The 142,351-nt window shown below is 38.2% G+C and overlaps 9 protein-coding genes and 1 long non-coding RNA gene across 34 annotated transcripts; 4 read left to right on the forward strand and 6 right to left on the reverse strand.

Moving 5' to 3' along the window:
- Positions 1 to 464: 464 nt before the first annotated feature.
- Positions 465 to 5,539, reverse strand: LOC103714897 (uncharacterized). Of its 3 annotated transcripts, XR_015974083.1 has the most exons (6): positions 5,341 to 5,539; positions 5,096 to 5,260; positions 4,965 to 5,024; positions 2,895 to 3,082; positions 1,336 to 1,635; positions 824 to 963 (listed from the first exon to the last, which is right to left on the reverse strand). XR_015974083.1 is itself a non-coding variant. In XM_008802346.5 (5 exons), exons 1-5 carry the CDS (start codon positions 5,436 to 5,438, stop codon positions 773 to 775), a joined length of 702 nt encoding a protein of 233 aa, XP_008800568.3. In that variant the 5' UTR covers positions 5,439 to 5,539; the 3' UTR covers positions 465 to 772. The 3 variants fall into 3 exon arrangements, 2 of the variants coding, with proteins under 2 accessions (XP_008800568.3, XP_038970876.2); XM_008802346.5 differs by lacking the exon at positions 1,336 to 1,635 and having other exon boundaries at positions 465 to 963; XM_039114948.3 differs by lacking the exons at positions 1,336 to 1,635; positions 4,965 to 5,024 and having other exon boundaries at positions 465 to 963.
- Positions 5,540 to 9,250: 3,711 nt separating this feature from the next.
- LOC120104318 (uncharacterized) lies at positions 9,251 to 10,843 on the reverse strand. Its single transcript, XM_039115238.2, has 2 exons — positions 10,072 to 10,843; positions 9,251 to 9,979 (listed from the first exon to the last, which is right to left on the reverse strand). Exons 1-2 carry the CDS (start codon positions 10,778 to 10,780, stop codon positions 9,366 to 9,368), a joined length of 1,323 nt encoding a protein of 440 aa, XP_038971166.2. The 5' UTR covers positions 10,781 to 10,843; the 3' UTR covers positions 9,251 to 9,365.
- A 3,175-nt stretch (positions 10,844 to 14,018) lies between these two features.
- On the forward strand, positions 14,019 to 19,446 carry LOC103714898 (cellulose synthase, putative (DUF1644)). 13 transcript variants are annotated; one of them, XM_088713002.2, is made up of 4 exons: positions 14,081 to 14,302; positions 14,415 to 14,709; positions 14,967 to 15,193; positions 18,049 to 19,446. In XM_088713002.2, the coding sequence occupies exon 4, from the start codon at positions 18,059 to 18,061 to the stop codon at positions 19,187 to 19,189; it is 1,131 nt and encodes a 376-aa protein (XP_088569128.2). In that variant the 5' UTR covers positions 14,081 to 14,302; positions 14,415 to 14,709; positions 14,967 to 15,193; positions 18,049 to 18,058; the 3' UTR covers positions 19,190 to 19,446. The 13 variants fall into 13 exon arrangements, with proteins under 13 accessions (XP_008800577.4, XP_088569128.2, XP_008800571.4 ...); XM_088713007.2 differs by having other exon boundaries at positions 14,083 to 14,302; positions 14,415 to 14,603; positions 14,967 to 15,202; XM_008802352.5 differs by having other exon boundaries at positions 14,083 to 14,302; positions 14,415 to 14,577.
- Positions 19,447 to 19,520: 74 nt separating this feature from the next.
- On the reverse strand, positions 19,521 to 35,703 carry LOC103714899 (uncharacterized). Of its 4 annotated transcripts, XR_605287.6 has the most exons (9): positions 35,557 to 35,703; positions 34,651 to 34,886; positions 31,157 to 31,258; positions 30,339 to 31,070; positions 24,752 to 24,816; positions 24,052 to 24,673; positions 22,237 to 23,687; positions 22,046 to 22,098; positions 19,521 to 19,844 (listed from the first exon to the last, which is right to left on the reverse strand). XR_605287.6 is itself a non-coding variant. In XM_008802360.5 (8 exons), the coding sequence occupies exons 2-7, from the start codon at positions 34,828 to 34,830 to the stop codon at positions 22,263 to 22,265; spliced, it is 3,126 nt and encodes a 1,041-aa protein (XP_008800582.4). In that variant the 5' UTR covers positions 34,831 to 34,886; positions 35,557 to 35,703; the 3' UTR covers positions 19,521 to 19,844; positions 22,237 to 22,262. The 4 variants fall into 4 exon arrangements, 3 of the variants coding, with proteins under 3 accessions (XP_008800582.4, XP_008800579.4, XP_008800583.4); XM_008802360.5 differs by lacking the exon at positions 22,046 to 22,098; XM_008802357.5 differs by lacking the exon at positions 19,521 to 19,844 and having other exon boundaries at positions 22,073 to 23,687.
- A 4,032-nt stretch (positions 35,704 to 39,735) lies between these two features.
- Positions 39,736 to 42,974, forward strand: LOC148699808 (uncharacterized). The gene is made up of 3 exons (XR_015974231.2): positions 39,736 to 39,973; positions 42,219 to 42,311; positions 42,405 to 42,974. It is a non-coding gene; the product is annotated as an uncharacterized LOC148699808 (long non-coding RNA).
- Positions 42,975 to 53,796: 10,822 nt separating this feature from the next.
- On the reverse strand, positions 53,797 to 74,540 carry LOC103714901 (myosin-6-like). Of its 4 annotated transcripts, none has more exons than XM_008802365.6 (39): positions 73,995 to 74,540; positions 73,338 to 73,466; positions 72,897 to 73,040; positions 72,573 to 72,718; positions 72,334 to 72,490; positions 72,110 to 72,168; positions 71,844 to 72,003; positions 69,974 to 70,123; positions 69,718 to 69,854; positions 69,479 to 69,625; positions 69,227 to 69,328; positions 68,357 to 68,414; positions 68,149 to 68,250; positions 67,149 to 67,186; positions 66,897 to 67,023; positions 66,619 to 66,789; positions 66,400 to 66,531; positions 66,144 to 66,253; positions 66,000 to 66,060; positions 64,690 to 64,867; positions 64,321 to 64,526; positions 63,748 to 63,867; positions 63,262 to 63,360; positions 61,871 to 62,083; positions 61,513 to 61,652; positions 61,240 to 61,363; positions 61,115 to 61,153; positions 60,930 to 61,013; positions 60,656 to 60,826; positions 58,211 to 58,357; positions 57,843 to 58,025; positions 56,934 to 57,056; positions 56,460 to 56,530; positions 56,278 to 56,377; positions 56,147 to 56,203; positions 55,115 to 55,171; positions 54,875 to 54,955; positions 54,445 to 54,527; positions 53,797 to 54,318 (listed from the first exon to the last, which is right to left on the reverse strand). In XM_008802365.6, the coding sequence occupies exons 1-39, from the start codon at positions 73,995 to 73,997 to the stop codon at positions 54,204 to 54,206; spliced, it is 4,524 nt and encodes a 1,507-aa protein (XP_008800587.4). In that variant the 5' UTR covers positions 73,998 to 74,540; the 3' UTR covers positions 53,797 to 54,203. The 4 variants fall into 4 exon arrangements, 3 of the variants coding, with proteins under 3 accessions (XP_008800587.4, XP_008800586.4, XP_088569100.2); XM_008802364.6 differs by having other exon boundaries at positions 61,112 to 61,153; XR_015974197.2 differs by lacking the exon at positions 56,460 to 56,530 and having other exon boundaries at positions 56,278 to 56,459.
- Positions 74,541 to 82,274: 7,734 nt separating this feature from the next.
- Positions 82,275 to 90,042, reverse strand: LOC120104214 (NADH dehydrogenase [ubiquinone] 1 alpha subcomplex subunit 9, mitochondrial-like). Of its 2 annotated transcripts, none has more exons than XM_039114950.3 (12): positions 89,815 to 90,042; positions 89,560 to 89,656; positions 89,069 to 89,133; positions 88,607 to 88,692; positions 88,371 to 88,455; positions 88,215 to 88,285; positions 85,495 to 85,626; positions 84,629 to 84,744; positions 84,343 to 84,466; positions 84,090 to 84,158; positions 82,951 to 83,071; positions 82,275 to 82,875 (listed from the first exon to the last, which is right to left on the reverse strand). In XM_039114950.3, the coding sequence occupies exons 1-12, from the start codon at positions 89,906 to 89,908 to the stop codon at positions 82,739 to 82,741; spliced, it is 1,197 nt and encodes a 398-aa protein (XP_038970878.3). In that variant the 5' UTR covers positions 89,909 to 90,042; the 3' UTR covers positions 82,275 to 82,738. The 2 variants fall into 2 exon arrangements, with proteins under 2 accessions (XP_038970878.3, XP_088568694.2); XM_088712568.2 differs by having other exon boundaries at positions 88,371 to 88,476; positions 89,815 to 90,030.
- Positions 90,043 to 103,254: 13,212 nt separating this feature from the next.
- On the forward strand, positions 103,255 to 105,387 carry LOC103723572 (putative indole-3-pyruvate monooxygenase YUCCA5). The gene is made up of 3 exons (XM_039114951.3): positions 103,255 to 104,014; positions 104,227 to 104,598; positions 105,082 to 105,387. The coding sequence occupies exons 1-3, from the start codon at positions 103,343 to 103,345 to the stop codon at positions 105,328 to 105,330; spliced, it is 1,293 nt and encodes a 430-aa protein (XP_038970879.2). The 5' UTR covers positions 103,255 to 103,342; the 3' UTR covers positions 105,331 to 105,387.
- Positions 105,388 to 111,052: 5,665 nt separating this feature from the next.
- On the forward strand, positions 111,053 to 117,427 carry LOC103723564 (uncharacterized). Its single transcript, XM_008814517.5, has 4 exons — positions 111,053 to 111,418; positions 115,497 to 115,567; positions 115,655 to 115,790; positions 117,023 to 117,427. The coding sequence occupies exons 1-4, from the start codon at positions 111,265 to 111,267 to the stop codon at positions 117,106 to 117,108; spliced, it is 447 nt and encodes a 148-aa protein (XP_008812739.1). The 5' UTR covers positions 111,053 to 111,264; the 3' UTR covers positions 117,109 to 117,427.
- Positions 117,428 to 117,928: 501 nt separating this feature from the next.
- On the reverse strand, positions 117,929 to 137,186 carry LOC103723566 (mediator of RNA polymerase II transcription subunit 15a). Of its 4 annotated transcripts, XR_015973899.2 has the most exons (12): positions 136,696 to 137,186; positions 135,909 to 136,020; positions 134,205 to 134,316; positions 129,960 to 131,348; positions 127,914 to 127,984; positions 126,226 to 126,300; positions 124,645 to 126,075; positions 123,339 to 123,683; positions 121,973 to 122,043; positions 118,811 to 119,002; positions 118,639 to 118,727; positions 117,929 to 118,534 (listed from the first exon to the last, which is right to left on the reverse strand). XR_015973899.2 is itself a non-coding variant. In XM_008814518.6 (11 exons), the coding sequence occupies exons 1-11, from the start codon at positions 136,809 to 136,811 to the stop codon at positions 118,330 to 118,332; spliced, it is 4,137 nt and encodes a 1,378-aa protein (XP_008812740.3). In that variant the 5' UTR covers positions 136,812 to 137,056; the 3' UTR covers positions 117,929 to 118,329. The 4 variants fall into 4 exon arrangements, 3 of the variants coding, with proteins under 3 accessions (XP_008812740.3, XP_089783866.1, XP_088568364.1); XM_008814518.6 differs by lacking the exon at positions 121,973 to 122,043 and having other exon boundaries at positions 136,696 to 137,056; XM_089927740.1 differs by lacking the exons at positions 121,973 to 122,043; positions 136,696 to 137,186 and adding an exon at positions 136,099 to 136,184.
- Positions 137,187 to 142,351: the final 5,165 nt, after the last annotated feature.

Here is a 142,351-nt window from a genome sequence, read left to right on the forward strand (position 1 = left end):
TTGATGAATATTTTGTTGATAACTCTATTTTCCTGTCCTTATTCTAGTATCCGGCTGAGCTACCACCTTTCCTAATGGCTTTACTACTTGGACAAAAGGGTGGGAGTGTGATGCCGGTTAGTATCAATCCTTCACATGTAAGGCAGGAATAAGATGGAAAGGTGAAAGGTAACCCCTTCCAATCTCAAAAAAAAAGAAAAAAAAAGAAAAGAAAAAAAGAGGAAGATTAATATTAGCTGCAAAGCACTAAGAAAAGTCTGAAGGCTTGTATATACGCAAAAAAATATCCATTGCGCACACTATCCTATGACCACTACGTACAATAACAGTATTAAAGTCTGTCTCGCCTCCACAGGTCAACTCTGTAAGTAGATTAAAAAGGCCTAAACACAGTCTTCTCAGTAAAAAAAAATAAAAGAAAATAAAAGAAAACTCAACACAGTTCTGTCTTTTAAAAACAGCCATAAATTTAATTTACCTTCGATGGATTTATTGGTGTAGACCGTTCCAGAACTCCACTAGATAAATGTACCTTCATGTCATTGTTTGACTTCGTAATGATGACATTAGTGACAAGTAGGGGACCTGAAATATAATTCATTGTAACATTTTCGTTTAAAAAGACAGAAAGAAAAAAAAAAAGCATCCATGGTGGGCCTTAAAATCCTCGCAACATCGAATTCCAATTTACTCATATATGTCATATAAAAAGCAGAGTCTGAGGATTTCCCATTATTAGGCAGAAGCCATATTTTACACTCAGGAGCCAGGTTCACTTCTCTGCAGTCTCTGATTCTGGAGATCTGCAATTCTGGCATTCCACAGGGGAACTGGGGGGGAGATCGCCCGTGAGGCTTATCCTTAATGTCTGGTGCTTCTCCTCATTTGAAGGAACATGAAGAAGAGCCTCCATTATTAGTATGTCCCAGCTATGGTGCCGAAGAAATGAAAATGTAGTATCCTCTGCAGCACAGGAAAAGAAAGTCATATACCGTGTTCCATATTTCGTGGTAAAGAAGTTTACATTATATAATCCTATTTTATCACCAATATGTCAAAGCTTTAAATGTCATGACTAGGAAACATTTCTCATTGTCGCATCTAATCCATGCACAACTTGGCCAAGATCTGATTAAGGTTTTATGTTGTAAAATTAAGGTCATACCATTATAACCAAGTTCGAAGATTATTGAACAGAGAAAAGCATAAAAGCAACAGTGTGAAATAAGTTCTGGTGCACCAAAATTGGATGAGCACATACACACGGTATTGTCTAAAAGCTAACTATGCTGGAGTCTTAGTAGCCCTGGGACATGGTAAACTTGCAATCTTTACCTTGCTCTATCACAAGTAGGCTCAATCTCAAAAAATATTGCTTGCTAGTAGTCACGAGCCTGTATTTCAGAATCTTGAATCCCATCTAACTTGTAATCCACCTTTTGGTTTCGTTCTATGTGAATTTCTCCTTCCAAATTCTGACTCGATATTTCTTCTTTTTATTCCTTCCATTGATTTCCCCAGTCTCTACATTTCTCTTCTTTCTATTCTCCTCCTTGATCTCCACCACCTCGTATTCTCTATCACATAGCACAGGTTCTTTACAAGTTGAAATTTGGCAAGAAGTTGCTGCCAAACCTATGAATCAGGATAGCAACACTAAAAGGTTGGTATTCAAACTTATGAATCAGAAAAGAAAGACATTAAACAGTTGGCTAACCAGAAGTATATTATGTGTTCATTGCTTTTATACTTTATAAGGCATTAACTTCTAGATGAAGCTGACTTCCATGCCGAGCTAGTTTGGGTCATGGAACCAATTAATAATAAAGGTCAAAAGAGATTGAACATCTTTCGCACGTGCTCTGAGTGGAATTGGATTTGTCAAGATTTCATTTTCAGATGTATCAAGAAACAATATTACAATTAAAAATAGGCAAGTTGTGGACTGCTAGGTAGGTAATGGAACATTGCCAGCTATGGGACGGTAATGGAATTAGTTAAGATTTCATTTTCAAATGCATCAAGAAACAATATTATAAATAAAAATAGGCAACTTATGGACTGCTAGGCAGGTAATGGAATTCTGACAGCTATGGGTCATTTCTGCTGCTAAGTTTTGATAATGAGAAAAGACACTTTATTACTCTAAATGTTAAATCAGATACTACAAGCTTTAAAACTTAGTTGTTGGAGAAACACTTCAAGGGGTTGGACCCAGAACAATGGGCAATGTTGGTTACAATATGACAATAGGCAATTGTTTTCTGCTCTTTTGAGCAGATTTGAGGATATCATATAAAATATTTCAAGGGCACTCTTCCTGGTGAAATTTGTACCGTCAGTATTTTCAGAAAATTGAACAAGATTGCACTTATTGAGCAACAGCAAAACTATGCCCTGCATATTTTTGTATTTAGGTTGCGCAGTATTGGCATACAACCTTCATTAACATTGTAGATCTTTACAAAGAAAATTTTGGGTACATTAATAGATCATATGGACAATGATGACAATTTATGTAAGACATTTTGCCACTATGTTTCTTTGCTAAAGCATCGCAACTTCTCCAAGTTAATGAACAACAAAGAAGATGGTACAGACTAGAGTAGAATTACAACTGAGTAACTATCATATGAAAAGTTCTAGTATAGCAGAAATCCAAAAGTGGCTTCAACTGAAGAAAAATGTTTGATACTGTATCTACAATCTAAAAGTAATGTGAGAGATCTTATCGACTCAACTGTAGAATACATGCAAAGCCACACATGAAGGTGAAAAAAGAAAATATGGGATAGATTTGCCAAAATGTGGAGAAGTAGAAAGTAGGAAGAATTAATCAGGCAATGCACAGCAAGACACTAAGATAAACTTGCAGTAAGTTAAGTATGTATAACCTCCATGACGGATGGCCTTCAACTGGAAAATGCCAGATCCTTGTGGCCCAGAAACAGGGAATGTGCAAGATACAGAACGCCTCCTATGACCAACTGCAAGAGATGCATCATACCATGGACCTCTTACAATTGGCACACCAATAGTCTCTATAATTTTCTGATTCTGACTAGCCTCTTCAATTGCCTTACTGAAAGCAAGTCAACAAGTTGCACCTGTAAGGGTTCTCATAATGCAACATCTACATTTTCATCAAGATTAATTTTATAATTTCCTTTAATAAAATAAAAAAGAATCACATTTTCTCTTAGCAAAATATATGCTTAATCAAAAAATTACATATTTCTGGAATACTAGTACATGGCTGAAACAAAATCTTAAGTGAGAATATCCAGCCTTAACATGTGAGAGAACAAATATAACAAAATTAGATAACAAAGATCTGACATATCGAAAGATGTGTCATGACAACTACTTGGGCAATCACCATTGATGAAAGGTTTAGGGAATATACAGTGGATAATATTCTGAATAGATAGCTTACTGTGAACTTGAGGAACATCATAAAAAGTTACAATAATTATTCTATTCTCACTAGACTAAACGTGGTCCCTTGTAAATTTGCCTAACAATTTTTCCAATTTGTGAGGAACTTGGAACCTCGTATTACAAGGAAAATATATATTGTCATGACTTGGTCCATATCCAAAGTTCATAATAAACTAAATACCGTGAGTGGCACTGCAATGCAGAAGAAAGGTTGCCAAACTAATTGATCCACCCTTCCACAAATGAAGCAAAATACTAAAAACTAATTAGTTTCCAAATTTTGCTCAAGAAATATTGATAATTACCTCCAGTTTGGATTAAAATCTTGGTAGCAACATGATTTACGAATCAGAGGGTATTATGCCCAAACTAGATATGCTAAATAAAACCAGCAGTGAGATGTCATGAACTAAAAATCAGACATTGCTCATTGCTGGCGGCATGCCAAAAATCAGACTTCGCAGCCCAATCGGCCTTTTATTTAGATATGTCTGGATGACAAAAAGTGCAGGTTGGCACAAAATTTGACAAACAGTTACATCATTGATCAGTCCTTGATCATAAAAGCTGCTTAAGTCACCATACACAAAATAGTGTCTGGGAATTGATCGTTATCTCAAGCCCTAGCACAAAGCAGCAAATGTGAAGGAACTTCAAAGTTGTCGTTTTATCCCATCCCTAGGTTACAGGAGATCATGTTAACAAAAAATGGAACTTCTGATGGTTAAGGGCACGGAGAAAACAATAGAAAGATGTGGCACCGAGCTTGCTCATTACCTAAACAATCTGCATACTGCAAATGGTTTTAGTGCTTTTTAGTGATTACGGTAATAATGGGAAACCGATCTTGGAGAAGGTTAAAGGTGTAAAGGAGCTGACTGAGGAGAATATTTGTATTAAGCTGGATTCGGAAGTTGCATAGCATAGATGGCAGCACTAGGATCAGAAAAATGGTAAAGGGCATTTACTCATATATATTTAGAGAGAAAGGAGACAAAAGAATGGGACTGGGTAATGTGCAAAAAAATTAAAGTTTTATTAGTTGGACACAACAGAAAATCATCTATCTTCCAAACTTGACATCCATCATAGAAAATCTCTAGGTAAATACAGGAAGTACTGATTTAAATCAAAGGTAGGCAGTGAGCTTTAGCCATGGTTTAATGGACTGGTTTAGATATGATGGGCTATAAATTTGCCACGACTTAAAGTATATGTTGTACATTGGATAAAAGTTCAAGTTATGTATGGATGTATGTAGAAAATAATTGGTTAATGCGCAATGGAAATTAGAATGACTGCTTGTTTATAACAGGACAATGCGAAAATTCAACAAGAGATGGTGCAATTTGATAAAGTTAGTTCGAGAAGATTTAATATCAATTTAAAAATGGAGTTTTCCTAAGAAAAAATAGTTTCTTTTCTACTCCAGAACAGCAATTTCCAACTCCAATTTTACACAAAATCTGCGGGTGTCCAAAACACATTTATGTATCTACTTTAAATGACCAATATTCGATTACCTTTCCAAGTCACCGAAAAACCAAGAAGATACTATGTTCCAAGTTGCGTCCAGACGAAATCTTGAACAACGAACCATCATGCTTCACCAATATAATAAGAAGAGACAAACTTAGGGGAGGGGAAATGGCACCTGCTGCAGCCATGAAACATGGCGAGGTCATTGAGGGCACTGAGGGCTAAACCTCCGGTGACGCTGATCAACGCGATCCGGAAGACCCTTCGGCCTAAAAATCTCTTCTTGCCGCTGCTGATGCTGCTACTTGCGGCCTGCTCCGAGGAAGTAGAAGAGAAGAAACTGCACGAAGAATTCAATCATCCTATCATCAATTGCCGAGAAGAAGGAAAATTAAAAGGGAGGTGATGGGAGGGGATTACAGCGGAGACTGGAGATGCCTCAGAAGCGTCGAATTTGCGGAGGAGGAAGAGCTTTTGGTGAGGAGGGGGGAAAAAGATGCCAACTTTCTCGCCAACATCTCTCCCTCTCTCGCCTTGCCGATCCGAGGGAAGGAAACGGTAAGGGGGGCAGCTAGGACTTTCAGAGCTCGGCAATAGGAGGAGGAGGAATTCCCACGGATGCATTCATTTTATATTGGTTTAATAAATCCGGTTTCCATATATATATATATATATCGATTGATTTTAAGTTTGAGTTAAGACTCAATTATCAGCATGTCATTATCATATATGTTATTAAATATATTTTTATAATAAATTTAAAATATATTTATTTATAATTTTTACTATATATAATTATTATATTATATTAAATAAATTATGAATTTTAGATATATCTATTTCAATTGTTATAGAAACTCTTTTTATAATTGTTATAATGTTTATATAACAAATTAAAAATCTTCTTTTTATATCTTATTAATAATAATATGAAATATGAGAAGAATTTAAATTTCATTGTTAATATCAATATACATATGGATAGCTTGCAATTAATTAATAAATCATTTTAATTAATATATTGATTTAATTAATACATGGTTTTCATCTTTTTCATGGTAATTTGGAATGCAGGGATGATTTAAATCATATCATTATTGTTAGTATCTACATGGGCCATGGCAATTGCCACACGCCAAATGGAGAGCTCGGCACAATAAGAGCCTCTATTTTAATTTATTAATTATAATAAATATGAGGCTTTAGCTAAAAATTTATTGCATATTAAGCAATAAATTTTTATAATTGCTGAGCAGAAATTTTCATTATTAATACTAGTATCATTAATGCTGGCATTCATATATCCAGCAGAGAACTCCACACAAGCTAAATTCATGTATATACTCCCATCATTAATCCTAGTATCATTAACATAACTTTGTGCATACATAAAGTATAATTTTTTCTTCTATTTTCGAAATGCAATATAATAATTTCACAAATTATAATAAATAAAATATTTCAATAGCCATATTTTAATTACATTGTAAGTAATAAATTTTAATAATTGTTGAGTATATTAACGTCGGTATCTAATATTTATTGTAGATTAAACAAGAATTTTTAATGATAGCCATGCACATTAATACCCGTATTGATTCCATTTAGGTATATAATAAATTAACAAAAGAATATATACTAAATTAGAATAAATATAAGAGCCCTAATTATTATCCCGAATAAAGAACCGTATTACTGATATTATTAATACATGTATCCACGTGATGAATGGAAAGCTTAGCATAAACCGAGTCTCCATTTTAGTTGTTTAACAATATAAACCTTGGGATGCATCAGTTGCAGTATTATTTTTTTTTCCAACTACTCTTGAAATGCAATATAAAAGTAGATATAACAGAATAAATAATATTATAATAATATCTAATTATTTTTCAAAAATAAAATTTTGATTTTAATATTATGATATACTATCGCTATACAAAATTTTAATAGTATATGTATATCTATCGATACAGTAAAATAATATATTATTATAAATTATAAGTATATAATACAACCTGTATATAATAAGAAATAGAAAAGGAATTACATATCGGAGATATTTAAATACAATATAGATATATATTAGTGGTTATACTTTCATTTTTAAGCAATATCATGGACATAAAAATATAATAAAAATTAATAAAATATTAGTAATAATGTAATAACCCGCGTAGGATTTGGGCAAGGTACACTACTCATGAAAGATGTTTCATTAGTATCAACATACACTAGGTAAATATAGTTATTAATAATATCATTAATTTTATATTAATTTAGAAGTGTTAATAAAATGTTTCTCATTTAATAGGGTTTAATAAGCTAATAAACTTATATAATATTGCCATATTCTGTTAAAGAACTTATCATCCAAAAAGAAGAAAGAGCTTTATTGATAACGCTGTTAATATGGGCGTCCATACGTTGAATAGAGAGCTCTCCGCAAGCATAGCCTCAAATTTAGAATATATATATTAGATATATAGATTAGATTACTAGAATCCACTACGTGCGTGTGCAGGGATTTCCCTCGGAGAGAGCCAAACAGGTGGAGAGGGTGGGCCCCGAACTCAATACTTTTCTATTTCAAACTAAGTATCAGAAATCTGTAATTGTTATAATTGAAACCCTCACAAACATAAATTGCAATAAATCTTGAATAATGTTTAGATTAGTCCTGTGCACGCAAGAAGAGACTAGTCCGAGCTTGAATGATGGACTAGATATAAACCCGTGTAGAACTTGAACATTTTAATCAAATAGATCCCTCAATATTATAGAAACCTGCTAATAAAGTTGCTGACTTCATGGACCGATTTCATCGACCCTGCATGCCTCTCACTGCCTTATAGATACCGTTGATGAGTATATCCCTCTTAGTTCACTTCAAATAGAGAAACAACCAAGTCTTTCAACCAAAAGTAGGAGTTTATTTCTCAAGTTACCTGAATAACATAAAAAAAGATCCTCTATAATCCCCCAGTATTGCTGCTCAATGAATAGTACTTATGTGAGCAACTTTTTTTTTAAAAAAAAATCCAGTTCCCTCAAAAACATTTAAATGAAAATTTCGGGGAATGGGAATCCTGTACTGGGCCCCTGGAAAAAACACAGAAATACTGAACCAACTTCAAAAGCCAAAGAACTAAGAAACTCTGATCTCACGATATGCTTTGAACCAAAGGCTTTTTCCAATTTATGAATGAGAAATTTTAAGCTACCATCCGGATTATTTACTGGTATGGGGCTTTTATCTCAAAATTTCTTGCAAACTTGTTTTTGGCTGCTTTTGGTCCTTGGCAAGTCTGTTTTGCATATAAGTAAATAACTGGGACAGGTTAAGATGATATTTGATCATCCTTGTGGAAACAATCAAACATTTTCTGTCTTATATATAGGTAATTGATTCAAGTCTAGGCCACTTAATTCATTGAAGTTTAACCAACTTATTGTATAAGCTTAAGATCATCTTGAGATCATATTTAACACTTCGAGACGGAAATGACCCAAATGGAAGATACAGAATGGCTTTCTTCTTATATAAACACCAAGTGTGAGGTTTTGACAACATAGTCGTAGGCAACCAAGAGCAAATAAATGTGTCTATAAATTCCAGTCGAGCAATGACAAATTTTCAGAATAGATCTAGCACTTCTCCTTAAGTCATGTTTGTATTACTTCTGGAAAGGGACTAGAAATGTTTATAAATGTTTGTATGAACTGGTTACTGTACTCCATTTGCAGGAGCTAGTATAGATCTCAAAGAGATCCAGAAAGGGAGAATACAGGTCCTTACCAAAGAAACGAGTATTATGATTGAAAGTCAGATGCCAACAGTTGGCTTCATTCAAGGTTCTCAACTCAAATAGAAGAAGGAAAATTTTAAAATTACAAAAATTGTTAACCTAGAGAAAAATGTCAAACTACCTTGCTCCTAGAAACAAAAGAGAAATATCCAGAAATTGAAGAATTTTTGATATCAAAATATTTTTTGAGTCGAAGGCTTTCCTTTAATTTATTATTGAGAAATGCTAAGCCATCCTTAGAGTCATTGATCAGCATAAACTTAATTTGATCCCAAATCACGAGCATTTCTTTTGTTTGTAGCTTTGATTCTCGGTCGTTGTGCTTGCAAGTTAATTTGTTGCATAATCAAATAACTTGGACAGGTTAAGATAATATCTGACCATACCTCTGAGGAAGATCACATACTAAATATTAGTCTTCTATATTAGCAACTGATTGATATTTAAGCAACTTCTCTCATGGTATTCGATGCAAAAGTTATTTCAAGGTAATGTAACACTTTAGGAGGAAAATAACCCAATTGGAAGATATAGAATGCCTTCTCTAATATATCAACTACAAATGAAATGTTTTGACAACAACAGTAGGTGATGTGCTCATAAGTTTGAATGCAGCAGTGGTGATGAATTTTCATATTAGATGGGACTACCGAACCCATACCCCCCAGAGCACCCTGAAGTAGAGTTCTCATTTGATCCCCATCTCTTCAGCAGCAGCTCCTCGTACTCTTCTTTCTCCAGGAGGGCTGCCCCCGCTCTACTCTTCCACACCTGTGCTGCCTTTGTGAGCTCCATCTCCGCTTCCTTTATCAGTGAGTCCAAATCCAAATCCAGGCTCAAATCTAAACTCAAGCTCAAACTCCCTTCCACTCCCCTCTTCCATACCTCGCCACCCTCTCCCTTCCAATACTTCTCTTCTAGCATTCTAAGGAACTCATCCTCCACTTTCTCGACATCAAACTCGTCCGTCACCAGGCAAGGCTTCTCGTCTTCAAGCCCGCCGCTTTCATCATCAGTGTTCACCAGATGATCAGAAGGCGGTCCTCGCGAGCGAGCACAAACAGTTCCTTTCTCCATAGTTATGAATCCCCCATCTTCCTCATCAGTTGGAAGAGAGTTCTCGATCGTGATGAAGCCACGCTCCGATCGCAGGGAGGGGACTCTTCGTGCAGTAACAGTCACCGACCGGCTGCGGAGGCAACCAAGATCCGGGAGGCATGCAAAAAACTTGCTTTTGTTTTGCTTTTGCCCTGCGTACGTTAAAAAAAGTTAAAATTAAACAAACTGTGCATGGCATCGAAACGTATCAACAAAGACAAATCTAACGAAGCTACCAACATACCAACAAGATCTTGAGCTTCTTCCAACATCCTACAGCACACACTAAGGTTTAGCGCGCCGCCACTGGCCATCCCTCCAAGAATAAAGCTCATGCTCTTCCCACCGAAATTGGAATGCAAATTCCCGGCCATCGCCAACTCACTAAGATCGACATGAAACGTGCCAAGATCACAATCAGCTGCATCGACTAAAGACACCCATATGGTGAAACTCCTCAAGATCGATCGGACGTCGGTACTGCAATGATGCAAGAATATCTCGTCGAAGCTGGCAATCCCTTCGCAGACATGAACGGGGAGCGTGTGCTCTCCCTTGCACCCTTTGGTCTTCCATCCGACAACCAAAACCTGGCCGTCCATGGCTGATGGCAGGCCACCTACCTGATGGATCTGGAGGCACACCACGCACCGGGACCGTCGCCTCCTGATGTCATCGAGGAAGTTGAGTACTTTCCACCTCCAATTACAGAACACATTCCTTTGGCTCGTGGCCTCAGGAGGAATCCTCGCTCTGTGGAGGAGATCAAGCTCTTCCAGAAGCCGAGCTCCATGTTGGGTCCTGTCCATAATCTTAGGACTTGAAAGACCGATGGAGAGGTGGCGCTTAAGATAAGCAGCTTGGATCGATGGAAGCGACGGTGAGGTGGTGGTGATCATTGGAGTGGCATGACATGTCTCGCGATGCAGGTGATGGATGCTGAGGAATGCCATTGTTGGATTGGCTGGGATGGCATCTTGATGAGAAAAGGGGGAACCAAGTTTGGAGTAATCTAATTCATCTTGTGCTCTTGGGTATAAGTGGTTTGCTTCGATCTCAGAAGACATCGTATCATGAGTAAAGAGGTGAGTGGGGCTGCTAGGAGCTGGCTGTGATCATGTTCTCCACAGGCAAGGCAGTATTTTATCAACCCCACCTAAGAGAACAATAAAATATGCTCACCTTTATGTTGAGTAGTTGTCCAAATTGGCGAGGGCCAAAACCACTTACATGCCTTTTGGATTGGATATCCATACATAGTCTGTGCTCACTTAGCTTTAGGATCATATAAAGTCATCTTGCTGCGAGTGCTAAGGTTCAAAATAACAGGTCAAATCGAGAGAGGAGGAGAAGACCATGTGACTTACAGGTAAGAGGGGCAAAAACAAAGGGCTAGTGGGTTTGGAAACGCATCGCTCAGCAAGTGTGCTGCTTTGCATGCAGGACTCGTTTTATTGGAGTTTTCAAAATGTAGAAGTACCCGTTGGTGTTTTCAAAAGATAAAAAATAAAAAAATATTTTTTATTAAGATTTTCACATTTGGGAAGTGTTTTGATCGCATAAAAAAATTTTATTTATCAAAATATTTTTTTAAAAAATTAATAGCTGAATATATGATGCCTGAAAAAAATATTTTTTAAAATATTTAGTTGATCATATGAAAGTGATACATTCTAGATTGGCATGTATTTACTTAAGCATATATTTTTTCGAAAAAGTTGCGTAAAATATCTGTTATGCCTTTGATATAGCGAAAAATCTTATTCCATTCTATTTAAAAGCTTAAGAATAAAAATTATCCTAATTCTCAGCTTGTAGAAATTATGCTCCACGCAGATTTTTTTTTTTATGAAATATGAAAATCTTATTTTTATGAAAAAGTTATTTTTTTTTGAAACTACAACTAAATATGAGTAGTTTCTTCATTTTTCGCTAGCCATATTTTCACTCCTCTTTTTCCTTTGAACTAAATGAATTCTTCATGGGAAAGAAAAATTTAGACGAGATATAAAAAAATTCAATTCCCATCAACTGAAAATTGAGATAATTTTTTTTTTAAATATTCTTAAACTTTTAGATGGAATATAATAAGATCTTTCCCACGTAATAGGCATTTTACCTAACTTTTTGGGAGAAGTAAATGCTCAATTAAATATAAGCTATTCCAGAATACTTTGACTTTTTTTTTATGGTGAATCAAATATATATAAATTATTTTTTTAATACATCATATATTTGGTATTAATTTTTTTTAAAAAAATATTTTAATGAGTGAAATTTTTTTCCATCAATCAAATAAGTTCGTAGTTAAGGCAAGGGATTTGCCAAATTAATGGAATGATGATGAAAGGGACAACTAAGAGGTACAAGCTGGTTCACCAAAAATCAATTGATGGGAGGACCTGACCCCTGATGATAAGAAATAATACCCCGGGGCCTGTGATTTAAAAAGTCGCCTCCGCTCTATATTCCCATGTCGAAAGGTTACTGCTAAAATATCCGGCAAACGTATCAGAAATCTTATTACTTTTCAGAGAGACTACTTTCAATTGGTAAAGTCCATGTCAATCCACAGGGAATCAAATACGGAATGATTGATCGATTTGATCCTCATAGTAAATGACAGCCTATTGCTGGATAAAAGGTCACCCAAGTGATTTAGAGAGACTGAACAAGTAGATAGGATTCAAGTACTTATTAGCTATTTCATGATGCAGGGATAAAAGATAAGACAGCCTGACCTAATTATCGTTGTGCTTTTAAGATATATGATAGAGAGGTAGAATGGACTGAAGGCATCAATTGTGCTTAATTAAATCTTATGATTTCAACTAAATAATACCCGCAGATGAAGCCTATCATATATTCCCAGAAGAAAATATTTCCCACAACACATCTAAGTTAAGCCATACTTAAAAGTAAAACAGGCTGCTTCAGTTGCAAGAAAAAATGAAAGTGAACAAGATAATATTGGTTTAGTTCTGTTTCCATATTTGAATCTATCCGAATATAAGTAAAAATCTGAGCATCTTGCTAATATTTATATTAAAATAGATATGGATATACACCTACTCGATTCGTATTAAAATATCTAATTTTATTTGTAATTATATTTAATTTATATAGTATTTATAATTTTTTAATAAAATTAAATAATTATATTAACGTGCTATTAACTTGATTTATCATTCACTTAGTAATATTTTTGAATCTATAGTCACAAAATTTAATTATCTAACTTATATTCGTATTTATATTTATATTTTTAGTATTCAATTTGTATTTATATCCAAGTAATTTTATCTATTAAATCTCGTTTGTCACTTTAGTGGTGGCTATGGAATTCTCATGCCATGGAGATTATTTCTATTTATGCCAACAAGGAGTTGAGGATGCCAATCACCTCCCATTATCTCCAATCACTGCACCTGGACAAATTTCATTGAATTATTTGATGTTACATGTTCGATACTGTACGGTTCCTGTATCTCGATGGCCCATGCGATGTGCATCATGTCTTCAAAGTACATCACTTCCATCTAGGGTTTTATCACAATCTAGCTATTATTTATTATTGTGATAGAAAGAATAACAATCAATAGCAAAAGGATTCAAAGTAATAAAAGAAAATACTACCTTGCATGGGTGAACAACACAGATGTTATGTTAAATGACAATAATTATTGCTAATTATTTTCTTTATGCACTAAAGTTAGAACAAAATAACAATTAAATTATTGATCATTTTTGACCTTGCTTCCATCAATAAACTTCGGCATTGGATGATGCTAAAATCAAAGGTGGTGACATGCCAACCAACAATCAGCCGTATCTCACACCATATGTGCATGAGTGCAATCTTAGTAAACAAAATTAAAAAAAAATAGCAAAAAAATAAAAAAAACATCCACTTGGTATTCTTAAATTTTTTTTTAAAAAAAAATAATATGCTGCCGCAAAGGAGGTTATCCAATCAGCCATATTATTTATCTTGTTGTAAATATTGACAGCTCGATGCAAATCTCAAGTTATCGTGGAGCAATGGTTGTCCATCCGATATGCTATATCGATCTCGGACTCACCCAATCACTATATTATTATTATTATTTTTTTTCAAGGTGATGGTTGGTGCAGCCGACTCTGAACCGTCAGCATCTTGCCGCTGTAGTATGTAATTCGGTAAGAAAAGAAGGAAAACTTCGTGGCATCTCCTCGCCTCCTCCTATATATAATAATAGTGAAAAAATGAGTTCATATTAGAAAATAGAAAGAAAAAGAAAAAGAAGACGAGAAGACGGACGACCGTGCCAAGTATTACTCGCTCCATCACCACTACGCTCTTCTCCAAAGTCTCTGTTTTGGTTTTTCTTTTTTTTCCCCCTTCCCTTTCTCCTTTCCCTAATCTTTTCCTTTGCCAAGAAAACAAGGAGGAGAAGAAGAGAAAGGAGATGAGGATCTGTTGTTTATAATCCATTGTAAAATCTGCAACTTTTTCTCATAATGGTTTTTTTTTGAATTTTAAGGGTTTTTTTTCTATTTCTGATGAATTCTGTTCGTAATTCTGATTTCTTGATGGGTTTTGGGTAGAGATCGTGTTGTGGGCAAGGTCCGGGCTAGGATTTGGACGAGTGGCAGTTGGGGCAAATATGGCTTCGAGGTTTCTTGAAGTGGCGATGGTGGAAGTATCTGGTTAGGGTTTCTCGATTATCACCAGATCTTGCAATATTACTGCGATGATTCGGATGTGCAGGTGGATCTTGACTAAAGATGGATAAAGTACTCTTGTTTCCTTTTTATTGGGTTGGAAGGGAGTTTATGGGTTAGGGTTTACTTGCTTGTCTACGATCATTCTGGAGGATAGGGAAACCTTCTTCTTTTCTTGGTATTTGTTGCCCCTCGCGTTAAATTGAATTTTAGAAGCATGCTTTAAGTATGGGAGTCGTTCTATGCCTTAAAACTTCATTTGCAACCCAAATGCCATATTTTTTTTTTTTCTTTTCCTAATTCCTAAATTTGATTGGGATGCAAAGCATGAGCTTCTTTTTTTTGGGTCTTTCGATGTTGCAGTAATGTGCATTTTTCTGATCTCTGATGCGTTAAATTTGACCTTTTCTTCCTTTTTCCACAATTTCCATGCAGGGCCTCGTGCTTGAAGTGTGGAATTTAATTTAATCTCCAAGTGGCAGAGTTCAAGCCATTGCATATTTAGAGGATCTGTGAGGCTTTGATTTGTTGTTGGGAGAACCTTTTGAATTTTTCGTCCTTCGAGTATAAAGGAAATCAAGATTGCAACGTTTTCTGAGGAGGAAGTCTGGATAGATCATAAGCTTCAAATAAGGGGCTAAAATTTTAGGTTTCTTTTTCTGGTGAGTCAGGTTCGTGCCCTGCTTTTTTAATGAGAAAGTTTTCTTGCTTCTCTTACCCTCTCATCAGATATATTTTGCTTATTTATATATATGCACTTATGTTACTTCTCTTCATTTTATCTATTTATGCTCTGTCAATCCCTGAGAATGTAACTGGTCACAAGCTTATACATTTTTTTTTTAATTCCCTATGTAGAGTTGCTCAAATTGGTTCCAGATGAATGGAACCGAAATGGTACGATAAATAACTATGTGAAAAATGTAAGAAAATTTGAAATACCCATCTTAAGCGTCGAAGATTAATATGTTTTTTCATTGTAATGTTTGCATGAATTTGATTAGTTTTGGTATCTGAAACTGGAGCAAATGAAAGAGCGAATGTGTATGACTGTTAACAGGGGAAGGTATTGCGACTCATATGACTGTTAACAGGGAAAGGAATTGTAACTCAGGGTTGAAAGTGTTGGAGGTGGGCAGTTATGGAGGGTGGGTTAGTAGTGTGAGATATATTAGGGCCCCCGGAGCCAGCTTTCTCTGTGTTGAGAAGCTCTTGGAAAGCTGGAGTGCTTTCATGGTCATGATCAAATGCAGGCGTGTAAGGTTGTTATTTGGAGGTTTCTAGGTGTGATTTCCCTATGAAGTTTCCAGTCTTATGCTTAAGGCATAAACATTAGGGACAAGAAACAGAGGATCTAATTCTCATGATTCACACTTCATCAAAGTCTAAGATGTTGTCTGGTAAGCATAATTTGAGTTTTTTAGGTATATAGGCTAATCAAGAAAAATACATCAACAGTAATGGCTAGTGAGTTTCCTATTAAGCTCTGCCTTGTGATTTAGAGTACTACCATGGGGCTAGCTGTATATAAGCGTCTTTCTTTTCTTGGCACTCACAAAAGCCAAGATTCTAGTAGTTTATGTTTTTACGAAATATTTAACACTGCAAAATCTGGGCATTAAGAGATCCCTGCTTTGCATTTAAGTCATCATTGTTGGTCTTTCTCTTGATACATGTGGCTTCGCCTGGGAGTTCTGCAACGACATAATGTGATTTCAGCCTTCAAATAGGTGAGACATGAATGGCACAATATTTTATTTTATCTGTTGGAGAATTTCTTCAGCAAAAAATCTGGGGAGTGTATAATTATACAGCAATGTTTGGAGATATCACTCGGGGAAAGGAAGGCCTACGTGGTACTCCATGCCATTTTTTATTTCAATTGGTTGGAGGGCATATTTGATTGGGGAGCGAGCACTTATGAACTTGATAGCCTGTTTGGTTGTACAATTTGATATGGCACCGCACCTTGGTATGGAGATATTGATGTTTGCTGGCATTTTGGCTTTGGGTAAAACTTCTGTTGTTTAACATAACATCAAGAGGAAAGAAAACTCTTCTTTGATCCAAGGCTTGTGAGAGATGATTGAGATACCAACAATTAGTCGGCTAGAACTCTTAAAGAGGCTATAGAGTGAGAGCCAAGCCATGACCCTTGACTGTATGACTTGTTCATCATAAGTGACTCAAGGGTACCATAAGGATGGTCAAGGATGTGGACAATAGAAACTTTTTTGAGGAAATTAGTGACAAGATGACTGGGATAACATACCTTTTATTTACTAGGGTTCCTTATTAATTGTTGAATGTCTAGCAGGCCAGAACTCTTAAGGAGGCTTTAGAGTAAGAGCGCAGCATGATCCTTAACTGTATGATTTGATCATCACAAGTGACTCAATGGTACCATAGGATGTAAACATTATATACTTGTTTGGTGAAATCAGTGATAAAGAAAGTTTTGTGTAGCTTTCTAAGTCATGTTGCAAAAATAGAGAAATACATGGTCGATATGTTGACACGGAAGAAAGGAAAGACCTAGTCTATATGGAAGAAACTACTTCCCCTAGCTCTGCTCGGCGCGCCCATAACTATTCCTCTTCTCTTTCTTCGTCTTTCCTCTATGTTCCTCTGAGTAAATCTTACATCTAAGAATCAATCGTCCTATGCTTCAATTTTTAAGGGAAAAAAACAGCATCAGTTGCAAATATTTCCTTGGCTTCTAGTCCCTGAGTTCTTTCTTTTTGAATGATTAACAATGAAAGCTAATTTGTGGCCATCGATTTGCATAAATAAATAAATAAAAGCTGTCCCTAGTCTAAGATAATAAGATGTAGGTCTAAACTTCCTCATGATGAAAATTATCAATTAAATGTATCTTTCAATTTAAAGACTGAACTCTTGGTTAAACATAGCATAGAACTGAGTCATATTTGTTGTAATCTGACTCAGTCCTGTATTAGAAATTTGTTGTAGCTGCAGGTGATTTAGTTATAAAGTTCTTCTAAGTTGGAGTAGCAAATTTTGAAAACTCAAGGTTTTCAATGATACCAACTAACACAGTGAGTGGATTTTAGTTCTTGCTACAAGCCCGAAGTCTGGCAGATGAACTAAGGAGAGAACCAGAAGCAGTGTCTAAGAGTTACTTGACCAGTCCATGCCACAAGTGTGGCTGCATTGGATGCCTGTTTTGCTCTTCTATTTTTGTACATTGAATGGTTCATTTCATTCTCATAAAAAAAAGGGAAAATGAGAAACGGAAAAGGCCTGCTCTTTTTTTTTTTAAAGCAAGTCATCATTCTCCTGCACAATTGTAGCCTGATGTGAATCATTAGCTGCCCTGGCAGAAAATATATGATGCATTACCACACATATATGAAAATGTTTGTGTTTATTTAAATGTCGTGGTATCTGATATTCTATATGTATTTTTTAATTATATATGGTTGATGTATTAGCTTATAGATATGGTACATATTTGGGTTCTAGTTAATCTAATAATGTCAGCAACTTATGACAGTGCACTAAAGATGATGGATATAAAAGGAAGCACTTCTGCCAACGTAGATGATATACGTGCCCTTCTATGCAAGGAATGGGATGAGATTTCATGCCCCATCTGCATGGACCATCCACACAATGCTGTTCTTCTCCTTTGCACTTGTCATGAAAAAGGTTGCAAATCCTACATTTGTGATACAAGCTACAGGCATTCAAATTGCCTTGACCGATTCAGGAAACTGAGTATGGACTCTATGGATGGTCCTTCCCATTCCAGCTCTTCCATGTATGACAATACTGGTAGGGAGAGGCATGGCCGGAGCACTGATGCTCCTGCTTCGGTACCATTCTTCAGGGACCTAAGGATGACAAGCAACTCAACAGAAACACATGAAGACTATGGTCTAGAAGAAAATAACAATAGGATCTCTGCAGGCTCGTTCGAAGATTCAGAAGGAAATGATAATATTCTAGGACCAGATAGATATTTAGAAACTCAGGTAGAAGAAAGGATCACTCTTAATGAATCTGGTGGGGAAGATAGATCAGAGCAAAATTGCTTGAAGTGTCCTCTTTGCCGAGGTATGGTGATGGGTTGGACAATTGTTAAAGAAGCGAGACATTATCTGGATCAGAAAATCAGAAGCTGCTCTCAGGAATCATGCTCATTTTCTGGCAACTACAAGGAGCTCCGCAGACATGCTAGGAGGGTCCACCCTATGACAAGGCCTGCTTATGTGGATCCATCAAGGCAGCATGCATGGCGTCGCCTGGAGCACCAGCAAGAATTCGGGGACATCCTTAGTGCCATCAGATCAGCAATGCCTGGAGCATTCATACTTGGAGATTATGTCATTGATAACGGAGATGGACTGTCACATGAGCATGAATTAGGTGAAAGCAATGGACCATGGTGGACCACATTCTTGTTGTTCCATATGTTTAGCAACCCAATTAGGTCATTTGATGAAGCAAGAGGCTCATCCAGGGCTTGGAGGAGGCATCAAAGATCATCAGTACAGCGTAATATATGGGGTGAGAACCTATTGGGTCAACAAGATAATGGTGATGAAAATGAAAACCTAGATACTGATGACATTCGGGTACCAAGGAGGCGTCGGAGGTTCATAAGATCCAGATCAGATGAGCAACAGTTATAGAGAATCTTGATAATCTTGTGATTTCAACTATACTAGATCTTCTTTCTTGCATATTCATTGTAGGTTAGATGTGGAAAGCTGACATGGCAACATTTTGGTGTCGCTGAAGAGTTGCAGATTATATTTTGAAGAAATTGATCCTGAGAGTAGATGATCAGAATGGTTCCATTTTATATAAGGTTATTATACTACGAAATTGTTGAATTTCTTGTATTAACTTCATTTATTTCTAGAGTTGCAGTCTACTAGTTTTCAAATCTTTGCAGTCAAAAAGTCAACAGTTGGAACATGCCTATTAGAGACAATCATAATCTGTTGCAAAATCCATTAATTGAACAAAAGCCTATACTTTCAATTCCAAGTCATTTGTCCATCAAATCCAACACACATTCATTAGAAAGCATTAGAGTAATTTTGGTCTAATCCAGTAATTGAGCAGAAGCAAATAGTCTCAAATTCCAAGTCATTGTGTCCATCAAATCCAGCTCAGGCATTAGAAAGCATTCAAGTGCTTATGATTATGGAAACATTAATCAGAGATTACCATAAAAAGTTTTGAATGTCATTAGGATAGATGATATCTGAATGAAAGTAGCCACAATGATGCCCACAGCAGAAACCTTCGAGCCATCTTCAACAATTAGCTGTATTTTATCTGCCAAAAAAGCAAAACAAACAAAAAAAAATCATCTCTCTGGGTAATGAATTGGGTTTGTTCTTCAAGATTTTCTTCATTGCAAAGATTGTCATGAAAAAGCAAATCATTATAGCATACTGCATGCCAAATTTACATGCTGTCTTTGCAAATGAAAGATGAAAACATATGTAGCCAACAAAGCAGACAAAATCATTCGGAAAATGGAAGCTATATAAAATGGTTATTATAAGAAGATTATAATGAGAAAGATGAAGATTAGGTTTTATTTGGTTATTGAGAAAGTGAAAGAAAAGAAAGTTTGTTGGGGCGAAATCTGTCTTTTGTTGCTTGGCACTGCACAAGATTTCGAGTAAGCCAAAATTGAATAAGAAATATAAGGTCAGCTTTCTCCATCAAACTCAATGTTTTCATTCTCCAAAAGGTAATGATTTTGAGAAAAAATAACAAATATGCAAGTGCTCAAGATAGCATAATCATATTTTATCCACTTTCTCAACAATTTCTTTTTACAAGTATTTTACTTCACCCAAGCATGTCAAGTTAGTTGATGTTCTTTCCTCTCCTCCTCTTTCCTTTCCTTTTGTTCTGCTGACTAATCATCTTATTCTCAACAACCAAGCAAAGCTCAAAAGGGGGAAAAAAAAGGAGATATAAAAAAGAAAAGGGGAGAGAGAGAGAGTGAGAGAGAGAGAGAGGAAATGGATTAGATGTGATTAGGGAGGGTCTACGTTGGCCAATACCTATAACAAGTATTGTCAAGAATTCACTAATTTCGCACACTAAACCCCGAAGGGATTGACTTCTAACTGGTTGGCAGGAAAGGCAGAAACAAACCTGGCAAGAATGGGACGCTAGCTTCCTGGATGCCATCCTTCGGTTGTTAGAAAAACAGCTCAAATGCAAGTGTAGGATATAGAATGCAATTGACTAGGGGGGGAAAGAAAAAAGAAGAAGAAAGAGAGAGAGCAGCAATAACAACAAAAACCAGTACTCTACTACTGAATGGGAGGGGGGGTCCTCTTCCCCTCCTAGTAGGATGGGCATTCAAGTGGTCATTTCCTGATTAACCACGGAGGTTCTAACTGTAGCAAGAAAGGGTTGCTGCATACTTCGGGTATATATTGGGTTAGGTTTCTAGCAGGCTTCTTAGTTAGCTTGTTGTTGCACCCCTCTCACCAGCACTTGCGTTGGGGAGAGAGTTAGGTACATAATCCAAATAGTATTTGATTATGTATTAGATTATCTTGAAAAAAAAAAGGTGTGCTCGTGGCTAACAGTTAATTTAAGTCAAGGGAGATGGTTGGTAGTTAATATGTCATGAAAGAAAAGAAAAGTGGTTATGTATTAGATTTTGGAGTGATGAAAGGTAGCTAGGACTAGGTGTGGAGGGAAGGAAATAGCTAGAAGAACCGAACAAGGGCACTTCTAAGTCTTGAGGTTTCTTCTTTTGTAGCTCTTTCCAGAAGCATTTTTTCCCTTGTTTCTCTATTAGCCTCAATTATGAGAAGCAGACTAGTTTTGACTGGCATGGTTGATGATTTGTGGGGCATATAGATGGAATCAGGTGAATGTGAGTGGCCGAACAGTGGCTTATCATACTGTTTCAACACTGTTGCTTTCATAAATGGACTTTAAAGGCATGGATAGTTGGGTTTGGAATAGGCTTAAATGCTGTGTGCGCCTAGTTGTGTCGAGCTAGCCTTTATCTAGTCAAGTTGGGTTTAGTTTAGCATATGGATGGGCTGTAGGCTAAGCTCAGGTGCAATAGGAAGGATGTTGGGTTGTGGCTATGAGCCTAAGCATGGAACGCAGAAAATGAGCTAATAACAAGAGGTGTCAGTTATGAGTTCTGGGTTGTGGTTACAGGATGAGGGCCAATTAGGTCATGCTTATGGCTGAACTTTATTGTGTTTTGGATGGGCTTGGGCTAGATGTTTAAAGTCCAGGTTAATTAGATTACCTTAGGTTCATGGAATTAGTCCTAATGATTGTTGGATTGCACAGAGGACTTAAGGCTTATGCAATGAAGAAGAATTTGACTGCTATCATAATGTTGTTGCATTTATCAAGAAGTTGACTAATAAACTGCAAAATATTAAACATACAAATAAGTAGAGGGTCATTTCTGGGCTGCACCAACCAATGCATTGAATTGTTCTAAAGTTCAATAATGAGTTTCCACTGCAAGCATATCCTACCTCATGCAAATGCTGGCACACAATCCATTTTCTTGCAAATTATCAAATAGATGCTGCATCAAATTAGTGAAAAACAATGTAAACAGAGAGATGGGGATTAGTTCCAAAAGAATATATGGACAACAAAATTAGCAGGTCATTTATATACAGAAATACTGTACAGGCTCAAAACAAAACCCTGTACAACTTACCAACTGCAATGCCATTCCTTACAGAACTAGCTGTCCGATATCGTCTCCTCAGAAGAAGCCTCACTATCAATAACAACCAAGTTACTTGGTCCAGCAGGACATGAACTTTTCTTATTCAAATTGGATACACCATCCAGATTTGAACTTGTATTAACCGGCGTTGGTGTCTGAGATATCACACCCAAGGTTGGAAGAACAGCTGGTTGATTTCCCACCTGATGCTCATTCATAGATGCTGGATTGTCCGACACCCTCGCACTGCTGGCTTGATTACCAGATGTGATGTTCTTTCTCTTTAGAATTCCCCGTCGCCGAGAATCTTTAGGTGGAGCAGGTGGATCTACTCTTGGGTCATTATTAAGCATGCTTGCAGAATGTGAAAGGGAAATAGGAGGCAAAGTTAAATTGCTTGGCTTTGGTTGCGGGATCACCACATCCCTGAGCCAATGGGGGAGATTGCTACTTGCTGGCAGGCTGGTTGTTTGGTGATCCTGAGTCAAAATTTCAACTGACTTTTGGCGCGCAGAAGATGATTCATAGTCATACCTTGTGTTGTGAGCATTGAAAGACTTCTGGTGACTTATCCCTGACCCTGGGTAAGAAGAACCTACTGGGAAGCTGCTGCTGATGGAATCTGGGGACAGACTTGCACTTGTCAGAGGATTAACTGTACCTAGGCCTAATGAATGAAGTGGATTTCTCTTGAGGGTGTTCTCAATCTGAAGATATATGCCTCCTAGTGAAAGTTTAGGCTCAGCTGTGAGCGTAGGGAATTCTGAACGTGCGGACCAGGCACCATTCCCACCATAATAGTTACTTGGCATTAGTTTTGTTACCCAAGAATCATTCGTAAAAGGCAGCAACTCTGGTCCAGACGGTCTTCCTGGCTGGAATAGTGTGCCATTCAGAAGCTTTCTTTGTTCCAAATTCCACCTCTCAGCTAGGTCCTCTGCGACTCTTGATTTCATGAAGCAAAGTTTTGGATCCCTTAACATTGCATTCCAATTGTTAACCCCATATCTTCTCACACCAATCCAGAGAAAATCTAATTCTTCTTCTGACCATTCATTTGCATTCCTCTTAAACTTATCTAACAGAGAGGCTGGCCTCTCTTCTAACATCTGTGAGCCACGTTTAACATTGTCAGCTATCTGTTTTTGCTTTGATACAGATGTATTCTCATTAATGCTAGGCCATGGAAGTGTCTTATTGAATTCATGAACACTGTCTTTAATACTAAAATTCAATGATGAATGCATGCTCTGAAAATTTTTAACAGAGACATCTGGTCCCTCCAAATTCAATGGCAGACCTAGAAAACCAGCAGAAAAGGAAGACTTATCTGTTGTCTCTCCTTGTTTTTGCTTTTCATAGTCAGTCTCAACTGATTTTGTCAGAAATGCCCTTTCTTGTGATCCAGTTGTCTGATTCTTGAACTCCCTTGATGCATCCTGCAATCAAGTACCAACAAAAGAAAAAAAAAAAGGAAAAAATAATATTAGAACCAAAAAACAACATAGATTTGGCAAATATTCAAATTTTAAAACTACAGTTTGAAATCTTGCATCAAGACCAGCAATATCGATCTTCTTTCCCTTTATATTGTCATAGCAAAACAAAGGATCGAGATGCAGAAAGCAAGCCTGGATACTCTTTTTTTTTTTGTTCACAGGGATCTGGCCAGGGTATGAGTATGACTATGCTGATAATTTAATTTGACATTGTCTCAAGATTGCAGAGATTGCTGGCAACCCAGCCCTGCTGAGCCCAGAAAAGATATAAAATTATATAATTAATTCTAATTCTACAATTCACCTGATCATGTGGACTCTGCGCGGATAAACTAACTGGTACCATAGGGGAAGCTCTTCCATTAGATGCTTGTTGGCAGTTGATAACACTTTGCTCCACAGATGAGCATATATTTTTTCCTTTGTTTGTAACCTGCAGTTCTTTTTGAAGTGTTTCAAGCCATTTAAGTTCATCAACTTTTCCATCAGTTTCCTTATCTGCCATAACGATGCCACAACTTCGAGTTGATAAACTTTGACACTTCAGAAGATTTTCAGGCATGACAATCAATGATGATTTACTTGATTCTATGTTGGTTGGACTAGTAGATGCAGGAAGGGAAACAGAAAATTCTAAATTTCCCAGGTGACTCCTGTCCTTTGAAATGCCAGATAATGTGATTGCTTTGTCAGAGCTCTTTATGGTATTAACTAACTTATTGCCTGATGAGACTGATCCTCTAGATTCATGCACTAAAATGGAGTCTCTGATGACACCAGTTGTATATGCAGCTGCAAGTTTTTCTGATGGATCTTCAGGAACATGTCCTGCAGGTTGGGAAGGCAATGGATACCGATGACTCAAATTTGGTTTCTCTGGAATCTCAGAACACCGAATAGATAATTTCTCACCAGTCTCCCCAGCACTGTTTGATGAACAAACATCAGTCATCTTTCATTGCAACAAAGAACATATGAAGAATGCTAGGCTAAAAGAATTTTACCTTTTTGTTTCAGCACCTACTTCAGGAGCAGGTTCTGCTGCAGCATCTTTTCCGACATCAGCTATCTGTCCAGCAATATTCACATGAGACAATTTTTCCTTGGAGTATAACATATGTAGATAATATATGTTTGCATCAACTCAATACGAAAAAAATTGCATGTCAACCATCATTTCTAAAAGAGAAATTGAAAAAAAAACACCAATATACGTGGCATATTCATCTACTTAACCCTGCCATAGCTCAATCAGTTTTAGGCAGCTAACATGGCTAAACCATCTACGAGGGCAGCAGATAAATTTTTAAGAAATATGCAGGCATGTGCCCAATGCACACACCTAGGGATATACAACCCCAGAGTAAATATGGTTCATGCAGTGCACATGCTGAGAATCGAGGAAACACCATGATGCAAAAAGCTACATGAAAACACTCCACTCCAGTGTTTGGGTTGTAGAATAGATAAATCAGGAGTTCCTTGTCAAAAGGTTAGCAAAGACAGGGACAGAGGGAGACAGAGAAATCTAGAAGGATTTGGTCTGATAGTGAACCACTGGACCTAGCCTTTGTTATGAATTATTGAAGGATGCTGAGACAGTAACACTGTACAGACAAGAAACATATAAAGTGTGGGATAAGACAGTTTCTGTGTGCTTATAGTTGCTTATTGTGGTTCGCATTCATTAATTCAAAAGGCTCATTATTTAGAACAATGCTTTATTGCCTACCTCCTATATTGACGGATGAGAAAGCGCGTTGTTTGACTAGTGTCCTTCGTGACCTTGAAACAATTTTCAAAATTTTCTCAAAACTTCCTATATTATATGCCTTATGATAGAAACATAATGAAATATTGTCAAAATGCATCAATATACTTCTTAATATATCTAATATTTGCATTTTTTTTATTTTCAATTCTTTTCAGTTTTTGCAGATAATTAGAATCTCTGCTATGTTGAAAGGCATTTTGAATTTTAGGAATATCCTACAAGTAGTATGTCTTTTAATTTTTGTTCCCGAAACTTCCTATACTCCATGTTCTGGAGTTCTTTTTGTGCCAAACAATGCATTATGCAATATAGATTTTATGTGAGCATGTGATCCCTCTTCTATCAAGAAAAAATGTTCTCAAACCGACCATCTCATGTCCCCGGTCAACCCAACCAAACCTAATCAAGCAACTCCTAACAAAATGTTTCTTTTCCAAGAAAACCAGATTAATTATCTGCGTATAATATAGATCTCGCTTGCACCCTATGATACATATACGCTTCATTTTAGCCTAAAATACCCACATGAACACTTAAAAATTGATGTTGATACAACTATTGCACATGGCTTCATAAGTAGCAATTCTTAAATATTGAAAGGATCTGATCGACAACGCGCAAACCTAACATAGCTGGCATTCAACAACTCTCTCATATATCATAACCAATTTGGTAACTAGTTTATTTCTTTTCTGAAAAGGGCAGACTTTAAGACTCTCTCATGCACAACTTATTGATGCAGCCTAGCATAAAGTGCTATGTCAATTATATTTTCTTAACACATCATCCTAACAATTTTAACATCTCCCTCCCCTCGTAAAAACAGACTCTATTTTTTTTGCCATTGTGATCCAACTCTCTCTCCCTCCCTCTCTCTCTCTCTCTCTCTCACACACACACACACACATAATAATTGTTGTGCCACCATCCTTTTGGTTCAAAAACAGATATATATATCCATTCCTTTTTTTCATGTGCATTCCTGACTGGTTCTCTTTCTTTCCAGAAAAAGAAGAAAGGTAAATAAACCAGATATGGAGATGGTGACTAAGGTTGATGTTTCCATTTTTAGATAATTTCACGATCACAATGGATCTACGATAATATCGATAACTACAATGGAATGGCATACAAAGTCAACAGATCTCAACCAAGGAACTGTTTTCTGTTGGATATTATTTATTTTAGAACTTTCCAGTTTTGCCTTCCTCTCCCTTTCAAATATCATCTGTTTTTATTCACCAAACGCTCTTTTGCCTTGAGTTTCTCTTTCCTTCCTTTAACAACAATCTCATCCAACCGATCACTAGTCTATGTTCTCTGCTATCATGATCATTCTATAGTTTCCATATATACTGTCTTTGTCCGCAAATGATCTAAGTTGCTAATGAACAGCTCAGGAACAGCTTAATAGCAGCTCAGTTTAGGCTCGAATCGGTTAGGAAATGAGATGAACTCAAACAGATTTCAGGGCCTGGCTCATAAACGAGCCGAGCCTGAACAAGCCAAGCTTGAACAACATGCATTAAGCTCAGCTCGAGTTCAAGCCAAGATCGAGCATTTTGTTTACATGGCGAGTCAAGCCCAGGCAGCTTGATACTCAGTTTGGCTTGTTTCTATCCCTAACCTCTTTGAATAGCGGTACAAGTGCTCGCTTCAGACAACATTGGCAGCATGTGATTAGAAATCATCAATGTGCACTTTTCCAATCAACAAATGACATGTCAACGTATTATAAGTGCATAAAAATACGATCTTTGGACCCTCTAAATATGTTTCTATTAAATATCTCTCTTGTTATAATGGTAAAAATCCTATCTCATTATCAAATCAAAGTTCACCAAATCAACACCGTGATCCATACCAATCAGCTACTGGTACGACGATACAGTAAGGGTCATAGTATGCCATGCCGGAGCATACCAAAATAGGGAGAGGGAGGGGGAGAGGGAGAAAGAGGAGCGGAAGGAAGAGAGAGGGAGGGAGGGAGGGAGAAGGAGAGGGGGGAGAAGAAGAAAGAAATGAAGGGAGAGAGAGGCTGAGGTCTCCACTAACTTGAGAGAGATAGAGCAAGAACAATGCCGTCGTGGAGAGGGGTGGAGGTGAGGGTGGTGATGTTGTCGTCGAGAATGAGGTCAGGGAGCAATCAAGGAGCAATTGCGCGCAGATCGATGACGAGATGAGACTCAATATGAGGGATTGATTGTCAACGGCGAGCAGGACACGATGGAGGAGGGATCATGAGGTGGAGATAGTGGAGAGAGCCAGAGAGAGCCCTTGAAGGCTCTTGAAGAGGTGACATGCTCAGCGAAAAAAGGGTGATGGAGCGATTTATAACCTGAACTGATCCACACGACCGAACCATCCTAGGTTGTCAATTCGGTTTGGTACAGGTCAAACCACCCGATTCAGAACGGTTTGGCATTCCTTGTTACAACTTCTTGACATTGGATAGGCTCATACTGCTGCTATTTCTTATAATTTTGCTGCCATCATTTCTCTCTTTCTATCCCTCTCGCATTGGTATCCTCCTCTCACCATTTAATTAAAAGAAGAAAAAAGAACTTTAGATTGTTACATCCACTCCTATCTTGAATTCCCTCTAATTTATTCCCTAGCTACCAGGACCCTCATTTTCATGAGCAGGTAGAGCTTGGTTCACTAATTACTCATTTGAGCTTAGGTTGACTGAAAATTGAGCTGATCTCAAACATTTTGTCAGAGCTCCACTCCATAAATGAGCTGAACCTGAACACCGGTTCCTTTGAAAATAGTGAAAGCTTGGTTTGAGGCGTAGCTAAAGCCCGGTTGAAAGCGTAGCTAAGCCGAGCTTCAGCACTCTATGTGAAGCTCAATTTGAGCTCGAGCAACTATTTTGATAGATGAAACCAAGCCAAGAAGCCCTATACTCGGCTCGGCTTAGCTCATTGCACACCTAACCATTTCCTTTTCCCCTTAAAGAATCCCTAGATTGGCAATTGGAAGTGGCCCTTACTTAAAATTTATGACCATCTCTAAATATTCAAAACAGAATCAATGCACATGTAAGGCATGCACAATGTATGGTAAAAAAAAACAACTTTTCCTTTTGATTTTAATCTGTATCTTGCAGCTTCATTTTAAGTTGATCCATGTTGAATTTTCAGTAGACTCCTTCAACAATTTTACTTAGTATCATAAAAATGAAGTACAAGTATCTTAAGCCATTTACTTATATCATTTAATTTACTTTATTCTGCTTGCATTAAAAATGAGAAACTCATGAAAACTTACCGAATACAACTCTAACATAACAAATTCACCATTTAATCTGATATTTCATCTTAAATGTCTCCAATTTCTTTCTTTAATTCTATCAATCTCCCATCCATATGCATTTACATACAAGCAGTGTCTGCTGAGTCGACCGAATCGGTATACCGGTGGGCTCCGGTACCAGTTCGGTATCAGTGCCGAATCGGAGCCAAAAAAAGGGCGATGCGCACGCGCGTTCGCGTTTTAGCTATAGAGTGGCATTTAGTATTAAATGCCCCATGCGGCCCCGCGTGGGCTCGCGCTCGTGCGCGGTGCCGCGTGGGCTCGCTGCCCTGCGAGAGTCCCCGCGCGCGGGCGCGGAGAACCATGCGGGATCGAAATTACTGTGCATGGAATCGCGCGCGGGACCAGCAATTCCCCGCTCGCTGGCGCGCTGGAAAGATTTTTTTTTCTTATCTTTTTTTCCCTTCCCTTCTTCCTCCTTTCCGAACCCTCTCCTCCTCTCTTTTCTTCCCCTCTCTCCTCCTCTCTTCTCCTCTCTTTCCCCCCTTCTCCCATGAGCAAGGAAGAAACCGTTGGGAGGGCCGCGCGCGCGTCGGGGTGCTCGGGAGGGGGTCAGCTCAAGGTACGTCGAACCGTGTTCTTCTCTTCTTAGTCTCCTCTTTCTCTTCTTCTTCCTCTTCTTTCTTCCTCTTTCTTCCTCTTCTCCTCTTTCTCTTCTTTCTTCTTCCCCGCTCGGTTCCAGCTCTAAACCGTTTTATGTAGCTGTACTGTACCAGTGGGGGTCGGTACCGGTATGGTACGTGCTGAACTGGCCCGTACGAGCAGAGTGATAATGAATATAAAGAAAAAAAAGGTGGCCCAATGCATGAGGCTTTCACTATAGGGAGAGTTAGAAGCATGCAGCCTTACCCTCACATATGAAGAGGTTGTTTACGTGTTTTGAACCCATGACACTTAGGTCATAATGGAGCAACCTTACCATTACACCAAGGCTCACCCTCATGAGAATGAATACAAATATATCTGTAAAATGCATATTTGTTAATATATAGTACTCATAAATCATTAATTTAAACTGCTCAAAGTGGTAATCAATATATAACATATTTCATCAAATTGGAGCTTGTAAATGCTTTGTTTTTTTGTCATATCATGCCATGCAAGTGCAGATATGCTAGTAAAACTTAAATGCTACAGTCTAAAACTAGTGTTTGGATGACCTGTATTAATACATGCTCCAACCCTAGCAACATAACCTTTGCTTTGTTTTCTATGAAACAAGTCCTGCTGAAACAATCATTTGATAGTCTAGGTAGAAAATATCAAAGCCCATAAGGTATATCAGAATCTATTGGTAAATCAACTTGTGAAAGCAAAGGCAAAAGCAAAGGCAAAATCTAGTATATCATCAAGTATACTGAGATATCGTATAGCTTAAAACCTTTCAAAAAGCTGTAGAAGAAATATTATCATGCTTCTAATCAAGAATACACCAGACAGACATGCACAACTTAAGCATTTCAACGAAAGACTTGACCATAGTAAAGTTCAAACTATACCATGGCTTGTTGAACCACATGCAATGGGCTACAGTCTGCTTGTTCTGGTAAAACAACTTTAGTTGAACGATCCATGAAGCTGCAATTTTGAGTTGACCCTTCACATCTACAACTAGGTCCTATTTGAGAATTGCTCCAGGTGCCTGTTGAACACTGTGTCTGCTCAGCCCTTAAATTCCCTCCCATAAATTTCTCACCCACACCTTGCTTTTTCTTAACTCTCCTAGAAAAGGTAATCAAGGGAGTATTGCAATTCTCTTTTGGATGTTTAACATTGCATATAACACTGCTTCTTTTATCTGAATTCAGCAAAACAGAAACACAACCCTCTGCCAATCCAGAACTATTTTTTCTTTCAGTTAATGAACCCAAACATATGGAACTCGATCTTCCTACAATCCCCAAGTCTATATCTTTAGACCTTGAGTTCCCTTCAATGCATGTGACTTTGCATGCTGAATCAGAATCAGTGTATGAATCATCTGTCCGGGTAATGTTTTTTATTTTGTTAAGAGATGCATCATTTGCAGAGGAACTTGTCTTTGTAGAGCTGTCCTCAGATGGTCTTGCACTTAACAACATTTTATGTGACTGAAGATTAATTTTCCTGATCTCAGAATCTTCAATGCTTTTATTTTTCTTTGTTTTATTAGTCTCTCGAACTTGCTTCTGCATAGACTCTTCAAATTCATGAACACAAGTTGAGCATTGCCATTTTTCCTGAGGAATACACTATGCATAATAAAGGATAGAAATCATCAGATTTAACATGTTCATCGAAAATTTTCATTTAATACTATGCAATACTAAATGTAAACCTTTGAAAGGGGGTCGATGCATCGCAGATGATAACTCCTAAAGCATCTAAAGCAGCTCAGCAGGTTCTCATTGACATCAACAAAACCACATCTAGAGCAACACTGGCATGATGATATGGAAACATAAGGAGAAGTTATTTATAATGTATTATTAAGAATACCCAAAGAGGAAGAATCTATGGTATACAATTTATGGCAATAAAATTACCTCTCACAATGATATTTGACCTATTAAGAAACAAAATATTAAAAGATAACTTGGTATGGCAATTTTATTACAACATGAAGCATTCTCCCGTATGAGTACAGCAATTATAGACAGGTGGTGGCAAGCAAGGTTTGAACTACTGCGGTACAGGGGCATACTGATTATGCATTGATACTATTGTGGCAACAAAATGACAGGCATGATGTGGCGCATGAGGATTCATCCAGCTCATGACTCGTACGGCAGATTCGACACACCTGAAAATTCTCTGAGGCATTCTGGCCATGCTTTCTCGAGTAAACTTGGAGGTCCGGCCAAGTAGACTAGAAGTGGCCGACCTCCGAGGCCAATACCTCTTAGCCCACCTCGGCTATTGATCCGAACCGAGCAGAACCCTTCCTGCAAATTAAACAACTCAGTCCTTCCGCCTTAAAGGAGCGCTCAATTTCATCATGTACTAGATTGTTACAGCACATCTCCAAGGTTGTTACGCCATGTCAGCAGTTTGTTGTGGCACGACCCCGAGTTTGTTGGGATACAATCCCAGAAGATTCGAGGCTCTAGCTATAAATAGGTTTGAAGGTCCCCTGCAAGGTAGGAGGAAGGTAATCACCTAGACTAGGAGAAACTCTGTTATTCTTTCTTCTTCCTTCATGTCCACCAGAAAAACCCTCTCTGACTTAGGTATTAGAGGGCCCGGCCTGGTTGGAGCCAAGCTAGCGAGCTCTCACCATTGTTTGTTGTCTCACAGGTCCACGAAGGCGGTCCACCTCGATGTCTTGGAATTGGTAGCAACAGGTACCATAGATACCATCATACACCACCATATTTATTCATCATTTGCCAATACAGGGTGGATACAACATCGTATAGACCACAGTATGGGGTGGTATGTACCACAATATGGTCATGTTTTCAAACCTTGGGGATAAGTAACAAGGAAAAATTTGACAAAAATGTGACTAGGCTTCATAGGTCTACAAGAAGTATGAAGTTTTGATAATTCATAGCTCGTGGGGCCCTTCATGGGGCACATCATCATATGATGAGTCTTAGAGATGGCAATTGAAGGAACTGTGCTCTGAGTTGACAACAATAAGTTCTATTGACAATGAAGACTAACTAACAAATCATTTGACTTATTTCCCAGTTTCTTCACAATCTACAATATTCTTCGTGCTAGATGAAGTCATAATGTCAAATGTGGCTCTTTAATGAAAATGATTCTTAAGAACTTGCTAAGCATGTCATCATAAGAAATGCCAATACCTAAATAAAGAAGCTTGAAAAAGGAAAACTAGCAATGGAAACTGGATTCATCTACTGTGAAGAGGTATTTACGGTTCATATGTCAAGAGAATCCAAGGAAGCAGATAAAATGGCAGTGCAGCATCAGATTAATCAGGATGGCAGGATCCCTTATAGCAGCAATGCTGAACTATTATGCAACCTAAGATCTGACAGAACCAAGCACTTAAACATGGAAACCTTCAATATTGGTGGTAGAATCATATCGTTTTCTAAAATTATGGTTCAACTCCAAAACTTAGGGTTGTAGATTCATTTAGTACTGAAAGCATATTGTTGCATGATGAACAAACTGGACAGGTGTTATAACATACAGTATATCTCATGGATAATAGAACTCATACCTTTTCTAAGTCAAACAAAGCACTCATAAAACTCACTTGTTCATTAAGAGCTGCTTCAACTTATATTCTGCTGCATGCAGACCTATCTACAACTTGAAAACGTTAAAGCAGGTTGGGTCAACTTGATCTGAAGCAGAAACTAAAAGTTCAAAGTTTGAATAATGCTAGGGTTAGTGAAAATTATAAAATGTTATTTTATCTTCCACTAGGGTGTGTTTGGTTTGTTGGAAGTCAACAGGTGGGAAACTGACTTCAGATGAAGTGACTTTGGCACCCCACCAATTATGTCACTTTGGATGTTCTTGGATGAGTCTGGCTCAGGGCAGGAACTGCGGCTCACGTCGGGCCAACCAAACATCCGAAGTGAGCGGGCCAAAGTTTTTCATGTGAACTAATTAATTTTCCATCCAAAGGAAAATTTTGAAAGACCTAAAAACTGGATATCACATTTATTAATTGAAAATGATGGAAAGGTAAGATAAAATATGGGTGTGGAGCTACCAAGGAAATTTTTTGTTTTTTTAGTGAACAGGTTACTGTTTACTCTCATTGTAATCACTGAACTCCAGGTATTGCTCGATGCAGCTGGCAGTGCAGTTGTTGTTAGCCCATTGTCATTAAACAAGAAGCCAAAAATAAATAAATAAATACATAAATAAACTTCAGAAATGAACACAGATAATTGATCATACCAAGAGTCCTAACCATGTATTACTGCAAAATCAAAGCACATCTCTTCAATAAGTGTTCAGTGTTCACAATACTTGTGTGTACAGACAATATGATGTTCAACATGGACGATCAAATATTGCATCTTCAATATCCCAGAGATCTTGGGACTCAAGGATTTCTTCTGTCTACCTCCCCAAATCTCCTCTCTTTAAACAATTCTCACTCATGTTGGATAAATTATGCATCGACCCTAAGGCTTGAGGATGTATGATCAAACAGAGTTCTTATTCTCTCCTATTTCTCCCTCTCGCACATCAACAGTCAATTCCCGCACATGAAAAATACTATAGGAGTATTATGAAAGGACATCCAAGCATCCCTTTAAGGTTGTGTACTTGTGATTTGATTTTTGACATACATCTTGTCATTAGCTTCAACATGCATACTATATTTAGATGGTTTTGATGTATTAAATATTTTTGGATGAGTGAACTGTGTAATTTTAGATTTTTAAAACATCAACATGATTGACAAGCCACCAAAAATACATTGCGTGAGGGAAAAAAAAGATATATATTTTTTTAAGTGTATTGTCATTTCTCTTCAACAAATTTCTTACGAGGTACAACTAGATTTTTTAAAAAACAAACTTCGGCATATGAATCTATATTGCAAGTCTATAACAGAGTAAGTTAACTTCATAAGGCAGTTAAAAGAACTCCATGAGGCAACCCCAGAAGCGATAATTTTCAGAATAACCCACTGGCTCAGCCACCGTCTTACATGACAAGCTCAGACTACAGTTATCAAAATAACCAGGAAGAACTACAAGTTACCTATAGAAGCAAAATGATGTATTCACCGATTTGTTAAACAAGAAAAAAAAAATACAACAAGAAAACCAGGGTGCATTGTAATTATAAAAACAAATGTTACAGGACTAATAGGTTTAGTTTTGTCACCGCATTGCATTTGTTCAGCTTCTCATTGTCAGCACCCGATTCCGCTTCTTGGCTTGATATCTCTAAAGGTACACCACTTGAAGACCTTGAATATGAATCAGCTGTAATTCCATCACCATGACGAGACTGGGACGAGAATCGCTTACGTTTGTATGTTAGCACCGCCTTTTTTCCTATCATTCTGCCCCAAGTAATCAATTTCTCCTCAATCCACAACCCTCAATGTTCACAGCAGTCTGCAGAAATCAAATAAAAGAACTTGATACCACGCATGCAATGCCTAGAATCCCCTAATATTACCAAACTATTCATAGAGAATTTCGACTGGATAAAAATATATAAAGCTTAAATTAAATTCTTTAGGCCAAATACCCCACTTCATAAGCCAAATTGAAAAGAACCCATCCCAACTACTTCAAGTTGGAATTGAGTGATTCTCCACCATGTCCTCCTATTTAGGGTTACACCATCTCCCAACACAAGCTTTTTTGGATCCTTTATCAAATCTTTCAAGGTGAACATCAAACTCTCCAGCGAATATAATCGGCAACAAAAAAAAAAGAAGAAGCTTACTACTTCCATTATAAAGAATGCATGTTCCATCAGATTAAATAAAACACCACAAAAAAAAAACCAGAAATAGCATATAAAATCCAGCTCTCTAAGGGACTAATACCTGAAAAAGATATCATCTTTCCATTCGTTTCATCTCTTTTCCACAAATACAATGCCAAAAAGAACTAAAAGACTCCCATATAAACACGAATTATCAGATAAATCGCTCCTCAAAATACGATTCCATCCCCATTTATCAGGTTAAAGACAGAGAAACTATTAACAATCGGATTAAAAAGAAAGAAATTGAACCCCCAGAAATCCTCCAAAGACGAAAGAAAGCGCACATACCCTAATTCCAAGAACTCCCTGCGCGCAATCGATTCAGGAAAGGGGGAAAATTAGGCGGAGTCTCGAAGAGCGTCGGATATGCGGAGAAGAAGCGAGAGAGAAATAGAGAGAGCGAGCGAGCGAGCGGTGTCTTCTCTCTCCTCTCTTGTTTTCTTCTATTTATTTTTTTTCTTTTTCTGGAGCGAATGGAGACCGAAGCTCGCCTTTTTACTCGAATACCCTCCGCTACTTCTCCAACGGCGCCTTCATATCATGGGCATTTCCGTCATTTCAGGCTTACGTTGCGTCCGAGGCCGCGGAGTCCCCGTCTCACCCAGGCCAAGTGGCACGCGCGGTGCACGTGGAATATGTTTTTGCGCTGCTGTCAGTTGCCATTAGGAGAAAAAGTAGAACCTGGATTTGGACAAAACACACTGCCCAGGAGTGCCACTGAGTTTACTCCTTTCTGCATGCATTCATACACATCCAGAACCCCACTGCATTTATCAGCTGTATTTGAATTTAGTATGTGCAATCAAGACAAGCCAGTTAGATGGATGACTGTGATCATACCAACTAATATGTGTGATCGAATTTCAAATTTTTTGTCGTCGAAGGATTTTGTTTCCATACATAGAGAAATATAACAGTTTTCTTGAGATATCGAAATAAATGGACTTACCTAAGTATGGGTTTCCATAGGTGAAATCGATTTTACCCGATCATGGTTGGGTGGTGGCATCATGCAACGGGAGATCAGATTTCGAATTTCGTTTTTCATATAGATAGTGTTAAATTTCTCTTTAAATAATTTTACGTGCTTATCTAGATTATATGCTAGCCTACCTAAAATTCGATCATATTGCATGTACTCTTCTTGCATCTTGTTATTTTTCTTCTCGAGAGAAAACGGCATATCCAGTTCTATGATTTTGAAAGAGAATAAGCATGTCCAACAAGGCAAAAAAAAAAAAAGAGAGAGAGAAAGAGAGAGAATAAACATTGCTTTGTGCCTTGTAGCGCGGCATCCATAGGCTTTTTTGAGGTGAATTAACTAGGAAACATGCAAAGTTATGTAGAAATTGCCAATAATGTAGAAAATGAAATAAAAATAGGATTCAACTTTGATAGATTTAATGTGCATCAATCGAAAAATATCAAATGGATAAAAGGCTTGCATGATAGATATAGAGATCCATTTATGTGCCAACAAGCTTTATAATAGGTTCCCATATATGTAGCAATGTTTTTTATACAAATAAACAACTAAATAAGTGTTCATGCTTGGGTTCACTAAAATCTCACTAGGGAGTCATAATATGTATATGACCATTAGCAGAGTGTAGCATATTTAGATGGTTTTTATTCGCACTTCCATCTATATAGGTACAAATGTTAATGCAAGTGAGTCGACTTAGTGCTAAGTTGAATTATTATTATCTTAGCTAGGTAAGGCAAATTTGAGTTGATTTTCAATGATCGGTGACAATGGAGGCTAGGTTCAGGTTTCTGGTCTAGTTGGATCGACCAAGGATAAATCAACCATCTCCGGCTCACCAAGAACAAGAAACAGAAAAAAAAACTTGGTGACATTCATTTGTCAGTTAAGCAACTTAACAAACAAGAACCAATTGGATCAAATATTTGGAGAGGATAAAATAAAGCGGCAAGAGAGTCCCAAACCCAACTTTGGATAAGAGAGAAGAAAAGAGGTTTGTCTCTCACCTAATTGGTTCAACTTTATGAAATCAAAGAGATATATAGAAAAAAACCCGTTTTCATTATATTCTATCATGTCTTAAGTTCTCTTCTATTGTCTCATTTATTTTCATATGGAGAACATTCTAAAATTAAAACTATCATTTTACAATAACATGATTTGCCCTTGTTAAGATTTGCTCTATCAAGATGAATGGTAGATCATGATCTTTCCCTTTAATATTTTTAAATTAGATTGAAAAGTAACAGTGTAATTAAAGGATTTGCTTATGGGTTTTTAGTTTGTTTCTTTTTGCCCCCCACATTTTGCTTAGATTAGATGGATGGAACTTCGGATCAAGCAATAACAATCAAATCAAGCATGTTCGGCTTTCTATTTGGTTGATATTCGTTCAAGAGTCATGTAATACGTTCGCTAATCCATAATTCAGACATGGCACTCCAATTAGCCAATTTGCAACACAATAAGATAAATGCACTAGATTTAATCTTCTAATGTTGATTAAATATGATTATACTATGAAATTTTAAAATACTATCTATAAAATATGTGTTCATGCACGCAATGAAATAAACACGCATTGGATCTAAGTTTCTAGCAAGAAGTAAATGTGGTGGGACAGTAATATTTAATGCATCTGCCAAGCCAAAAAGGAAAATAATTGTGGAAAATTAAATGCATAAATTATTTTTAAATTTACTTATTCATGATTCACTCCTATTAGCGACATTGCAACACAATGAGATAAATGCACTATTTTCTATCTTTTAAATGCAAAATATTAAATGTGGTTATACTATGAAATATTAAACTATTACCCGTAAACATGCATTAGATGTAAGTTTTTAGTAGGAATTAAATGCGGTTATTATATGTAATATAAACAATAACTATTAGTTATGTGTTTTAATGCACTGCCAACTGACAATAAATTTCTGAGAACTTAAATACATGAATTGGAATTGGTGATAGAATAGATATATAAATTTGTCTTCTCTCAAAACAAAAAGTCACTATACTCACACTCTCAAATATGGAAAAAAAATTGTTCCTCTTCCCCTAGCTATATTTATGCTAGTCATTTCCAATAGTAAGAACTCCATTGCCTATTACTCTCTCCCCTCCCTTGAGATTATTACCGATGCTATATTCTATTTCTTATAGAAAATTCTATTTCTTTTCATGGACTAAGCTCCTTAAGCTTTTCTTTCATTTTGTTTCATTTGTATTACTTTTAGAGTACATGACTAGGATGAATTATTGGTTGAGACTTTTTTCTTTTTTATTGCTTGAACATGAGAGTAATGTTAGTATAGTGTAGACGTTGCCACAAGGAATTAAGCATTGCATCATATAGACATGTCACATGGGTGTATGTGTGTTCTCTATAAATATATATATATATATATATTAATAAATTAATTATTATTATATTTTATAAAAATATATTTATTGGTCCTATAAATTATTAATCCTATAAAGATATAACAATTATTATTATAGAATTAATATTTTATTTATAGTTATAATAAATTATTTTTATGCTAATATTTAGTTTGATTAGGAAAATAAGGCAAATTGAAGTTATATATATAATTTTATTATATAAATATAAGATAATATGACAATATTTATTAAAATTATCACCAAATAATAATCTGATAAATAATATAATATAATATAATATAATATATATCATAAATAAAATATAATGCCAATATAATATAATATAATATAATATATTGATAGAATATATTAATGGTGTTTTGATATACTATTTTTTTCTCTAGATAGAGGGGTATTTTTATTCTTAAAATTTCAAGACTTCACATATTTTTATCGTGGTCCAACCAAATATGGTGATCTCATCATCTCCATCCACCTTTCCATACAAAATCCACTCTTTAGAGTACTTCTTAAACTATATCATTGATGAATTATCTTTTGATCAAGAAGGAAATTTATTTTACTAAATAATAGCATCAGTATAGTATAATCAATAAAATAAAAAAATAATTATTCAGCATGGACTTAGTTGAATTGAATAGGTGAAGTCTTGAAATACGTCGGACCCGATCCACGCACGATTTTACAAATTTTATTCTATCTAAATTCAGATCCAATTCCAGCCTAATGCCGGTTGCGTCAAATCAAGATAGGTTCTGGGGCCCAGCCAATGGTTGTACGGCTACGTACCGTTCGGTCTCATGCTCTTTCTGATGCGAATTTAGGGCGGCCATTGGCCGAAGCGACATAAAGAAAAACCAAAGGGGTTTATGTCGCAGCACACGGCGACCGCAGTAAATACATCGACGGTGTACCTTCCCCCACGTTTGCCCATGGAATGTGGATACACATGCCTTCGCGTTAAGCTGCGACCAATTGTTTTTTATTAATAATAATAATAATAACTATTATTATTATTATTATTATAACAAAAGTAGAACGTAGCCGCTGCTTTGCCCTCTCTTCTTTCTCTCTCCCAAGCGATCCATCTCTTAGCCTCTTCTTCTGTTGCTTTTTCTTCATCATCATCTTCTTCTTCTTCTCATGGCGTGAATTCAACCCCTTTCTCCCGTGAAACCCATCCAGCGTCCAAGAGACGGCGTCCTCTCGTCCGGGTCGCAGGCCTTCCGCCAAAATCACATCTCCCATCTCTTACCCAAGTCCTGGGCCGCTTCCATCCGCGGTGGTAGCTCTCGACGGGTTAATATCCAGGTAAAGATTGCCGTTGCTAAGTTTCTCACCCTTCTCGAGGCCAAAGATCGCGTTTAGCCGTTATCCGAGTTGCTGGCCTTGTGTATGTTGAGCTATAGGGTTTTATTTGTCTCGCGAAATACTTTTTTTACTACCAATATTCCGTTTTCTGATGTGAAGGATGGCTTGGGAGCTTTTTCTTGCATTTATTTTTAATAGATTTCAAAATATCTGCGAACTTAGAGGCTGTTCCGTAAGGTTTTGAATGTATTTGTTTCTGTTGGTCAAGATATGTCTTTCTTTCACTGGTTTTCTTATTTCTGGAGACGAAGTTAGCGTCTTGCACTTATCCTAGTTACTATCTTTTGTTTTTTTTTTTTCCTTTCTCCTATCAAGATTTTGCTTATGAGGTCTCGGATGGTCTTGGGAGCGTCTTTGAATTTAACTTTAATAAATTCCAAATCTTATTGCAAATTTAGAGGTTTCTCCGTTCGGCCTTGGAATTTTTTTGGTTTTTTTCTATTTGATTAAAAAACATTACTGCTTTTCTAATGAGATATAGATTTCTTATGATACCAGACCTTAATTGCTTCTAACTTGTAATCTTCGGAAGATAAATTAGATTTTAGTGCATTCCTTTCCATATATAGTTATATACAATAAGAAGTGAACATAGTTTATTAGAAAAATCAGATTCCATCACTATATCATGCATGCACAGATGAGGTTCCAATCTGAATCAGTAATTCTTGTGGATCCAGACAGTTTCACAAGTTGATGGCCTTCGGAGCATTGCTAGCATTTTAAAATGTTTTCTTTGCACTTAGCTGTCGATTTGCATTTTCAAGCTCGTACTCCAAGTCATTTAGCATGATTTACAGTCCATTGTTCATTAGTTACTTTGTTTATGTTGGGAAAGCAAGTTTGCTAGCGACTTGCAACCTATTTCCTGAGTGCCAGATATTTGTATGCTTGTGAATTCTGCAGTACCTTTTTACTTGAAATATCATGTTTTCTTTTGTGGGGGGCTTGTACACTTGGGAGTTTGTCAACCTTAAACCCCTAGATGTGCAAATGATAGTGGATTGGAATTTAGAGGAAGCTTTTTGTGGAGTAAATTGAATGGATGGAAATGAGTTTTAAACTAAATTAATGGACAAGTTGGTTAAATCATTTTTGTTAACTTAAAGCTACTATAAAGGTTAATGGCTCTAAAAGAATTGAAGTTGTGTGGTTGTAGGAAGAGGAGATTCTGGTTTCAAAACTTTCTATGTGATAATTATATGGCCAATCGTAATGCCGGTTTAAAATGCTCAGCAAGATGCGTGTTCACGCACATATGATAATCATGGCCACAGGTGTCATGTTGAAGTAAGCTTGTAAATTGAAAAATGAGTAATCATGAAAAAGCAGTTGTGGGAATTATGTGATGGAGAAGCAATTAAGATGGCATAAGGATATGCAATAGTGTTATATGTGTAAGTGTTCGGAGAAAGTTGCAGAGAAGGATTTAGATAAACTATAGTGAAAGCAGAAGTAGTTCTTCATAGGAATTAACGATGAAAAAGAACTTGGGAAACCAAGGCTTGTTGGTTGTAATCATGGTTTTCCTTCCATTATATATGTGAAAGGTTGTGCATGCGCTTGTTGATGCGCAACGGCTTTAGAAACTATATTATAAATATCCAATGTGTCAAGTTGAAAATATGTTGTTGTAATTTATGTTTTCCTGCTAGGGTTGCAAATTGTGATCTAAATATAAGGTTGAAATTTATTCCTGCCATGGCAAAAGAAAAAGAAAAAGAAAAACTTGGCAGTGGTCTAAGATCATACTGAAATGACCGTACCAATTTTATGTAGCTGTAGAATATCACCTTAAGTTAATCAACAATCAATTATACATTGATTCTTGGCGAATCTCAGGTGAGATTTCTCAGACAATTATTAGGGGAGTCTGAGAATGTTGTTTAAGTTCCTTTTAAAGTTGATGCTTTGATCTCAAATGTGCTATTCACTACATTTTCTAGTTCCTTGTGTGCTAATAAGAATGTGTTTCTTAGATTCCAGGAAGACCTAGACTAGTATAACTTTTGCCAGAGCACAGCAACTGCAGTATTTTTCCAGTATCATATCTAGAAATCAGGATGCTTTTTGATATCTCTTGTATGCAACATACCTCCAATGCCATGACTATTTTTCGTGAGGGTTCATACTTGTGCTTCTCCTTGGGCATGAAAATCTTACATATGAAAAATATTTTTTTTAGGTACCAGGAAATTTTAACAGACCCCAGCTATGCTGGCCAAGTTGTCTTGATGACAAATCCTCGTGTTGGAAATGCTGGTGTTAATCCTGGAAGGTGGAAAATTTCTTGAAGTTTTGTGAGCCCATGATTAGCTGATATTGCCTGTGAAAGACGTCAAAGGCTAAATTGTGAACTTCATTTGTGCAGATGATGGAGGATCAAGGCAATGTTTTTTTGCTGGTTTAGCGACCAGAAATCTAAGCATCTGGTAGACTTGACAATAGTCAGCTATTATATATTTCATAAATGAACAGAGGACAGTTTGCATATGCTAAAAGAAGTGCATCTTCTACTTTTTGATAACCATTTTTTTTAATTTACCTTTTTCTAGCACTTCCAATTGGCTATACCATTATATATATATATATATATATATATATATATATATATACACTTTGATTTTATTTATTTTTTTTAAAAAAAATCTTGGCTATGGAGCAGATGATATGGACACATGTGCAGTGACACGCAGACTGAGAGAAGATGGGAGCCTTATAGGTGTCTTAAGTACTGAAGAATCTCAATCAGACAGAGCTGTTAGAAATGGCCCACAGATGGAAAATTGTAGGTAGGGTTTAGCTCAGATTGTATTTTTTCATGATGGAAAGTTGTAGGATGATACAATTGCAGAAATCATGAACTTGGAAAACTCAAAGTAGAGATATCTAGTTCCATGATTTTGAGAGATTTTGTGAAGTTTATTGTACATTATCAAACACCAGATTATCGGTAATGGTAATTTTTAATTTTGAAAAACAAGAAAGATCATTAAATGTTATGATTTTTTGTAGTACATCCAAAATCACACTCTAGTTTTGACTTCAGTAGTGACAATGTCCTTTGATCAAAATGAAGGTTATGTTTTCCCTGAGGGTCAATTATAAGGCTAACAGTTGAGTCTATAAGAAAACATTACTTTACAACTATAGCCTGAGGTTCTTATTAACTTAGAATGAGTTTAGGTTCGTAGTTGTAGTTGGAGTTCAGGCAGCGCTTGCAGCCTCCCCTGTTTCTAGGAGCCACTTGCAACCTTCCCTGTTTCTAGTTGCCCTCCTGGTATTACCAAGGTGATTTTTGAAAATCATATCAGCAAACTACATGGTCATTATGAGCCAATCCTGCCTACTGGAAATCAGGGGAATGCCTCAAGACCTTGGCTTTATGATCGCAAATTATTTTGGGACTGACTTTTAGCTTTAACTGCATGTGTTTGGAGAATCCATGATATATCTCTGAAAAACTTATGGTTTTATAATTTTTTTTCTCCTAACTCACTGACCTTTAACCAAGAAGTTTTCTGCAATCTATACAAGGTCGCTTTATGGATCAAATTCTGTATCCTCAGAGTATGTGTGGGTATTATGACCAACTATTAACCGGATGTCAACCCTTGGACTCCGTCCCAAATTCTGGCCCAATGCAGCTTAAAAACAAAAGAGAGGGATTCCATGAAATTCAAGAGAAGGAAACACACCAATTTCAAATGACAGCAGATACGATGATGACATAAAGCAATTTCAAAGGCGCGTACAGAATAAAATCTCAAGGACACCTAATGAATTAAAACAATCCATCATTTAAATAATGAAGGTCATCAGCACTGCCACAGTCGCCACCATTAAACTCTGGTACTCTGGTATGATAATCTTGTTGGAGGAACCGGGAACTGGAGGTGTGGGCGCGGGGGGTGTGGGCGCGGAGGCTGGCGCGGGGGGTGTGGGCGCGGGGGGTGTGGCGGGAGGCTGCAAGCTTGAAAGGACGGTGATGACAAACTTCTGGCCGGATTCACAGTGGTTGGCCTTTCCGCAGATGTACCATCTCCTCCCTGGACTCGAGAGCGGGATTGTATCATTACCAGATTGTAGAGTCTTTAGTGGTGATGTCTTATTGCATGCCCGGAAAGCTGGGCCAGTGACTCCGAGAACGTTGTGATTGTCAGGCGAGTACCTAAAGACTGCAAAATTAAAGAAACGTGCACAGTTTCAAATCCATCCGTTTAATCCCCAATATTTTCTAATCGTTGCAAAGTCTAAAATACTAGCTAACTAGTAAATTCAAAGCTATAGTTTGGCTCGGTGAATCACGTAGACATTGTTTTTCCACCTCATTTAACTATAAAATTTTCACCTCGAGGAAAAGTGAATTTTCCAAAACATATTGGAGCACAACCCGCGTTAGATAATTTTCATCCGATACAGATGCAGGCTTTCCGAGTCAATATACGAAGCTAAACGTGCGTATATACATAGAATGATAACGTATAGCTTGACCATTGGAGAATCGAAGAGGGGAGAGGAGGGTACCTAGCGAGTCGCCGACTACGAACATCTTGCCCTGAACCCAGTCGGTATAGTTCACGCCAAGGTCCCACCCCTGGTCATCTCCTACCACATATTCGGTGGCTCGAGCCATTGCCGGAAGGGTGGCCATGGAAACCGCAGCTACTACAAGGACAGCCAGCATTTGTTTCCGAGCCATTTGAGAGCTCTTTGGTTGTGGTCCGAGGAGCCTAGGCTTATTCCAGTGGAGTTATGAGGATGGAAATGCCACAAGGCGGAGCCATGTATATATATATATCTATATGTATGCATATGTAGACGGAGAGAGAGAGAGAGAGAGTTGTCCCGACGCCTTGGCCTTTTTCGAGTTTTGCGACCATTGCAGTAGCTCGACCGGCGGAAGGCGGCACCAAAGCATTGTAACGCGGTAAGCTTCCGAGAATGGCTTGACTTATGAGAAGCAGACAAAACGAACAGCTTGAGCGAGGAGGCCTGCGGGGTCTTCTATGCGGGGAGCTCGTCAAATACAAGGCAGTCTGAGATACAATGTGCTTGTTGGATATTGCCATTTGGATCCGGCTGCCGTATCCTGCACCATGGAGTAGATCGTTAAATGATTGGTGGCGGAGAAGCTTCGTTGGAAAATTTCTTACTATGAACCTTTTTGAACGGCAAATTATGAGATCATGTATACATATATATATATATATATATATACAGATATGTAATAATCTTTCTCTTAATAAAAATATAATTGAAGAAGTATAATTGCTTCATGTTGCATCACTTGGGAAGCACTAGTTATGGGTACATCAACTGAGAACTGGATTGCGTCTATTAGGTTAACAAAATATATAACGAGGTGCACCTACTATCAAAAAATAGTTAAATACCGTCCTGTCAGATAAATCACATGCATTATCATTTACTAATGTTAGCTTATATTAAACAAGCATAACAACATGCTGCTATGCCCACTTCGTGGTCGACAGCGACTGATGAATAATTCTGACACGGCGATAGAACACCGTCATCACTGACCCCAGCAGATAGAATGTCTTATTTACCCAAATTTTCACACGGATTTCCCATGTCTGCAGTCTAAACATCAACCTGCAGATAGCATGGAAGCAAAATCATTTTGAGTGTCTGAACGCTTACAGACAGGAGTTCTTTTGAGGACGTCTTTATAGGTATCGGTCCAATTTCCAGTACTACTTGCATGAGGACATTAGCAAAAGAAAAGACTTGTGGGATTACCCAGCATTATGTGGAGCAGAATGGGAAAATTGCTGATTACCCTGTAATCAATTGTTTCTTCGGCCTATCTTAAAGCCAGACATGAGTATTTCAGTTCCATCACCATCTAAATCAGTGCAGAAGGGCCTTTGATAATTTCAGCAATGTCATACTGAAACCATCTAATGCTGGCCTTCGGCAAACAAATGTCAAGGGGGAAAAAAAAAAGAGAGAGTAATCCTTTCATTTCAACCAATAGAGAAACCGAGCACAAGTTGGCCCTGCTGTTGATAGAAGGCAAAAAAGAAAGAATTTCCAATAAATATCTGGTGATAAAAGCCAATCAATGCCCCACTCTTCTCACCATCAGTGACTGAATGCCCAAACCATCGTCCTGCACTAGCTGGTAGATCACGCCCCAAGCAACAAGATGCACTCCATGTCCTCCATCATAAGAGCCCCATAGGAAGTTTCAAAACAACTGTTCAATCTTCATGAGCATAGATCTTACGATGATGGTATTGGACATAAGATAGATCAGTATAAAGCTGAGGATCAATCTCATTAATATCAGCCTATCCATCATGGATAAGCACAAGGACTTCCAACCCTCCGGCCGCTCCTGAATGTGCTGCATCATATAAGTGCATCCAGCCCTTTGAAGTCCCTACGTGGTGTTGGGGTATAAAATCCTTCAAAATGGACACCAAACAAACCACTCAGATCGTATTGAGACCAATCTCGATTTGCCAAGCAACTGCACCCTGACAACAAGTAGTCAACTCCACGACCGGCTGCCACCTCATGCCATCTACCACCGCTTTTCATGCACCATGCCCTCAATTTGCACAAGTGCGAATTATCCTTCTTCTCTCACCTAGCTCCATCCTATATCTTGCCGTTCTCGCCAGCAACGCCATCATCATCTAAATAGGTATAAGTCTCGAAATATTTTGGACCCAATCCATGCACGATCCACAAATTTTATCATATCTAAGAGTTTATTCCTTCTTTTTTTTTTTTTGCCTTTCTTCTATTAAGAATTTGTCTTTTAGGACTCGTTTGGTTCATGCGAGAAAAGAAGGGATAAAAGTCAGAAGTGTGGTCAATGAAAAAATAAAAAATGCCTCTTGTTTGGTTGGAGTTTTCAAAGAAGAGAGATGGAAAATTAGTATTTCCATAGGAATAAAATTTTCATATTTTATAAAAAGAAAAATCCATAGGGGATATGAAAAAATTAGTTTCCCACTAGTGGGTCTTTTTTCTCCATAAGTAAAATCTTTTTCTTTATGAAGAGTTTAATAGTTATTTCATACAACTTTTTCAAAAAGTATATGCTCAACTAGACATAAGCTGTGCTACTTTTCTATCATCAACCAAACATATCAAAACTATTTTTTCAGATATCATATTTTTAGAAATTATTTTTTTAAAAAAATATTTTACTAAAAACAATTTTTCTCACGAACCAAACAAGTCCTTAAGGTCTAAGATGGTCTTGGGAGATTCTTTGCATTGAATTTAGACGCTTGTCTGTTGGGCCTTGAAGTCTATTTGACGAAAAATATTATTGTTTGCGTACTTCCTAGGACTTGGCTCTAGTTTATTATTCACTGCAACAACATATTGTTACTCCGGGCTGCTCTGCAAGCCTCTACTATCTATAGAAGAGTTCTCAGATTCACCTAGAGATATGAGAAATAATCTTCTAAGTCTCTGTGAGCCATCAGCCTTTCGGAGCCCGTAGAACTCTTCCATCATATTCTGAAGATCTTCATCTGAAGAAACAGATATCAGGGATCATTTCCTGGAAGTTGATACTTGATGGGGTGAGGTTGGTTGCAAATGCTTATGGTTTTCTGCATAAGTTCTTTCCATGACAGATACTAGCTGATGGAGATAATCTGTGTCTCACCACCAAGATACTTCAATTTCCCATCACCTGACCAAATTAGGATTTGAAACATCAGAATTACCATTGGATTCTGTTCTTCTGATTCCAAGAATGCCTGTGAGATCCCCATAGCCCGCATGAAAATTCCGGTAATCCTTACATTCTAGATTCCTCACATGACCACCACATGAAGAACTCCATGGAGAACTCCTCGCCAGTCTGTAACAGAGAAGCTATCGAAGTGCTTGTTTGAAGGTACCTAGGTACCCGCAACTACACGATCGTAATCTTGTGCAAATCTCTATGATCGAAAAAAATCTTGTGCAGATCCTTGACCAAATCTCTGTCCAATCTTCAAGTAAGAAACTGGTCCAAATCCTACCATCTCTTGGATTCCAGAACATATGAACATGGGCTTCTCCAAGGCACGACCAGAACTCTAATGCCTCCAATGAAATTGTTCGATCCATGTAATTTGATTCTACTACCATCAAATTGTCAATCAGATTTAACCACAACTGGCCCACATTGCCCTATAACATTTATTTTTAATTTGGAGGAGCAACTCAATTTCTCAAACGATCAGAACTCGAAGCTATCAATTGGGAGCCATCCGTTAACAAACCGATTCCATATGGTAGACCAAATTACAATTAAACTATTCCGCAATAAAATTTTTAGAAGTATTCATATCTCTATCTCTGCATCTATTAAAAGCATAGAAGAAAGAAAACTCTCCCCTCTTTAGAAGTTCACCAAAATTTTAAAGAAAACCAGAGAAAATAGTATCCCTGCCATGTTATTTCCGATTCTACGAGTTGAATTTTGAAATTTGAATTTTCTGATTCTAGGAGAAAATAGCCTATTTGACAATAAATATTGTCTCCTAGTTTGAAAATTTAAATCTATCTCTTTATATTTCATTTTCTTTAGTATTTTTTTTTGTTTACTTTCTTACCTCTCCGCATAAGAAATCAGCATTAAAGATATGCTCTTTAAATTCATAACAATCAATTGGGCATAGCTCCAATCCAACAGCATGGAACAAAGAATTGGTCGACCAAAATCGAAATTTGCTGCAATGCACAAACGATTCCATGGCAAAAATCCCAACGAACGAAGAGAATAAAAGGGCAATTGGATAATACAATAATGGAAGCATAATTTTGAAATCAAATGTCAAAAGATTCGAGGACAATTAAAGACGGGTTTCTATTCAAGCTAAAAGGAGGAGCTCAAAGCTACCAATACTTTCGAGGGAACGAATGATACCTACGATCGTGTATTGCTCCACTCCTTGGATCAATCGAGCAACCTGGAAAGATCGAATTGGACAGGCGGTGGAGGGAATTTTTTGGATAAGATGTAATTGGGATTCCAAAAATTTTACGGCTTTGTTTTGGGGGTTGGTTACGGGCTTGGATGGGGAGAGGGCTGATGAAATTATATTTGGGGCGTCAGGGGAGGGGCATCATGAGATGAAGCTGGCATCAACAAAGCAGGATGCTGCAACTAGGGGTGCAAATGGGTCGGGTCAGGTCGGATCTTAGGTGATCCCGATCCAACCCGATTTTTTGTTTGGGTCCTAATTTTGGACCTAGACCCAACCCGGTTGAAGATCGAATCGGGTCGGGTCGGATCCGAGTTGGATCCGGGTCCAAGTCGGATCCGATTCAGATCCAAATCGAGTCCATTTTTTTATGCTTTTGAGAAAGAATTTGGGCAAATCTAATTTGGTCATATCATAATTATGAGGTGTTGGGTGACCCATGACTTGAAAGACTTGCAATTGATCTCCAGTCAGAACGGATGACCCATGACTTACTATGTCGGTCAACAAGCCAAATTTCATATCACACTATTTTTTGTCTATATGACTGATTGGATGGAACTTGGTGTCTCCCAGCTCCCCTCTCACGAGGACAAAAAAAATCCCAGACCTTCTTCCAAAATCCAATTCCATTGCAGAAAACTGGCACATGACGCATATTCAGTTCAGTGTAACAGTGTTCCCTCACTTCCTCCCTGCAAAAGTAAAAAAAAGAAAAAACAGAAACCAAAAAACAGAAGGAAAAAAAAAAAGCCAGCTACCGAGACACCAGAGATATCATCAGTGTAATAGATCGAGAGAGAATCATACGTTCCAATAGTGCCACAACCCACACAAAAAAAAAACTTTCTTTTGCTCCCCCCCTTCTCTCTCTCTCTCTCTCTCTCTCTCTCTCTCTCTCTCTCTCTCTCTCTCTCTCTTCGGGTCCATTCGGGCCGGATCGGGTCCGTTCGGTAAATCCAGATCCGACCCAGAAATTTATTCGGGTCCAATTTTAGGACCCGACCCAGACCCACGGGTCCTAAAATTCGGGTCAGATCGGGTCTCGGGTCGATCCGACCCGACCCATTTGCAGCCTTAGCTGCAAGCTTGTAACCGAAACAATATTACAAAACTGCCCTCCTCCGCTTTGCCTCTCTCAGCATGTGACATGTGCATGGAGTTGCTAGCAAAACCAACGAGCTTCTTATGTGGCTAGCCATTCTGGAGAGATCCTGTGGCTGAAAGAGAGAGAACTACCAGGTGCCCTCCGGTACTTGTTATCTTTTGATTTCTTTGGGTGTATCCGTACCCACTATGTATGATATATACATTCGTTTCAGCATAAAAAAAAATAAATTAGTGAGCCTTTTTGATGAAGCAGATGCAAATCAGAGTTCCTCGATGAATAAAAACCTATCATGCATCTTAATTGTAGAAATGTTCTACAACTGGAGCTGCAAAGGGTTAATAATACAAGCTTCGAGTTCGCCATCTGATTATCTTGTGCGTAGACTCTTAAACAACTTCACCTGCAGCATCTTTAAAGCATAAATTATTTCGGGATATCTAGAACTCCTACTCCACTGCTACAGCGCCCAGGTTTGCTCTTGTCTCATGGAAGCCCCCACCTTCCGGTCATCTCAACGTGAACTTCGATGGTAGTGTGTCTATAAGTCGAGACAGAGGAGGTATAGGTTTTGTGATCAAGAATGACAATTCCAAGTTGATTATTACTGAAGGACGATACACCTCTGATATGACAGTTATAGGGGCGGAGCTCAGGGCAGCATAGGAGGGTATTACCTACGCGAGGCGCGTTCTAGGAGCTAACATCATCTTCCTGGAAGGAGACTCTGCTACAGTGATTAATTGGACTCGGGATGAGGACTGGCTGAGCAATGGCCACCCACTCCTCAAGGACATCCACATACTGGTGAGAGATTGTGACTTATTTCTGGCAGCTCAAATATATCGGGAGGCAAATAGGGCTGCAGACTGGATTGCCTCCTTCACTGCTCAACACTCGAGGGAGTTTCGTTGGATATACTTTGTAGCCACCTCTCTACCCTTACACTATTTCATCTCTCTTGATTATGTTGGTTGTACTCACGCTAAAGCAGTGTTAGTAGCCGTTGTACTAAAAAAAAAAAAATTATTCTCATCAAACTCTGTCGTGCATCGCACATATATTATGCAATGGCTTGGTTCGTCATTGTAACACGGTTGTAATTATTCGCGTCGAGCTTGACGTGCCAATGACATGGTAACGCCTTTTAGGTCAAGCAAGCTAGAGGCATTATTGACGTGAAGATTTAGTGTTCTAAGGATGTATATGTTCTTTTTAAGATGAAAGAAAAGTTGATGATATAAATTTCAAATGACAGCACATACGATGATGGCATAAAGCAAATTCAAATGCGCGTACATAATAAAATCTCAAGGACACCTGATGAATTAAAACAATCCATCATTTAAATAATGAAGGTCATCAGCACTGCCACAGTCGCCACCATTAAACTCTGGTACTCTGGTATGATAATCTTGTTGGAGGAACCGGGAACTGGAGGTGTGGGCGCGGGGGGTGTGGGCGCGGAGGCTGGCGCGGGGGGTGTGGCGGGAGGCTGCAAGCTTGAAAGGACGGTGATGACAAACTTCTGGCCGGATTCACAGTGGTTGGCCTTTCCGCAGATGTACCATCTCCTCCCTGGACTCGAGAGCGGGATTGTATCATTACCAGATTGTAGAGTCTTTAGTGGTGATGTCTTATTGCATGCCCGGAAAGCTGGGCCAGTGACTCCGAGAACGTTGTGATTGTCAGGCGAGTACCTAAAGACTGCAAAATTAAAGAAACGTGCACAGTTTCAAATCCATCCGTTTAATCCCCAATATTTTCTAATCGTTGCAAAGTCTAAAATACTAGCTAACTAGTAAATTCAAAGCTATAGTTTGGCTCGGTGAATCACGTAGACATTGTTTTTCCACCTCATTTAACTATAAAATTTTCACCTCGAGGAAAAGTGAATTTTCCAAAACATATTGGAGCACAACCCGCGTTAGATAATTTTCATCCGATACAGATGCAGGCTTTCCGAGTCAATATACGAAGCTAAACGTGCGTATATACATAGAATGATAACGTATAGCTTGACCATTGGAGAATCGAAGAGGGGAGAGGAGGGTACCTAGCGAGTCGCCGACTACGAACATCTTGCCCTGAACCCAGTCGGTATAGTTCACGCCAAGGTCCCACCCCTGGTCATCTCCTACCACATATTCGGTGGCTCGAGCCATTGCCGGAAGGGTGGCCATGGAAACCGCAGCTACTACAAGGACAGCCAGCATTTGTTTCCGAGCCATTTGAGAGCTCTTTGGTTGTGGTCCGAGGAGCCTAGGCTTATTCCAGTGGAGTTATGAGGATGGAAATGCCACAAGGCGGAGCCATGTATATATATATCTATATGTATGCATATGTAGACGGAGAGAGAGAGAGAGAGAGTTGTCCCGACGCCTTGGCCTTTTTCGAGTTGCGGAAGACGGCACCAAAGCATTGTAACGCGGTAAGCTTCCGAGAATGGCTGTCTTATGAGAAGCAGACAAAACGAACAGCTTGATCGAGGAGGCCTGCGGGGTCTCCAATGCGGGGAGCTTGTCAAATGCAAGGCAGTCTGACATACAATATTGTGCTTGTTGGATCTTGCCGTTTGGATCCGGCTGCCGTATCCTGCACCGTGGAGTAAAAATCGTTAAATAATTGGTGGTGGAGAAGCTTTGTTGGAAAAATTCTTACTATGAACCTTTTTCAACGACAAATTATGAGATCATGTATATATATATATATATACGGATATGTACGTAATAATCTCTCTTAATAAAAATATAATTGAAGAAGTATAATTGCTTCATGTTGCATCGCCTGGGAAGCACTAGTTATGGGTGACGCGGACATAAACGAGTGAATGCAATCACGATTTTAATTCGCTGACATCGATGGGACCTCCCTTTTTTTTTCTGCCACATGAGATGGAAGGCGAGAGGCTCCTCTACCATACACCCTTCTCAAACAAATACCCCCGGATGCTCAGCTTCGAGGTTAGAAATATGAGTACATCAACTGAGAACAGGATTGCGTCTATTAGGTTCACAAAATATATAACGAGGTGCATCATAAATCAAAAAATAGTTAAATACTGTCATGTCAGATAAATCACTTGCATTATCATTTACTAATGTTAGCTTATATTAAACAAGCATAACAACATGCAGCTATGCCCACTTCGTGGTCGACAGCGACTGATGAATAATTCTGACACGGCGATAGAACACCATCATCACTGATCCCAGCAGATAGAATGTCTTATTTACCCAAAGTTTCACATGGATTTCCCATGTCTGCAGTCTAAACATCAACCTGCAGATAGCATGGAAGCAAAATCATTTTGAGTGTCTGAACGTTTACAGACAGGAGTTCTTTTGAGGACCTCTATATATGTATTGGTCCAAGCTCCAGTACTACCTGCATGAGGACATTAGTAAAAGAAAAGACTTGTGGGAGTACCCAGCTTTATGTGGAGCAGAATGGGAAAATTGCTGATTACCCTGTAATCAATTGCTATCTTAAAGCCAATCATGAGTACGTCAGTTCCATCACCATCTAAATCAGTGCAGAAGGGCCTTTCATAATTTCAGCAATGTCATACTGATACCATCCAACGCCGGCCTTCGGCAAAGAAATGTCAAGGGGGAAAAATAAATAACAAAAAGAGTAATCCTTTCATTTCAACCAATAGAGAAATCAAGCACAAGTTGGCCCTGCTGTTAATAAAAGGCAAAAAAAAGAATTTCCTATAAATATCTGTTTTCATAGTCTGTCACTTTACATTTATCCGATGCTTTATACAATATAAGGGGGGATCATTTGGACATTCTCCTCCCACCACACCCTATATTTGACTGACTGAAAGCTGGAACTTGTCTACAAAAGAATGTTGCCTCACTTGTAAAAGAGACTCTATGGGAGGGGTGAAACTCATTCCACCCCCATTAGCTGCCCCTAGAAAGAATTTTACATATCTAATTCGAAAAAATGGTAATTTTACACACCCAGCAGCCAAGGGAAAATACAAATAGAGAAAAATGAATGGATTTACAGAATTTAGAGAGAAGCAAGAATCTGCAAGAGGAGCCGACTGTGGGAACACAAAAATACTCGAGGATCCACAGCCTCATGTCTGTAAAAATTCGAAGGCTGGGTTCTCGAGAAGCTCCTCTGCTGGTTTGACATCTGAGAAGTCCCTTTCTTTTGCAGAACTTGAGATGTCATCAATTGAGAATGGAATGCTGCATCAGGAGACAGAAGAAGAATACTGATCAAATATCATCCCAAGTTATAGGTTTCAGGCCAATGCACAAATTTATAGATTTTCACAACAATATGATGTATAAAAAAAATCCTGTTCCTGCTACCTGGAGTTATCATCCAGCAAGAAGGAATTGCTATCTGCATCATTAGAATCCTCTGTCATTAAAACCCGCATGCTGGAAAGAACCTGTATTAAGACACGATGAAGGAGCAAGTAATTATTGTTTCCTGAAATAAACTCTCAGATAGGTGCACTATGGCACAAAAATCATCAATGTAGCTTATAAAAATTCAACATGAAAAGGCTATGCTGGTCATCAGAGGTGATTTATTTCTTCGCATTCTATATAGAAATTATTATGCATTTGATTAGTTGGTTAGTATAACGCAGGTTTCGACAACCAAAATTTAAGAAGGTGCAAAAAACTCAGCAGAAATAATGAATGAGCATGGAGAATTGAACATGATTCTTCGTATACTTGAGGATACGTAATAACATTTACATGAGACAGATGAACAATTGTTTGAACTTACACTTGAAGAAACACTTTGCGTGTTGTACTTGTCATCCCAATACTGTGTGCAAATTCTGTAAAGCTGTTGAACACTAAGAATCTGCAGAAAGAAACAATCAGCATGGAAACGTGAACTGCATGACAGAGGCAGAAAGGCACAAACACACATGAAAGGGTGCTCCTGCACATGCATGCATGTGCATGCTAATTCAAACAGACACACACACACACACAATAGAGAGAGAGCAGGTGTTGTTACCGGACAGAGGTCACCGACAATCTCATCATAGGAAATCCTGTACTTCTGAAATATTACCTGCAAATGGAGAACAGATTTAGCAGGTAATGTGAGGAATGGCAGAGGATGCATTTCATCCAATCTTTGTCCTAATTAATTACCTGCTTCAATAATCCTGATAACATTTCAAGAAACATAATTTAACATTTCAATAAACAACTGGTGCCTTTGACATAGTGTTAATTTTCACCAATCCTAGCTTCTTCAGAGTATCAAGTGTGCTAACTCGAGCGTTCAACCAGGGAAGAAACGGTTGGACAAAGGTGTTTTAAAAAAAAGATTAGGATGTGACTTTTTTCTAGAAACAATTTCTTTGGCATCCTAAATAAACCATCAGCACTGCCAGTATTGTTTAATACAGAACTGAAAAGGAAAATAACACTAAGAAAAAAAATTGATGCCACAGTCTATTGATTAGGCAATGCACAGCAGGGTATATGTCAAAAAATTGAGTAGACGCAGTGGGTCTGCTTATTCTGGGTGATCAATATGCTCATCTGCTTTTGGAAAGATTGCTGCATGTTTCACATACATCAAGGGAAATAATAAGCAACGACAACCAAAGTAGGATGCACAATACTTCAGGTTATATCTTACAATCTCTAACAGGAATTCTTTTACTAGCTGGACAATTTATTGATACAAAACAGATAAAAAATGTTAATAATGGAATCATGGTAACTTTAGGCAAAGTTAGGACACTAGTATAGCAAATCTGTAGCAGTGATGCCCAGTAATGAAAGTCCCTAAAAAAATCATGTATTGAACAATTTAGTGATGAAGAATATGCAAAGTAAGAATATATCCTTCTTGGAAATGAGATGGTATTCCTGGCCACAGAAAGGAAATAAGAACTTATATCTGTATACACTGTATCAAGGCGTACAAGACGATCCCAACTATACAGGTTAATTTTCATATGGCTTAGAATTTCAAATAAACTCTACAAATTGATATTCTATGATGCTTCAGATGGTAACACAAATTACATACCAAAAAACCCACAGCTTGCCTTATGTGCTTAAGTTCGTCCCAAGACGATCCAGCATACTGCAAGGTGAGAAATTGTCAGAGATACAGAGCAACCAAAAGTTATTCAGTAACTGTAAATCAAAGATGATTACCTCAGATTTTGCTTGCCCACACCATAACTCCAGATCAGCCAAACCAGCCTTTACATACTCTCCATTGCTAAAGGAGCAACACTCCCGTCGAAGGAGTAGGCTGCAGATTAGCAGCAGCAAAACAATTATAGGCATCGCCTCTATGTAGATGAAAAGATAGATGAATCAAAACAATCACGGACCTGTTGAAAAGTTGTACATTGATGAATGAGAAAATCTGAGTAAACATCTTCTGAATTACAATTGGAGCCACCTGGAAAACCAACAGGTCATTTACAAGTATCTTGTCTATAAATGGTGAAAATTTACCAAGGATGCAAATTTATCAAGGGGGTTAACAGGACAGGCTGGCGAAGCTGCCAAAAGGTGGGCATGGAAGGGTCTCAGATTTTAGGCTGTAGGACCAAAAACCCTGAAACCCAAGAAGTACAAGCCAAGCCCAGATTTAATATTCTGTACAAAACGGACTGGATCTGATTTGAGCCTAGCTCAGCCCTTTCAATAATCCAAACAAAGGTCAAATTCCAGCCTGCTATACTTGGACCACTTTCAGGCTAGGCCAGGCTCAGCAGGCCTAAGATTTCATTCCCAGCCTGACGTCGGGATTAAGCCTGGGCTAGCTCAAAGATTATTTGAACTTTACCAAAGAAACTTACATAGTTTTGTTGCAATGTTTGCAGAAGATTATTGAGGCAATCAATCATGCTCTGCCAGTGGCTACCCTGAGTTTGACTCCCAAATGAACGCCCCGAGCCTCTCAGCGCCCTTGTTCTTGGTGCCTTAATTTTCAAGATCAATTAAATTAGCAATTGAGATGTGAAAGTTAAGGTCACAAATATTCTAATAATCTGAAAGATTACATATAAAGCAAAGCAAGACAATTTTGACAATAAATCCACATAACAAAATCTAGGAAAATTGCATACTAAAAACTAAGTTGTGTTCCAATCCTAAAAGGGGCAAAATACATGATAAGCCACATCTACAAACAGAGAATTCACATTGTTTATTATGGGTTATAATATATAAAATGCTAAGACACCAAAACAAATGTTATGGAAACATCTTAACCATGCCTGGAGTCGTCACAAAATGTTTAGTGACCAATAACATGACCATAAGCTCAGTTGACCATGTTCCAACATATTCAAAGCCCTTTATTGTCCTAATGTGTTGAATGTGTAGGTCATGATCGAGGATGCTAATTGTCGATTTATATGGACACTTATATGGACCAACATGCATTTTGGCACACCAGCTGTGCAATAGGATTGATAATCCTATTGGTAGGGTCACAGGAGAATCCTTAAAACTTACTAATTCAAGCAGATGCATGTTTATAACATATAACATAGCCAATGATATCAAAGAGTAATCTGAATAACAGAACCATTAAAGAGAAAACACTCATTATCTGAAGGCTCAAAACAACAATTAATTCCAATACACTGACCAAGATATTGTCGATTTTTACAAACTATCTTTAAAAGAAACCATACAGCAGGAGTTTAGCCTTTAGAGACAAGCAGTACTGGTTAATGAAAGCAAAATAGCATGCAAACTACCTGAATACATGATGAAAGCAATGAAGACAAATCTTTTTTCGCATTATCACGGATAATTCCATACATCTTCTCCACGTAAGCTGTGAGTTGTTGCTTGAAAAGCAAGGCAGGATACTTGGCCTCAACTTGATGCACAACAACATTCAGTTCATCCACGGGAATATTTGCAGAAGAATGAAATCTCTAGAACATGCCATGATACGAGACACAAATATGTTGTTAAGTCAAAATGCATTATGCATCCAAGATGAAGCATAAATGCAATAGTCAAAATAAGATATCGAAATAGTTGTGACGATTCAGTATTATTATCATTTCAATTTGGAAAATGAAATTTCTTAAAGAAGAAAATCATGACAATCACATACTTGTGTCATCCTCCCAAACAGTGATGTTGGAGGAGGGGGCTTGCGATGCTGAACAGCCCCAGCAGCCTTGAGACTCCGTTGTAGCAGGAATAACAAACTAGATGCATTTGATAGCCAGTAAGCAAGATGATCATTGTTCTCCTCATTCTGCATCAAAGTTCTCATCAGAATGAGATAACAATGGTGAAATTACAGATGCTGGTATCAAAAGCAACTACCCAAATAATAACTAAAGATAGTATCAATATTAAGTTTGTTGATTGAGATCTTCTTTACAAGTTCCATAGCTTTTGCTCGATCATAAACAGCATGCAGAGATAACAGAGGCAACAGACAAAAGAGAAGCCCAAGAAAAACACTGATCGATCACTTGACTCTTTCCAGCTAGTCTTAGAAAACTAATTGTACACCACAAGAGGATCGTGCCTAAATTTTTCCAAGATATTTCTTGGAGATAGATAAAGCCTCCAAACAAGAAAGAGAACTGGCTGGATGGCTGCAAAAAGAAAAGGAGCACTATGGTATATGAATTTCATTGACAGAGTAGCACCAAGGATTGAGTAAAGGGCAAAACATGGGCCACAAATTCTACATGACGTATTACTATCAACAAGTTGTAAAACAGGGATAAAGTTTATGCTATAAAGCATACTTCACAAAGCTAGGTATGACTGGTGCGTCACACATATGACTGATGTCTATACCTGAGTTAGCAATAAGTTAATAATGGGCTTGAAGAGCGAGAGGCCATTAATGAAGGCTCAAGATAGTTGATCCTGTATATGCGGCACAGTGGACCAACTTGAAAATAACAATTAATAGCATTTAAAATAAGTTGACCAAAATCTCCTTTTTTTTTTTTAGTTAAACAGAAAAGATCAGCCAAAAGTTATTAAGCAAATGTTAATTTGCTTCTATTCAAACTCCGTTTTACCTTATTTAGTGCAGTCTTTGGTAATACTTGTTTACGACAACATACATGAAATCTATACCCATCACAATTATGTTATGCCCATTACAATTCCCATCAAGCCTTGCCAAAGTTATTAAGCAGTTTTAAATGCTTCATCGACTTCATCCATCATTCTGTTAACAGTTAGATCTGTTGTCACTGCAAAGATTATTCAAGTTCTCAAATCCTCATTCATGATATTATTGATCCTTTTTCCCCTTTGTTGAACTCTAGACACAAATGTAAGCTCCTCTTATTAATGAGGACACCTCAAGTCAAATTGCTTGCTCATATCATCAGTGAGTTCTCCAATGTTTCGATTACTGCAACTCATATGATTCTTCTAATGGCCTCATTCATTATAGTAGTATGGAATTATAAGAATGACATCATAAATCACGAGATTTAAGTAAAAAAAATCTCAAGTTCAATGCATTTAAATTCCTAGTTTGTTTTCTAGGTAACGACATTTGAGCCCAAGAAACCTTGGTATCATCTGACAACTTGACTTTTTAACCTGGTCTGAGAATTATCTCTCAAAAACATTAAAAAAGATTATCAAGTATTTCGCTCTCAAGAATAATATATGTGTGTATAATTAGGTACAGAGAGGATCATATGAAAGTATTAAAGAAGGGCTAGAAATATTACAATAATATCCAGTGTATTTTTTGGCAAGCCATTTGAGTTTTTTTAAAAAAAAATGGGATCATTTCTGCAGATGGAAGTGATGGATAGCAGTTTAGTTACCTCTGATTCAGAAATCTCAGTTTTTATAGTGAATACCTTTTCAGCAATTGTAGGTTGCACTAATAAAACTTAAGCAGTTGATAAAGCTACAGAATAAATACACATATATAGTTGTCTATAAGCAAGCAGGAGCAACAATCAGCAGGTTTGGTCAAGTTAAGCTCATATAACATTAACAAGGGCCTATGGACCTGACCCAAACCCAACCTGCAGTAAACCTGGCTGACCCATTTAATTAGTTTAGACTCATTTGATTCTGAACTTTTATTGCACCAGTAGACTATTTATTTTTCACACTTTTTTGGATTGTTTATAATTATCTGAAACCGTTTTGCTTATGCCAAATAATCAAAACATGTTTGTACAATTAACAACTTAACATATTAACAAAATATACAGTACAAACCCTTCTCCATCTATTCTTTTGTTAAATTATGAGCCGCTGATCAATATCTAATGGCTCATATCACCCATTAGTCACTACACAAAACTGGGTGCACGTATTAACAATATCATTACATATGTAACCCCCATGACCAACAGAGTTGAGGGGTCTTGACCTGAACCAACCCATTCCATGAAGCCAATGGGCCAGGTTAGGTTGGTTGGAAAATGGGTTCCAGTCAAGACCATCCCTATAAGCAAGTACAAATTGATCTGCTGAGATGGGGAGAAAGTTCAAGAATCCCATCAGTTAATCATAACAGAATAAACAATTAATTAGCATAGAAACATCTAATTACCTCAATTGCAGAACCAATGGTCTGAATTAGACGATCAAAAACACTAGTCTTTTCTGCTTCAAAAGATTTCCAGTGTAGAAGGCATTTGTATATGGTAAGTGCAGCAACTGGTTTTCCTTGACTAAACCCAATATGTTTGTTGACACAATTAATGAGGGCATCAACACACTCCTGAACAAAAAAGATCTACTTGTCAAAATAGATAAACAAAATCATCCACAAGCACAATATGCATGGATAAATGGTTAATTTCTTTCTGAAAATGTGCACATACATGCTGCCTCTCTATATAAGATCTCCTCAACTTAGAATCAGTGTTTGCATAATCCTTAATAGCTGGAGGTGCACTTTGAGGTTCCTGCAGGAACAGATATTCTCATCATGCAGAACTTAAATATAATAATGCTCACAAGAAACAACAGAAGATGATCCAAAAGGCAAAGTACAATGGTGGACAACCTTGGGCTCCACAAGATCATGGTAACCATTCTCCAAATTCTGCAAAAATAGAGACCAAAAGGAATAAGAAGCATAACTAATAATGTAAAGAACTAATGAAGCATTTTCTCAGAACATGTTGGTACATGTTTTGTTGGAGTTGTTGGAATTGACAAATCTTCAGACATGCGTTTTACAGGGGCGTGCAACAAGGATTGCCGTCGGAGAATTTGATCCTCGGACTCCATGTTTGATAGTTTTTCTTTAAGGCTGTTACAAAATAATAATTAGTTGCCAGTTAGACAGTTTTTGCCTGAGCTAGAGACTTTCAAATCAAAAGAATAACATAGGATAAGACATAATAAAGAAGAGGTATTCGTGCATCCAGAAACTTCAGTGGAAAAAAAAAATAAAAGAACCTTCGCATTGCATTGTTCAGGTCAACTATTTTTGACTCAGACTCCATTGCCTTCTTTAACCTTTCCTCACTAATTCTGCTTGTTTCTTCAAACTTCTTCTCAGTTTCATCAATCTTCTTTTCAAGAGAACTCACCAAAGCCTACATAAAGAGTGTCCAATGCTATAATTTCCAAGTACAAACATTTACAACTTGGTGAGACAGAGAGCAGAGAGCAAAATAAATGAAAATCTGACAATCAACAACCTCTTCCCATAAAAGATTGCAGTTGCAAAATAAATGAAAATCTGACAATCAACATCCTTAAAAGTGGAAAAAAAATTAACCTTAAAGAAGAACATGCAGATATCTTGGCTCACCTTAAGTTTCTCATTTTCCTCTCTAAGCTTATCTGTCAAGGTTGTATCAATAACTGGGACCTCTTTAATGACAGGAACTTCCTCAGCAGCTTTTTTGGCAGTCTCGTGCTCCTTTATTAGCAAAGCTTTTGTTTCGTTAAATTTTAGCTGCATCTCCTGCAGTTCAGCTTGCAATTTTGCATTTTCCTGTGTTTTCGCTTCCTCCATGTCAGCCTACAAAGGAAAAGTAATGCATCAATCATCTTGACAATTTAAGAAGACAGAAAGATCACCACATGCATAAAAGTACTCAAATACATGTAGACTCATGATACATAATGAGAATGCCAACCAGCCATCCATACGAGCTGACTACGCTTGATTATTTAAAAGGCGTCCAACTCAGGACACTATTATCAGCAAAATCCGCCGTCTCAGGACCAGACCCCATACCAGTGCCACGCTAGCACTGTGTCAATACAATATGGTATGAGATCTTTTCGGCATACCGAGTGTCGGTACGCCTCTGTACCGAACCGATATAGTACAGTACGCTCCGTATTGTCTAGTTTGAGCCGGTATGGTGAACCATGACTATTAGGACTATGAACTTGGTATTTAGGAAAAACAAGAGATCTTAAACAGTTGTCTCAGGATCATAAAGGGATGCAAGCATGCAAGGCCCTGGCCAAGAATACTCAAAATTTTGAATAGGATCAGCCAAAACAACGTAGAACTCGACCCACTGGCTGGCCCCATTCAATCTATAAAATCATCTCTCAATGTTAGGCAGGAAGACGTGACACCAGTGCAAGAATCTACAACAACTAAGTAGTTTTAAGTAACCATTCTACATGTTCGATCATTTTCTATATGAGCTTGTTTGCTATGCAGGGCATACATGGCAACAATATTGACTAATATTTTCCTTCCAACAATTTGCCATATTCTTATTTGCTCTTTCAATAGTATTCAAAAAGATTCAAGCATCATAAGCTATACAACACTCAGCACAATTTCCAACATCTCAATCTGGACTTGGTAAAATATGCAAAGAATAAATAACAGATATATAAACATGTGAATGACATATTTTACCCTTAGATTCCCCTCTTACTAGAAAATAAATAAATAATTGTATACAATCCTTATTCTTTTCATTTTTTTCAGCAGCAAAAAGATTTTATATGCAAATTAAATCATCAAGCCACGGATCAGAAAATAAAATTTATAGACACTGCACATTATAAGCAATCAATTGGACCAATTCAGCTACCATTTCTCGCAACCAATTCCACAGGTTGTACTGGCGACTTTCAGATGAAAACCACTTCAGGGGAATAACGTCTATAAGTATAAACAATAAGCAGATGAAATTGTTAAATAAGGAGTATCACTGTCTAAGTGTTTACCCTTATGCGTCTCTCGAGCTGTAGGCGCAATGTAAGTTCCTCAACTTGTTTCTCCAACTTATTTTTGGCAGCTTGGATAGCACCAGTTTCCTTTGCCGCCTGATGATAAAGAGAAGAAAATTAAGCTACCTAGAAGATTAGGTTAAGGCTTAATCCTCACAATATATCATTCCATCTGCCTCTTTAGCAGGAAAAAAAATAAAAATCTCATATATCAATTTACCATCTAAGAACAAGTTTTAATGCTGCAGGCAGTTAAAAATAATATCAGGCAGTTAAAAATAATATCAAACATGTAAAAAAGAAAGAAAGAGAGAGAGAAAGAAATGCAAAGTAATGGTGATATAATCTGCATAGAAAATCTAGTGTTGCAAACTTCCAAAAGGATTATTAAATACTCAAAGAAAGGTATTGAGCCCTTTGTAAAAAATTAACACACTAAATGCTATTTAAAAGGAGCTGTAACATTGGCAAAAGAAAGTTTACCATTTTAAGTTTTCGTAGCTCTCTTCTAGCAAGCTTCCCTCTCCAAGCACATTGAGTAGTAATTGCAGCTTTTTTTATCCTTGAATAATGTAAGCGTTCCAAGTATCGGCGGCATTGACTCTAAAATAGGAATATGATTAAAGGTGAAAAGTAAGAGAAAGTCTTGAAATCTTCTTTCAATGACAGAAAGTTAGAATAGAATAAAAGATTAATAGAAAGAAACAGAAGTGTCCACTTGAATGTATATGCTCCATAAACTCGAGATGCAAATAAGGAATCGTGTTCTTATAAAAACAAGGCATCAAGAATTAATGTATCAAGGCAGAATATATCAATTTTCAGTTCTCACTCCAATTCATCAATCAGCACAAAAGCCAAAGTATAAATATCATAATTGTCTCTTCTTATCCTCATATATTTATTATAGTGTACAAAAAAAAATGCATGTGTATGTCTTCATATACTTGCATGTGGTCATAGCATACACGTATATTGTCATGGCAGTGTTGTAGCAGCAAAATCTGTGGTGTTCCTATGAATGTATTGGTATTAATTCATTATTTTCTGTTTTACCTGAATAATAACCGCAGCCCTCCTCTCCTGCCTGAAATGAAGCTCCTTACGAGCAGCCATCCCACGCAAACCAGCCTGAATCATAATAGATGCAGAAGACAAATCCTGGTAAGCTTTTCTTGCAAGATGCATACGGAAACATGTCTGAATCCTCAGAGAAGCAAATTGTCTTCGCATGGCTTCAAAGCGTTGCCTTGCAAGTTGTCCTTCAAGGAGAACAGGGGGAAAAAATAGGATCAGATTAAAATAAATCATGCATATATCAATCAGCAACAACCGCTGATTCTATCACTGAATAATATCAATAAAAACTGGTCAGTTTTGAATAATATCAATGTTAATCAATAATTATGCATATCCAGAAATTACCTCTGCACATAGCTTGAATCTGTACAGCTGATTTTTGCACTAAAATGAATTTTTTACGAGCCAAGTATGACCGGACTTTCCTCTGAATTATGTTAGCAGATCTTCCTAACACTTCGTTCCTACGAGCATCAAGTTCAGCCATCTGACCAGCCCGAAGAAACACCTTTGTTTTCCCTATCTGGAAGTATGAAGTTATGAAGTAGATAAATCTTGCCATTACATGAAATAAGACAATCCACCAAGCATACATGCACACAGGGGGGGAAAATACCAACACAAGTATAGAAAAGTATGACAGTTTAAAAGTACATACAACTAAGGATAACCATCGACATAGAGATCAGATTTTTTTTAAGACCCACTAGTAACTTAAGATCATGGGAAAATAAAAATTTCAACAATTTAGATGACTGGATGTTATGTTAGCTAATTTTACCTAAAACAATATAATTTTCTTTCATTTGTTTATGAATTGTCATACTTTGATAACCTTATTTTAACGAAATTTAGTAAAAGATTGTATATTATGAAATGGGGCATAAGAAATAGATTGCCTCTTCACCATTTCCTTGAGTCCTAAAAGATCACTGAAGCACACCTCGACTAGTTGAGATATTATTTAGGAATGAAATGTAAATGAGTAATGAGATCTTGTTCTAGTTTTAACTTCTAGTAATCCACCTAATAGAAAGAGGCTGAGCATCATATTAAGCAAATGTCAACCCAAGTGAAAAGAGAGGTAGGCATCGGTGCCAGGTTTTGAACCCAAGAATGGCTGTGTGTGTGTTACAAGAAAAAGAGAGATGAAAAGTGTGAGGATAACGAAGGCTCAGGTCATCAGATCAGATACTGTAGGCCATAAATCAAGTTAACAGATCAAAGAGTTCAGAAGCTGATCATCTGTTGCAGTCAAGCAATCCCACAGAGCAACAAATATTTCCATATCTGGTTACTACATAATGCTTGAGACTTGGGAGTTAAGGCTGAATTACACAATTTATGGCTCCTCCTACACATGGTATCGAGCATATACTTTAGTTTATTACCATGTTTTGATTAAAGTCGGCACAATTATTATTTTTAGTATAACCAATAAGCTACTTTCAAATCCACAAGGACCACAACCATAAGGTTGCAAAATTATTTGTAAAAGGGATGTCATTTTACTTGAAATTATTTTTGACAAAAGTGGGTCAAAAAAATGACTCGGATGGTTCTCGAAACTCCTGTAACTGTTGGCTACTTGTAGAGGGCAAAGAAAAAAAAAAAGAATGTGATTGAGGTGTATTTTATCTTGTAGTCCCAAGTACCTGATAGCCTTTGAGATCCACCTTTTCTAGCAACCTCCTTGAAGCAGTGGCCTCATCACAACTGCCATAAGAAAAATTAGATAGAAATATGAACCTAAGCAAATCTAAAAATGTTTAACGAAGCTTCTCTAAGAAACACTCTACCTCCCATCCAGAATATCTGGTGCAAGAATGCCAAAACGATCCATGAACTCATAAAATGCCCTCCTAGTTGGAAACCCAGCACAGCTTATCCTGATTGCCTCCATCACTCCCTAAGGCAGAAGGTGTAGATCATCATACAGCTGTTAGAATTTGAAATAAATGCAGAATAACAACAATTAAAAATGATAATAGTAATCATAACAATAATAGCAGCAGCAGCAGCAACAACAATTTAAAGCTAATAGAAAATCCTTACCCCACACCTAAGCTGCTGCAGAACGTTATTATTCTCGAAAATCGCTGGCTTCAGAAGATTATTTGGTTTAACACAGCGAATGTAGTGTGGCTCAGTGGCATTCAGAGTTTCTAGAAGAGCTTGTAGTTGTTGCTGCATAATTACAGGAGATCTCATGTATCAAACCATCAAAAAAGCACAGGACATAGCACATACTGAATTGAGAGAATATTGTTGTACCTTAAACCTTGAGCCTATTGATGAAAACTTTGAAGATTTAGATGAATCCTCAGAAAGCGGTGGAAATAGGCCGGAGACAAAAGAACACTTGGAAGCATTCAAGAGTGCCTGATGCTCAGCAACAACATAATCCTTGTTCTTATCTAAGAACAACTGTGTCTGATATGTGACCTGAATAATGAAAAGAGGCTTTCTTTAACTTTTGTATTGTACAATTACTGCTTACGTAACAAAGAAAGTATTGGATAGGGAAGACAGTATGAACAAGAAGTACTCACATCACCAGCATAGTGGGAAATGGTGAAATCAGAGGGTGACAATTTTGGCTTGCTGAAGCGTTTGTGGTTCTTAAAAGACTGATACAACTTCTGAGCAAATGTTTCGTGCGTTGATCTTGGCAACATACTGCACAAAAAAAAAAGTCCTCTCACTATCTTGCCCAATCAAATGCTGACTGGAATTTAAATCTACATTCTCTAAGGATACAAAACAACAAAACAGAAAATAAATGTGATGGTATGCCCACATACCATGCCTCGTCCAGAAGGGCAATGATCCCACCTGGTTTCTGGAAGTGAATAATGAAGTGTTAGTATAAGTAAACCTTATAAACATGCTTAAAATACCAAACAACATAGTCAGTATTCATAATCCATATACAAAATTTGTGGGAAATGAAATTGTGAACCAACAACTCTGGAAGTATTTGCAGTTGGTCCTACTGGAACCTACTTGGCGCTCGAACTTACAATGTTGTAACATTATTTAAACCTTATGGAAATATTGCTTTAACATTCCCTAAATCTCTATTCAACTTCTCACAAATTAAGATATTCTACAGGAACCAAAACTGCAGAGTAAATTCAATTTGGTAAATTTCGATAAGGAAGAAATTGACAATAATAACATTAGGAATCCTTGTCAAAGGCAACTGGTCTATTGAGTGAAACCAACTCTCCACCATCATATTTCGTTCCACTCCAAATCTCAAAAATAAACCATAGAAATACAATCAGACCCACAGTTCAAAGCTTGGTTTTGTTTACAGTTTCAGCCAGACCATATACGATGCAACTTCAGCAATTTCAGCAGTTTCTGCACAGGTTTCACTTATGAAAAAGAAAATTAAAAAAGAAAATGAAGAAGAAAATGGAAGATAATAAACTAGAAATCATTTTGAAGTATATTATATTGTTTTGGGACATCAAACATATATTTTAATGGTTTCTAACGAAAATAAATACTTTATATAAGTAAAATGTTGGACAATTACCTTTACTATGTAATTTATCACTTTAATGTTTGATCACAGGTTTATAGTTTGATGGCATTTTAACATTTGACAATCTAAGTTGTAAGATGGCCAAACTTACATCAAAAAAATTACTTTCATTTCCTTAATTTCATCAGATAAGGTCTAATGCTTCAAATTTCTCAAAATTCATCAGATGCATGGCTTCCATTATACATGCATGGTTTCCATCTCATTTTTTACCTATTACTTCTAACAAAAAGGTAGTTAGGATAAACCTTTTCAATGAGATCAAGAACATCCTGATTATCAACGAACTCAATATAACTCCAACTGATTTCTTCTTTCGTATATTCTTCCTGCTCCATTTTAAAAACATGCTGTATGAAACAAAACAATGAGTCAAAAGCCATATACTAAGTAGAATAATAATTATCATCATATAGTAGATAAGTTGGAGAATTACACAATTAGTTTTTGTCAAACCTGATTAAAATGTTGTTGCAGTTTTTCATTTGTCAGATTGATGCAGAACTGCTCAAAGCTGCAAAGAACAAAAATATTATAATATAGACCCTACAATTATGCACATGACAATGTCAATGATTAGAGTGTGACCAATTCATGTTAAAACGATACAATAGCAGCAATAAGCGGGCACACTTCTGCATGAAAAATAATTCATACATGGCCAAAAACTTTGACAAGCTTAAGAAGGAATTGCAATTTCCAAGAAAGCTTCCCTCGACAGTAAGCTATAAGGCTATGCATACACCAGAATTTATTTTTAAAAGGCTCAAAAAAGAGTCATATACGCTTTTTTGAAGTCTGCCAAAGTGAAATTCCTTGCAAATTATAAATAGATATTCAAATACCATAAACTACTCTGTCCGCATATTCCATGCCAAATGCATGCAGACAACCACACATGCCTCTGCATTTTTGAAAGCAGAAAGTGTTAATGCTTCCTAGCTGGCCTCAGAAGATATCCCTCAAGTCTCCAACATTTGTTTGATTTCATTGGTCATTGACGATTCTCAGTGGTGTCTATTGTTATCTTCTACACAAAAATACTATTCTAATTTCCTAGATATTTTCCTTCTAAAAGAATATCCGGAAAAAAAAATCATGAGGTTCTTCATCAAACTCAAAATCTTACCAACCAAGAATCTCAAAATACGCTAAGGTAGTCAAAGACATCTTTCTATATAAGCTATAAAGCATGAAGAATCATTTATTCAGTCAAATAATGTCAATAAACTGAAGAAGTCAGAAGAAACCTTTATGCAGAATAATCTAGGCAGTTCATAGCAAGACGTTCATACATGACAACACAAAAGCATACCGGTTAAGCACCTGTTTGTCTTGAAACTTTCAAAGCCATATATATCTAGCACTCCAATTAAATTCTTTGAATCAGGATCCTGACCAATTGAATTGTTGATCTTATTCACAATCCTGCAATTAAAAGTATATACATTACTCAGAGGCAATTCGACAGAGCAATTTCAGAAGTCATAACTAAACAAGGTTTTTAACTCATTAGAGAGAGGGTAGTTGGGGGAAGAACCCTAAAAAGTTCATCAAAGAAATTGGATGGACACCTACCAATCAAACAGCTGTGAATATACGATCTTTGCCAAGGCATCTCGACTAAGAGCTGCAGCTTCTGGGTCAAGGTTTTTTATTATTTGTTCATCACGGGTTACAATGATACGCTTACATAAAGAATCCTCAAGGGCCTTTGCATCACACCTGTAGGAAGTTCCATTAAGGTTTTTTCTTAGGAACATGTGCACCCAATATGATCTTAGAAAGCAAAAGATCTTCTAGGAAATGGTGCTTACATAAAAAGCTCAGCAGCAGTTCTTAAATGGAACCACGATTTTTCATCTTTTGGCTCAGATGAATCTGTTTCTTTTCCCTCTGCAAATTCAATATTACCTAAGTGGAGAACAGCAGCTACAACCCGGAATATTGCATCCTAAATGAAGAAAAAGTCACATCACATAAAAGCACAAGCTGCAGGTAGCTCAAACGATCAATGGTAACAGGCACTGAAGATTTCTTCCCTGAAGTCAGCAGTAAAATAAAAAATTCTACCTGTTCATCAGAACTGATTCCAATAATATCCATCGCCTTTCTAGTTTCCAGATATTCTTTAGAATCATCTACGCCAGCAAGCTCAAAGCAGTTGGACTGGTTAAGATAGTGAAATGTTCTAGGATTTCCCAATTTATATTTCTCAATGTCCTGACAGGCAATCCATATATGTGTTAATAGTCTAGATGGATGATTTAACCCTTTATAGCAACTAAAATAGAGTTCGCAAAAGCTCAATGTTTCAAGTAAAATTAAGAAAAGCAAAAACTAATAATAACTATAACACACATGTAGGCTGCCTATTCGATTACATTTTGTAATATATCATGCAGGCATTGGTCTAGCCTGCTCTAGAGGCAAATCATATATATCATCCATAAAAAATTTGACAAGTAAATTAGGTCCAAAAGAATGTGTTCTGATAAATGTGCCACTTTGGTATTAACAGTTCCTCACATGTAATATTAAAGATATAGGAACTCAACAACTATTCATTAAGCGTCGCTGTCAGCATAGTTATTTCCACCTGTTATCTAGTTATTCTTCATCTTTTTCCCACTAGAACTAAAGAAACAATGTATCATAACTTGACTTGTCTACATCTTCTCCCTCTATCAGAGACCTGTTCGCTCTCTCTCTCTCTCTCTCTCTCTCTCTCTCTCTGAACTTTTATTCTTTCACAGCAGCATTTTAAGTCAGAAGGAAATGAGTGATGATATGGAGGATGGCATTATGGTTGACACATGAGACCATCCAGTCCTTTCCATCAGCAAATTTTTGAAATATCAATTTCTACTTAACAGTCCTATATACTCAAGTATGTTGTAAGTATGAAGGTCAAGGCTAGAATATCAACTAATATCTAGTTTCTCTGCAAGCAGCATTCTAAAGTCCAGAAACAAACAACTGATGTAAGCGTATTGGGGCCCAATTTTCTTAATCTCAGAGGACAAATGCATTGATTGAGGGTTTCTCAGCTCACTGATTATGACTGCCACAACCCCCTACAGGTCATGAAATCTAGATTTAATATTTTCCCAATCAAGTGCGTTGCACTTTACAGCTTGCATCGTGCATATGGCCCTTCTCTTCCCAAAACCTTGAATCAAAAGCATTAGGCTCAATTTATGTCAGATATCCAGACTTCAAACATACTTTACATCCATAAGGCACATGGATCTAGGCTGCTATACACTAGCTATTTATATACCACTAGATCTAAGAATCAACATAGTTTGCAAGGCCCAGAAACCGAATATATTACACGCTGCAACCTCCCCACACACCCCACTCCACCCCCACCCCCCTCTCCCAACCTCCTTTGAAGGTCAAGCAGTGGTGCAAACCCTACAAGACCTTTGTTGTCCCTAAAACAAGGTTTCTAAGATTCGATCAAACTCATAAATCGCGAACATATGAATCATAAATCCACATTGCATCTCCACTCTTTACCTTCAAGGATCTCAGTTTCAGGAATGATGAGTTGGGGCCCATGGACCTCATGTAATAATCTACTTGGTGTGTCTCATATTGTATCTAATGGTTCATACTTAGGTCATGACCTTCAAAGATGATGAATGATCTCATATCCGCTGCATAAATAAGCTTAGAGAATAGGACGTCAAGTGACAATCTACAAACTGATACTTCTGTGTCATGCCACATGGCTTCCTTCCTTAAAAGGTAGTTGCAAGTGCCGTGTACAAATGCTACAAAGTACGGCAATTCCATAGGCATTGCTACAACCAACCCATCCCATGGTATTTTCCATGGAGCATGTATAATATATGATACAAATATGAGTAAAACAAATATTGTATATGAGTAAAACAAAGGAGCATGAAAACAGTTAAAATCTGATAATCAATACCCCCGGTGGTGCAGCACAAAGCATGTAGAAACAGTGATAATTCCTCTCAGGATCAGATACTTGGCAGACACGAGATCTTTCAAGAAGGTAAGTTCTGATGGCAGCTCCTGAAATCCTCCCCCTCTGATCAAATTGGATCTCAACAAACTTGCCGAAACGACTATGCACACAACACATCAATCAATATAGCAATCAAGCAATTTAAAGCATGCACGGTATATAACTTTTATAAGAAAGAATTAAAAATCATGGTAATAGTTCCCCACCTTGAGTTATTATTTCTGACTGTCTTTGCATTGCCAAATGCTTCAAGAACAGGATTGGACTGCATAGGATGATTCAATATACTCAAGATAAGGTGTATGCAAGAATAAAAGGAGAAGAAAAAAAAAACATTTTCAAAGAAAAGAAATTTTTTAAACAGAACCAATGTACTTGAAATCCTGACACCCTGCTCAGATACAAGACAAGAAATCAACAACAATATCACCTGAAGCACTTGTTTCTCAACCGTCCGGCCTTCAGCTGCAGCTCTCCCTCCCACGTAAGCAAGATAACGCATAAGCATTTTGGTGCTTTCTGTTTTACCTGCTCCACTTTCTCCACTTACTAATATCGATTGGCTTACGCCCTCGTTTCTCATCAACCTGCATTATGAATGACTCTTGTGTTGAAAAAATAGAGGCATTTCAGAGCTTCAAGTATGTCTAACAGGAATTTGGGAAGTACCGGTATGCAGCATCTGCAACAGCAAAGGGATGGGGGGCCAGCTCACCAAAAGTTGCCCCTTTGTATTGTTCCATCATGTGGCTATCATAGAGATGGGGCAGTTTGCGGAAAGGATTGACAGCAATCAATATACTTCCAGTATAAGTCTGATCATAAATTAGAATGATTAGCCACTGCCTACTTCAGAATGCCAAAAAAACTGAATGGACACAACTGCCTAAAATAAATAAGAAACATTATAATAAATGCAACCATGCACCATACAAGAATATGTATAGTGCAAATGAAATACTAATCCATCCTAAAACCTATGAAGTGACTTACATAGATTTCATTGATGTCATATCTACATCTTAAGTTCTGCAGAACCCCTGGTTCATGCAAATAGGCAAGTTTTGTCATGTCATCAACTCCGCAAGGTGGTGCTTCAGGATCCTTAGGATGGTTACCAGAAGCTTTAACGGTGACCTGCAACAAAAGGAACAGAGTCTCCATTTTTAATTTCTATAAGCCAACAGAAACAAATAATGATCCTATGAAACAACACAAGAGCACAAAAAAGCCTTCCTGGATTGGTCCTAGATATTTTTAATTGTAAACGAACATGAACAAGCATGTAACCAAGAACAATAGCATTTGAAGCATATCTCCATCAAAGACAAAATGGCTAAAGCAAACTAAGTGTGTGTCCACAGGCATAAAGCCCAAAATTGAACTGTAGACGGCAAAGTGTGCGACATAAAATAGTCAATAAGAAGCACTCACCGTCTTCCCCGAAGTACAGCTTACTGTTATTTCATCACCCTTGACCTCCAAGACTTCCCCATCTATCCAAGCCACATTGGTGTCCTGGACCCAAACCTGAGATCCTACTGTGATATTGACTGAGGTCGCCTGCCAAGCATAAGGTCATAACGGGGTTAGAACTTTAGACAGCACGCATTTCTCTATGAAATGGGAAGCTTAGCGAAGCACCATTAATCCGGTCACAATGCAGAAAAGTAATTTGGACATCCATAGACTAGTGATTACCGAAAGTACTAAAAAAGACAAAACATCGGCGATATAGGGAGCAGAATATAATGCAAAGACTACAAGCAAGTTATCGGACCCATCAGGATTGGATTTTTCAGTTGATTGAAGACTCCCACCAGCCAATCGCTGAAATTTACAACTTCAAATAAAGTCCTTACAGAATTCTCCATTCGAGTTAGTTACATCAATGTGGGTGTTAGTTTAATATACAAAAGGAAAAGATTGCCCCATTTCAGATAGTTTGCGGTTCTAGATGTCATCTTGGGTTTATTAACCCGATCAGAAAGGGGTACGAAACATAATTAGAATTCCGGACTAACCAAGAATCCAAGAAATCAATAAAAAAAAGTCAAGAATCAGCGATCCCGAGTTCAAGGAATTCCGTACCATTCCAGATCTCGACAGGGTAAGAGACTCGAGAAGCTCCTCGATCCGATCCTTTCAAAGAGGTTCCAAAACCGTAGCAAAGAATCCAACGAAAAGAATCCAGCAAAACCAACAATTTTAACGACGATACGAGAATTCCAGCTCCGCCTTGGATCCGCCACGTCCTTTATGTTTACAAGGAACCGTTTTTTATCTCCTCGGACCGTATCTTCCTCTCCCTAGCTCTACCTGTATCCCTCTACACCTAGCGGCCGAGATCAGCTCCGGCGTTCCAATGCCTAGGGCTAAACTAGGGCAAAGAACTCCCCCCTCTCCCTCCCCTTCTCCTCTGTTTCCGCTTCCCCTTCTTGGATGCCACGGGAGGCGTCGCCGAGAGCGAAGAGAGGGGGATTTAGAGGTGGGGAAGAGGAGAGAGAAGCACTTCTTTTTCTTCTTTCGCCGCTGCGGTCGCCTCAGGAGAACCCCTTCCCGCTGCTCCGACCTCTCCCGCTTTCTCGCCCCCCGGCTTCGTTTCCTTCTGGGCTGTCGCTTCGCGTTCATCCGAGAAGTGGACAGACACGGAAACGGTATTTAATATTTTAGAAAATTATGTTGATTTCCCAATATGCCCCCCAACTGTGATCGAATTGCGACGCGTGCCACGCTTGGTTGCCATCTTGTCGGATGGTCGGAAAAATGACCATCCCTCGCGCGAATATCATTGAACACCCCTCAATTTAAGCCTCCCCAAAAAACACGGCTAGATTTAAAAAATTTCCAAGAAATTCTGAAAATTTTCAAATTGTTTCAAACTTTTCACCAGCCATTACGTATAACCAAGATATCCTTACTCTTTTTTTTTTTTTGGCAACCATCCTCACGAATGAAGAGATTTAGAATGTTTCGAGATATGTACGGTTAGTGATTCTTGTATGTTTTGAGATATGCACAAATAGATGGGTAAAATTCAACATGCTTGAAGATATGTGCATTCAGCGATCCTCGACTTAGTTGGCAAAGTTACCTTATAAAGAAGAAAAAAGCTGGCAAGGGTAGCCAGTGCCGGCCCGAGCGTTAGGCGACCGAGGCGGTCGCCTAAGGCCTCAGGCCAATGGAGGGCCTCCGGGAGGCGTGACCAAAAGGAAGCAAAGGCCCCATGTGAAAACAGGAACAGGAGCTTCCCCCTTGATGGAAGGCTACGAGTCTTCCCCCTTGATGGAAGGGAGGTGGAGAGTTTTCTGGCCTGCAGAGAGGCAATTTGGGAAGTTGGGGACAGTAGTTTTGTTTTGGGTGGAGAGAGAGAGAGGAGGAGGAGGGATTTGGTTGGCTTGATACACGCATGAAGCCACTCTTATCTTTCATCCCTTCTCTTTTTTGGTTTTAGTCTTGGTTTTCCTTCCCTCACATTACTCCTGATCCAGCTGGGCCATCGGGAAGAAAGATAGAGAGATTGGAGATGGACTTCTTGAGTTCTTGGAGGGTGGAGATTCTTTTAATTTTCTCCTCTGGGTTTCTTCTCCCCTCTTGGGTGGTAGAGAGAGAAAAGGAGGGAGGGGGTTGAATGGCTGCTGTGCTGTGATGTTGCAGTTGCTGCTTGGGTACTCACTTGAAGGGGAGATGGTGGGACGGGACTTTTATTAATTAGATGGAGTGAATTTCCCATAATGCCCCTACTTTCTCTTATAGAGAGGCTTCTTTCTGGACAAATTCTTTTCTTTACCTACCATGAAGTGCCACGGGATGACCTTTTCTTATCCTGCTCTTGCTTGACATGGTAAACAGTATTGCCCAGCATTATCTCAATTATTTAATCAGTTTTATGGCCCGGCAATTATATTTCTGTGTTTCCATTCAAAAATTATATTAAACTGAAAAAACTTTTTGCCTACTTTTGTTAGATTCATGTATCTTTGTTGAAATAGTATACTTGATAGCTATCTATTTTCATATTATTTTTTTAAATATTTTATATTTATTAAAAAAATTTATTATTAAAAAAAAGGCCTCATTCATTGGATTCGCCTTAGGCCCCCAAATGTATCGGGCCGCCCCTGAGGGTAGCAGCAGTAAACTTTAGCATGATATGTGGTGTCGCATTTTGTGGATCTACCTTAGAAAATATTTGATGAAGAGTTATGATTTGTAATCCGATTGATAGATGATATATTAAAATAATTATATCTTTTTTACTTTTTATAAAAATAAAATTATGTTATTAGTGTTTATCAATATAGACCAATTAATGTTGGTTTTTTGAAAGGAGTAACTGATAGTTTTTACTACTACCAGGGCTGGTTTATGAGTTTGTGTTAGTCTTGACTTCACACGAACTAATGTAAATTTATAGTCTGTTTTTGTTTGGCTTGAAATAAATAATATTTTTTATGGATAAGCTCCTTAATTGTCTTTGAAATAGTTGGGTGACTTTACTCTATGGAAGTTCTACACAGCAATTGGCAGCCAAAATGTACTCTTGTTTTCCATTGGATGGCTTTAAGCTTTGAAAAGATGACACCGCAGACATTTGCATAAAATCGTCACTGTTTGGGGAGTTATGATTGCCTCCTTCTATTCTCTAGTATAACCTACAAATGTAAACTCAAGCAATGACACACACAATTTTTTTTTTTTTTCAAAAAAAAAGATCATAAACTCATCTCAAGACATTTTCTTGTCTTGAAACTAATAATGTTGACTATCATAATCTGAGTATATTAATCTAGGAAAGAACATTCATGAAATGCAAAAGCTCAAGAAAACTGATCAAAGGCATATATATAGTCATGAAAGAATATATTTGACCAAAGAGCTGCAAATAAACAAGGAGCAACAGTCTCATGGTTAGAGATCACGTCTCATGAAAACTCAATAAAAATTTCTATATTTATTTTATAAGATGAGATAGATTTATTTGCATGTTTCATATTTTCTTATACTCCTCCTCATATGTGAGGAAGATTTTTCTTTAATGGGTGACCCAAACATATAAAATTTTTTATTAATAGGAATTAAAGAGTGCAGAAACAAAGTTCGAATTCAGGACCTCTGTTCTGATACCATGTTGAAATCACCATTTGTCCCAAAAACTTAAACTTATTAAATGAGGTAGATTTATTTATATATTTTATATTTTCTTACATTAATCTCTTAGATTGTAACATTCCATCCACCATTTCATGGATAGCAACAAACATCTAGGCAAAGGTAATCTACCTGTCAAAATTGTTCTACCTTCACAATAAGATTTGACACATGAACAATAAAGGAAAATGTTCGTGAGCAATACATTCTCCGTCCAACATGAAACTTGATTAGAACGGAGGATACTTTTTTCGAGCTAGACCTCAATAGGATCTGAACTGATGATTAACTAAATGATTTGTTCGACTTTGAACCCAAAATAGAGGTTGTACCTCTACCGACAAACTCATGGGCTACATTTTTTTTTTCTTGCCCTGGCATTAGTTTGTTAGATCATGCTAAAATGGCGTGCGATCATGGCAACCTCTCAAGATTAGGTAAACCAAATTTCCACCTTATTTTGGGAGACGTTTGTCATCCGTTGAAGCGTTCTAATGCTGACAGGATTGCAGTACATGGGAAGACATCACGATGCTTCTATTTTGGCTATATCTTAGCGTAATCTGAATTTCGCGAACCACTCTGAGGGAGCAATCTGGGAAGCTCTCAAGCACATCAACGCTAATTTTAGAAAATTCAGGGTTATTTGCTCAAGATCTGCAAGCACCGTAAATTTATTCCCATGACGTACGTACATACCTACATGATACGTATGTAAAGATTCACCTCTTGGTGAACTACTTAAAGTTCCTAACTCGCTAGTTGTCGTCCGTTTCAAGCAATCAAATCAAGCTGATCGGACCCAGTCGACAAGAAACCAACCTGATGCCTAAAGGCAACGCCAACGTTCCAATTTGTCGCCTACTTTTTTTTTCATCAAACACCGACGCAACCGCGTGGGGACAGGGCCCTACCAAATCAACGGTTTAATAGGTATCGTGTCCGCGGAGAATTCCCCCACGTGAAAGGGAACCAAATTTATTTGGGGGGACTGGAGGCAGAGGGGGTATCCATCTTATAGCTTGGGAGGTTGTATGTCAGCCGACGAGATATGGTGGTTTGGGTGTGCAGTCTTTGGTGGCGAGGCGTGAGGCTCTAGCGGCACGACACGCTGCTAGAGTGGTGTTGGAGCCTGATGGCATGTGGTCTTCACTTATGAGGGCCAAGTATGGCGATCCAGTGCCGGGTGCTCGGTCGGGGCGGCGCCACTCACCGATTTGGAGGGAGATTTGTGCTAGAGCAGGGTTGGTGTTTCCTGCGATTAGATGGGCCATTGGTGATGGTAGATCTATTGATGTGTTGGAGGACCGGTGGGTGACGGAGCAGCCTATGAGTAGACTTCCGATTACAGTGGACACATCGAGGTTAGCCGGTCTCAGGGTCAGTGACTTGATGGAGCCGGAGGGGGACCGCTGGAGGGTGGAGCTGATTAGGGAGGCTTTCGGGGAGCAGTTGGCGGAGAGGATCCTGGCCCTACCTATTTGTGCCCAGGGAGGGGCGGATAGATTAGTCTGGATGCCGACAGGGCGATCGCAGGTGTGAGCCAGGGATATCCACACATTATTGAGCCGAGAGCCAGCACGACAGATAGAGGGAGGATGGATCTGGAGGATGCGGATTCACCCGCGTGTGGCGCTCTTCATCTGGAAGGTAGCGTGGGGTTGCCTACCGACCAGGAGCTTACTGGCATGGCGAGGGGTGAGGATCACTCAGTGTTGTGATGAGTGTACGGAGACTGAGGAGACGATGGATCATGTTCTTTTGCAGTGCCCCAGAGCTAGGGGCATTTGGAGCCGATCGCCCACATTGCTACCCCATTCAGTCGAGTCGACACAGGATTTGATTCATTGGTTGAGAGTGGCTATGCAGCGGCCTAGTACGGTTGAGGCCGGGATCCGGGGGGCATATTTGGCGCGTTCTATCTGGCTGGATAGGAACGCCGGCATTTTTGAGGGCAGGCGGTTACCCCCGCAGATGGTGGTGGACAGAGCCATGCGTCTTGCTAGGGAGGTTTCTCCCACTGCTATTACTTTCTCTTCTGAGATGGCCAGGGACACCTGGGGTACTCTTTCTGCTGTCACAGCGCTCAGGTTCGCCTTAGTCTCTTGGGTACCCCCACCCCTTGGTCATCTCAAAGTGAATTTTGATGGTAGTAGGTCGGCAGACAGGGTGTTAGGAGGAGTTGGCTTTGTTATCAGGGACCATCTCGGCAGTTTGATAGCAGCCGGTGGTTGCCGCGCGCCGGGATTTACCGTAGTCGGTGCGGAGCTGCGGACAGCCTGGGAGGGGATATCCTATGCGTGGCGGGTACTTCGTGCTGAGCACATATGCCTTGAGGGAGACTCCTCTGTGGTGATAGAGTGGATTCGGGGAGTGGACAGATATGGAGATGATCATCCTCTCATCCGTGAGATTCGGAGATTGGCTCAGGAGTCGAGCGTCTTTCAGGCTTCGCATGTTTTTCGGGAGGCGAACAGTGCAGCAGACTGGGTCGCCTCTTTTGCCGCTCGGCACTCCGGAGAGGTCATTTGGACATCGTTAGGAGATATTCCTTCTACGTTGCACTCTTTACTTTATTTTGATATGGCTGGATGTACTCAACTTAGAGCTATATGAATTGCCGTTTTCACCAAAAAAAAAAAAAAAAAAGAGGAACGAAATTTAAAATAATCAATTCATGATAGCCGTGTGATCGAAAATGGACGGATCTTGTTGAACAACCGCCCTGCCACCTATTCAGCTAAGAAGCGCTCCAAGCTGCACGTCGCGTCCATCTAATTTGCCCGGTCGCAACATTGGAAGTATTCTCGCAAATTCTCCCAAAAAGGCAGTTGGAATTTCGTTTTATGAGGGAATAAGTGGTCCAACTGTCAAAATCAGGACCGTTGGATCGTTTAAAAGATCTGTTTTTGTCCCATTCTTAGCCGCTAAGCACCGCCGCGGCATTTTTTTTCCTTTTTCTTTTTCTTTTTTTGAATCGGACGGTCAGGATGGAGTGGCGATCGATCGCACCGACCGGGCGGAGGTTATGCCTCGCGGGGCGGGAGATAACGGGCACGTCGTCGCGGCCCCAGCTCGGATAATCGAGGGAAGGCGACGGCCAACGGCCGGGATACGTCGCGATTGGGAGGGATGAGATCCTTGCCGTCGGATCATCGCCGGTGATTGTCGGCGGAGATCCTGGGAGTGGGTCCAAGCTTTCCATGGGATCCGGAGAAGATTGACGCGCTGATCACGACAGAGCGCGACTTTAAATAATTAATTAAATTCAATAATTTTGAACTGGAAGGCTCTTCATCGGGGTGGTCCACGCGGTGCCCGACGTTTTTGGAAAGTAAATCTTTTCTGAATTCTGACGGAGCTTTAAGGACGCTTTACCGGTAACGATGCTCAGCTTTTGGGCTCCCACACTGACGACGCGATTTTTAATCATGGCTATAAAATTGTGCAGATGCTTTTCAGAACTTGATCCAGTTCGCAATCACGGCCGTCCGCGTGTTACGAGACAGCCGAGTCGCTGCACCAATGCGTCGTATGGGACCCAGTGCATCACAGGCCGTCGTATGATACACGGACGACAGGGATTTGCACAGCCGGATCTTCCGGTTCTTTCCCAACTCGAGAGGATCGGCTCGTCAAAGAGGTCCGGCGGCACATCGTCCGAGTCTAGCCGCAGAGATCGAGTCAAAAATAATTTACAGCTGAGTTTTTCTATTAAAATAATATTAGACATCTTAATTTTGGCTTGAACCACTTGGGTCTGAACCGAGGTGATGGCCTCAGCAAATTCTAAGGTGCCGCTTTACTCGAAGTAATAAAAACTAACAATTAAACCAAATTTGCAGTTAGAGAATGGTCGGCATGATCATCTCTATGTACTACTCAGGCGGATTGGTTATATAGTTGTGATCGGCACGATTGTTGCCAAGTTGTTGACGTACAGCCGACTATTACCATATGGTAGGCAAATAGTGCTGAATGAGGTAATAGACGCATGTCTAATCTTATATCAAAAGAAAATCCGGAGATTATCAGATAAACTTATTTTGAGATTTTTCTCTATAAATCTTCTTTCTTCCGCACTGTTACTCTGACTTAACCATCATAGAGTCTCTTATCAGAAACTTTTTAACGAGTAGACTTCTTGACTTTAGTATTGATCAGCTCCCATTCACCTTGATTTCATTTGATCTTACATCCCTTCAGTTCTCACTGTCCTCGGAGCGCCCCAAAGGACCATCCATTTGGGCTTCAACATTTTTGTTTTAAGTTTATGATTTATTTTTAATTGTTATCTGTTTTCCAGAAGCAGGAGTTGTTTGAAACGAAATTCTTCCGTAGAGATTATAGTAAAGGATATGGAGTACGGTTACTTACTGCACACGTGCGGATGCCTGCGTGCCCGCAGAGTGAAGAAAGATGATTTGTACCCAGAGGAAAAAATTTTACGAGCTCCCCTGGAAAGCAAAATATGAGGCCGAATCACGAGCGCAAGGCTTTGCGTTCGTCAGCCAAACAGACTAAAACGTGATTAGCCGTGCATCCGGCGAATTTCTCACGCAGGTCTCGCTCATGCATCACCAACAACGCAATGCATCGCATAATGATGTTCACTGGTCACTGCCACACAGGCCATAGTTGTTGAAGAAGTGGCTGCCAATCTCATTCTCCTCTTCAATTCCTCAGTAGGCATGCAACGGGAATGTGTCGACCTATACGCCTTCTAAGAGGACATCAACATCCCCCTAAGTCGATACAATACAATCGGCATTACTCACTGATGACAATTTTTATCTAGACATTTAAGAAATACTTGCTTGATGAGAACTAGAACAAAAATGGAAATAAATGCACAAGAGTCCAGAGCTGCGTGGATTCATGAAAATTAAAACCTTAATCTTGACTGGTTTATAAACTTCGATTTCATTTGAGAGAGGTTGTTGGATTCATGGACAGCTTTGCCTTCACATACTTGGATTTCAAGGTCTGCACGATGGCAATTCGACGACACGCGCCCGGAATGACCCGGCCAACCAACTGCAACGCATCATCTCTGCACTTCTGAAAGTGCCCTGACCGCGCCAAAAGCCATGCGCAGCATATACTAACCGCAATGAAAACTTGTTTAACATTTTACTCGCGTCACCTCATGAAAAATAGGAGATTGGTGCCAAACCAACAGTCATAGATAGGATGGTTCCTCAGGCAAGGAAAAACACATACAACATAAAAGACAATCCTTCCCATAAAGAGCAAACAACTTCACAAGCAGTTCAACACATATATGGTATAGGGAAACCTCAGATGGGCTCCTGCCTTTTTCCAGGAACCTTAAATTACCTGAACAAGTAAAATGGGTGGCCTTGAGCACTGGAATTACAAGTTTGTGAAAGGCAGCATTTTTTAAAAAGAGAGCCACAAGTAAATTCTTGCAGGGCTTTCATGATGCAAATCTCAATTATTTTCAGAAAGAAACTTGAAACCCGATGATAATTTATCCACCATCCTCCCCACTTATTTATCAACCAATGGTGTTACCCCAAGAGGATGATGCGAAAGAGGCTATCTCCGCTCGATTTGGGGTTTCTTGCCAGATAGAACATTCTGGCAACAGCCAAGGGCAAGAAAATGAGCTAATAATATATCCACGATTAAAAGATCTGGAAGATTCCCCCAATCAAAGCCTAAAACTCGGATCCTGTTACCCTCTCACTGACTGTAGAGCCATAAGCAGGTCCACCCTTACGATAACAGATAAGGTACTCCACGGGATAACCTTTGAGTTTGTGTGGCATGATGCCAAGATCGCTAAATGTTAGAGCTGCAGGAAAACAAGGTCATGTGAGCAGGGTAAGTGAGTGGTGGTGCCATTAAATGTTCTTGTGATGATACCAACCATTCTCAGACACTACTGTATCCCCAGTAAGTGCATTGATCTGGTCGAGATTGAATATATCTGCATTGGGCAGAGGAAAAGGAACCTTCTTTAAAAGGAATTCCCGAGGAGATGCGAGTGCCTGCAGTCAACCTCACATTGCTTATTGGTAACAAACAGGGAATAAACATAGGAATGGGTAAAATGAAATATTTCTGCAAAAAACAGTAGTTAACAAACAAAAGGTTAGAAGGTTAATGCTGATGAAAATTAAAATGGCATAGCCTCCAAACAGGCATTCCTTCCTCCTTGGAACCTAAAGTCAGTTATAACCGTACAGCTACTTAAAGGGCTAAACTGGAAAATACCAGTTAACCAAAAAAAATCAAAAATGGCATAACAACTCCCCCTCACACCGCCTCCCCCACCAAAAAAATAAAAATAAAAAAAAACTCAACCCAAAGTCTTTGATGCTTAGAAGAAGATTCACACTCTCATATTTATTTTTGTGTGAAGTTTAGACAGTCCTAAAAAGGAATGGATTGCTTAATCTAGTTGTAGAGTCCATAGTTATAGGTAGGCTGGAAAGTGAGCAGTATTTTAGGTTTTTGATTTTTAGGTTGATTATGAGTCCTTTTTTTTTAAAGTCAAATTGTGTCAGTTTGAATTGAAGGTTTATTATAAATACCTTGAAGAGCCCTTCTCAGGACTACACAACATTGTTTTCATGTTGATGCCCACAATTAGTGGTCTATGAAGAGTGCTTGTTTTGGTATGATTTATGTTTTTATGATAATAAAAGATTTGGAAAACACCTTCTCTCCAAAGGGCCTAATTGCGCTCTCTTTCCCCTCATTTTCCCTCAAAATCTTCAAGTCCTTCCATCTTTTCTCTCCTCCTCCCTCTACCACTTTGACCCCTTTTTTCAATGGTCTATTATTGTGTTGAACAACTGGAATCAACCAAGATCTGATCTTGAGGTGAAATATAGCCTTCAAAGCACATATAAAAGACCTAAATGCAATTAAACAATCAACTTTATTATTAACATGTGAAACAAAATTACAGAATACATTCTTCATGATGAACCTGAAAAGTTTCTATAAAGGTCGTGATAGATTTGGAAATAAGAAATTTATCAAACTGTATCATTTTCTTACCTTTGCAATGGGAAAAGGAACCTTCACATACCGTGGCCATTCACGAATCATATCATACATTAGTTCAGCCTGAGACATGCTTGAGAGCTTAGTAAGAAGTGCTTGTTGATTGTTGAAACAAAGAAATGGGAACTATAGCCAACAAATCTTAACCCAAATCTGTTTTGGGCTTTAGAATTCCTATAACCGTTCAATGGTTACAACATTTGCCAATGTATTTAAAAGCAAATAAAAGTTGTTTCACAACAATTACCAGTTGATATACAGTAAAAACCTCCGGTCCACCAAGCTCATAGACCTTCCCCATACTGGAACTGTCATCCTTCAAGGAGGCTATGATGGCTGCAGCTACATCAACAACATAAACTGGCTGAATCCTGCAAATTTAATTTCAATTAGCTGTAACCTGCAGGTATACCAGGGGTTTATGTTGGTGCAGGAAAGAAAGGGAAAAAAGGAGGGGAGGGACTACTATATGCCATGATGATGGTAGCTAAATCCAAAACAACTTCTAACAATAAGTATGTAATCATGCATACTTTGTAGATCCATCACCAATGAGTGGAAGAAAGCTCCATTTTTTCACAAATTGTGCCCATATGTTCAATATCCGATCTTCAGTACCAATCATGATTCCAGGTTTCATGATTGTGGCCTGAAAACGAAGCATGCACATTTAGTAGTCTAGGATTCTGATGCAACATGATGAACAAAAAGCTATCCATCACTGTGCCACTGAAGAACCCGGGGAACATTCTCATACAAGTTTTGACAGTAATTTTCACAATTTCCACCATTCCATGACAATGATGGAACAAATCATGTATTTAACCACTATTTTTCAAGCAATACTTGAAAATAAGCTGACACCATAATACCCCAAATCATTTACACTAGGACTGTACAGATAAAGACCATGGTCATATGACATCCACGCCGTATTGACGCTGAAAACCATCCAGTTATGCAGAATTTTCCCACAACATCCATGTCTTTTACTAGATTAATGACATAAATTTTAGAAAATTAGAGTGCTAAAGGTATCATGATTCATGAAAGTTCTAAAATGAATCTTCTTTGAGAATGGAAGTAAATATTCTATTCTCTTAGCTGTGTAAGATATAGTCCAGCACGTAAGTCTGATTGTGTGATCATCACAATTCAAAACTAAATGTAGATTTGACTTTTAAATAAATAATAAGTACAGTTTACAATTTGATAAACATGAAACATCTAATATAAAATCCATTACATTAAGTTGCTTCTCCAAATATTCTCCAATTTGTTCACAGCCCCCAAAAGCAACTAAACAAGTACTGTAAGGGTAGACAATATAAAACCACATATAGGCAACTTATATTGAGCAAAAAAAAAAATGCACAGGAATACATAGAAAGAAGTTAACCTCAGGAAATGTTCTCAATACAGATTCCTCTGCAGCAGCTTTTGCCCTCAACATTCTGGAAGGAGATGATGAAGATGCTCCTAAGCAAGAAACTTGTATGAATCTCATGATGCCACCATGTTCTTTAGCAATCTGCTTGATGTTAAAGGATAAAAAAAGAATCATATTCATATAAGAAATGGTAGAAAAGCAGTTTAATTCCACTGCAAATATGTTAGATTGTCATCCAAGCAATAAATTGAGCAAATTTAGCAAAAAATTGCCTTAAAAGAGTACGAACATGATGCAAACTCAAGATATCAGGCAAGACTTAACGAAAATAAAACCAAACAAGAATCAGAGCCCACAAAAGGGAAAGAAAATGCCTAGAGCAATATAAAACGCAAGAGCCAGCTATGCAAATCCTTGGTTATGCCCAAAGGGAAAAAATGAACAAGTGTTATGCCGGATGAACCTGTGGCGACTTATAGTTAAAACATTCTGGACTCAGATGATTCATTATATTACTTCTGAATTAATTTATTATAGTTTGTAGGATTTCTTCAGTTGCTTCTGAAACTTCTGATTAATATTTAATTAACAAAGATTAGAACATGGCATGTCGAGAGGGTGCCAACTCGAAGCTGGCAAGATATGTAGAGTTCCCTATTTGGCATCAACTGGCATAATGGTGTGGCAAGCACCAGAGCACAGCTGACAGTCTGTCAGCACGCCACTGCTGCATGTCAGTAAGGCACCGGCATGATATGTATCATGCCGTGCAGACCAGCAATTTAATCAAGCTATCTACAAAAAGAAAAAAAAAACATGCTAACTATGACCTTCTAAGAATTCCTTGGGGAAAAAAATCAAACTCTTGGAAAACAATGGCAAAATAGCGAAAGAGTCGAAACGAATGAAGAAAGATGTCTTGCTGCAGGCGAGGCTGTAGTCTATAGGCTTACAAATACACCAAATGCAACCTTCAGTTTCATGCATTTCTCGCCACAAGATAGTATTCATGTTGACTAATGAAATGTTTCATGCTTTATTTTCAAGCATTGTCCCATATTTATTTTCAATGCAGCGAACACAATCAATTAATACGGGATCCAACCTTAATTGATATAGGATAAACAGGTTGATATCAGTGTTTTTCCATGTACAAGAGATCTCAGTAAAGGTTGACGAGATTATTTTCTATATAGCATAGATACTATAAGGTCAATATGACAAAGTAATAGAGCTGAATCCTAGTCATTTGTTCTATAACTATAACGAAGCCAGCTGGTGTGAATTATTGTCTACAACTAGAATTACCTAGATCATGAAGCACAAACTTGGGTTGGTGACTCAAAATTTTCAATCCTAAATACCTCTGCAATAAAGGAAGCAAAGGAATAGCAAATGTTAAGTAATAAGTAGAGATGCAACTTGGACAGGTTATAGTTTGCTTGGGTTGGTGACATGTGTTTGACTGGGAAGGGTTTTAGTTGAGAATTTTCCGTCCAATTTCAAGTTGGGTTGGGTCTGGGTGGAATGCTTGGGCAAACCAATCCAATTCAAGTTTGCATGGTTGGACTCCTAACCCAACAGGACCCCAAAATAAACCATAACAAGAGCTCAAAGTTTAATCATTTAACTCACGATTCTATAATAGAGCTTCCAATCCAACCTAAATATACGCTGGAGAAAGAAAGGTTGTATATTTCCTACTTTCAGGAATAGCGGGACGGGTCTAAAGAAATACCAGATATAAAGTACAGAAGTCAATACGGCAGTACTGAGCTATGGAAAGTCTTTCAAAAGAAGCAGTCCCTGTGCCTTAATAGCTAAAAATCATCGCTGAGCGGAGCTTCGCTTTGGATTGGAGGAATAAGGCTTATGGTATTGCAAAGCGAAAAAGTCTTATTCCACGAATGAGGTTTGTCTCTTTCTATCGGAATTGCTGCTTTCACTAATTACCCAAAAGAGGAACTTCCTTTTTCACGGAAAGCAAGGAAGGCAATAGAATTCACATTCCTAGGGAGGGCATCCCTGCCTAAGTCCAACCTTCGAGGAAAACCAGTTAGTAGAAGAGCCGTTGACAAGCACCGAAAAGTGAGTGTCTTCTACGCATCCCCGAGTCCACTTGATCCATTTCCACTGTCAAATCAACCCAAGCTAGTTGATTGATCCAACCTCACTCAGCCCGATCCGAACTGTATATAGCTTGAAAATTTTGGAAAATAGGCCAGTTTGGTTTTGGATGGTCAGATACATTAAATTTTGTGGCATTATTAAGTACTAGCTAAGGAATTGGAACTTAAATGGATTGTTGAAGGGGATGTCAAGAAGGATCTTAAGTGGATGAGATTGATTTGATGGAAAGATTAGGCTTTCATCAAACAAGACAGACACAATATAGAGATAGGGAAACAGGGAAAATGGGGCTGATTGATTATTATACGATGAAGTTAATTTAAACATATAATTCTATGCTTTTACTTCCCAATTTGGGAAGGCCGTGTTTACATAATAAATGAGAATGTTGGACACCAAGTTTCCTCCACTTTCACATGGATATTCACAATACATTAACCAAGAATATTACATAATTTTTTTTGCAACTTGACATAATGCAACTCTGCCAGCCAAAATGAAAATTCTAAATCACTAAGGAGGAACATTAAGCATCTCTTCTGGTGATTTATATCATTTTGTACAATTACACATCAGAAAAACTTAATGAAACAACATACCACTGCAAGTTGCTCGGCCATGGCATGGTTAACTTCTTCAAAGCTGTAGTTTCTTGTCTCATATTCCCTTCCTTCCACCAGAAAAAAACAATCAGATATATGCATCTCATAAATATATTTTATAATCTTAACATATATAAAGTACATTATATATACCAATAAGATTCAAAACCACATTTGCCTTGGCCATCACAGCTTTAATTGAATTTTCATCTTTTGGATTATACTTCATTGGGACAATCTGAGAGGCCGAAAAGAAAAACTAAAAATGATCCAGATATAAAAGTTTAAACAAAAATAGATGTGACATATGCAAAGAACCCAAAATTATAAGCTAGAGGTACCATTGGATGCAACACCGAATCAAAGAAAACTAAAACTAATTTTAGTACCTGACCCAAATCACCCATCAACTTGAGGTGCCGGTGAGAATCCTCAGAGCCTCGAAAAGGAACTAGGACTTGTGACCCCATTTTAGCTGCTCATTAGCAAAAGACAAATTCTGTGATCATCATTTCTGAGAACTGGAAAGCAAAAATCATAAACTTTCCATCTTCTACTTAAAAGTCAGCATTTGACAGGAACAGAAGCAAATTTTGTGCTCAAACAGCAGGTCCCACAAAACCAATCCATAACTTAATACGTTATTGCCACATCCATAATCACTATGCCTTATCCACCATAGGTGGAATCATCTTTATAACTTATCCTTACCACTCACTCGTATCAGAGGCAAGCCCTACAGCACAAATCTATTGCCATGACAGGTGAAGAGAGAAGTGTGGGAATCAAGTCCATGTTAAATCAGTCAGAACAGAATTATATTGTTAAAGATAAGCTTCTCCAGAACTCACCAAGCTGTTGGACAACATAACGACCAAGAAACCCAGTAGCTCCAAACACCGTTGCAACGATTCCACTGCCAAAATGGGTACCCAATTTCTAACGAAATAACCAAACCAAAAAACTAAAAAAAAAAATCTATATAATGCATTACAATTACTTGAATCAAAAGTTGAACCCCATAAATTAATTACACCACAGAATAAGAAAATCTTGGAATGAATGCAACATCAGAATGCAGCTCAGCGTACAATAATAAGCCGCCCAATCAGAATCAACGGTGCATAACAGGCAGCAATGGACTTCTCCATCCACATCACCAAGATCAAATCTTGATCCAATACAAGCCAGCAAGGAGATAAAAATCATCACGCTTTAGGCCAAATCAGTTTGATCCAAGGTTACCCATTTCAAAATTTCTTAAAACAAAGTCTTTAGGGACAGCAGAACCAAGAAACAAGAAAGAATACAAAGAAATGGCGGATAAAAGGGCAAATTTTACCTCACAGACGACCTTCCACCTGTGCCCTTGCGGACGAGATGCCCCGCTCCCTTAACGGAAATGGTAGAGACATGCCGCGGGTGGTCGATCCCGTACCCTGATAGATTCGTAAAAAAGACCCATCAAATATTTTAAAAAATAAGTATGAATATGGACAAGAACAAGAAAAGAGAGGAACCCTAGAAAGAATTGAGCTCTTCGAAACCCTAGACGATAGATCGATGGGAAGGGGAAGGAAACGAGGAGGGAGATTACCGTCGGATGAAAGAAGATAGATGGGTTTGAAAGGAGAGAGAGCCGGATAATGATCAAGAAGTCGCTTCCCGGAGCGCCTCCAGCAAACCTGCATCGTTTCGGAGGAAGAGAGAGAGGGAGAGAGAGGAAGAGGAAGAGAGAGAGAGAGAGAGAGAGAGAGAGAGAGAGAGAGAGAGGCAGAGACGCAGAAGAGAGAAGAAGAGTGAAGATTTTGGGAAGGGGAGTAGCGTGGACGGTGGTATAGAGGCCTGAAGGCTGTTTTGCTGCTTGGTCCAACTTAGGCTGGAAACGGGCTCGGGCCCGCCCGAGGCCGGTTAGGCTGGGCTGACTTCGGGCTTTAAGTATGGAGCCCATTTATTTTTCGGTCTGGGCACAAATGTCATTGGCTCTGTCCGGGCCCATCCGTGCCCCAGCCGAAAAAAGGGCCGACTTAGAGCCCGAATGCAGGCCCGATCCCATTGGGTTAGCATGACCCAATTTATTTTTTGGCCCTTGCCTTTGGGTTAGCATGGCCTACCATATCCTTTGAAAGTATTTTTTGCATTTGTGAATGGGTTGATGCCATATATTACCAGGTAGTTCTCCTTCCCTCTCTTACAAAAAAATTAGGGTATCCGCATTTTTCAGAAGTGCAGCAAAGGAGTCTAATTAATCCTCAGGGTGAAGAAGCCGAATACTGACATTAATTACATATGCTAATTTTGAAGCATGTTTCCTTGCCAAGAATGTTGCCTCTGTCTTCTTTTAATTCTTTTAGTAGTTGGAATCATAACCAAATTGCCTGATCTCAAAGCAGTCATAGGTCATGGTAATTCTCTGGCTGTTTTTTTGCTCTTCGATTTGTAGGAAAATTAACTTTAGGTATGGACATGTACTTTTACCAAGTGTTCGAGTCAACTAAAAAGCCTTAAATAAATTTGGTTTGCGCAATATTAAATTAAACCTACCTTAATCAATAATACGAAGTTCTTGTTCCCTATCAGATAATAGCTTAAACATGATTTTGTCCTGTCTAGTCTTTATATACAAGGGAACAGAAAGCCACGGATCTTCATTATAAATTATTGTCACCAAAAAAAAAAAGTAGTATTGTTTGAGATGGATTTCTCATATATCTTTATCTTTTTTTTATTTTAATTAGTTCTCTCCCATTTTCCCCTATGATATTAATCTCCATATTTTCCTCCTGTCGTGGATCACTTAGTTTCCTTCTCCTCGAGCAACAATCATTAAATTCAACAGCTTGTTAATTAAATAGCTTTTACATGTACATTCTCACTATGCATGACCTAAACCACATCCTTCAAGCAAGGCTATGTTGCCAAGAACTGTTTGTTGTTCCTTAGCACAAAAAGAACTGTTTGTTGTTGCCTGCAAAACATTGCAGTATGGCATCTTGACGGCATATATGTAGTTCTTTCACATCTTTTACAGAGCACTCTCAAAGAGAATATTAGGGTTGAGGTGGGACCTCTTTCATGATTGGTAATGATTGGTTCATGTGGCCGGTTGCCTTTCTAACCTATTTCAGACACTGAAGACAATGGATGATGGCAGAATGGAACCTCAGAGCTGTTAACAGGTTCATGGTTAGACTTTGGCCAGCATAATAAACAATAGTGCATGTTATTAAAACTGATTGCCTTCAGGACCACTCTTCTCTCTCTCTCTCTCTCTCAATTAGTATTCCATGTGGACCTCATATTCTACAGTTGCAGCTACCACTAGAAGACCTGGTCAATAGAACCTGACATGATTCAAATATCGAGGATCACTGGATTACTGAAAGCCTGAATATTTTATCAGGTGAGAGTAGTATTATTTAGGAAGCAGAAACCATGAATGTTGTCTAGTTTGGCTAGAACTTAAGAAGAAGAGTTCACAATATCGGTGGCCTATTAACAACTCTTAATGCAATTATTGGCCTCCTAAATTGAGATTTTAAACCTTCTTACCTTAGCGCAGAGTTAGCATCATACTGTGAAAAAGTTAAAAGTATTCCAGTCTAAATAACTATCTTAGTCAGTTCTTAATACCAAAATTTCCAGTTACCACAGAGCTTTCAGCAGAGCATCCATCATCTTCATTAGGCCCTTTAAGGAGTTGGTACCAAGTTTTATGACAATCTTCAGCTTGAACGTGATTTGCCAAGTGACTATACACTTTATTTCAATAACAAGATTCCCTATAAGATCACTAGTACTTGAGATTCTAGGTACTAGGAACTCACTGCAACATGATAGTTTAAATTAACCCTTTTCCGAAATAAAAACAAAAATATTAATGGTTCTAATATAATGTTGACTCACCGTAATCTAACCAGCAAACACCCTATCATTTGCATAATTTTCATTGCCGGGCTTACTTATCTGCATTACGGGCTCCCTCCAAAATATTAGTAAATTATGTATTTAGAACAAACGTTAGATGTTGACATTAGATCGTATCATGTGAAAGCTTGTTAATTAAAATTTAAATGTCCTTACAAGAGTAAATAATATTTAACAAATGGATATATGTCTGCAATTATAGGGCATGCATTTACTAAATTTGAATGATTGTGAAAATAATCCATTTGTCGAAGAATAAGACTGCAAATTTATAGGTCATCGAAGTTCATTTGAAGAATATTTTCTTCAATGACCAATTAGTAACCCTGTATAGAGCCATCAATATATGTGGGAACGCAAAACTCAGTGACAATCAGTGCATGAACCAACTGAAGACACAATACTTTAATAATGCAGTATGAGAATGGAAAGAGACAATGAACCCTAATAGAGAATTGAAGTCCTAAAAACCTCCACTATATAGAATATAACTCCATGACAATCTTTGTTTACTGCTGAGAACATGGCAAGCATCTGCACGTTAGCTGCTCTTTATAGAAGTTACTACTCCAGTTTCATACAAAGGAAAGGATTTTGGTTCAGCATGTTTAGTATACTTAGTTTTGGTGTCGTCTGCAGATACAGACCCAATGATTCCTGCCGTATGAAACCAATACTCTAACCACTAAGTTAAGCAGGTTATCTATCACCAAAAAAGGGACCCATTACTTATGGCATCAAAAATTAGTACTTCTGAGAGAGCTACTTTCGCTGATGACAAAAACAAACAGGCAAGGATCTCATGGAAATATCCTTAAGGTAGGTGAAATACCATATATATAAACAATGAGTACATAGTTATGGATTGATATAACTTCTATATATTATAATATCTCAATCTGCTAAACAATTTGAATTTTTCATTTTTTTTTGGCTTATCATGTGATGCACCTAGGAAGCAACGTCAAGACTCTGAACACCTCCAGGCCCATATTTTTCCTGAAAATCACCACCACACAATGCATCACATAAAAACACATTTCAGGGCTCAAGAACTTTGAAGAATCTAACGAAGTAGATGCAGGCTATTTTTTTGCTTTCTAGAGCATTTAACTATTACACAATGCAAGAAAGATATATCTTGCCACATGCAAGCCTAACATGGCAGTTAACTAACTCTCTCGACGGTCTTCGACCAACCAAATTAACCGAACCTGGTCCTCGGGAGATGGCCAAGTGTTGGGGAATGAAATCAGTGAGGGATGAGGTCATGCACATTCACATATGTGCATTTTATTTCCTAATGGGGTAGGGTTCATGTGGATTTGATGAATGATGAGTCAATAAGGGAGAAGGTGAGGAATAATATTAATTAGCATGGAAATCAATGTGGGTTCCTCTCTGATTTTTAAGCAATGCACCACCAAATTGTTATTCTATCCTTATCCATGATGTCCCATGTGACAGACCCTTTGATTCCGATTTGACCAAATCATACGACTAACCAACTAATGTTTGTATAGATTTTAAAGAAAATATAGCCATCTACAGACAAAGACACCATTAGGTATGCAACTAAAAACAATGCTCAGAACCCTAAAAGCTGAAGCTCACTGATTTCTTCACTTCATGTGATCGCAATTAAAATTGTGTATATATGATTTATGTCAAGTCCCGAAGTGAATTATCGAAATAATTCAATGAGTCATCAAAATCTAAGACAGTGTTGTACTCATAATATAAGTTCTGGCCTACTGATATATAATTGAGTCGAATCGACTTTGCTAGGTTTAATTCAACTTGATGAATTTGAACCAATATGGCAAAAAGACTTACTAGTATTTTTTCTTATCTCACACTAGCAAAAATCACTTGGCATGGAAGATAGCCACTTGATCTAAATCTTATGAGTGCTTCACTCGCTGCTACAATTGGAGTACTCTGCCAACATAAACTGCTAAAATTTCCCTATTTACAGTTCTTCCTCTACTATGAAGTTGAATATATATTAGCACTTTTGCTTTCAGAATTGTACTACATTCCTTGACAAAATAAATAAAAAAAATGAAGAACTGTACTGCAAGACTGGTGGTCCATGGGTTTCCCCATCTTTACATCGGAAAAAAAAATAAAAAAAATTCAAAGCCATTATTTTTAAAATTAATCTGTTCTATCCTTCCATAAAGACAATAGATAGCTTCAATGCTCCAGTAAAAGAATTTGATTCCGAGAACATAAATAGTTAATCACTAATACTGGTCATGCCATCTTTTCTAAATAGTAGTGATCGTGGTCCTTGTCTTTAGCACTTAAATTTAGTTATTAACTCTATCTGATGACTCCATTATTAGGTGAGTAAAACATTTTCTGCTCACATGCTGCTGTAGAACTTCATGTGAAAGCTAGAAAATGGTGTTTTTTTCTGTTTGTACTCTAATAGGGAAGAAGATGACGAATTACTAAGCGTACATGAAACGATGTTTAAAACACAAGCTACTTCTATTTCATTAAAGAGCTCCCTCATCCTAAGTGGTAAAGGTCTTCAACCAAAGGTGTAATCCGTTCAAGGAAAAGATTTTATACCCATTCAATGAGAAAAGAAAAGAAAAGAAAAGAAAAGAGAGAACCCAATACAGGTATTAAAAAAGTAGTATCACTTGAACAAATCTTTCCAAAGCATCCCACAGTTTAGCTTGACAATAACTGCAAGGCCCCTAGGAAGCTACAAAGAAGTCCCCAATCTACTTTTTACGAGCTTTCTTTCTTCTTCCCCCCCTTTTTTTTTGTTTGCGCGTGAATGAAACCCTTATCCATAGGAATCTTCATATTCTATTCAATGACAAGTTTGATGGCACCACCAGCTTTTCCTCAGTAAAGACCTAGTCATGGTGATCATCAAGCTTTCCAATGATTGTCTAAATGTCGAATGACACAAGATGCAGTCCTGCTGTCGAGCTTGCTTTGGAGTTTGGATTTCAGAGAGTGCACCTCCACGGTATGTGCCTCAAGAGGCCCCAGAATTTTTACCTTAAATTGCAAGGCTACACCGAATTCTAGAAGGCCAAACATGGGGATGAGGTTCGTAGTTGCTGCAAGAGTCAAGGAAAAATGGCAACGACAGATACTGCCACCATTCTTCCCACCACCTTTGGATGTTTCTTTTAGAGGTCCCTAATTTTAAACTTTATCTAGGAATGTGATCAAAGACAAAGGTGGCAAGATGGTTCTTCTCATTCCCCATGCTCTTTGGATGGAAGGCTAACAAACGCCAAATGCCCACCCTATCTTCTTTACCCATGAAAAGGAGAGACTGCTAAAGATAACCAGGGCTCCAAGGCTCCATGCACATGCCTCCACCATGATCTCACACTCTCAAACAAGAGAGTAAGGTATGCTATCACTCTCTTTCATCCCTCAATGCCCACGCCACTTTGGAATTAATATTGAAACCCTCACTCTAGCACCATCCGTCAGCATGAAATATACAAATTTTTAATTGCGCAAAAACCGAAGGCAGCTTTGCCAAGGATCCGCTTACCTACTTCACAATTGTGAATCTAAGCCTTGGCATTCAGGTCAACAACCTACTACTTTCTGATTTTTTTTTTTTTTGTTAAAAAAACTGAAAATAATGTATCATTTATATGAATTGGCATCCGGACAACATTGATCCGTAACTCAAACTGAATTTAACTTGCATTTTGTAGCTAACATGCTTTTCTTTTACTGCAACTAAATGCTACAGAGTATTATTATCATTTTTCTTTTCATACTTTCTAAGTTGGTTAACTTATACAATTTACTCGTCTCTTGGGAGCCTCCCACCCTTCGGCCATCTCAAGATAAATTTCGATGGTAGCGTGTTTGCAGGTGGAGATAGAGAAGGTATGGATTTTGTGATCAGGAATCACAACTCTAGGCTGATTGCTGTTGGAGGACGGCACACTTGTGACATGATAGTTATAGGGGCAGAGCTCAGGACAACATGGAAGGGCATCACCTATGCGAGGCATGTTCCAAGGGGCTGACAATATCTTCCTGCAAGGGGACTCAACTACGGTGATTGAGTGGATTCAGAAAGTGGATCGATGGGGTGATGGCCACCCACTGCTTAGGGATATCCACAAGATGGCGAGAGACTGTGGCTCATTTCAGACTGCTCACGTGTATCAGGGGGCAAAAAGGGCTACAGACTAAGTCGTCTTTTTCGCTACTCATCACTTAGGAGAGGTTTTTTGGACATCTTTTATTGCCACTCATCCATCCTTACGCCATCTTCTTTCTCCTGATTCTATTGGTTATACTTATGCTAGAGTTGTGTATCGTGAGGTGAATAGGGTTGCAGACTGGATCGTCTTCTTCGTTGTTTATCACTCGAAAGAGGTTCTTTGGACATATTTTGTTGCCGCTCCTCCACCCTTACGCTATCTTTTTTTTTTTTTTTTGATTCTACTGGTTGTATTCATGTTAGAGTTGTGTGACCAGTTGTTGTACCAAAAAAAAAAAAAAAGAGAGGGGGGGGGGGGGGGGGGGGGGGGGGGGGGGGGGGCGGAGGGCATCACACTATGGATTCATTGTATCGGGGATCTAAAAGTCCTCAAATAGGATTTTTTTCCCAAAAAAAATCTACACCCTCTCCTTGGATTTTGAACGATGTTACTTTTTCCGACTTGTCGTCATTAGGGCATGATGGAGATGAACTTGCTAGAGTGGTACTAGCTAGTAAGTAGGAGATACACCCCATGAGAAAGGCCATGCGTGGTTTAATATTTTAAGTCCTAGAAAAATCTAGGGTCAGCTTTTGATGCAACAATTTATAGCATCTTCCCATGGTATGATTTGTTAGGTACAAAGTACGTGCCCAAACCCTAGCAGCTTAGGGCTTTTGAGCTAGGGTTAATTATAAACAAAGTGCGAAAAGAGAACTAAAGACGGCAACTAGAGTCCAAAACCCCAGAGCAAAGTCGTTGTTCGTTATGGGCTGTGAGGAAGAGCCAACCGCGAAGTGCGGGCGCGGAACGGTGCACCGACAGTCACCCCATCCCAAGTGCGAGTTGGCCGTGCTCCACGTGGGAGCGCATCAAACCGTCCGACTCAGCACGGCCTGATTCCACGTAGGTGAAAGAAGATCTACTCCTCCACGTAGGACCACTCTATTGTACTCCAAATGATTCGCGCCTGCGTCTATTCCCGTGCGGCAATGCTTTGGAGCGCCCATCCCTCCCGGACCCACCTTCCATCGACGTGGCAATTTTACATTTTTAAACTTTTTTTATGCATCGCATCCATTTTTTTTCGACTCAAAACCAATTTTTTTTGTACCATACGGCCGGACTAATTTTTCAAATGCACAAGACTCTCCAAAAATTATTCGATGGATCAAATTAATCGTGAACCTAAAATAAAATAAATTTATTTAATATTTTTATTTGAAAATAAAAAAGTATGTATAATAATTTTATTTTAGATTTATGGTAAATCTGATCCACCTAATAAACATTGGGATGAGATTTTGAGAACAATATCTATGCTTTATTTCCAAGCTGTGAGGGGTATGATCATTAAATTTTTTTTTTTTAATGTACGCTGCTGACTCTACCAATCTCTTATGGCAATCGGTAATTGGCATGCATATAGAAGTCGTGTGAATAATAGTATTTGCATAGATGGAAAAAGAAAGGTGAATACTATTTTGTAATTCTCGTCATGTATCATTTTATACGTTCTACTCTAGATGAATTGGAATGACCATATCTTCACTTATGATGATTTTGAGGGTAACCATAAATATTTGGGATCATTGTTATCAATCCTTTATTTTTCTAATCATGAATTCTTAGGAGTCAAAATAGTTTAACAGCTTATGATTGTATTATTTGCTTAATATTGTTTTCTTGTGGCATTATCTAGCTATCGACTTAACCCTATTTAAAACAAAACAATTAACTAAAATATTGGACTACCACATGGTTATGCTACCTGTCTAGCACCAATTGTAGCTTTTTTTTTTTTAATTGGGCAGCCATATCAACCTTAAATCCTGCAGAGCTCATTATCTTAACATATTATACACGGCGTTGGTGAGGACTTTCAGCAGATATAATAGTAAAAATAAAGAAGGGATAATGTTTTTCCGAAGTTTGCAAGATTTGCATGGATCACTTATAATTACTATGAGGGATGCTACCAAGAAACAGGAAGAGTAGCTACCAAGAAGTGCGACAAACGCCTCTCTGTTGGTGGCAAAAGCTACATTTCTTAGAAACAAAATTTTACAGCTTGTCTTGTAGGCTCCACCATCTCTTACCAATGTGTGAGGGCATTTGCCACATTCGTATAATAAAATGGCTATGATTTCTTGGGGTATGGTTTACCTTCCTAGATTGATAGTGCAAGTTTGTGTTTAGTTGCATATCGGTTACGTGCTAAGGAGATCCTTTTTTTTTTTGATAATATGGAAAAATCATACTCCATTAGTATGAGTACATTTACGTAAATCAGAAGATATAATGCTACGGAACTGAAAAGGGATAGTTTTAAGGCTATCCCACAAACAACTACTAAAATGCCGAGCCACGTAGGAGGCAACCCAGTCGGCCACCTTATTCACCTCCCGATATACATAGTTGGCCCAGAAAGATACACAACCCATCACCATCCTGCGAATGTATTGCAGCAGCGGATGGTCACCATTACCTCCCCCGAGGATCTGAATCCAACTAACCGTCACCGAATCCCCTTCAAGTTGGATGCTATCAGCTCTCAAAGTGCCTTTGCATAAGTGATGCCTTCTCATGTAGCTCGCAACTCTGCTTCAGGAATGGATGTGTCATAAATGCACCTGCCCCCAACTGCCATTAATCTAGAGTCAGAATCCTTGATCACAAATCCCACTCCAATCATGTGTCCTCTGTCAAACATGCTCCCATCAAAGTTGACCTTAAGAATGCTCAAGGGTGGGGGCCCTCAGAAGATAAGGATTGTCCGAGTTGCTGCAGGAGCCGAATGGGAGTCTCAGATGTCCCTTACCATCCCATGTTTAACAGTAGGGTTGGGTTGGAGGATCTCAGCTGTTTGAAGTAAGGTTCTATCCACCACTTGCCCAGGATGCTGCCTTTGGTTCTCGAACACTCCAGCATTCCTAGCAAGCCAGATATGGTACGCAATATAAGTTGCCCTAAAACCTTAAGGAATCATGGCTAGTCTTCTCAAGGTTTCCTTCAATAAAGCCAAGAAGGCTGCAGTCGGTAACGTCTGCTGCAGAAATGTCAGATTTGCCCCAGACTACCTCCACACCTGAGCTTCCCTTGGCCACTAGAATAACATATGAGCTACAGACTCCTTCGACGAACAATCTACGCAAGGAAGGAGGAGCCTCAATCCTCTCCTACAGAGAACACCCCTAGCCAGGAGGCAGTCCCATGCCACTTTTCAAAGAAAGAGAGTAATCTGAGGGTGAACACAGCTTCCAGATTCAGCCTCCATCTAGTAATATGGTAGGGTCGTCTCTATACAGCTCACAAAGGTCACCGACTCTAAGCCTCTAACCTTTGATATGGTGGTCATTCTTCATATCCTCCTATCTGGGATCTCTTATGTAAAGATCGGCATCGACAGGATCCTCTCTGCCAACTGATCTCCGAAGGAGCGTTGAACAACATCAACATTCCACCTTCTCTCAGGAAGAAACAAATCGCATACCTTGAGACCTTTTACAGACTTTGGGTTAACTGTAGTAGGCCAGAGTCTTAGCGGCAAGTCCAAAACCCAAATGTCATCCATCACATCAACCACCTGTCCATCCCCAATCACCCATCTGATTAAGGGTAGAAGCTATGATGCCCAGGCTTACATCTTCCTTCAGATATAAAAGCAGTGGCGACTAGCTTGAAACTTTGACGCAACAGTCTGTAGGCCATACTTGGCTCTCATCATAGAGCTTATATCTAGCTACATGTCCAGCCATTAGGGCCTCTTTCTTCATCATCAGCGAGTGAATGCCTAGTCTCCCGTGATAAAGAGGCTGACAGAGCACTTCCCATGCAAGGAGGTGCACACCACCCCTATCCTCCTGAGTACCCCACAAAAACCTCCTGAACGTATGCTCCAGTTTCTCCATAGTGGTCTTAGGTATTCTGAATACTTATATAGGTCCAAAAAATCCAAATAACTTTTGACTTGACTTTTTGGGTGAGATCGGACATTGCTATAAATGATATCAAACCGAATCCAATCCATAATCCATGCATGATTTGGAGACAATACAGCATGGGCCCTATTACAACTGACCATAGGTTGATCATTATGATTGTGACTGGATTTGACTAAATATTTGATCCTTTAGCCTGGTGAGAATGCCACGATTTAAATAGAAGGAGATGCTGTAACAAATAAGACTCTGAGATTATTAAAATCACTATCTTCACTCCATCACAAATTCTAAAAATCTGTGTCAATCACCATATGCAAGCAGCAAAACTAATTGCTGCCTTATTTTCTTCTTATTTTCCTCTTTTTCTGGACAAAATTTTGGATTAAGAATCAGCGATCAATCTGCAAGAGTTTAGGAACCGACCAGTTGAAATCATAAATCTTAAATTTAGCATGATGAATATAATATTGGCAAGAACACAATTTATATATAATACAATATATTTACAAATAATGTTAGGCATGTAATTGGTCAAACTAGCAATCAAAGCAACGGGTCAGAGAAACAATTCCAATTTGTACCAAAAAAGAAAAAAAAGAACCCAAACAATTCCCATAGACTAAGAATGCCATATGGTTATTGCCACTGAAGGAGCACCACGTTTTAATTAAATATTATTGACCGTGTTGGGTCCTGATGCATCAGTCAGGCATGGACTGAGTTTTAATTTTGATGCAAAGCAAACCTTTCGCATCACCTCCATCACAGTTTTTTTTTTTTTTTTTTTGGATGAGGAAGGCAAAGCCATCTGGCCTTTATTAGAAAAAGAGAGTTTACAGAAATTATTTATGAAAAAATTGCAAAAAAAAAAAACACAAAAGTGAAATAGGAGTCTTTTATAAAAGATAGTGGTTTGTAAGTAAATCCGTTAAACTATTCAATATACTGAAGGATGTTTGTATTTTCAATGTGCAACTATATGAGCTTTGTATCTTGATGTGAATCATTTTTTTCTAAGATAAATCATCATCTCTCCACATGCAGTGCTAATATTACGAGGTTTTTCCAAAGTTTGAGATGAGGATTTAACAGCTTTTTTGAACACATATGTTTCCATCTGAAGAAGATTAATAAGATTTTCTGCAAAATAAAATAAAAAGAATTTGGTTTCTTTAAGAAAATATGAGCATTTCGCTCTATCCATATTTCTCAATAGATAACAGTAATCAACTGATCCATAGCTCCTCCCATTGATTGTTGAAATTTTTTGTTTCTTCATTTGGTCCACATATCACTAATACTAGTAGGCCATCCTCTTAAATTTAGCTGCACTTTAATTGTTTTCCATAAACTGTGGGCAAATAGGCACCAAATTGGTAAATAAAAGATCGTTTCGATTCTTTTTCCATATAGTACATATTCATCACTAATCTATCATCTTTTCTTAGCAAGAATCTCTCTTATTTCTGAGCGCAAGTTATATAAAAATCCTTACTTTTTTTAGTAAAGCCACTTTTTACAGGCTCTTATGAAAAAGGATAGTGAAGGCATCCATTACTGTCATGTTGCCGTATATTCCATCAAGGAAAGATACGTTTACTTTCTTTGCAGAGAAACAACACCATATCTACCAAGGCAATCAGAAGATGGAACTTTTAGAGTTAGGTGGCATCTTGCTCTCAACTAAAATGTGTTGACTCGCAGCAATAAGATAATTAAGGGCTCCAAATTCTTCCCTACTCACTGGCCGATAACAATTCTAGTTACGATAATCTTAAGGATTACGATAATCAAGAGAATTTAATGTTAAGATTTTGGTAGTTGCTAGTGATTTCAATCATGTGTGCTGTTTATTGAACGGCCGCCTAATAATTTGGGAAGCACTTTCAAGAGAGAAGTATGGCAATTTTATATTCTTAGGTGGAGAAAAATAATAGACTGCAAACCTCAGGATGTGTCAGCTTAGTTAATGATAGTAAACGGGGCCACTACATGGCTTAGGACATTGAATCTAAAGTTTTAGCCATTACCTCCATGGAATGTCTCATCTGTTGAGAAGTACAAATCCAAACTCCATTTTAGCTGTGTGATACATGCTAAACTTTCTTCCCTCAAGAAAAAAGGCAAAAAAGAGAGAGGAGAAAAAAATACATGCTGGACTCTCAGCTATACTTCCCCTGGAAGAAGCATGATGTTCATTAAGCAGCAGTAGGTTTCACCTAAAACATCAGAATTTGGGCTTTCAAGAGGAAAATCCTCTTCCATTTATTGCTTTTAGCCTTTGATGATACAATCCAACAGGGAAATAATCATACCAAAACTTTAAATTGCAGTAATTGTGGGACTGAATGAAGGGGAAATGAGCACAAGAATGGGTTCATGTAAATATGCTTTATTACGTCCATCTGAGCTTGGCTGGTAGCTCCCATTTGTTCCTGCGGTCTGCAATACAACAGTAGAAAACAAGGAGCGCAAGGTTGCCAATGGTATTCCAAGGTAACTTATTACTCTTTCAGAAAATCAGAAGGATAAAACCTTACCGAGATATCATGTTCCTAAAAGTTTCAGTGAGACGTACTGAGATGCATATATCCTTCTAGTATATTAAAAAATGGATAGAGACGGAGAAGCTCGTCATTTTCTGAGAACTCTTGCTCATTTGATAAAGTTTCGAAAGCATCAGCTACCCCTCTCGCCACATGCAGATCTCATGGCAGCCCACCTATTTATACAACTCCCGGCCCCATCCCCTCTACCTTTCACACCTCAACAGGCTCCGTCTCCTCACTTCCTCCGCTGCTGCCTTTGTCCTCCCTATCTCCATTTCTAGCGTCCCAGCTCCATTTGCATCAATTGCAGAACTTTCTCTCGTGTCGTAGTCTGGTGCCCTTCAGTCTCTACATAGAAAGCCTCGTCGTTTTAGCTCATCAACCTCCATATGTTCCCATTTAATCACATAATCCTTGGAAAAAGCTAGAGCTGCTTCTACTAAAGTTCACTCTAGAAAACGAGCACCACAATACATTTTTCACCTGGCTATCTGATCATGGCCCATTTGTCCGACCATGACGGTCATTTTGAGCGCAAATGCAAGTGGGTGCATGGCCCGCTTATCATCGGAGCTGGTCCTTCGGGCCTGGCTGTGGGTGCATGCCTAAAGAAGCATGGCGTTCCCTTCGTCATCCTCGAGAGGTCTGACTGCATTGCCTCCCTCTGGCAAAAGCGCACCTATGATCGCTTAAAGCTCCACCTCCCCAGGCAATTCTGCCAGCTCCCCAAGCTCCCCTTCCCCGACGACTTCCCCGAGTACCCAACCAAGAGGCAATTCATAGACTATCTGGAGTCCTATGCCAAGATCTTCGAGCTCAATCCACAGTTCCATGTGACTGTCCAGTCTGCGAGGTACGATGAGATGGGTGGTGTGTGGCGAGTGAGAGCCGTCGTCTCGCGGGGTGGGCCTGCAGGCAGGAACACCAAGGTGGAGTACATTTGCCAGTGGCTGGTGGTGGCCACAGGGGAGAATGCAGAGTGTGTGATGCCGGAGATGGAAGGATTGGAGGAATTCGGTGGTCAGGTCATCCATGCCTGCGACTACAAGTCCGGCGAGGCCTACCGAGGGAAGCAGGTGTTGGTGGTGGGATGCGGCAACTCCGGCATGGAAGTCTGCCTTGATCTCTGCCACCACAACGCCTTCCCGACGATGGTGGTCCGTGACTCGGTTAGTCATCATCTCTAAATCACCAAATTTCTGAAATTTTTCATTTAAACTAATAATAACGAAAGGCTCACAAACTGATAGCTACCATCTGAGAGAAGCATAGACTCTACTCTGTGAATTATAGAAAACTAACCGTAAAATTACTTCTCTTTTTTAGCTTGGTTTCTCCTTGCGTATTATTTTTGCTGACAGAGTTCTGATCTGCTCTGCAGGTTCATGTTCTACCAAGGGAGGTTCTCGGGAAATCAACGTTCGAGTTAGCTGTCGCCTTGATGAAATGGTTCCCACTCTGGCTGACTGATAAGATCATATTGGCTCTATCATGGATGATACTTGGAGATATAAAGAAGTATGGCCTAAAGCGACCTTCGGAAGGTCCTTTGGAGCTCAAACACGCACTGGGGAAGACCCCTGTTTTGGATATTGGTGCATTGGGAAAAATTAAATCTGGTGCAATAAGGGTGGTTCCTGGAATCAAGAGGTTCTTGCATGGCAGAGTTGAGTTGGTTGATGGTCGAGTCCTCAACGTGGATTCAGTTATTATGGCTACTGGTTACCGCAGCAATGTTCCTTCATGGTTGCAGGTGCACTCATCTTCTTTTTCTTCTCCCTTTTTTTTTAAAAAAAAAATATAAATTGAATAATATCTTATTTCTTATAATGTGTTATGTTTCTCCTTTCTTATATTTTTTAATTAAATTTGGCTACGGAGCTCAGAATTTTTATATAGAATCTTCATGTTGTTCTCCACGTTCTGTATTGTCCTGTTAAAATGGACAGTTATGAAAGTTGGGTTCTGACGCCTCTAAATTTTATGAGATGTTGGATAGGAGGACATTGGATTTGACTGAATTAAGTTTTGTTTCCAGAGGCATAAACTCCTTTCGCCTCATATGCGCTTCTTAAAAAAATCAATATAATAACAATTGAATTGAGATACGAAGAAGAAGTTGTGGTAGTTTGTGACAGTTTGAACATTTGACTAAAAGAGGAAGTTGAAGACTCTTTGGTACCCTTTGCCTACTCTGTATGCTGAAAGGTGTGCTCTTTCGGTTTTATCTTTGCAGGGCAGCGATTTCTTCTCCAAAGATGGATTTCCGAACGAGCCATTCCCAAATGGGTGGAAAGGGAAGTCAGGGCTCTACGCTGTTGGGTTCACAAGGAGAGGGCTCTCTGGTGCATCCTTGGATGCAGTGAGGATAGCGGAGGACATTGACAGAGTCTGGAAAGAGGAAACAAATCAAGCAAATATCCGATCGGGAAGAACGAAGGTTTTCCTCAATCCACTCAACTCGAATCTTTCAAAAGAAAATTAGAAGTAGAAGAATTGCAAAATTAAAACTTAAGTCTTTTTTTTCTTTCATTTATGATAAAAAAATGAGATATATAGCCTTTATTTATAATGATGGGGTCTACACTTATATAATTTGTGTTGGATTTCTTTTCTTAATTTTTATAGGACATTCTTTTCTAAAATAGATAGCACCCATAGAAATAAAATTGATTTTCATTTTTTAACCGAAAAGAAAATTTTTAATTTGATTCGCCTGTTCTAAGCCCCAAGTAATGGAATTTAAGCTCGATCACTAGGAGCATCGCTCTAAAGGGTGGGTGTCACATTGTAGATCTCAAAAAACTGCCCGATTTAAAAAAATATATATCTTAATCGAAATGACCAAATTATGGTTTCTAAAAAAAATCATCTTGATATTCTATTTATTTGTTCCCTAACGCAACCCCCCACCCACAAAAAAAAAAAAAAAAAAAGAAAAGAAAAGAAAAAAAAAAGATAAAAAGGAAGGGAAGAGCCCTCTCTCAATAGAAAAGTTGGTGATGAAGAAGCTTGCTTAGATTTTGATATTTTGTATAGTAATTCAGACATTTAATTCTAATGGAAAAGGAGCCACTTTTGTTGGGAAAATGAGCTTTCGTTCTTGTGTTTCCCTTTTCTTATTAATCTTAATGAGGAAGATTGAGGCCATGACTCTGATTTGCCATGTCTCACTGGAAAGGGTTCAGAATCTATAGTAATAATGCTCGACAGAAGAAGTTGGATCTGAAAGGAACAATTATTTCATCTGAACTGGGTCTATGGAAATCTATAAACATACTGCGGTTAGTCTGAATTATTTCTGGAACAGGGACAAATGTCCGGACCTGCTTGAGACAAAGAAAACCAGTGCAACTATAAAAACTCAAACCACATGCCATGGCCTCGTAAATATCTGTAGCCTAAGAATTTCATAAGATTAGCGTTGCAAACAAGAGCTTGTCCATAGAGCTACTAAACCAAATTGGAGAATGATTAATTGGAATGTTAAATTTCCGGCCTGCTCTCTCTTCATGAATCAAGACAGCTTGAATCTTTATAGGAACTCTTTTTTCTTTTTTTTTTTGAGTAACGGAGGAAGCAAAGAGCTTCCCCCTAAATTTATTGAAGAGATAAAAAGTTACAAAGATTTACAGTGATGGTAATTAGGAGAAAAAGAAACTAAAATAAAGGTACAACATCTGACTAAAGATATTTTCCTTAGGACAATTCTTGAGTTTTTCTCACGCCAAATTTGCCAGCAAAGAGCAATGATTAACTAATTCCATATTCTTTTAAAAGCTGCATATTTTTTTTTTCTTCCTCCAAGAAGTCCATAAGTCAATAAAATGAGATGGCCATCCTTGAATTTTTAGGTACAGCTTCACTACAAACCAAATACCCCTTAAAAAGAGGCACTTAGTAAATAGATGGGATATAGTCTCTACATTTGCTCCACATAGAGGACAACCTGAACTTATAGCCATATTTTCTTGCTAGAATTTCTCTCGTATGAAGTTTGTTTTTCAGTGCCAACCATAGGAAAATTTTACTCAGGTACCGGTTTTTTCCAAATAACTTTGTAGAAAGAAGGGAGAACACCACCTGAATTAATGAATCCGTAGAAGGAACGAACTGAGAAGATACCATTCTTTGTCAGCTTCCATAATGGTTCATCTAAATCTCTAGATGGTCCGATATGAGAAAGAAGATCCAACAGAAGCTCTAGTTGATTGGATTCAACTAAGGTGAGTGAACCTTGAAGTTTTATATTTCACTTGAATGCGAACCGATTCCAATAAAATGCCACAGCAGCATTTCTTTTAGTGGCTTTAACATACAAAACTGCAAGGAGAGAAGCTAATGTGATGGACTGTACCGAAGGGTCTTCCAAAAAATGAATGTTATTCTCATTCTCTAGCTTAAAAGATGTGCAGTTCCGAAAGGCACCAAGATCTCAACTAATGTCTTTCCAAATAGGCGAGAGAAACTTTAAAGATTTTTTAGTGTGCATACCTGGCCTCCTTCTGGTGCGGTGTGCATGCAAAATCATATTTGACCAAGGAGAATTCAGCCTTTTTAGCAACTTCCATGCGCATTTAGCCAACAAAGATCGATTCATGGAAGCCAAGTTTTTGATCCCAAACCTCCTCCTTTCTTGTCTCTGCAAACACACTCCCGGTGAAATCCAGCAATAGAGTCTTGTCCGCTTTACAAGAAGCTGCGCTTCATTTTATCAATTCTATTGTATGCCCATTTAGATAATTTGAAAACTGATATGAGGTTGGAGGGAAGAGCTGATAGGACAGCATTAATCAAGGTGAGTCTTCCACCTAAGGAGAGAAATTTACCTTTACAGGATCTTGGTTTCATTGTCAGGCCTTCAAAGATTGCGGATGTACCATTATGTGGTTCAAGGGCGAAAGCAGCAAATCATTTGTTCATATAAGGTGTCCCAGAAATAATTAATCAATATTGTAACTTCTTAATACGAATGGAAGACCTTCTAGCATCCATGATCTCTGGAATTCATGGAGGAGACAGTAGGTACAAGCGCCTTGGAGAAGAGTTTGGGATGAGTTCATACTCAATTGGCAAATCCGGAAGGAAAGAAAGGAATGCGAGTATCTTTCTTAAACGAAAAGCCTTCGCCAATACAGGACTCCAAAAAAACTCTTCAAACCTTCCGCTAATGAGAAAATCTCTGCACTGCAAAAATGATAGATAATCATAAATATGTTTGACGCAATACCTTCCTAAACTCCTTACGTAAAATTTACTCCTTTTCTCCTTCCCATATATGCAACACATTGTTAATCTTTTAATAAAATCGGGGAAAGTTTCTCACTGCCTCCGTTGCCACCCAAAAAAAAAAAAAGGTTTTTTTTGTTTATCTGTTTCGGTTATATGCATGTGTGGTTGCAGCTTCTTTTTTTTTTCCTTCAATCTGTTTTGGGTATATGTATGTGTACTTTAGAGCCTCAGGCACTATACTTACTATTCCTTGCAGTAAATCCAGCAGAGATATAATACAATTCATCAAAAATTTTAGAAGTCCATGAATGGAATTGCTGAGAGGTCATATCCTGCTTCACTGGCTGGCTAGTAATTGGCTGTTTTGTCCTCCGGGATACATGCTTGGGAAAAAGCATCATGACAGTCCTTTACATGCCAAGATAGCAGAATCTATTTCACGACTAAAGATTCCATAAAAATGTAGTTGTACTCGTCTAGGATCCTCTCCGATGTCTGTCCCCAGTTGCAAAACTGGCTAGGCTCCATGTATCTTGATTAGAACCAGAACATCGAGATGAATAGACAACTACAGAGGATCGGTCGGTAGGAGAGGAACATGAGAATCAGACAGCATCCTCTGCTTTCTGCGTTAACTCGTCAGTTCTCACTAAGAATGCTAATACCAAGTCTGATCACACCTCGAGATCTACTGGCTAAGAATGGCGACGAGCTCTCTTTCTTGCACCGAAAGAGAATACTGATCATCGGTCCCCATTTACAATCACGATCAACGAGGTGACGATCATTTTTGAGCATTAAACATCTAACTTATCTTCTCTTCTGAATTTTTGATACTAGTAAACTTGCAGGCTATTCATTTTCATCTAGAAGAGCCTGATCTTGCGTGTTTGGAAAATAAACAATATCCGGAATCAACGGGTACAAAGGCAACGAGCATAGCTTTGTAAAGCAGTTCGACCCATACTGAGAGGTCTACTTTAATCAACTTCTCTAAGCTTCCATAACTTAGATCTATTCAGTTGTCTCAAAAGATGATGCTACTTTAGTGCAACATCCATTTCCCTTGAGTCATCGTATCTCTGTCTTTTGTATTTTCTATAGAGAATCCATGGATTCTGGGTCCACAAACCATTTTCTCCACTTCCACATGCTTCCATAGATCGTGACACACACTACGGTCACTATGTTTCCACCATCTCTTTTCCCCAAGAAAGCCACTTTACGGATAAATATTAAGCAAAGTCAGTTTTCTCCGCCTCTCTCTCTCTCTCTCTCTCAGGATGATCAATTTGGACAACTTTGTGCTACCTTATCGGATGACACCCTGTTGTTAGCCATGGTTAGCAAGATTGAGCTAAGACAGGTGATTTTTTTTTTCATTGACTGCGATCCTTCATTGGAGGATGTCAGGCGAGAGAGAGAGAGAGAGTAAAAGGACTCCCACGCGATTGCCATTTGTTCAGCAATTAGATTTGTGATGGTTGAGAAGATAAGGGGGAGACTTAATCGTCGCATGCATGCATACATACATATATACATATACATATACATACATACATACATACATACATACATACATACATACATACATACATACATACATACATACATACATACATACATACATACATACATACATACATACATACATACATACATATATATTATAAACTGTTTTCGCTGGTCTAGGGAAGTTTCTGCAGGTGCAAGTAATTATTTTAAAAGGATACCAGTCCCAAGAAACATAAGCATCACCATGTACCAGCCCTGCCACCCAAATCAAAATTTTCTACTTTCTTTCTTCTTCCATTTTTGAGATTAGACGGATCTAATCTTCACCTTTTCTATTCTATACCTATCTCGTTTTTAGGGAATTAATTCTAACTGGATATCATCTCCATTCTTTTTTGCCCTTGCCCAAGTGGCAAAGAGTGACACCATCTGAGCCAAGGATGAACTTGCTCCTGCCACCCCAATTCAATTTCAAGGAGGACAATTTACCACCTTTTTTTATTTTAAAATTTAGACTTAATATTTGTTTTGAACGAAAAAAGAGAAGAAGAAAGAAAGCTGAACCATCAAAATGACTTATTTGGAATTAAAGTAGGATTGCATTCTGTTTTCAAAATAGAGACGGTGTGCCAGGGAAAACTTTCTTCACCAATCATTTCTTTTTAGTGCCCATTCTCTTTTTATTTTATTTTTTTGGCCGCTTTTTTTTTCTAGGTTGGAGAGGCATAATTCATTTCACAGAACAATTGCTAACATTTTGAAGAATAATTACTAACAACTTTGATGCATTTTGCATTAGCCCTCTTCTCCTTTCTTATTCATCTATCATATTCTAACACCTTTTCTTGCGAAAGCATGTGAAGTCTTTCTAGCGCATGCCCACATAAACTTCTAATTAATTAATTTTTCATCATGCTATAACAAATAAATAGCAGTTCCTACATCTCTAGTGTAACTATATTTTCTCCATTATTTTTAGTTTTTATTACAAATCCACCTCTACATTCTTACTCGTCGAACGCGGATCACTTCGTTCAGTTAATTTCGTGAATAATATAAAAAAATTCCTTTCTTATTATCCAACATGTTACGTGCAGCAATATCATCCTATTATTTTTTTCCATATGATAATATTTACGATAAGATAAAAATTTCGCAAACACATCAACAAACATTAGCTGTTTGTCTTCTAGAAAAACAAACAAACAAACAAATAAATAGTCATCATCCCCGATACTAGGGTTTCACCTTCCATTATGCATGGTTAAGCTCTAATAAAACGGTTAGCAACTAGGAACCAAAAAAAGTGGTAGAATTATGGGAGGAAGCGGTAGCCTATGTGGGTCCGTTGGGGCTTGGCAAAATGACGCCAATTGTTTTATTATTATTTTTTGGCTAATCGACAAACTTAAATATTTTCGACGGAAATTAACCAGACCCAAGTGGGTTTAGTGGTTGACAGCTGATCGGCCCCCGGCCACTTTATTAGCTCCAGTTCGGAACCGAACGGCAAAGCCGCGCCTCCTTACCGACCCTCTCCATCAACGGCGGCCGGAGTAACTTGAGATCCGCCGGCAATTTTTTCGACCGCTCCCTGGGGTTAGGGTTGGGATTGTGTTTAGGGTTGGGGTTGGGGTTTTTCTTGTGGGGAAGATAGTCGTCGTCTCGATCGATGGAGGGCCAGCAGGCGAGGAAGATGAGGATCTCGTTCAAGAACGCCACCATCGTCGTCTGCTTCATTAATCTAATCGCCGCCCTCCTTCTTCTCCAAGGCTTCGTCGGCGTCTCCAACCGGAGAAGCGCCGGAGCCCGTCAGTTCGACGCCGGTAGGTATCCGTGGCTTCTCTTCTCTTACTTTCGTTTTGATAGATTATTTACTCATTTGTTCGATAGGTAGAGGAATTTCTTTGTTTCTTTTTTATTGGATTCCGTTGTGGAACCATGATTTTGACCAATGTCGGATAATTAAATTTCTTTGAGCGTTGAAAAATGGTAAGAAATCAACATAAATATGGTTCTTTGGTGTAATATAAGATTATCCTGTGAAAATTTGCTTCTGAGAACCATTTAGTTCTGATTTTCTGCGTTTTCTTTGAGGTGTAATGATGGAGGGGTAACGAACTACTCCCACCATTTATTGAAAAAAGAAGAGGAGGTTAAAAAAGAAAAGCATAAATTGGCAAGAACACTACTAAAACACAAATTAAGCTCCTTGTGTCCATTGATCTCTTTAGAGCTACAGAGGCTCCCAGACTCCCAGTCCTCAAAGAGAAGAACGGCAGCAAAAAGAACGGTGGTGTTGGACTTCTTTTTGGCAAGAAAGACTCGATTTTTCCTTTCTCTCTGCATCTGCCAGCAGATAGCTAATTCAAGCTGATCACAAGCTTTCCGAAGTTTCAGTAGTTTCCTAATTTTTCCTTTCTATTAAGTCTTTTCTTTCTTTCTCTCTCTCTCTTTTTTATACGCTTGCCAAGGGAATATTTTAATCTTTTCCAGCGCTGCCTCATTTTAAAGGGCTTTAGAGTAACGACATAACAATCCACCTTGATAAGGAACTTGTAGAAGGATGATAGTGAATAGACTTTGTTTGGCGTAAGCTTCCACAAAGGTCTATCTGCTGCCCTTGAAAGCCTGGTGTTCATCAGCTTGTTTGGCATGAGCTTCCACAAAGGTCTATCTGCTGCCCTAGAAAGCCCGGTATACCTCAGCAAAACCTGGAGTTGATCTAGATCTTTATCTGCTACCTGGTTCAGTGTGTAATGAAGTCTAGATTCCACTTTATCTCCCTCCATTTCCAACACGAGGCCACTTTTAGATTCACCCTGTGTGTGTGGCATATAGGGAAGTAAGAATTAAGAGGCATGTCCCCAAGCTGTTGATCCTGCTAAGAATCTAACATTCTCTCCATTGCCTGTTCTAAAAACTAGGCAATTCCTAAAAGCTTGCAAGCTCTTGTAATGTTCTTCCATATAGACAACAAACCTTGGGAACCTTGACATGCCCTAGTTCCTAACTTCCTTCTGAGCAATAAGCAGACCGAATTATTAACCTCCATCTTGCATGAGCTTTATAGTAGTTCCAAGCCCACTCTGTCAGCCACACAATATTCCAATCTGACAGACAACAAATTTTTCGTTAAATGTGGAACAAGCAGTACATTGTGAAGAGGTAAACTAGTAGTTTCTTGTTTTATGCAAGTATCACCAATACCAAGAATTTGCAAAGAAGAGACATCTCCAATAAGAACCGAGTCAGAGCCCAAGTAATTGCGGATATTGGTTAACATACCTGGCTTACCTGTCATGTGGTTAGATGCACCGGTGTCTGATGTCCACTCGGTATCTGAAATAGTGTTGTCCAAGGTAAGAGCTGCGAGGGCTTGAGGGATCTCTTCACGTTGAGTGGGCTTCTTGGGCAGCCACCAGCAAATCTTTGCAATATAACCCATTGTCCCACAGTACTGGCACCGTTCTTCGCGATATAGACTTCTTTCGTCAGAGGTCATGCGACGTTCACCGGGTGACGGAGGATGTTGTTGCTTAGTGTTGGGAGTAGAGTTACCTGAGAGGTCTCTGTTGCGGTCTCTAGGTTGTTGTGCATAGAATCCACGTCCAGTGGACATGAATTGTTGTGAGTTTCCTCGATATCCTGAGGAAGATTGTTGCTGGGAACGATGTTGTTGGCCATAGAACGCCATTTGAGGAGAAAATTGCTGAGCTGTGATATCTGTGTTACTAGAAAACCAGCTGCGTCGTTGATCCAAAGTTTGCACTTGTGATACCAGTTCAGAATATGATGGTCTTGGTGGCTTTAACATGGTAGTTGTGAAGGTCTCATATTGAGGACCAAGACTAGTAAGAAGGCAGAAAACCTTTTCTTTGTCAGAAACAGGTTTTCCAATGGCTGCGAGACTATCACATAAGCCTTTGAAGATGCGAATGTGTTCTCCAATGGTTTTATCATCTTCTTGTCGCAAGTACGTCACTTGTTGGCGTAGTGTAAATTCGCACTCTTGTGAATCTTGGGCATATGCATTTTTGAGAGCTTCCCATACAGAGTGGGCTGTATCTAGCCCAACAACGAGTCCGAGAGCTTTTTCTGAGAGTGTCCCGATGACCACCCACGAAGAAGACGATCAGACTTTCGCCAAGCGATGAATGCATCTGTCAGTGTTGGTGTCTGGGTTTCTGCATCTGTGATGGTGTTTGGATTTGGAGTGGTATATTTGGTGGGTGCTGGATCTTCATTAGTAAGATGACCAACCAGTTCTTGGCTTTCTGTTAGAGCCAAGGCTTGTTCACGCCATAAGGGATAATTGGCTGGGGGTGAGTCTGAGGGTAATGAAATTGCCAACATTAAGAGAAAGAGTGGTCATGGTGGAAGAGCTGTAATGTGCAGAGTGCTCACAATGGCTCTGATACCAAGAAGAAAATATGGAACTGGATAAGAAAACTGTTTTATTTCTCTTCTGGTTGTTCTTTCCAATGTGAGCAAAATGCAATACAAGAGTATCTCTTTAAATAAAGCAATGCGTAACAAATATAACAAATTGACAAAATATCTGCAGAAGTTGTGCTCTTCCTATGCTTGAGAAATCCCTTTGAATTTCTTGCTATCTTTGACTGATATGGTTAGTAAGCACCTGGACTTGAAGTTGGTTTGGTGCATTCCTCCAAAGATGGCTGGATTGGTTTGGATCCGATATTCTTGACTGATTTGCTGTTATTCCATGCGATATTTCCACATCTTGTTGGATTGTCTTTTGGTTTGAATTTGCTGACCTTGGGTCTTCTTTATCACTCAAATTCTCTCCACTGATAACAGAAATATTGTGAGGATATGCAACCTTATCACTCCAAGATTTTGGGATTTCCTTATCACTCCTTTGACCCTCACAATAATGGCTGTTACCGAGTTGTGATGAGCTAATATTGCATACAACATCCCAGCTTGCCAAGCATTTGAAGCCACTAATCGTATCTTTCCTTTTCCAAAAGAATGCCTGTGTCCATTGATCAATCCTTCTGCAAACTTGTGTAGGCAGTCTATAGATGGACATATAATGACTTTCGTTATTTCAAATGCAGAAAATTAACTTTTTTGAAAAAAAAATTATATGGTTAGGCATTCGTCTAGGAAATGGTAATGAGGACCGCTAGCTACATATATTTAGTTACTATAGGTACCATTTGCTTGAGCACTGTGTCAGGTATATGGTAATTCCACGAATATATTTTAAAGATTATGAGCTATGTTATAAACTTGATTAAGTTTGAGGCAGTGCTGAAGATTGACTGGAGTGGAGTAGTGTCAGCTATCCAGATTTAACTTGAGCTGGCTCATACTAAGATAATATTAGTGGGTATGGAGGTCTTTGATCTTGTTATGAACACAATAAGTATTTGACTTGGGCATGAAAAATGGGTATGTACTTGCATGCTTAAAAGATGTCTGTAGCGCCTGTGTTTGCATGTGTGTGTGTGTGTGTGTGTGTGTGTGTGTGTGTGTGTGTGTGTGAGAGAGAGAGAGAGAGAGAGAGAGAGAGAGAGAATGTGGAAAAGGAAATAGAGGATAGCTTCCTCATTCACAAAAAGAGGATATGAAGAAGGCGATAGTTCTATCACAGGAAGAGTCCTAAGAGTTTCAGTTTGGATCAAATATGAAGAAATCTAAGGTGTAGACATCAGTAAAAAGGAATATGAAAGGTAAGATTTATTCAAATGTTGAAGAGGATATGAAGAAGGCGGCGATAGTTCTATCGCAAGAAGAGTTGAGAGCTTCAATTTGGACCAAAATATGATTTTTATGAAAAATTTCTTTTAGTTTAGCAGACAGCAATCATTGTGCAATGAGTTTAATAATTTTCTCGTGTACTAATCGAAACTTCATCATTTATTGTTGCAGCACAACTTAGATACATCTTGGAGTCTGAAGAGATACGTCGTGCTATGGAACCTGTGGAATTAATTAAGAGAGTAAGTATGGAATTGGTTTCATGAAGGTTCCTTTCCTTGGTATTGGACATCACTAAACTGGAACCTTCTTCTTCACATCTGATTTAGATTAAAGAAATTGAGCAAGAAGCATTCAACGAATCAGCGACTGAGATACAGCAAGTACCAAAGCAGACTGCTGCAGTTGGTCTGTCGAAGAGGTTGAAAGATCTCAGAGCAATGAATGATGCCAACAGCCAGAAAGGTGATTATCTGAGTTTCCTTGACTGATTTTCGACAGCCATTATTGGCCTTGCTTCCTAAGATGTTTTATAAGCAACATTCCTTCATATAGGACAATTCTAATTATTTCTTATTTTAACTGCTGGCCTGTGAAGCTTATATGTATACTTCACTAAGAGGAAAAAGTGATTCCTTTTGATTCCAACAGCTTCTGAGAATATTTTGATGTGCTGGAATTCTGAACATTTTTTATATCAATGGAAAAAGTGTGTAAATACTCCCATCAGCAAAGCATATGTAATGCTTTGCATGTAAATTGGTCTACATTACTTATCTTACAAATACATGTGGTTAAATTCCTAGGTTTTCATTCACATGCCAAGTGAGTTATATTTTACCATAAAGCATTTCTCCTGAACCTTCAGAATTTACATATATCTGTTAGGTAGAATGCTGGTAGGATCCAAACTTTACTCAAAGCGAAAAAAAAAAAAAAAATCTAGGGCAAAACTGGACCAGATATTCTGTTCAAACTTCAAAACAAATATGAGTTACAGGTAATTTTGATAATGATCAATCTCGAAGTATGATCCAAGAAAAAAGGAATTACATTATCAGCCAATCCATCCCACTTCACATATTTTTTTCAAAAAAGTAATATTATTCTTTAATTTTTAGGCAGATATGGATGTCTGTTCCATCAATGAGTCTGATGACCAACATTCAATGCACCCAGCAAGCAGGTTAAATGTCTTCTTAACTCAATGAAAGAAGTACATGTGTGTGTGTGTGTGATCTTGCTCTTCTTTGCAGATCAGCAAACTATATATGTATATCTGTACAAATAGTAGCATTATATTATCTGATGTTTGTAATCAGATAATATATTAACTGGTACAATTTGAATGTCTCTTCTGTTCATCAATACAATGTTGTCCTCAAGCCTTTTGTTTTATGCTTATTGTATGATCTATCATGCAGTTTCAGCAAATTCTGATGATTTGAATTGTTAATTCAATTCCTGATTGGATACTTCTTCTGTTTTTTTTAAAATTGACGTGGTGACATCTTGTTATTGCCAGATTTTGTGTGGAAGATTTTCTGTTTCCACAGAAAGTAATCTATCTTGGTGCCATATAATTGGTTTGGAGCAGATCTTTGTTAATACCGGCTTCTAATGTTCTGTGAATGTAATCAATGTAAATACTCTTTTCATAGCTATTTGCAACTGCTTAACATATTTTGTGGCTTCAGCTCTTGAAGAATGGCGTAAACGGAAGATGGAGCGTGCTAGACAACGGGAAATTGAGAAAAATGGAACAGTTACATCTCAGGTTTGAGGTTGCATGGCGTAATCAGAAGATAGAGCCTGCTAGACAACGGGAAATTGAGAAAAACGGAGACAGTTACATCTTAGGTTTGAGGTGCATTTGCCATCGTAAAGTTGATGGCTAAATTATGTAACTATGGTGCATCCAAGCTGCTGTTGCAAAGGTATTACTCGGTTTTGTCATGTCTGGTCTTGTTCTCTCACAGTTGTTGGATGACTGATGTTTCAATGGAAAACTGTTGTTGTTACTTGTATGTTCATGGCTTGTATCCAGAACAGGTCGGTTTATTTTTGAGAACATCAGGCAACTACTTTACCTCCTGTATCAATCTTGTTGTGTATCATGCTTGTCAGAATTATCAGAATCTTAAAAGTAATGTTTGAGAAGATTTCAGCGATGTTCCTTAGCCTCGAAGGTGTGTTTTGTGGCGGCAAGAATAGATGGAAGACGGACAAACCCTCGTGACAATTTCTCAGAAAGAAATTTCAGGGAAACCATACAAGGCATGAACATTCAAGTACATCGGCCACAGCAATTTGCTAATTATTTTCCTCGAGGTCTCACTAGAGGGGTACAAAACCACCCATGAAGATTAAAGAGCTCAGCCAGAAGAGCATGAATATTGTGGAGCTTAATGTTTGATTTGACCGAAGGAGGCTTTATTGTACTGGAAATCAGTTATTTCTTTTTTTCCCAGGCATTTCTGTTCGAAAATTCATTCTGCATACAACTCGAATGTTCTTTGACGTGAACAAAATGGCACCCGCATGGTGCATAATATGAATGAAATCAGCTGCGAATAAGAGGCCCAAAAGGAGATTTATCCACATCAGCAATTAACAAGCCCATTTTGCATAGATACAAAAAAATTGAAACCACAATTATTCCACCGCACGCATCATGTACAACAGGGTCACACCTTCCATATTCTATGCGAATGCTGCGGTTGCATATACACAGCCTTACAGAGATGGAGATACCGAAAGTACAAAACATCACAAAGATATCTGAAGCTACATACAGTTGGCATAGCATACATATTAACAATGTAGATAGCAACCGTGCTTTCAGTTTGAACTCTAAATTAGAGTCCAAGGATCTGCAACTGTCTTCAACTCCAGAACAGCATATGCCAGGCAACGATGGATAATCAGATACTAACTGAATTTAGCTGCGTACAAAAAGAACCTTGGAAAAAAAAAAAAAATCCGTGCATAAGTTGAGGCATGATCAAGCACCCACACAATTTTCCCAAGCACCATATCTCGAGCTGAAGCTCCCTCCTCCAGTCTGTTGGGCATATTCGGCAATAACTTTGCGTGCACAAGCATCCCAAGTCCTTGCCATTTCTCCTAGAGACATGGGCTGTGATAAGCCACGGAGGGATATGCTGAATCTTGACTTTGCCTTGACAGACAGATCATCAGACTCTCCACTGCAAGTCCGATCATAATAGAGCTACAGGTCAGTTTAACCTTCTTTCAAATGAAACTGATTGCTTCGACCAATAAGCATATAAATGCAACTATTACTTCCCACCTTGATTCATCCGGAAGCTTGTCCAAAAGAACAGGGGAACACTTTGGATAGTTTGCAGGAACAAGCAACCTCAAAGGCAAAATTGGGCTCTGCACAAAGCAAAATAATTTATAATAGATGATATATGTTAGCAACAAATAAATAGCTCTATCTCTTGTCCATTGAAGCTTACTATCTGTGACGAAGCAAATTGTGACTTCAAACTTGGACTGAGAGCCACTGCAGTGAAAGAACATTTGATGACCGTTCCTTCACCATCAGATGCTGCAGCAATTGAATCAGCATCCTCTTCACTTATGTTGACTACTGTATCAATTAGCTGCTGATTTATCTCCCTAATCTCTTCCAGTAGAGCATGGTTCACCTGCAGTCAGATGTATCAATTCAATAATGTCTAGATGTTTCACTGACCAGTTCCCAGGGTGGTTAAATTAAAGCATTATATACTAATTGCATAATTCCATTCAGTGCTGTGGACTGATTTAGTTCATGATATTGTCAGAAACATCTCCAAATTCCCTTTTAACTACTAAAAGTTTCAACCTCTCAAAATCGTTCTTGTCCAATTATATTGTTATTCTATAATATCAATTATAAAATGGAGAGACATCACACCTCCAATCAACATTAATAACAGAACTCATGACATACAAAATTACAAGTTAGCACTTAAATGCTGATACCTATGACTGCTGGTGGAGCCACTTGAGTGAGCAAATTCTGTGCGCCATCATGAGTTCAGCCTTTGGGAACAATTCAATTAGAGGCAAAAATCCAAAACTTGGCAAAAATGTAGCAAACCCATGAAAAGTTTTAAAAGAATTTGGATAACTAAAAGCAGAAAAATACTTTTATATTTATTCATGTGAAAACAAGCATGGGAAAGACAAGAATAATAAATATTAGCACATACCACCATCACTATTATCAGAAAAAAAAAAAAATCACCAGCAGCATATAACATCATCGAGATGTAATCCATAAATGCTCCTAATCTGAGCTCAAAACAAATAGCATTAAGGCCCCACTTGGGATCACTTTTGAAGGGGCCAAAAGCACTTTCTGGAGCCCAAAAAGTACTTCTAAGAGATATATGGGTATTTGGTAAACAATCTGAAACAACTTTCTGATCCACCTAGAAACCGGAAAACCTCTGACTTGGCAAAAGCTTCAATTTAAAGCTTCTCCCCAAAAGGATTGTTTGAAGCCAGCTGGCAAGCTGTTTGTGTGACCAAAATACCCCCAAAAGTTGTAGTTATTACATTGTTTATTTAATATTTAGATTAGAATAAAATATATAAATTTTAGATTAGCAATACTTTTCACTAACTTATATTAAAACTAAAATAGTATTATAATACAATACTACTATAATATTACACTAAAATAATAATATCACATTCACATACTATAATAGAATTATACTGAGTAAAAATATATTAATATGTAATAAAAAATTCTAATACTTTATATCAAAATATTGTATTATAATTATTAATTAATAATAGATACATTATAATATATTACTATAATGATATAATAATATTATATTGCTATAATATATTATTATATTATATTACTTTATTTTTTATTTTATCATAATATACTATATTATACATTATTTATTGTATCATAATAATCATATTTTAATAGTATAATATTATTTTATTCCAATAATATTATACTATTATATAACAATATTATTCTATTCTAATATTATACTATTCAAAGCAGAGTCCGCCTTCTCGGTATCGAACCCTGTACCGGCACGATCCTATTACAATGTTGATATGTAGTACGATATGAGACAGCGAGACGTACTAAGTGCCGATATGGTACGAGATTGCAATACTAGTTCGATGCCGATATGGTACGATACATGCAGTACAATACGTTTGGTATGGTACGGTATCGACCGGTGGCAAACCTTGATTCAAAATAAGTAATTTATAAATTAAGAATACTTTATAATAGTAGTTCATGATAGTACGAAGAAAAACAAAATGAAAGTACTATACAATATTATTTATTATCATTTTCTCATACTAAAAGTACTTCCTCAGTTTGGTTACCAAAATATTGAAGTTCCACAATATTTTAGAAACTTAATTACCAAATCTCTCAATGTGAAGTAAAGGTAACACTAATAATCCACAATAAGTACATTACCTATGATTTTTAGATAGTTTAAATGATAAAATAGCCATATCGGCTTCTTGCAGTATATCCATATCCATATGCATGCATGTCACACAAGCACACACGCACATGTAATTATATGAGTGCCATTATAATACACGGTCGTGTAACTGGAGTATTTTACACCTTGTATAAGTTCCAATGGTCCAAGTAGCAAGATGAAAATCTAAATTGTTGCATGTAGTCTACAAGGTCTAAAATGTGTCAACACATGTGCGTGCATTTATATATATACATTCATATAGACACACCTCTCTCTCTATATATATATATGTATATATGTACATGTATATAATATATATATGTGTGTGTGTGTGTGTGTGTGTATGTCTATTTATCTAGACATATACACATGCACATGTATATACACACATATAAGATACTTACGAGGTACAAAATTATTTATTTTGGATCTCTCTTGCCTATGTATCGAGTGACAAAAAAAAAGGAACGGTAGCAATATACCCTAGGAAGCACGGATACTTCAAAACACATGTCATGGTATATCGTATCCATATTGAATATCAATACTCATCAAATACTTCTCGGATGTGTCCAAGACTTCTATCAAGTATCCTATTTTGTAAAATTAAAAAAAAGCATTGTAGTGACTTCCTGGATATGTTTTTAGATACTTCCAAAATACCTCTAAAAATGAAGGGGAAGGTCAATTTCGTAGTCTATTGTTATTAACATTAAAATATAAAATATGGATAATGGTCTATGGAATGATCTATCAAGTATGAACTATGTTATTTTGATAGTGTACTATGCTTTATGTATGTATGTATGTATGTATATGTATATTATACATATACATATAGATGCATACATAAATATACATGTATGCATACAAATATGTATGTACGTATATATATATATATATATATATATATATATATATATATATATATATATATATATATATATATATATATATGTATGTATGTATGTATGTATGTATGTATGTATGTATGTATATAGATATAATATATACCAAAATACGTATATTTATATGTATACACAGAAATTCATATAAACATATATTTACACATAAATGCACACATATACATACACAGATACATATATATTATTTGATGTATCCTAGCAAATAACCTAGTTTTTCAAGATTTACCGTATCAGCATTATCCGTTGTATCTGCATCTCGTGTCCATGTCTGTGTCCATGCTTCATAGAATATAGCAACTGAGCAAAAGCAAGGCATAAACTATATAATTTGCAATTCCAAGCGGTTGATTTTGATCTAAATATGTTAAATTTATGCAGATTAAATTTAAGCTAATTTGGTTGTTTTCAAGCTATGTATAAAACTAAAACATGATATCATACCACTGAAACTGTCACTTTTGTTTTTATTTGATGCACGAGTAAAGACCTAATAAATCCATGATTTTTGGTTTCTAGGCAATTTAAATATCATAGATCATGATCCATGGACCTGATTTCCATTTTAAGACGCCCTTCATTGATTTTGATTAGAAAGCATATGTATATATGTATATCATTTGGAAGCCTATTGCTTATGCATCAAGGCCTCCCAAATATATATAGTATCAGTGAAATGATATATAGTATGCTGATTTCGACCAACTTAATAAATGGGCTGAGGACCTCCAAAGCTTACAACTTTTTGTGCATGACTATTTTAAATATTTTAAGACATACCCAATGGTTTAGATTTTCTACAGTCAGCATAAAGTAATCTTTGTACGCCTAGTGTGTATTATAACTTGTTGATAAAATATTTGATGGTTCAAAAACTAAACATGGGTCATCCAAAACAAAATATATCTTAGTGGTATCTTACCTATGCAAGCGAAAACAGAGTACTAGTTGTGCTAGTGTGCCAAAATACATAACAAGGCAAATAAATTGACAATCCAAAACATAGATCGTGATCTGATCTTAAAACACATATATTTGGAATTCACTAGGATTTGATGCTTAGATCCTAACAAAATATCTTATCACACCAAAAAACTCTCTTTCTGCACGCAATTGATGTAAAGGTTACAAACCTACAAGATACATGGCTTTATTATTAGGTATTTTAATGGAATAGATCATGATCATTGGATCTGATCTGGAACCCTACCATTGGTTTTCTAAATTGAACCTTTTACCAAATATTTAAAATGTAATGGATAATCCAATTAATATTACACAAAGACAGATTACTATTGTATGATCAACAGTGATTCAGTTCTACTTAGATTGTTTAAGTGACGAGTGGACCTCATCATGCTCGAGAAGCATTATGCCAAAAGTATGTGATACCAGACTTTAAACTACAAAGTATGAGAATTTTGTAGATAAGTACAAGCTTCTTCTGGTATAGAACTGAAAGAGAAGTTCATTGCCAGACCTTAAAATTGCAAAGTATCTTCAAAGCCACATTAAAGAAAACAAATATATCAACAACTCAATAAAACAAGCTGAATAATTGTTATACACACGAAAATAAGCTGGATAATATTTACCTCAAATTTCTGCCTCTTGACACGAGATGTTGCAGTTGACTCCAACTCAGATGCATCAAGACCATAAGATTGCTTGAAGCTATCATTTACACTGCCAGCTGATGACACATTATTCAAGGGCATGGCACTTGTGTTACGCTTCATTTTCTTTGTTGTAGCACTTCCATCTTGTGACATGAAGTTTCTAGCTTGCAGACGGCACTTTGTCATGGCAACTAAATCTTCACCAACAGCAGCCCTAGAACCATTGCCAGGTGCTGAACCTGCTATCCTGTCGATCATGCTGACAACAGATTCAATATCGCTAACAGCAGAGCTGAGAGCCTTTGGAGTTGATGACTTTACCTGAGAGAATTCCACAAGTTTTAGGGTATTGGAGAACCTCCAAGTCTAGAACATTACTCTGTATCATGGCCCACTACCAAAAATTTAAATGAATATATGGTAAATTATGTTTAATAAGATCAGATGTAACAGAATCTCTGGATCAGGAGTACAGAAAACAAAAAAGGGGGAAAAAACTGTGCTATGTTCATTTATCTACCATTGATCAAAGAAACACAAGATCGATTCAAGATTGATGAATGGATTTCCTAATATTTGCACCGAAAATATTAATCCGACTAAACTTATATGTGTGGCTCAATTTCTGTCATGACCTAACCTATCAATTGACAATATTGGATTGTGCAATTATATTCATGTTCTTCAAATAGAACTTTTAACAGTAAAAAATTGTTGAAATATCAACAAAATTACATTATAGTCCTGCTAGAGACACATGTAACAACTTGCAAGTTTATGTAAATTTCGAAAAATAAAAAAGATAAGAATCTAATATCGAATTGATTAATTTGATATAATAACATCAAAAGAGAGTTAAACTGGTAGATGTATACTGATAATGCAACAACTTGGTTGAGTAGCATAGAAGTCCAAACTCTACCTTAGTTTCAATGAGGTACAAGGAAGTGACCACAAATTCTATGATGAACTCATATCTTTAAAAATTGTATGATTTCATATTATTTCTTCAATATTTTCAGCATATAAGATAAACATGTCAATTTCTGTAAGGTCCAATTTTTTATTGAACAGACAGCTTCAAAAGATGTAAGGATAAAGGTCAGAAAAACAAGGCTTCTTTGACAAAGCAAGACCCAGCTTTTATATTGTGTTCAAAATATCTAGATCAATAACAACTACATAAGGAATTTTAGCTAATCAGGGCATTGCAATATGAGATTTAACAGTTGACCCCTTCATGAGGAAGGAGATCTAATTATGCTTGAATGGGATGACTAACCACTTTAATTAAACGCTCTAGAGGCCGTTCTGATGCACTTGTCTTGCCAGGAACCACACTTGGTACAGTAGCCTGATTTCCATCTGGACTGGTATATTCTGCTAGGAAGGGCGAGGCTGATATTCCAGGTGTGCCAACAGCCAGTGATTGTGTTTGAGGTGGTGCAAGAGCTGATTGCTGATGTCCAACATGTGCAGCATTAGTCACCGATGATAGACCAGAAAGCTTCTCAGAATCCGCTGGTATAGGAGATGGGGCCAAGGGAGTGGATGGAGATGGAACAAATGGTGAGTTAGCTGATTGCAGAGGTGTTCCAGCTTTTACCTGAGATGCTAACAAATTGTGCTGATCGACTTGAGGAGAAGAATGGTGTGAAATTTGAGGAGATGAGGATTGAAGGTTTTGTGGCGAAGAAATTGGAAAGGAAGCACCTTGCTTCAGTTGATGATAATACCCAGGGCGTTGGCCAGCAGAGAAATGTTGTTGATAAAGACCAGGTTTGATGCCTAAACCTGGTCTCACCTTTGACTCATTTGGTTCATTTGTTTGGTGAAGCTGTGGCATTTGGTGTGCCAAAATCTGTGCTGGTTGTTGTTTCTGTTGTTGGTGCAGCTGTTGCTGAAGTGATGGCTGCGACTGCATTAATTGCTGCTTTTGCTGTTGCTGAAGCATTTGTTGCACATGTCGCTGTTGTAATTGCTGCTTCATTTGCTGACTTTGCATCAATTGCTGTTGTTGATCCTGCTGTTGTTGCTTCAAATAGTGCTGCTGTACTGTGTTAGAACTTGGTTGCACAAGACTAGCATTAGGTTGTAATGTATTCATAGAGCTGTTTGATAGGGTATTGGCATTGGTCTGTTGAGGTGCATTGATGGTATTTGGTACAGATCCCACACCACCTTGTGGCATAGAGCCCATAGCACCCTGCTGCAATGAATTAAACGAACTGCCTTGAACTGAATCCAGATTAGCAGCAGGCTGTAATGCATTTGTGATATTCTGCTGTGTTGCTGGAACACCAAAGTTTGTTGTTAAAGGCATGGATACATGTTGCATGCCGGTCACAGCAGATGGCTGCATTGAAGTGGCTGAACCTTGTAAATTCATTTGTTGCACCTGGTTTGGGTGATTGTCATGCTGCTGCAGCTGAGGAACTAGGGATGGTTGTTGCTGTGGCATGGAGTGAGCAAGTCCACCAGGATGCTGGAATTGTTGTTGTCCCTGAGATTGTGAAGGTATAACTTTCTTCTTATTTGAAGTAAGAATATTAACAATTTGCTTCTCATACAGAGGAATTCTGTCCTTCAAACCAGGTTGAATATTATTCTTTGAGATCTGTAGAAACGCTAAAGTACGCTCTAACATCGTCTTAAAGTTTTTCATTTTTTCATACTGTTCTGATGGCTTTGCAGGTGGTATGAAACCATCATGCTGCAGACATTAAAATACCAAGAGAGATACATAAGTTATCAACGATCCGAAAGGTTAGCAGAAGTTAGTTTTCAATACAAGACTTCTTCTATTAATCTTTTAAAGAAAAATCTAAACTCTGTGCAACAAATACACAAGAGATATTAGAACCTGCTGGAACTTCAAAGCAATCCTTTGGTAAAGCTCATTGATGTCTGCAAAGTACATATCCCTCATGGATTTTATCTGTCATCAATAAAATATAATCAAAATATTAATGCCAAAGCTTCATGGGAACATTTATAGATGTAGCTTGTATTCTAATTGTAGAAGCTATAGCACTATTGTACCCAATGGTTTGTCACCAGCACATAAAATTCATTAGCAAAAGAACACATGATAAGATGTATCAATTTATATCGACATTGAGAAATACGACTTCCTTCAATGCATGTTATCCATGAAGATACAATAAAGTGTGTACTGAGTCTAAAAACATGTGATGCCACTATTTTGTAATCAGAAAACATAATCTGAACTAACAGAAAATATTAAAGATGCATTACAACTTTTCTGCTCATAATTTTTTTCGACCTCAGGGCTTATAGATTTCCCTCCCAACTTTTCTCCCAAACAATTATTATCTGATCATTCTCATCCTAATTTTTTCTTGCAAGTCTTTTGACTCAAAATCCTCCACAAAACCCATGCATGGCCCACCATCAACTTTTCTTACGAGCCATCCTGTAAATTATAGTAATATGATGCATGTGCCATGCACGTGTTTGGATGAACAGGAATCCTGAAAAGAGAGTTTCGATTTTGATCCTGGTGTTGAGGTGTGACAGGCACAGAGGCATGCAGCACCTCTGAGCACCAGCACTAGAATAATTTCTCATGCGACATCCTAGTGCTTGAAATCTCGAAAGAAACAACATAAAGGGCATTTTAGAAAATAAAAAATGGAGCTATATGAACTGGAGCTTCATAGACGGAGTACTCTGGAGTCTCAAATTAACAGTAGAATAGATGAGAGTACAGGAAAGTGCTACTGATGTTATGAGCTAACAAAAGAATTTCAATTTTTAAGTAATTATTCTCCTAGCATAGGGTAGAAGCTAGACTAACATTACATGAAAGAAACCAATGTCAGTGATAATAACATTCCAAGCAGGGCTACAATAATTAAAGGGTTATAAAAAGTAGTTGTTCAACAAAGCCAGGTTCTTCATGAGTTCCAATATTATAGCATACAGCACAGAGCAAGGTAGTCAGAATCTTAAAAACTTCATTTCCAGAGATAAGGGCCAATATGAGAAGTTTAAGGGGATTTGTTTGGTTTACTTACTATAATTTGACATGGAGATGTCAGGTGTTCTGGAATTATTTTGGACAAATATCCAAGATGCTTATTCAAAATCGGTATAGCTTTATGCTAGTAAAGTAATCATACACGTAAATATTAGCCTCTCTTTCTAGCCTCTATATGAGCTGACAACATATATTACCACTAAAGAAAAAAAAAAGTCTATTCAAACTGTGGATGGTTTGGTGCTGATTTGGCCCTCAATTTGGAGAAATTATATCCTACACCACATGCACCACATAGCAGTGCACCACGCCAATCACCTCAGCTCGTTCCTATGGGCCCCACTCATCATGTGCTCGTCTCAGATTGTTCCTGTGGTGCACCCCTGACGTGGTGCATGTGGTGTAGGATATAATTTCTCCTCAATTTGAGCCACTTGAATGACCACAAAGGTATTGATCAAGCTTTCAGCTTCAGAATTTGGGAAAAATGTAGGTTATGTCAAAAATTACATAAAAGAGTGTGAAGACTTAAGTTGTTTTGATGTTACCTTTTGATAGATCTCCTCCTGCAAATCAGCAACACCTACATGTCCTGTCTGAGCGGTTGAATCCACTGATGCTGCAAAAGAAAAGAGAATTTCTAAATCAAGAGGGATTAAACTGAAAATGGAAATTTGGCCTATAACTCAATCATTTGGCAAGAACATTTTCAATTTTCAAGTGGTGGGATTGAATCAGCTTAGACAAGTGAAGAAATTATTTACATGAAACAAAATTTCCTAAGGCTTTTCAAATTAGCATGACATTTTGTCATGTATAAGGAACAATGGAGGAACTATAAGCATTACTATACAATTACTTACAAATGAAGAACACATAACCTTCAGTCCTTGTGCAATACTTAAATCAAGCCTGTCACTTTATCAGATCATGGATATGCTAGCCTTTTCAGACCATTACACAATTTCGTGGACAATTTGTTCAGCATGGCATAAGTATTGTCAGAGATTCTTTAAAATCATGAATTGTTTTCAGAGAAAATGTATCTCATCAATGAACAAGACATGATTGAAGAACAAGAGATTGAAAGAAAATGGCACACAAAATGCACAATCCTGCATAATTGAATAGAACTAGCAGGCATGTGTCAGCAAATATGATTTCTGCAGTGCAATTAATAACCAGACATGCATCATTCCCAATCCTCGAGGATCATCGATTATGTTGGCTGGCAATTATAGGCAGAGTCGTAAATTGCAGATGAATAAGAAATAAGAAATAATTCATCAATGAGGCCCCTAATTTTATGACCTTTTGCAGCATGAATGAAGAGCAACTAACCATACAGCATAGTTGTTGGCACTAACAAACTTATAACCTAAGGGAGAAAGACAGTAATGATATGAATGCAGTTACAGTTAGGAGCAAACCAAACACCAGACAGCAACAAGGTTAAAGAGGCTAAAAGTCAAACAGTGGACACACGAGAAACAGACAACAGATGGAAAAGGTAATAAAAATACAAGGTAGTGAAAAAGGAGAGGAAGGGAAGACAAGTTACCAGCTCGATGAGGCTTCAGGAAAATATGTAAGTCCCAACTTGGAAATTCTAACAACAAGAGCATAACATATTGTGCAGTTCACAGATATGGAATGCAGCTGCTTAAAACCCAGCAGAGCATACAAGTAAAAGTCGTTGGCAGATTAAAATGTTAGAATGGGAAACCAAAGGTCACAATCAAGAAGCTTATAAATGTTAAGGAGAGGCGAGGCAAAGAGAAAAAGGCAATCCACCAGCGTAATTAGAGAGCTCAGAAAGCAGAAATAGAGACTTTTATTGGTAAAAAGCAAAGCAACCACTTTATCAAGTGCTAATGTCATCAGGACTGCTTGCCAATCTTAACCAAACATAATCACTCTTCAATACACACCAGTTTTGGACAGCAGGGTTTGACTCATTGGAAACTAGCATCAAATAATCATCGACATAACATGGAGGCCATCCCCTCAGTGGACAATTCAAGTCACAATCAGAATCATTTTTGGTAGTGCACCTCACCCACATTTGGGTATATGCAGAATTCTCCAAGTTGGGTGTTGCATCAATTTCAGAACCTCAAACATGCAATAAAACCCACTTCAGAATGCTTCCAGTATGCTTTATCATATATCTCATATTACAGATACCACATTGACCAATTATAGTTAGAGCAATCAGCTTTGTGAAGTATACTACTTTTTTTCTTAAACTTGTATCTCATGCAGTTCATGAGATTCCATCAATAATAAGTGAATGAATCTTTATCTGTTCTTTCATATTGTTCTGTGTGATTTTTCCTAGGTTCCCTAGCTTTCTAATTTTTTGAGAAATTAGATTGCTGTTTCATCGCTCTTGCTTCATGCTAGGTAACAAGAACATTGGGAATGTGATGAAGCATCAAGTCAGTTGGTGAGAATATACAATGGAGTAGCAGATCACTTTACAAAAAATAAAATAACCAAAAGGGATGTGAAGAAAAGGTCAAATTCAGATAAATAATATCCATTGGTTATGTGCAAGAGATCAAGGAAAATTTATAAATTTCATGACTTACTACTGGAGGAGACCTCTGGAAGCACTCTTTGTGCCTGGATAAATTGCTTCTGCTGCTCAATTGCATTCTGAGATGGAAGCAAGGCACCTGGAGCTTGAAGCCTTTGCTGCAAGGAATTTGGCTGTTGTTGCATTGCCAATTGCTGTTGCAACTGTGCAGGCTGAGATTGAAATTGAGAAATGAGTTGCTGTTGTGATGATTGATGCTGGGATTGTTGACCTTGTTGTTGCAACAATGACAATGGCGTCTGCTGGGTTTGCTGCTGTTGTGGTGTAACCATCTTTGGTTGTTGCAAAATATGCATCGAGCGCTGATGTGGCTGCATGCTTGAAACATTAGGAAGGGATCCAAGTAGCTGCTGCTGATGCTGATGCTGCTGCTGCTGCTGCTGGTGCTGCTGCTGCTGTTGCTGCTGCAGCCCTGATATGGTGCTTTGGGGGCCTAACTGCTGCTGCTGATGTAAGGAAATACTTTGCTGATTTAACATCTGCTGAGGCTGTTGCATGCCCAAAAGACTGTTCTGCTGAACTGGCAGTCTCTGTTGCTGTGGCTGTTGCATGTCTTGGATACTATTTTGTTGTCCAAGCAGCTGAGCTTGTTGCAAATTTGAAATATTCGCTTGCTGCCCCATTATCTGCTGCTGCTGTTGCTGCAATGGTAAATTTGATTGCTGAGGAACAGGAGTTGGCTGTTGCTGAAGCGAAGGTGTTTGTTGATGAATAGAAGGCTGTACTTGTTGTTGTTGTCTTGCAACTGATTGTGGATGTTGCTGAAGCAAAGATGGTACTGATTGCTGGATTGAATTCAGTTGATTCTGTTGAAGGCCAGGTTGCGCAGCTGACTGCATCGTTGTAGGCTGTGGCTGCTGAATAGTGGACTGACCTGACTGAAGACCTGATGACATTTGCATCAGAGACTGTTGAGAAGATTGCAGCTGGGTTGGCTGCAACAGAGATTGTTGCGGCTGCTGCTGTTGCAAATGCGGTTGCAAGAGTGAAGGATGCTGCAACTTCTGTTTTAGTAACTGTTGTTGAAACTGCTGGTGGTAAATAAGCTGATTCTGAGATTGCTGCTGCTGTTGAGAAATCATTTGTTGCTGGTGTTGCCTTCCCGGCATTTGTCTTTGCGCATTGGCATAAATATCTGGTGCTGCACCTTGCCCTACAGAATTACTTACAGAGTTCTGTGATATTCCAGGCATGTTCTGCAGGTTGGATGTCTGACCGACACTGGATATGTTGGACTGACTAAGACCTGTGAAAGATGATAGCGCAGGAGGCAGGTTCGCAGAACTTTGTACAGAAGTTGACGTGTTATTTTGAAGGTTTTGTGGTAAAAGTTGTTGCCTTGCTGTAGGCGGATTAACCGCAGGAATTCCTAATGGTTGCCCTTGATTGCCGAGTGACACAGTTGTTACAAAGATACCAGGATGGTTGTTAGTTGACAGAATTTTTGAAAGCAATGAAGAATAAAAGTTTATCAAGTGAGCAATTATCCTACCTTAGCAAACTTTAATTAACAAAGCTTTATGCCACGCATAAGGAGTTGGATCTAGTATTAAAGTATGACTTAGCAAAGTGAGAAAGCATTTTACAATTGGCTCTCCACTTATCATCAACCTCATCGATCAATGTTATACCCTTACTCAGACCCTTCGTTTTAGCCTATGTAACCGCACCAATAGTTTAAAAAACGAATATTGGCATGACACACAGACATGGGTCCATAAGAAGAAATTCCTAGATACTAAAACGATCCAGTGTGTAGGCATGCACCAGCACCCCGGAGCATATGTAATACAGGATGTACCTAGTTTATGCATCTTTAGAGAAGGAAGAGACTTATCATAAAACTTAAAAAGATTGATGCTTGGTAGTTAGAAAACTTATCCTCTTGGTTGCACAACAAGCTTAAAGACATGGGAGCAAAACCACTCCCAGATCTACATTAGAGTCAAGGTTCGCCGTCTCGGTACCGCACTCCATACCAGTGCTACACTAGCACAATGTCGGTACAGTACGAAATTTTTTGCGTTCCGAGTGTCGGTACGCCACCCATACGGTGCAGTATGCCCCATACCGCCCGATATGGGCCGGTACGGCATACAATGATTAGCATGTATCCTACCTACATTGGATTCCTTGAATTGAGGAAGAATTGTCAATGCAACAAAATAAGAATTGGTTTGTCCATGTTTTGGATTTTTTGTGTTGTCATGAAAATACAAAAAGTGGATAGATTTTGCTAAGGAAAAAAATATGCACCTTCTTCAACAATTCCATGCAATTTTGCATGAAAATCACCAACATTGGTGTGTTTTTGTGGAAAATGATTTTATATCAAAAAGTAATAAATCTCAAAATATGCTAATGAAAACTCCACATCCATTTGTTTCAATACCAGATATTGTGGTAGGGAAAATTTCACATGCCCAAGCCAGTCGCTTTTTAAAACTATTAATTTAAATCAGATTTCATAAAGAAATAAGAGCTGTTTTAGTTAATTTATTAGTAATTTGGTAACAATGCTGAGTTTGTACGCATAGTTTATAACTTACTATCCTTGTTCCCTTTTGTTTATTCACTCATCATAGCATTCATTCATGTAAATCGCACTTATTATTCTTAGAAGCAATGGTAAAGTTTCTTACGATAGATGCTTTAGAAGTTGAGATTCTTTCTTTGTGATTGTTTACTTAATCTAGCATAACGCTGATTCATGTTAATTTTTATGCTAGATTTCTTTAGATAGCATACTAATGCATGTACTCGACATGTTAATTAGTTATTTATCATGCATCCTTGGCATGGCATAGGATGCTAAAGAGATTGGTCAAAGAAAAACAAAAGCAAAGTCCAAGCATGTATATTTCCAAAAAAGAAGCATTTAAAACAATTAAAAAACAGTAGGGGATCATAGGATATCAAAGCATGACAATTGCAAATCTTCAAGTGTCTAACAATATTTTCAATATTAATGCTTGACATATATCATACATGCCCCCGACCAACTTAAGCAAAATAAGTAATATGTTAAACTTGTTTTGGCAAGTCCATTGAACTCCTTTGGTTGTAAGCTATCGGCAAGTCAATCCATTTATGCAGTTTAACAATACAGGAGACTCTAATTTTATTCATCTACTTTGTCATTAAGTCCGAATGAATAGTGGAAGCAAGCACCTAAATGCATAAACTCATGATATCTAACCAATAAGGTAGGCTTTTATACCTATAAAATGGGTGGCAAAAATTGACTGAAAACCAAAAGTCTACCTGACCTGCACCTGTTTAGGTAATATTTAGGACAGGGACTTTAGTTTGGGCTATGTAATAGGTCAAATTTTTTGACCCAAACTTTAAACATGTCAGATACGGATCAAAGTTTTGACTGTACTCACACAATGAGAATAAAGTTTTACTTAGATCGGGTTGAGTCTTGAACTAGGTGAAAAGATTTTGAGAACAATCGACGCTTTTTTAATATTAGTTGTAATATTCACCTCCATTTGATGCGTCAAGAGTTGCAAGTAAGGTACGCCGTCTCGATACCGGGCCCCGTATTGGTGTCATGCTATCACTGTATCGGTATGGTACGATACGAGATCGATTCGACGTATCGAGTGTCGGTATACCCTCCACACCATATACCAGTACGGTACAGTATACTATGTACTGCCCGATTCGGTATGGTACGACATACCATGGCTACAAAAAGTGGTCAAAAAAGTCTTAGTTAGTTTGGGTATGCATCACGTTGCATGGGTTTGGCCGGTCAAGGCGGTTAACATGTCAGTGGGTACATGGACCAAAGAATCCCCATATGATGCTGGGTCAGGTTCAATATGGTCAAGGTTTCCATAATATTGTCCTACTTTGACCCATTCGAGCTATTAAATAACATGCATAGGACAAGTACTAAAAAGGATAAGAAAAACATATTAAGAAACAACAATAGACGCCAATTATACAGAAAAAAGGGACCAAATAAAACTATACGAAAGGTAGGGAGAGAATGTACATGGTGCAACACCAAATGATATTTTACTTGTAGAAAAAGCTCAGAGCATTTATCTGCTTCACATAGTCTATAAACCAAAATAAAACGTGAAAATAAACAAAGAGCAGTATCTGTGAGTTTCTTTTAGATGCCAAGCATACAACAATTTCTCCAATACCCAGAATGTCTAATTTAAATCTTTTACGACATTGCATTAAGACAAAGCAATATGTCCTATCATGTCAATACCTGAGTCTGTAGGATTTTGGTTCGGAATGGTGGTGTTCGGCATTGGAGGAGTATGCTGAGTCTTTGTCTCCATCGAAAGCATTTTCAGAGAAATTTTCCTCAGATAATCAGACTGCAATATCAGAAAGTCAGAAAAATTACTTCCCATGAGAACTGACAATTCAAATTAATGAGAATTAGAGGAAACACAGATTAAGCTTTTTTTTAAGGAAGAGAATGAATATGTACAACAAAAGGAGACTGATCTGTCCACCTTGTGGATGAATATATTCGCTTCACCTACAGTTTGACCGGCCCAGACTAGCTATCGAAATACTTACCATGATACATCCACAGTTTAAATCAAGTCTTTATAACTAGCAGAAATTGATTATCTAAACCTGCTATTCCTGGCCGAACAAATACATAACAGTCAAAGAAAATCAACAGCATGATTTGCAATATGGAAGATTTGCAAACAGCAGACAGCTGCCAACATCAAGTAGATCAGATAAGCATGCTCAAGTCGCAGAAATACGTGCAAGTTCAGCAAGACCTGCAGGACGTAAGTTTTTTCCTTCTTTTTCTCCACTAGTTGAGGTAACTACGGACAAGTGACAAAGCAACAATAGTTCCTATAACTGGCAGCTCAGCATGTTAAATTGTGATAGCCAACCAACTCATTAATTTACAGAAAATCTAGCTCCCCACATACATTTTTATTGAGATTTGACTACGATCCTAACCAATGCAACTTATAAGCATAGACCATGCTTTTTCATATTTCTTTAATCAATTGAACTCCTTCGATCTCTTACCAACCCCTCTCCCATGCTCCCAAAGACATGTAGGAAGCCATGGAAAAAGGAAGACAAATCAACCTTTTCCCTCAGCTCTTTCCACTTACAAATAACATATAGCGACAGATTTTTTAAAATAAAGGGGGAGAATCATTTTTTGGCTGTTGCACCACATCATTAGTATTAACTCACACTACTTCTCAGCTCCAAATGGCCAAATTCCGCAACGTCACCATCTCGGTGATTTTGACATGACATATCTTGATGAGAATTGTACACAAACAAACATATTATTCTTTGTACGATAGTACATCATTAGTAGTAATTCGCACTACCGAATTACAAATGGCCAACAATTCATTGTGAGGGTTCTTGCTGCTAAACAACTTCAATTCCACAAATCTCAAACATTTTAATATGAGAATTTTATTGATCTTTGTACTACACTACATCATTAGTGTTAATTCTCACTACTTAATTCCAAATGGCAAACAAATTCATTGTGAGGGTTTGCTCCTAAAAATCTTCAATTCTACCAATCTCACCAATTCACATATGACCGTTATCTCGTTATGGATTGTAAATAAATGAACATATTCAGATAAGGGTAACTTAATTCACTTCCTCATCAGCTAAATATGAATTCCAATGGAGCACCTTAATTCACGAATCTGCATGTGCATGGATACAAAAATCATTTGATGACAAAACAGTAGCCAGTTTCAGCCGTCCGTTGTGTCCCCCAGGCCGAACACAAAAGAAATTTTCCAGAACGTACACTAGAGCAAGGCTGCAGTTGTAACTTTAAATTTGTAGGAACAGTCGCTAAGAAAGAATGATGGTTCATTGCTTATAGCATGAATAATCCATCTTGCAACATAAAATAATCATGAGAGAAGTTTAAGATTCAAGTAAATGAATGTACCTGGCTTGTAGCTGCAGTATATATCTTCTCTTCAAATCGAACAGCAATTTTCTGAAGTTCATTTAAGCCTTCCGGCACAGAAATAGGCAAATGTCTCTTTAAAGTGTCCATTCTGCAAGAAATACAATAAATGTCATTGACAATGGAGTTGAATTTCATGAAGAAACAATTAAATAGGAAAACTTTGTGCCTGCATAGACATTGTTGATGAGGACTGATCCATGTATAAGGAAGGTTACTCTAAGAACAAGCTCAAACCCACGAATTCCTTCAAACCTATCGAGTTAAAAATATAAAGAAACGTAAATTTTGATATCTTTCTTGACAAGGGCAAAAAAATATTCCTCCCCTTCTATTTCTTACAATCTTATCCCCTTCTTTTAGTGACAGCGTTAAACCTAAGACCTCATCGATTCCCTCCCAAGCGGCTTGGTACCCAAGCCACAGTCCAAAACTCGACCACCTCCATCTATTACGAAAACTTCGGAAGCAACTAATGGGGTCTGGGTTCTTCTATTTCCGGAAATTAATCACGCATACCGAAAACAAGAACCACAAAATCAAAAAAAAAAAAGGGAAAGAAAACAAAGCATCGCAATAGATTCAAAATTTTCTCACTGGAACCAACAAATCATCCCATACCCACAAAATTTGACCAAGAAAACACCAAGATATCAAGATTTAAGAACCCACCGGTCAAATTAAGGATCCATCGCTCGCGCATGTATCGGATTCATCTAAAAACCTAAAAAGCAAGAGGCAAGAAAAGGGTCCGAGATCCACTCACATCTTATTGACGATCCTCTGCCGAGCATCGTGCTGCAGCTGGCCCCGCCAGTCGCCGGCCGTGGCGTCAGCGGCGGAGGGCTCCCCCTGGCCAGGCCTCCAGCTGTTCCCCTCCATCGGCGGCGATCGAAAACCTAAAAGGGCCAACAGAAAATAAACACCCGGAGACCTCAGCGGCGGCGGCGGAGAGAGAGGATGAGACAACCCATCGGCGGCTAATATCGGCGGATCGACTAAAGACAGAGAGGGTGCAAGAGAGAAGGGGAGAGGGCCTGAAAGGGGAAGAGGGTACAGCGTTGAAAACTGAGAAGATTCCCTTTTTCTGGAAGAAAAACAACCTCCCCCTGGTTTTCTAACAACGCGGTCCATCTTAATGGATGTAATAATTATATATAATATCGTGCTCGGTCGTGGCTCCTCTCGCCCAGACCGAGAAAATATGAGGCCGCCCGTTATGGGCGAACACATATTTTATCTAATCTAAACTAACCTAGTACGTCTAAAATATTTGATACGTATATATATATATATATATATATATATATATATATATATATATATATATATATATATATATATATATATATATATATATATATATATATATATGTATTAAAGTACAGGCTCAATTGAGCTCTCTACCTCTGTATATACACATATAAACTACCACATAATTAAATATATTACTAAATGGATAATAAATCAAATTAATAGCATATCAATGCGACTTTTTTTTTTTTTTAACTTCTTGAGTACTATATAAAATTAAATATGGTTACAAATGAAATTGAATATTTGGATACGGATCGAATAGTTGTCTATCCATATTTATATCTGTTGTGAGAAGGGTCTGAATTTAGTCCCATACCGACTAGGTAGCGGAAATGTCTGTGCCTTATAAGGAGGGGAAACATCTTTCCTCACGAGGTGCCTTTTGAAGGGCAAAACCGTGCGGGTATCCCCCGTCAGCGCTGGACGCACGGGCCGAAAAAATTTTTCCCGTAGCGCTGGACGCGTGGGCCGGAGTCCCAGAGCGGACAATACCTCGTGGGGGATGCGAGTCGTTTCCTGTCGTCAGTTGGTTGGGACTGTGCTGTTGTCGGGTCGGAAGGCCCGCAACAAATGGCGCTAGAAGGAGGGCCTACCCGCACATAGAAACTCTCTCTGGGCCTGGAGGGTTGTCACAGACGGATGTTATCTCATCCATTTTTACTGTTGGTTTGGTTCCTTCAATTCCTCTGGCTTTTAGCCTGCTGAAAGTCATGGTTCGAATTGTTCGTTGTGTAAGTGTCGAAGCCTTATCCTTTCTCAAACCAAAAGCTCAATCTAAAAATATTCCGTTCCATGGTATCAATGTTAAGTTAGATATTAGCGTCCCAGCGCTGGAAGTTATTTTTGGTATATTGCAATCTAAGATTTTACTTTCATTGTTATTGAAGATAAATCTATTCCTTAGTATTTCGGCTCACGAAAGAAACATGTCACTGTCGGAATTTTCTTCCCTTCAAAACCATGGAATATAATACAGTATTACAGTGTGAGCAACGTGTCGTTGAGTATTAGATTTTTATTTTATCCGACTGCTACCTGAAGACCCAGGCATTGCACAGGATTGAATACACATATATAGAGTTTGGGAATATTGATAAATTTTGATTGAGTCACCGAATAATATTTTTTTATTATAAATAATAAGTAGTATAACAATATTTTTATGATTTGTTAGATATTGCATGTATTATTAGCTAATGCTTGCATAGTCATTGTTGTGGGAAGGGCCTGAATTTACTCCCATACCGACTAGGCAGCGAAAAGGTCTGTGCCTTATAAAGAGCAAAAACCTCTTTCCTCACGAGGCGCCTTTTGAAGGGCAAAACCGTGCGGGTATCCCCCCATCAGCGCTGGAGCGCACGCCGGAAAAAATTCCCCCCGTAGCGCTGGACGCGCGGGCCGGAGTCCCAGAACGGACAATACCTCGTGGGGGACGCGGGCCGTTCTCTGTCGTCAGTTGGTTGGAACTGTACTGTTATCGGGTCAGAAGGCCCGCAATAGATGGCGCTAGAAGGAGGGCCCGCCCGCACATAGAAACTCTCCCTAGGCCTGGGGGGCTGTCACGGGTAAAACCGGCACAGGACCTTCCCGCTGGGGGGCTATGTTGTGGAAAGGGCCTGAATTTAGTCCCATACCGACTAGGCAGCGGAAAGGTCTGTACCTTATAAGGAGGGGAAACCTCTTTCTTCACGAGGCGCCTTTTGAAGGGCAAAATCATGCGGGTATTCCCCTGTCAGTGCTGGACGCGCAAGTCGGAAAAAATTCCCCCCGTAGCGCTGGACGCGCGGGCCGGAGTCCCAGAGCGCACAATACCTCGTGGGGGGCGCGAGCCGTTCTCTGTCGTCAGTTGGTTGGGACTGTGCTGTTGTCGGGTCGGAAGGCCCGCAACCGTCATGAATGGGAGTAATGGTTACATAATAAATAGTTACATAGGGGGAATTTTTTTTGATAGAGTTAAGAGCTCTTATTTGATATATTCTTTATATGATTAATAAGATATATATTAGGTTATTATATTATATTAAATAATTTTTTTATGAGTACTATTAAATTAATAAATAAATTAATAATATTATAAATAATTATAATTGTTTAATGTATGTTGATATTAATGCAAAATATTTTTCTTTAGTCATTAGGAAAAAAATAACTATATAAAGATATTTATCCGCCATGTGTACATCCCTTGCTGGGCCTTTGCAATTTAAGCCTCTTAAAGTTGCTCTAGTCATATTTAGCTGTGAATCTTATAAATCCCATAAATCCCTCTAAAATAAGGTAAAGGCGGATATGGCTCCGGGATCTATATTTTCTATGAAATAGGATGGTTCACAGAGAGAGGAGGAAAAAAAAATGGTCAACTGAAAAATAAAGATATTTCTTAATTTAGTTGGAGTTTTCAAAAAAATAAAAAAATAGTTTTTGTGGAAATGAGATTCTCATATTTCATGAAAAAGAAAAATTCATATGAGATATGAGAAAGTCTAATTTCTACTGGTTGAAAATTAGATTAACTTTTTTTCAAAAATATTCTTCAGAGTTTAGATAGAATGTGATAAGATTTTTTTTCTTTATTAAGAGTATAACAAGTATTTTACATAATTTTTTTAAGAAAATAAATGCTCAACCAAACTAAACTACCATGGAATGTGTCGTTTTTTCTTGGTCAACCAACATACAAAAATCACTTTCTCAAGCATTGTATACCGAAGCATATATTTTTTAGATAAAATATTTAATGAAACAAAAATCTTTCGACGAACCAAACTAGTTCTTAGCTCTGATCAGAAAGGGAATCATGGCATTGATGGCTTAAGTGCTCCAAATCCGAGGTTCAAATAGCATGTTTTGGTGGGTGTTAACATTTTAAGACTAACTTAGGGTTTTGGTGCATTACTTTAATGTAATCTACGAAATGAGTCAACAATTATGGGTTAGCACATGTAATCTTGAATTTCATGTCCTTCTCTTTCCGTTCTTTTTGCCAGGTTATCATCATCATGCATTTATTAAACATTCAGGAGCAAGGTTTGTTGAGAAGCTCCTATGTGCCAGAAGTTGCCAAGTCCTTTTTCTTTTCTAGGATGGGCGATTCATATTTGATGAGTACAAATATATCCAATAAAGTCAGAGAATAAAATATCTCGAAATGCCTGAGGCAGCTCCCCATCTCCAGCCCACACGGTACTGCCCGTATGGCTGGCCACATAGGCGGCCACCTTGGCGCAAGCCAGCAGTGCCATACTTGTCGTACCTAAGGACATCACCATAGATGGATAGATTAGTGATGTATGCACATTGGGTCGAGGTTGTACCTTTAACGTGAAATAAGTTGATGGGGACATCAGAGCTGACCACCCTGCCGTTTAGTCCCCAATTTTATTTGCATTTTATTTTCTTTTATTTCTGGGTTTACTTGCAATTTTATCATTGTTGAACTTTATTTGTGTAGTTTGGGCTTATTGGAAATTATTTTGTGTAAAGGGGTTTATTTTAATTGTTCTTATTGGGCCCTATTTATATAGGGAACTTTTATGTTGATTAGGGTTAATGAAGTATTAAAGTTTTCTCCCCCACCTCTCTGCCTACCGTCTCTCTTCCTCCCTTCCCGTCTCTTTCTTCCTCCTCTCTTCTTCTCCCTTTTCTCGTCTTCTCTGCCTCTCTTCCTCTCTTATTCTCCTCCTCTTCTTCCTCCCTCTTCCTCTGTCTCCTGGTTTTGAGAAGCAACAGTCATCCTGAGTTGGACTTGCACCGCATCAGCCCTTCTCCCGTCCCGGTTCGGCATCATAAGAATTTACCTTTCTTGGCACAAATCCACACGGTGAGATCATCCACCGGATATTTTGAAATCCATGCATGCAGAGAAAATTTGAAAAGCTTTGAGATCAATGCTGTACGTGATCCACCGATGGATTTGCGTGAAGGAAGATGAACCCTTCTTTTGTGCAAAGGTACAACCCCATCCCATGCTCACAATGGGGTGGCCCTGATGCAGAAGGTCACAAGAATAAGTTATGTTGTTATATCAGCAAATCACTGCCTTTTGCTGCGAATATTAATCCACCAAACTCTCTCTCCATCTCTAGCTTGGCATTGGAGACTTGGAGTTAGGGATCGATCCGGCAAACAGGCTAGCCTCGCTGCACATGCACACGATTGACATGCTTTATGGAACCAACGAGCATAAAATAGTTTTCCGCGCCAATATCTCCATAGAGGAGAAGGTCATGGATGGAGTTCACCTCGTAGCAGAGGTCGTTCGAAGGGGAAGGGGTGGTGGCGATGGGGGAGAGGAGAGAGTCTGAGATGGCTAAAGTTCGTTGGATCACTAAAGGAGCGTCGCCTCCACCATTGGCATCGGGTTCTTGATCCATCACCATGGTGGATTTTGGAGAACAATGAAAAGGGATTTAGGGTTCTTGATTCTATCCTTAATTCTTAGATTCCCTTGACATTGATGCTAGGAAGGCAAAAACACCAATTTGTCAATTAGCAAATTATGCCAATTTCTAGTCATAGCTTCGGTAAATATATCTGCAATCTGATGTTTGGAGCGAACATAAGATAAAATAACAGCACTTTTTTATAGAAGCTCCCTTATATAATGGCAATCCACTTCTATGTGCTTAGTACCTTCATGAAAAAAATGGATTGTTGGCTATCTAAATTGCACTCACATTATCATCATAAAGTCTTGTGGAAGTTTTCAAGGGCACCCCAAGGTCAGCAAGTAACTACAAATATGGGTAATTTTAGAACACGTTGTAGACATAGAACGATATTCCACCTCAGCGGATGATTTGAAAACATAATCCTGCTTCTTATACTTTCAAGATATTAAAGATTCTCCTAAGAACATACACCAACCAGTAGTGGACCGACGAGAATATGGGCGTCCGACCCAATCAACATCAGCAAAGGTAGTCAGAGTAAGTGAGGATGAGGAAAAGGAAATAAGAGTCCATGCCCATGAGCACAGTTGTTTGATCTCCAAAACACCTATATCGTCGCTCCAAAACAGCTATATCGTCACCACCGGTGATAATTATACCGTCAACTTAAAGCTAGCAAAAGAGTTGCAAATAAACATTGAGAAGTCGCATACA

The sequence above is a fragment of the Phoenix dactylifera genome, chromosome 16, assembly GCF_051530095.1.
Source record: "Phoenix dactylifera cultivar Ajwa chromosome 16, Ajwa_hap1_PhDact_Kaust_v1.1, whole genome shotgun sequence".
Classification (NCBI taxonomy): domain Eukaryota; kingdom Viridiplantae; phylum Streptophyta; class Magnoliopsida; order Arecales; family Arecaceae; genus Phoenix; species Phoenix dactylifera.

What these genes read in the sequence shown, in the direction of transcription:
- LOC103723566 (XM_008814518.6), bottom strand. Translation starts at nt 136,811, where the DNA reads ATGGAGGGGAACAGCTGGAGGCCTGGCCAGGGGGAGCCCTCCGCCGCT. An exon ending in TTGCTTTGAAGTTCCAGCAG is followed by an intron (nt 126,076 to 126,225) that starts GTTCTAATATCT and finishes TAATGTCTGCAG; the next exon opens with CATGATGGTTTCATACCACC. An exon ending in AATTTGCTTCGTCACAGATA is followed by an intron (nt 118,728 to 118,810) that starts GTAAGCTTCAAT and finishes TGCTTTGTGCAG; the next exon opens with AGCCCAATTTTGCCTTTGAG.
- LOC103723564 (XM_008814517.5), top strand. Translation starts at nt 111,265, where the DNA reads ATGGAGGGCCAGCAGGCGAGGAAGATGAGGATCTCGTTCAAGAACGCC. An exon ending in CTGTGGAATTAATTAAGAGA is followed by an intron (nt 115,568 to 115,654) that starts GTAAGTATGGAA and finishes CATCTGATTTAG; the next exon opens with ATTAAAGAAATTGAGCAAGA. An exon ending in TGATGCCAACAGCCAGAAAG is followed by an intron (nt 115,791 to 117,022) that starts GTGATTATCTGA and finishes TTGTGGCTTCAG; the next exon opens with CTCTTGAAGAATGGCGTAAA.
- LOC120104318 (XM_039115238.2), bottom strand. Translation starts at nt 10,780, where the DNA reads ATGGCATTCCTCAGCATCCATCACCTGCATCGCGAGACATGTCATGCC. An exon ending in AGAAGCTCAAGATCTTGTTG is followed by an intron (nt 9,980 to 10,071) that starts GTATGTTGGTAG and finishes TAACGTACGCAG; the next exon opens with GGCAAAAGCAAAACAAAAGC.
- LOC103714898 (XM_008802355.6), top strand. Translation starts at nt 18,059, where the DNA reads ATGATGGATATAAAAGGAAGCACTTCTGCCAACGTAGATGATATACGT.
- LOC103714897 (XM_008802346.5), bottom strand. Translation starts at nt 5,438, where the DNA reads ATGTTGGCGAGAAAGTTGGCATCTTTTTCCCCCCTCCTCACCAAAAGC. An exon ending in TTTTTCGGTGACTTGGAAAG is followed by an intron (nt 3,083 to 4,964) that starts GTAATCGAATAT and finishes ACTTGCTTTCAG; the next exon opens with TAAGGCAATTGAAGAGGCTA. An exon ending in GAAGGCCATCCGTCATGGAG is followed by an intron (nt 964 to 2,894) that starts GTTATACATACT and finishes CCTGTGCTGCAG; the next exon opens with AGGATACTACATTTTCATTT.
- LOC103723572 (XM_039114951.3), top strand. Translation starts at nt 103,343, where the DNA reads ATGGCCCATTTGTCCGACCATGACGGTCATTTTGAGCGCAAATGCAAG. An exon ending in CGATGGTGGTCCGTGACTCG is followed by an intron (nt 104,015 to 104,226) that starts GTTAGTCATCAT and finishes TCTGCTCTGCAG; the next exon opens with GTTCATGTTCTACCAAGGGA. An exon ending in ATGTTCCTTCATGGTTGCAG is followed by an intron (nt 104,599 to 105,081) that starts GTGCACTCATCT and finishes TTATCTTTGCAG; the next exon opens with GGCAGCGATTTCTTCTCCAA.
- LOC120104214 (XM_088712568.2), bottom strand. Translation starts at nt 89,908, where the DNA reads ATGCAGGTTTGCTGGAGGCGCTCCGGGAAGCGACTTCTTGATCATTAT. An exon ending in CTATCTTCTTTCATCCGACG is followed by an intron (nt 89,657 to 89,814) that starts GTAATCTCCCTC and finishes CGAATCTATCAG; the next exon opens with GGTACGGGATCGACCACCCG. An exon ending in TGGCCGAGCAACTTGCAGTG is followed by an intron (nt 85,627 to 88,214) that starts GTATGTTGTTTC and finishes AACATCAAGCAG; the next exon opens with ATTGCTAAAGAACATGGTGG.
- LOC103714899 (XM_008802360.5), bottom strand. Translation starts at nt 34,830, where the DNA reads ATGATAGGAAAAAAGGCGGTGCTAACATACAAACGTAAGCGATTCTCG. An exon ending in GCATCGACCCCCTTTCAAAG is followed by an intron (nt 31,071 to 31,156) that starts GTTTACATTTAG and finishes TATTATGCATAG; the next exon opens with TGTATTCCTCAGGAAAAATG. An exon ending in GTAGGTGCTGAAACAAAAAG is followed by an intron (nt 24,674 to 24,751) that starts GTAAAATTCTTT and finishes TTCATCAAACAG; the next exon opens with TGCTGGGGAGACTGGTGAGA.
- LOC103714901 (XM_008802364.6), bottom strand. An exon ending in AAACATTGCAACAAAACTAT is followed by an intron (nt 56,531 to 56,933) that starts GTAAGTTTCTTT and finishes TTGGTTTTCCAG; the next exon opens with GTGGCTCCAATTGTAATTCA. An exon ending in TTGCTGGATGATAACTCCAG is followed by an intron (nt 54,319 to 54,444) that starts GTAGCAGGAACA and finishes CTCCTGATGCAG; the next exon opens with CATTCCATTCTCAATTGATG.